The 144,179-nt window shown below is 39.4% G+C and overlaps 1 protein-coding gene and 1 non-coding gene across 3 annotated transcripts; both read right to left on the bottom strand.

Annotated features, from left to right (window-relative positions):
• Positions 1 to 67,502: 67,502 nt before the first annotated feature.
• On the bottom strand, positions 67,503 to 138,185 carry MBD2 (methyl-CpG binding domain protein 2). 2 transcript variants are annotated; one of them, XM_050767888.1, is made up of 7 exons: positions 137,414 to 138,185; positions 118,139 to 118,298; positions 102,230 to 102,367; positions 78,757 to 78,847; positions 77,207 to 77,384; positions 72,442 to 72,580; positions 67,503 to 67,973 (listed from the first exon to the last, which is right to left on the bottom strand). In XM_050767888.1, exons 1-6 carry the CDS (start codon positions 137,956 to 137,958, stop codon positions 72,454 to 72,456), a joined length of 1,239 nt encoding a protein of 412 aa, XP_050623845.1. In that variant the 5' UTR covers positions 137,959 to 138,185; the 3' UTR covers positions 67,503 to 67,973; positions 72,442 to 72,453. The 2 variants fall into 2 exon arrangements, with proteins under 2 accessions (XP_050623845.1, XP_050623846.1); XM_050767889.1 differs by lacking the exons at positions 67,503 to 67,973; positions 72,442 to 72,580; positions 77,207 to 77,384; positions 78,757 to 78,847 and having other exon boundaries at positions 102,296 to 116,191; positions 137,414 to 138,162.
• Positions 135,673 to 135,801, bottom strand: LOC126941591 (small nucleolar RNA SNORA30/SNORA37 family). Its single transcript, XR_007721374.1, has one exon. It is a non-coding gene; the product is annotated as a small nucleolar RNA SNORA30/SNORA37 family (small nucleolar RNA).
• Positions 138,186 to 144,179: the final 5,994 nt, after the last annotated feature.

The following is a 144,179-nucleotide window of genomic DNA, read 5'->3' as shown; positions in this document are numbered from 1 at the left end:
AGAGCAGAACTGAAGAAGATAGAGACACAAAAAACCCTTCAAAAAAAATCAATGAATCCAGGAGCTGTTTTTTTGAAAAGATCAACAAAAATGATAGTCTGCTAGCAAGACTAATAAAGAAGAAAAGAGATAAGAATCAAATAGATGCAATAAAAAATGATACAGGGGATATCACCACCAATCCTACAGAAATACAAACTACCATCAGAGAATACTATGAACACCTCTGTGCAAATAAATTAGAAAATTTAGAAGAAACGGATAAATTCCTAGACACATACAACCTCCCAAGACTAAACCAGGAAGCGGTTGAATCCCTGAATAGATCAATAACAGACTCTGAAATTGAGGCAAAAATTGATAGCCTACCAACCAAAAAAAGTCCAGGATCAGACAAATTCACAGCCAAATTCTACCAAAGGTACAAAGAGGAGCTGATACCATTCCTTCTGAAACTATTCTAGTCAATAGAAAAAGAGGGAATCCTCCCTAACTCATTTTATGAGGCCAGCATCATCCTGATACCAAGCCTGGTAGTGACACAACAGAAAAAAAAGAGAATTTTAGACCAATATCCATGATGCATATCGATGCAAAAATCCTCAATAAAATACTGGCAAACCAAATCCAGCAGCACATCAAAAAGCTTACCCACCACAATCAAGTTGGCTTCATTCCTAGGATGCAAGGCTGGTTCAACATACACAAACCAATAAATGTAATCCATCATATAAACAGAACCAAACACAAAAACCACATGATTATCTCAATAGATGCAGAAAAGGCCTTTGACAAGATTCAACAGCCCTTCACACTAAGAATTCTCAATAATCTCGGTATTGATGGGACATATCTCAAAATAATAAGAGCTATTTATGACTGAATGGGCAAAACCTGGAAGCATTCCCTTTGAAAACTGGCACAAGACAGGGATGCCCTCTCTCACCACTCCTATTCAACATAGTGTTGGAAGTTCTGGCCAGGGAAATCAGACAAGAGAAAGAAATAATGGGTATTCAATTAGGAAAAGGGGAAGTTAAATTGTCCCTGTTTGCAGATGACATGATTGTATATTGAGAAAACCCCTTCATCTCAGCCCAAAGTCTCCTTAAGCTGATAAGCAACTTCAGCAAAGTCTCAGGATACAAAATCAATGTGCAAAAATCACAAGCATTCCTGTACACCAATAACAGACAAACAGCCAAATCAGGAGTGAACTCTCATTCACAAGTGCTTCAAAGAGAATAAAATACCTAGGAATCCAACTTACAAGCGATATAAAGGACCTCTTCAAGGAAAACTACAAACCACTGCTCAACAAAATAAAAGGCCACAAACAAATGGAAGAACATTCCATGCTCATGGATAGAAAGAATCAATATCGTGAAAATAGCCATACTGCCCAAGGCAATTTATAGATTCAATGCCATCCCCATCAAGCTACCAATGAGTTTCTTCACAGAATTGGAAAAAACTAAAGTTCAGATGGAACCAAAAAAGAGCCCGCATTGCCAATCCTAAGCCAAAAGAACAAAGCTGGAGGCATCATGCTACCTGACTTCAAACTATACTACAAAGCTACAATAACCAAAACAGCATGGAACTGGTACTGAAACAGAGATATAGACGAATGGAACAGAGCAGAGCCCTCAGAAATAATACCACACATCTACAACCATCTGATCTTTGACAAACCATCTTTGACAGGATGGATTAAAGACTTAAATGTTAGACCTAAAACCATAAAAACCCTAGAAGAAAACCTAGGCAATACCATTCAGGACATAGGCATGGGCAAGGACTTCATGACTAAAACACCAAAAGCAATGGCAACAAAAGTCAAAATTGACAAATGAGATCTAATTATACTAAAGAGCTTCCACAAAGCAAAAGAAACTACCATCAGAGTGAACAGGCAACCTACAGAATGGGAGAAAATTTTTTCAATCTACCCATCTGACAAAGGGCTAATATCCAGAATCTACAAAGAACTTAAAGAAATTTACAAGAAAAAAATCAAACAACCCCATCAAAAAGTGGGCAAAGGATATTAACAGACACTTTTCAAAAGAAGACTTTTATGCAGCCAACAGACACATGAAAAAATGCTCATCATCACTGGCCATCAGAGAAATGCAAATCAAAACCACAATGAGATACCATCTCACACCAGTTAGAATGGCAATCATTAAAAAGTTAGGAAACAACAGGTGCTGGAGAGGATGTGGAGAAATAGGAGCACTTTTCACTGTTGGTGGGACTGTAAACTAGTTCATCCATTGTGGAAGACAGTGTGGTGATTCCTCTAGGATCTGGAACTAGAAATACCATTTGACCTAGCCATCCCATTACTGAGTATATTCCCAAAGGATTATAAGTCATGCTCCTATAAAGACACATGCACACGTACATTTATTGCGGTACTATTCACAATAGCAAAGACTTGGAACCAACCCAAACGTCCATCAATGACAGATTGGATTAAGAAAATGTGGCACATATACACCATGGAATACTATGCAGCCATAAAAAAGGATGAGTTTATGTCCTTTGTAGGGACATGGATGCAGCTGGAAACCATCATTCTCAGCAAACTATCGCAAGAACAGAAAATCAAACAGCGCATGTTCTCACTCATAGGTGGGAACTGAACAATGAGAACACTTGGCCACAGGGTGGGGAACTTCACACACCAGGTTCTGTTGTGGGGTGGGGGTAGGGGGGAGGGATAGCATTAGGAGATATACCTAATGTAAATGACGAGTTAATGGGTGCAGCACACCAACATTGCACGTGTATACATATGTAACAGACCTGCACGTTGTGCACATGTACCCTAGAACTTAAAGTTCAAAAAAAAAAAGAAAAAGCATTCCTATCCATATATGACTTGCTACTTAGTGCTATAAGCTCAAAGGATACATTTTCATTCAGTACCAGAGGATGTCAGCTCAAGGTTCTCTTCTGAATTTCTTTTTTTGAGTGTCCCTGAGTCACACTCAAGAGACACCACACAAGTATTAGCACATCATTTAGACCATGATATTCAAGTGCTGCTTTTCAATTAGCACATGTATATTAGACTGTCCTCACATTGCTATAAAGAAATACCTAAGACTGGATAATTTATCAACAAAAGAGTTTTAATTGGCTCACAGTTCTGCAGGCTGTACAAGAAGCATGATGCTGGCATCTGCTCAGCTTATGGGGAGGTCTCAGGAAACACGATCATGGTGGAAGGCAAAGAGGAAGCAAACTCATCTTATATGGATGGAGTAGGAAGGACAGAGAGCAAGTGGGGAGGTGCTGCATACTTTTAAACAGCTTAACAACTCACTATCGTGACAGCAGCACCAAGGGGATGGTGTTGACCCATTCATGAGAACTCAACCCCTATGATCCAATCACTTCCTACCAGGTCTCACCTCCCTCACTGGGAATTACAATTCAACACGAGATTTGTTGGGGACACAGATCCAAACCATATCAGCAAGTCAGTCTAAGCAGTTGGGAATCAGGGAGACAGACAAGCAGAGAGAATGCGACATGATTCTGTGAAGCCAGAGAGGAACAAGGGGATATTGTCCTTGTAAAGGCTATCTTTTAAAAGAGCAAAGGCACCAGCAAAGGTTCTAAAAATCACTGTAGCTACCAATGTTCATTAACGGCAAATTATTGTTTCTGGGACTGTGCTAATAGATCACTAAGGCAGTAGCCATCACAGAGATTACTGTTTTGCTCTGGCCTCAAACTCCTGACCTCAGGTGATCCACCCACCTTTGCCTCCCAAAGTGCTAGGATTACAGGCATGAGCCACAGTGCCTGGCCTACCATTTTGCTCTGAATGAAGCAATAACCTCATCAGGTGGCCCTCCACCTACCCTGTTTGAGTGATGTAATTATTGCCTGTCTGGAGTGGTGACGGCTGGGCCTGCCCAAAGGCAGGGGACCAGCCAGCCTCCTGGGCTCTCTCACCACCTTAGACTGCTTCCATTGCTATGACCATCCATCTCTACCAAACCACGTGCTCGCTGTGTTATTTAAAACCAATTTTTCAAAGCTTTTCATTGATTTTTCAAAGTGAAACACAAAGAATAAGCAGTAAACCCATTGTTTATTATTGGCAAAGCATATTTAAACTGTCACATCTAATTTCAGTGAAAGCTGCACTTTAGTGGTGTTTGGTATGAGTGCAAACAAAATACAATGACATTTTAGAAGTGAGAGAACACCCTCATTTTACAGATGAGAAAGCCACTATCCACTGGGTAAAGAAGCTCAGGCAAGGAGTGTGGTACAGAACTAGAAATGAAACTTTGGTTTATGCTCCACTTACCCACAAGCCTGTGACACCATTACAGGCTGGCTCCACCTGTTCTCAGGTTAGGTCCACTACCTGCTAGGGGAGATGTTGCTCAGCCTCTTAAGCAACCCCATGTACCCTGAAGCACATGCTGAGAGCCACAGACTAGGGTCGCTCTCTCTCTCTCCATTTCCCTTACTCATGTTTCCTGAAGACTATAGAGGAGTCTCTGAGCTGAGAGTTTCAAGAAGGGTCATGCTTGATCTCAGCCCTCACACCTCATCTGGCCTCACCAGATTTCTCACAACTTTGTGATTTAGTAATAGCCTCATGTATTGATCCTTTATTATATTTTCTCTTGACTCTGAAGCTCAATTAATATGAATACTCCTCCTATTAGGGCTCATATTCCATAATGGCAGTATTTCTGCAGGCTGCCTCAAGTAACACCCCTCCCAGACTGACCCTATTGCACTTTGTCTGCCTGATTTTTCCTGGTGTAATAGTTGCCATTGGCACTTGCCACCATCTAAATGTTTGTGTCCTCCCAAAATTCCTGGAGCTCTCATGAATGGGATTCATGTGCTTATAAAAGATGCCCAAGAGAGCTCTCCCTTGCCAATTCCCTTTTTTGTGTGTGAGTCAGAGTCTTGCTCTGTTACCCAGGCTGGAGAGCAGTGGTGCAGTCATCTGACTGCAACCTCCACCTCCCAAATTCAAGTGATTCTTGTGCCTCAGCCTCCTGAGTAGCTGGGATTACAGGCATGCACCACAATGCCCAGTTAATTTTGTACTTTTAGTAGAGATGGGGTTTCTTCTAATCTATAGCACCATGTTGGCCAGGCTGCTCTGGAACTGGCCTAAAGCAATCTACCCACCTTGGCCTCTCAAAATGCTGGGATTATAGGCAGGAGCCACCGTGCCTGGCCTCCCTTGCCCTTTCTACCATGTGAGGACACAGCAAAAAGACAATGGTTCATGAACCAGAATGCAGGCCCTCACCAGACACAGAATCTTCTGGGTTCTTGATCTTGGACTTCCCAGACTCTGGAACCATGAAAAATAAATTTCTGTTGTTTATAAGCCACCCAATCTACAGCATTTTGTTATAGTAGACCAAATGGAGTCAGAGAGTACCCTACCCAGATATCTGGGCTGATATAGCCATCCCAGCTGCTTGGAGAATTGGAAATTGCTTACTTCTCTGGATAATTGCCTCTGACTAGTAGCCACCTCACCCAGGAGGAGAAGGGGAAAGGAGAGGGAGGCAGCCCAAAGCCAATGACTGATTGAATGAGCACACAAGGCCAGTCATTTACCTGAAGGAGGGACAGCGGTGGTGTGTGTTTGATTTATTTTCTTGACTCTTTCTTCTCTCATGGACCATGGCAAGACTAAACTTTCCCTGAGACCACACCCTCACTCAGTTCCTTCCCCTTCCTCTCCTGCTCTCCTCACTCTCTTACAGGTTTTCCTGAAGGCTCTCCCTCACTTGCAGCCAAATCTTGCACTTGGCATCTAGAAAACTCTATGTAAGATATCTGGCCTTGGAGGTTAGGTGCGGCTACTCATTGAGGACACTAGCTGCTCTCAGGGTCAACACCTCAACCTAGTGATCCTTGGAGGGATTTTTTCAAATTCAAATTCGGGATTTATTAGCTGCTTGATATTGGTCACGTTATTTAACCTTTGTAAACTTCAATTTCTTCATCTCTAAAATTAGATATTAGTAGAAATTTAGGCCAGGTGAAGTGGCTCATGCCTGTAATCCCAGCACTTTGGGAGGTCAAAGCAGGCAGATCTCCTGAGGTCAGGAGTTCAAGACCAGCCTGGGCAACATAGCAAAACCCTGTCTCTACTAAAAATACAAAAATTAGCCAAGTGTGGTGGCATGTGGCTATAATCCCAGCTACTTGGCAGCCTGAGACAGGAGAATCACTTGAACCCGGGAGTCAGAGGTTGCAGTGAGCCGAGATCACACCATTACACTCCAGCCTAGGCGACAGAGCGAGACTCCATCTCAAAAAAAAAAAGAAAGAAAGAAAGAAAAAAGAAAACAAAATTATTGTGAGAATTAAAAGTTGTAACGCTGCTAAAACTTTCTAGGCTGGTGCTAAACACATTTCTTCTGATATGTCAACATTAGTAATAGCAGCAGCTAATGTTTCTTGGACGTTTACTATGTTCCAGGATCTGCGTTAAGCACGTTATACTCGTTATTGGATTTAATCCTCACATCAGCCCCTTGAAGTAGGAAATACTATTACCCCCACTTTAAAGATAAAGAGACTGAGACTATAACTTGACTGAAGTCTCATTTTTACTAAGTGGTAGAGCTCAGATGTGAAGCCAGGCAGTTGGTGCTGCATTTTGTGTTCAGTAGCATTACATCTGCTTTCTCAGAGCCACATCTTCCCTCTTACCTTCATTCTAAGCCCCTAAACTCCTGCTTCCCTTAAGATGCCCACTTATTTGTAGCACTTCACAATTAAACGCCCACATGCTCTTGGTCTCTATCTCCCAACAAAACTTTCCCCTGTGTTCTAAACCCTGTGTTTCATTCTGCATTAGTTGACTCTGATGATCCCAAACTTGCTGAGGTATTATACGACTGAAGACAATGATTGTATGTGGATCAAGCACAGATAACCTTTATGTTTTAAACTTGTCCTTCAATGATGTCTCTCCAAGATGTACTGTCATAATTTCAGGCATTTTGGTGGGAAAAATATATTTGTTGCCAGGGTGTTTATTCCCAATATTTCACAAATCCTTTCACATTGGTGATTACGACTTTCCCTCTGCAAAACATTCCTAGCCAAACCTCTGTCTCGGAGGGAACACACCTGATCACTGGAGGATCAATTTTCCATTAGCTCAGCTGGACATCTCCCATTCGGTTATCCCTGCCATCATAAACATTATGTATTCCTCTCTTTTAAGGCAGAAAACATGATTTTATTTCTGAAAAGCACCAGGGTCAGTTTTAGCATCTTCCTTATAAATAGGAGAAAAGAGAGAGAAAGAAAAATGGAAAATAAAAATGAGCTAATATCCTCTCTTTTCTAATATGTCTCATTTTATTTTAGTTCACTTGCGCAAGTATCTAGATTATGCTTAAACAACAAAGCTTTCTTCTTTTGCAGCCCCTTGCAGACATTTGCATTAGGTAGAGAAAAAAAAAAAAAAAGGTTAAAAAAAAGTTCCTCTGAACAAATGAGCCTTTAGATGGGAACTTTCATTAGGCACACAGCTCATTGAATCTAATCAGAAAGATTCAAAGAGGGTCACACTTGACCTCAGCCCTCTTCCGCTGGGGTAGATAGTAGGTGTTCAGCTTGGTCCTCGATCTCTGAATGTCAATTAGAGAGGAAATGTCCGTAAGACATGCTCAGATGGATTATGCATAATGAAATGGGGACTTTAAATCTGTTTTTTTTTTTTTCTTTCTTATCCCCACAGGGAACCCAGCAAGTTCCTTAATAATCAGAAAATATGCTTCACAATTCAAAAAAGCACTACAGGTTCACATTTCAGATATAATGGCTAAAAATCACAGCAAATAAGCCAGAAAACAAGACTTAAAAAGTGAAACAAAAGAAATCAGATAACAAAAGTTAATCACCTTAGATCACTAACTAAAGAAGAAAAAGCACAGTAGTCTTACACAACAGTATATATAGTTCATGTTGGTTAAAAAAATACACATATATATATATACATATGCATTTTTTAAAAGATCTAGAAAAATATTCAATAAAGTGTTACCAGTGGTTATCTCTGAGTGGCAGGAACCTATCTATTATGGTTTGAACTGTGTCTCCCAAAAATCTATGTTGAAATTCTTACCCCTAGTACCTCGGAATGTCACCTTATTGAAAACAGAGTCAATGCACATGTGATTAGCTAAGATGAGATCACACTGGAATCATCCTTTAAGCCAAGATGAATGCTGTCCTTATAAGAGGAGGAGAAAGCCATGCAGGGGAGGGGACCATATGATGACAAACACAGGATGAGAGGACCACATGCTGAGAAGCAGGGATTGGGATGATGCAGCTGCCAGCCAAGGAATTCCAAATCTTGACGGCCCCAGGAGAAGCGAGAAAGAGGTAAGGAAGGATTCTCCCTTGCGTGTTCCAGAGAGCTACCCTGTCGAGGCCTCAATGTGAGATTCCTGGCCTCCAGGCTGCGAGAAAAGAAATGTCTGTGGTTTTAAGCCACCCAGTTTGTAGCTCTTTGTTATGGAAATCCTGATAAATGAATACCATAATTATTTTCAAAATTTTGCTTGTCTGTAAGTTTCTACTGTCAATGCACATATACTAATTTTGCATATATACTAATGCATATATACTAATTTTGAAAAGGTTATTATAATAAAAGAAAGGAGAGAGGGAAAGGAAGGAAAGAAAAAAGAATGAAGCAAGGAAGAAAAGATGGTGAGAATAAATTCTCTTATTGTTAAGTGAACCATTTTGGATGATTCCACAGGAGGTATTTACTAGAAGAATAATAAAAATCTTGTCTGGCTAGGCATGGTGGCTCACGCCTGTAATACCAGCACTTTGGGAGGCTGAGGTGGGCGGATCATGAGGTCAAGATATGGAGACCATGCTGGCCAACATGGTGAAATCCCATCTCTACTAAAAATACAAGAATTAGCTGGGTGTGGTGGCATGCACCTGCAGTCCCAGCTCCTCAGGGGGATGAGGCAGAAGAATTGCTTGAACCCGGGAGGTGGAGGTTGAAGTGAACCAAGATTGCACCACTGCACTCCAGCCTGGCAACAGAGCGAGACTCCATCTCTAAAAAGAAAAAAAAATCACAGCTGACAGGAGCCCTGAGATACCAGCAGCACAGTTCCTAGGGGCCTCTCTGTATATCCCTTGGTCACTCCATTTGCTGATAAGTAACTATGTTGTACCCTCTGCTAAGTTCCTCCAAATACTAGCAAAGTGCCCCTGAGCTGCTGCTCCTTAGCCCTCTCCATTCCAATTCTCAGTCCTGTCGTCCCAGAGTCCTGCTCTCTGTATGACAGCCTTTTATTCATTCACTCATCAATCATTTGCTGAGCACTACTCTGGTCCAGGCAATGGGCTAGAGATATAAAAATAAACAAGAACAGTCCTTGTCTGCACGCAGCTCACAGTCTAGTGGAGCAGCAAGGCAAGAAACAGAAAGTTCATTAGAGCAGCAGTCCTCAACCTTTTCGGCACCAGGGACCAGTTTCATGGAAGACAATTTTTCCACTGACCAGCATGGGGGCTGATTTCAGGATGATTCAAGCATATTACACTTATTGTGCACTTTATTTCTATTATTATTACATTGTAATATACAATGGAATAATTATACAACTCTTCATAATGTAGAATCAGTGGGAGCCCTGAGCTTGTTTTACCGCAGCTAAATGGTCTTATCTGGCGGTGATGGGAGACAGTGACAGATCATTAGGCATTAGATTCTCATAAGGAGAGTGCAATCTAGATCCCTCACATGTACAGTTCACAACAGGGTTCATGCTCCTGTGAGAATCTAAAGCCACTGCTGATCTGACAGGAGACAGAGCTCAGATGGTAATGTTTGCTTGCCCACCACTTACTTCCTGCTGTGTGGCCTGGTACCTAACAGGTCACAGACTGATACTGGTCTGCCAGCCCTGGGGTTGGGGACCCTTGTATTAGAGGTTTGTAAGTGACTCAATATGGAAAGTCTTGCTGGAATCAGGGGAGAGGGTGCTAGGGGGCATGGAGTGAAGCCTCTCACCAGATTTGAAGGATGTGATGGTTACTATTAGGTATCAACTTGACTGGGCAGAGGGATGCCTGGATGGCAGGGGAAGCACTGTTCCTGGGTTTGTCTGTGAGGCTGTTGCCAGAGGAGATTGACATTTGAGTGGGTGGACTGGGAGAAGAACCCTACCCTCAGTGTGGGTGTGCACCATCTAACCAGCTGCCAGTGTGGTTGGGACAAAGCAGCGGATGAAGGGGGACAAGTAGCCTGCAGAGTCCGCTCCCACTTTTTCTTCCATGGCTGGATGCTTCGCTTCCTCTCCTTCTGCCTTGGACCTCAGAATCCGGGTTCTTCAGCCTTTGGACTTAGGGACTTGTACTGGCGGCTTCTCTGGGTTTCTTGGGCCCGTGGCCTCAGACTGAGGGTTGCCCTGTTAGTTTCCCTGGTTTTGAGGTTTTCACACTTAGACTGAGCCGCTACCAGCTTCTCTTTTTCCTCAGCTTGCAGATGGCCCATCGTGGAACTTCATCTTATAACCATAGGAGCCAGTTCTCTATGAAAAACTCCCTTTTATATTCACATACATTTTATTGGTCAGTCCCTCTGGAGAACCCTGGCTCATACAGAAGGGCCGTGGGCTAGGGATGGAACTAAATATTGAAGCTCATGTAAGCACCAGTCCAACAAAAAGAAGAAAGGGATTTGCAAATAAAGGAGGAGGCAACACTGTGCAGATCCAGAAATGCAAGAGACCCATGGTAAATGCAGAGAAACCTTGGGAAGCAACCAGGGAATGGTGAGCAATTCTGTCAGAGTGGGAGTCAGGGGGCTGTTTCCCACGGAGGGTCAGAGATGGTGAGATAAGATGGGAGATAACATGACTCTGCTGGCTGGAGAAAACATTGGCAAACATTAGGCAGGGAGGGGTGACATGATTAGAGTCGTATTTTGTAAACTACCAAACATTACCAGTGTGAGTGATTGCTTGGAAGTGGCAAGAACGGGGACAAGTGGAATCACTGGGAGGCCAGGCAAGAGAGAATGAGCTGGAGGGGTTGTAGGCAGCAGAGTGGCTGAGAATGGTAATACTCTGACACATTCCAAATGTGAATCCTAGTTCTGCTATCTACTTTTTGCATAAAGTTGGGCAAAGTTACTCATATTTTTGTGCTTCAGTTTTCTCTCCTCTAAAGTGAAAACAATTATAGGACTTACCAGGTTGTGGTGAAGATTAAATGAGATAATATGCATCAAATGCTTTACAACTATCTGTCAAGTATTATGTATTCAACAAACATTACTGTTATTATTAATACTCACTGGCCAGGTGTGGTGGCTCACACCTGTGATCTCAGTACTTTGGGAGGCTGAGGCAGGAGGCTCGCTTAAGCCCAGGAGTTCAAGACCAGACTGGGCAGCATAGAGAGATCCCTGTCTGTACAAAATAACAAAAAGTTTGCTGGGTGTGGTGGTGGCACATGCCTCTGATCCTAGCTACTTGGGAGGCTGAGGTAGGAGGATGGCTTGAGCCCAGAATGTCAAGGCTGCAGTGAGCCATGATTGTGCCATTGCACTCCAGCCTGGGTGACCAAGCAAGACCCTCTCTCAAAAAAAAAAAAAAATTCACCACTCATATATAAAGATGAGTCGAGAGGCCTTTGTGAATGTTGTGGAGAGTGAGAATAAGCAACAAATTCCAATGCAATTCTAAGTTTTAACCTGCACACTGGTGTCTACCTACCCTACTTCCTTTTTCCTGGCTAACTTCATTGAGATCTTTTCTTACACATGACTTTCTTCAGAAAGTCCTCCTGATTGCTTAAGTCTGAATTAACTAATTGTTGTATGAGCCCCATGCACTGTCCCATTGCAGCATTGACTATATGACCCTATGATTGTTCTTTCCATATCCAAACTAAGCCTCTCCCTGGACTGCAAGCTCCATAAGGAAAGGGCCAAGTCCACGGTATTCATCACTGTGTTCCCAGTACCTAGCTTGGCACTGGAGTTTCACACATTTATCATGAGTGCACAAATGAGTGAATAATTTCATTAATTAATCCAGATGAAGGGGAGAAGATAGTGAGTTCAGGTTTGAACATGATCAGATTAAGGTATCTGTAAAATATTCAAATGAAGTTACCTCACAGACAACTGGAAACAGGTTTATAGAGCTCAAGAGAGTATGTTTGGGCTAAAAATAGACAGTCAGCATTAGCAGCCTCTATAAGATAACAGAACCATGAAGAGACCTGGAAGGAAGAGAAATATGAGAAGAGATTGAGTGAGTGAGTCACAGTAGGTTGGCTGACGTCTCTGTGCTCTGAGGTATTGCCCTGCTATTTAACAAAACCAATAATAAATCTCTTATGGATGATGACAGTTTTCAGAAATTCTTTTTATAGACGGAACTCTCTTGGAACTCCTCAGAAAACACCATGTGGGCAGCCATATGGTGAACTAGTCCATCTCTCTTAGTTTCAACTGCGGTAACAAAGTACAGATGATCCCCTACTTACGATGCTTGGACTTACAATTTTTTGACTTTGCATAACCCTACTGTAAGGCTAGGAGCATCTGTACCATAGGCTGAATGGCTTACAAACAACAGAAATTTATTTTTCACAGTTCTGGAAGCTAGAAGTTCAAGATCAGGGTACCAACATGGTCAGGTTCTGGTGAGGCTGTGCTTCCAGATTGTAAACTGCCATCTTGTGTCCTCACATGATGAAAAGTGGGCGAGAGCTCCCTGGGGTTCTCTGTATAAGGATACTGATCCCGTTCATGAGGGGATCTACCTTCATCACCTAATTACCTTCCAAAAGTCCCACCTCCTAAAACCATCACATTGGAAGTTGGGATTTCAACATACATATTTTGTGGGGACACATTTAGTTCATTGCACTACCACCTGTACATTAGTGTATCTCTAGTAGATAATACTGACTGAGTGCTTATCATGTGACAGGTGCTATTCTAAATGCTTCGCATGGATTCTCTCATTTAATCCTCACAATACTGTCAGGCAGGTCTTATCATCCCATTTCACAGACATGGAAACTGAGGCCCTGAGATACAGCCTATTGTGACTCCCTCTTAAACCATAATGATAGCGCTCTAGATATATTAAAAAATGAAATTGTTTGGTTGCTAAAACCAACTGTCCAGAGAATGAGGAGAGTCTCCAAGTCAATAAGCTCCATGTGATTCGCCTGTAAGATCTGGAGGTTTTATCCATTAAGAGCAAAGCAAAATCCTTCCTAAGTAGAAATGTTCCTTCTAGACTTTGTTCACTGGCAGTGCTTCCTGGGCACCCATTCCTGACAGCTGATTGAACACGTTAAATCAGCCCACAGGAATAAGTCAAACTCTATTAGTAACTCTGTAGAAATGCTAAGTCTATTTATTTATTATGAGCTATTCATAAACATCAAGACTAGACTTTATAATTTAACACCACCTGCAATGATTCCTGAAAGTGGCAGTATTTTACCACTACGATCTGATTAATCGACCTGTTCAAACAGAGCTCCAAGTCAAGCACAACTTCCCTTTGACAGAAGTGTATTCATCTTCATCTCAAAGCTAGCCTTCTTGACTCATCAGGGAAGAACAAAACAGTCCTCTAAGGGAACCAATTAAAATCATCTGAAATAATATGGATATTCTACTAAAGAAATATTTATAAGCTCTTAATATTTTCTTTTCTAAAAATATACAAAGGAGTACACACTTTATTATTTCAATCATGTATGTTCAAAAACACACAAATGTAATGGTGCTGTCAGAAGGCAGGACAAGGGTTTTCCTTGGCAGCAGAGGCTGGGAAGGCCTAATCCCTGGGGTAGGGCATGAGAGGGGCCTCTGAGGGACTGGACAGGCTCTGAGTGCTGGTTTCATGAGTATGTTCACCTTGTGAAAATTCATCATATGCACACCTTTCTTTATATTTGTCATATTTCAATTAAATGTTTACCAAAAATTAAGGGGGAAAAAAAGCAATAATTCGTACTCCAGCAGCAACACCAGTCAGAGGCTTAACTGAAGGCAATACTTCAGTTAAACTCCTCCAACTCCTAGATGTAATTGCTAGATGGGCAAATCACATTAAATAACCCTCAGTTTCCTCATTTCTAAAATAAGAATATTGTCACTTCATAAGTGGATGAAAAATGACTATAAAAATTTTTATATATGTTTATATGTATATTACTATCTGCCAGTTTGTAACTTGCTATGAAAATTCAGTATTATGCTACTATTATTGTTATAATTATTATATAATCCTTCATTTCTTTTCTTGTTTTTTGAGACAGGGTCTCACTCTATCACCCAGGCTGGAGCGCAGTGGCACGATCTCGGCTCACTGCAACCTCTGCCTCCCAGGCTCAAGCAATTCTCATGCCGCAGCCTCCAGAGTAGCTGGGTCTGCAGGCGCGCAACACCACACCCGGCTTTGTGTAGTTTTAGTAGAGATGGGGTTTTGCCATGTTGCCCAAGCTGGTCTCGAACTCCTGAGCTCAGGCAATCCGCCTACCTCAGCCTCTCAAAGTGCTAGGATTACAGGCGTGAGCCATCACGCCCAACCTATAACCCTTAATTTCTTCTTTTTTTTTTTTTTTTTTTTTTTTTTTTTTTTTGAGATGGAGTCTCACTCTGTCGCACAGGCTGGAGTGCAGTGGTGCGATCTCTGCTTACTGCAAGCTCCGTCTCCTGGGTTCACGCCATTCTCCTGACTCAGCCTCCAGGTAGCTGGGACTACAGGCGCCCGCCATCACGCCCAGCTAATTTTGTGTGTGTGTGTGTGTGTGTGTGTATTTAGTAGAGACAGGGTTTCACTATGTTAGCCGGGATGGTCTCGATCTCCTGACCTCGTGATCTGCCCATCTCAGCCTCCCAAAGTGCTGGGATTACAGGCATGAGCCACCGTGCCCGGCCATAACCCTTAATTTCAACAAAGGTACATACTACTCTTCCTGACTGCACCTAAGCAGAGAAGTTAATACGTTGACTCTAAAATCACGATCTGGATTGGCCCTGAAATAATGAAAGGATTAAACTAACTAAAGGTCAATATTTTGCCATGTCTATGAGTCTTGAAATCCCCTTGTTCATGACAGTCACAGGCAGGGCCAGCTTTTTACCAGGAAGAGTTAGCAGCCCCTTGCACAGGACTCTTCCAGACCTTTTCCTCAAACCCTAACCTAAAATTCAAACACCAGGGATTCCTTTGATTGACAATAGAGAATACACAATTTGGAAGAGAGAATACAGTAGACCATTCTCAACCTTTTTTTAAATTACTAAATTTTCCAGCCACTCGTTAGGGAAGCAGGACGCTGGGTGGAGGAATAAAGGAAAGGGAGATTTTCAGCACTAGAAGATCAGGTGCTCCACCACTATAGACTGGATGTGTGGGGGCCAATATCTTGTTCCTTTTTTTCTTAGGTCAATTGTCAGAGACAACTTCAGATGAACTCATTCTTTTAATGATGTCAATACAGGCAAATGGTCTACATTCAACATCATTCATTCCACAAATGATTATGAATATGTGTCAGGTGCTGAGGACGCTGTTGGGGAAAACTAATAAGCTCCTGCTCCCACTGGGCGTACAGTCTAGCAGAGGCTATAGAAGGCTTTCACAGTCAGGCAGGTATAGTCAATACTGCATTCGAGGTTCCCTCAGCAAGGAGTCACAGTATTCATTAGGAGTAAATGAACTGAACTCTCTTTTACCACCATGTTTCAATCTCAATTAATGCTTTCATCACAGAACACCCATTAATTCTAGAACTCTAAGAAACAGTGATGTAGATTAAAATCACTCCAAGAATTCAGGAAAATAAGAGAGCAATAAAAACAGGAGTAATTAGAAAGGCTTAAATAGAGGAAATGAGGCTGGCCGTGAATAGCTTGATTCTTGTTTTAAGACAGTTTGCCCTCAAGCATTAAGGATGAGTTTCAGCCTCTGTTCTACGAAAACATCCAATGTAAACAAGCTTAGCATTTAGCTGGTTCCCCAAGGACGCACTAGACGTGAGGCCACTTGCTTGGTAGCCTGGTCATGTCTATCACTTGACCTTTCTAGAATGCAACAGGAATCTTGAGGACTTGCAAAGGAGTTTTTCTACCTACAAGGGACCTTAAAACTATCTAGCCCAGTGTTTCTAAAGCTGTGATTGTAACCTATGAGTGAAATTCAATTCAGTGAGTCTCAACCAGCATTTTTCTTTCAGTAAGATTGAATGGAGGCCAGGCACAGTAGCTCATGCCTGTAATCCTACCACTTTGGGAGGCCAAAGCGGGAGGATCACTCGGGGTCAGGAATTTGAGAACAACCTGGCCAACATGGAGAAACCCCATCTCTACTGAAAATACAAAAATTAGCTGGTTGTGGTGGTACACATCTATAATACCAGCTACTCAGGATGGTGAGGCACAAGAATTGCTTGAATCTGAGAGGTGGAGGTTTCAGTGAGCTGAGATTGTGCCACTGCACTCCAGCCTGGGTGACAGAGTGAGACTGTCTCAAAACAACAAAGAAAAAGATAGATAGATAGATAGATAGATAGATAGATAGATAGATAGATAGATAGATAGAATGGAATCGAATGTACTAGAAAATATCACAGCACCATACATAGAAAAAGTAACACTATTTTTTCATGAAACTTTATGTATCTATTCATATATGTGTGCATGTATACTAGGTTATAATATAAAATTTATTTCTTACTGCGAGTTGTAACCAAAATGTTTAAATGCCCTTGTTACAACTTAACACCCTCATTTTATATATGAAGATACTGAAGAGAAGTAGAGTCAGTTGCCTAAAGACACAGAGCTACAGGCCAGGCACGTTGGCTCATGCCTGTAATCCTGGCACTTTGGGAGGCCAAGGTGGGCGGATCACCTGAGGTCCAGAGTTCGAGATCATCCTGACCAACATGGAGAAACCCCATCTCTACTAAAAATACAAAATTAGCTGGGTGTGGTGGTGCGTGCCTGTAATCCCAGCTACTCGGGAGACTAAGGCAGGAGAATCACTTGAACCCAGGAGGCAGAGGTTGTGGTGAGCCAAGATTGAGCCATTGCACTCCAGCCTGGGCAACAAGAGCAAAACCCCATCTCAAAAAAAAGACACGGAGCTAGTTAGTGACAAAGCCATAATTAGAATCCAGCTCCTGGGACTCCCTGTTCAGTGCTCTTGCCACTACACCAGCTATTCAAAAACAAAATTACACCTCATTGCTGCCTTTTAATTTAGCACTTTCCTGCCTATAAAACTTGTTTAAAGATGTATTTACAGTAACTCTCTGTTCATTGCCTTAAAACTCTAAACAAGATAATAATATTGACCTTTGTTGAGATCTATACCAGACAGACATGGTGCCTGAGGCAAACCTAAAGGTGTTTAATTTTTTGCCTTGTAAATTTTCTCACTAAATATGACAGAAGGGAATATAGCTGGAAGCACTATAAAACTCCTATTAAAGAAGTTATCTCTTAAATAGGTACTGTTTACAAAATAAACCATAGAGTCCCATTTTCTCCTTTATGATCTAATTTTCTTGTCAGCAGAGCTTAGATTTTTTTTTCCTAAGAAGCAAAAAAAAACCAAAAACAAAAACAAAAACAAAAAAAAGAGAGCGATTTCAGCTGCAGTGGACACCACAGTGAATATCTCCCTATCAACCAGAGCTAGTTATAAACAATAATAATATGATCCTACCTTTACAGTAGATTTTAAATTGCAAAGAATTCTCTCAAGGGATTTGAGTCAAGGGGAAAACAAACCTAAAATATAGCATTTTCAATTAATCTGCTTACTGGCAAAAACTGCTAAAGAAGAGAATGAAAATGAATATTGTTTTTGTTTCTTCTTCTTTAAATCTTTTACAAATAATTACACAGGAACTTCAAGCTATTTAAGTTGAACTTCAAGCCTGCAAAAAAAAATTTGTGCTCATGTTTCTGAAGAGAAATTCTCTAAAACAATAACTGGCACATGGGAAAATACATGCTGACAAGTGTTTCAAAGGCAAGAACTTTTATTTTTGTTTTGTTTTTTCCTCCAGGGCAACTTTGTGAGCCATCATTTTTCTTGCAAGATTTCCTTCCCCTGAGATGTTCCACATATTCGCTGTAATAATAAATGAAACAGGTGCAATTCAAAATGTATGGAAAGGGGACATGGACAGAATAGATTTGATTCAGATCCCATGGTACTAGCCTGAGTGGTAGGAATTTCATGGAAATGCCCCAGACTGCTGAGTTTATGTTAGACCCATTCACCTCACTCTCCATCCTGCACCTGGTTTGTGAGTCCACAGAGCAATTGCCCTGACACAGCTCCAATAAAGGTAAGTCCTAACTTAGCAACATTTGTCTTTCAAATATTTGCTTTTAATGTGGTTATTTGTAGCTAGACTCTCACATTAAAAAACAATGCCATGCTGTCTATAACAATGATAACAATAACAATAATAGTTCATATTTATGAAGTATATTCCTTGTGCTAATTTTTGTTCTAATTGCTTAACATGATTTAACTCTTGTCTATAATCCCAGCACTTTGGGAAGCCAAGGCAGGAGTATCACTTAAGCCCAAGAGGTTGAGGCTGTAGTGAGCTATGATGACTCCACTGTACTTAAGCCTCAGTAACAGAGTGAGACCCTGTCTCTAAAAGAAAAAGAAGAAGAAATTGGATGGCCAAATAACTGGATTCAAGTTGTCAGAAAATCAGGTCATTATCAAGATATGCACAGAAATAAAGAAAATGCATGAGGATGGCCTGAGACATAATTAGACCTGTGACCTCCAATTTCCTCCTATCTTTCACTAGTATCAGGAAAATATTTTTAAGTATACACTTCTAATATAGGTATTTTTCTTTTAACATAAAAACATGTGTCACTGTATTACTATATAATAAACATTATAAACCACATGCATGAAATAGATGTTTTTAATGAGATGAAAATAGTTAAATGTCACTGCTTGCCTATAACACATCATTTTTTCTCAGAAGTAGATTTGATTGTGGAAGGAAAAGGAGGGGATGAGCCCTTGATACATAAATGAAAGATGTTCTAAAAGCCCAGCGAAGGCTCCTCAAGGAGAGAATACTGTAAACAGTGAGAATGATGTCCTGTTGGTAAAGGTAACGTATTTCAAAAGATGGAAATTTCAAGAATGTCAAATTCCCCAAAGTAATCTTGTATCATGGTGCCGCCTTATTGGTCCACATCAAAGAGCTATGCTTGACTTGAGAGCATCATATTCATTTTGCTCTTGATAATTCTTCCACTATATTTGTATGTGTTTCCTACATATTACATATAAAAATATTGTGATCAAGGCCAGGTGTGGTGGCTCATGCCTATAATCCCAGTGCTTTGAAAGGCCAAGGTGAGAGGATCTCTTGAGACCAAGAGTTCAAAACAAGCCTGGACAACACAACAAGACCCTATTTCTACAACAAATTTGAAAAATAGCCAAGTGTGGTCATGCATATGCCTGTGGTCCCAGCTACTCAGGGGGCTGAGGCAAACAGATCCTTGACCCAGAAGTTTCAGGCTACAGTGAGCCATGATCACACTACTGCACTTCACCTCAGGCGACAGAGTAAGACTTTAGAGAGAGAGAGAGACACACACACAGAGAGAGAGAGAGAGAGAGAAAGATCTTGTGATTACAGTCATTTTACAGAAGAGGAAACTTATGGTTATATAATCAGTACATTATGGCTCTGAGATTCAAATGCTGAACAACTCATTCTGAGTTCATGGGTTTTCTTATTGTAATCAACTATCTTTTACTTACAGAGTTTAATTTGCCTTTAATTATCATTTAAAAAACAACTTTTAATAATTTTTCCACACACCAATGAATCATTGCACATTGTGGCATACATTCACTTTCCTATTTGGAAACCACTGACGAGCTGACTGAGGCTGTCTGTTTTTAACAACTGTGCTCGCTTTTCTTAAATTCATTTCATCTTTGTCTTAAGGTGGTCTTGCTCATGGCAGTAATAAAGTTAAATTTTTTTCTGATCACAATCTTGCCTAATCTAGATATTTTTCATACAAAAATCAATAAAAGACAAATAACAGCTAAAACACTGTACTGAATCCCACATCACATGCTCATTTTATGTCATTCCCCAAAGCCATGAGATATTAGGAGAAATTTCTCCTTTCACAAATCAAATCAATAAGTAATTTGCTGCAGGCATAAATAGGCAATTCAAAAGATAAATAGAAATAGCCAAATCATGGAAAGAATAGCCAAAACAATCTTGAAAACTAACAAAGTTGGAAGACTCAGACTTCCCAATTTCAAAACTTATTTCAAAGCTACGCTCATCAAGACAGTGTCATACTGGTATAAAATAGACATACAGTAGTCCCCACTTATGCCTGGGCGATGTGTTCCAAGATCCCCCAGTGGATGCCTGAAACCATGGATACTACCAAACCAGATTGTCATAATCACAACACACTTCTGTGCTCACGTCTTCTACCCACAAATTTAATGCCTTTTCTATCTTAACTAAATATGTATCATGCACTTTGACTGTAATTTTGCGGTATGAGGTATGACAGCAAAACCAGATTTCTTTTTCTGTCTTCACAATTTCATAGATATATTTGTTCTCCACAGATCTTAGCAACCTCAGCATACAGGGATTTTTTTCTTTCCTTATTAAGTAGAGAACTTTCACCTTTTCACCTAAAGGAAGCACTTGAAAGCTTCTCTTTGGCATATGCAAATTGCTACCATCACTACTCTTGTGCTTTGAGGCCATTATTAAGTAAAGTAAGAGTGACTTGAACTCAAGCACTGCATGAGAGTCTATCTGATAACCTAGATGGTTCCTAAGTGACTAACTTAGGGTGGGGAGCTTAGACAGCAGGGATCTGCTGGACAAATGGATGATTCATATCCCAGGCAGGACAGAGCAGGATGGCACAAGATTTCATTATGCAACTCAGAACAGCATGCAATTTAAAACTGAGGAATTATTTATTTGTGGAATTTTTCATTTAATATTTATGGATCATGGTTGACCACAGGTAACTGAAACCTCAGAAAGCAAAACCACAGATAAATGAGGAGGTATCAATGGGATAGGATTGAGTGTTCAATAAATAAATTCATACCTTTATGGTCAATTGATTTTTGCAAGGGTGCTAAGACAACTCAGTAGGGAAAGAACAGTCCTTTCAATAAAGACTGTTGTTACAACTGGATGTGCCCATCTCAAAGGATGAAGTTGGACCCATCCCTCGTGCCACATATGAAAATTAACTCAAAATGAACCAAAGACTTAAATGTAAGAGCTAAAATGATAGGACTCTTAGAAATCATGAAAAGATGTTTAAAATCACTAATAATAAAAAAAAATACAAATTGAAATAAGAAACTGTGTTTTATTTCTCCAACTGAGGAAAGAAATTCTAAAGACCAGTACAGGTTCAGTTTGGAAGAAACAGAACATGGATACACATTTTATGGTTATGTGTATTGGCCCCTTCTGGAAAGCAGCTTGGCAACCTGAATCAGTGTTAAACTGTTTAACTCAGTAATTTCATTGAAAAGGGATTATCCTAAAGACATATTGGGTAAGGATACAAAGTTGCACATGCAAGGATGCTCATCTAAGTATTTTAAAGAAGAGTAAGAAATTGATAGTAAAGTAAATGCTCATTAGTTAGGGTTTGGTTTTAAACAGATATACAATAAAGTAATAAGCAATCATTAAAATCATTGATTAATAGGTATATTTTATTGACATAGAAAAAATGTTGAGATTTATTAAGATAAAACAATTAGGCAACAAAATATAGTATATTTTTTCTTTTCTTTTCCTTTCTTTCCAACTTTTATTTTAGGTTCAGGGGTACATATGCACATGTGCAGGTTTTACATGGGTAAACTCTGTGTCATGGGGGCTCGGTATACGATTTATTTTGTCACCCAGGTAATAAGCATCATAGCTAATAGGTAACCTTTTGATCCTCACCCTCCTCCCACCCTTCACCCTCAAGTTAAGCCCTGGCCTATGTCATTCCCTTCTTTCCGTCCATGTGTACTGAATATCTGCCTCCCACTTATAAGGAAGAACATGCCATATTTGGTTTTCTTTCTGTGTTAATTTACTTAAGATAACAGCCTCTAGCTCCATCTATATTGCTGCAAAGGACATTTCCTTTTATGACTGTGTGGTATTCCATGGTATATATGTACCACATTTTCTTTTTCCAGTCCACTGTTGAGGGGCATTTAGGTTGGTTCCATGTCGTTGCTATTGTGAATAGCACTGCAGTGAACATACACGTGCATGTGTGTTTATGATAGAATGATTTATATTCTTTTGGGTATACACTAAGTAATAGGATTGCTTAGCTCAATGGTAGTTCTGCTGTAATTTATTTGAGAAAACTCCAAACTGCTTTCCACAGTGGCTGAACTAATTTACATTCCTACCAACAGTGTATAAACGTTTCCTTTTCTCTGAAACCTCACCATCATCTGTTATTTTTTGACTTTTTATAATAGCCATTCTGACTGGTATGAGCTGGTATCTCATTGTGGTTTTGATTTCATTTATCTAATGATTAGTGATGTTGAGCATTTTTTCATATGCTTATTGGCTACGTGTATGTCTTCTTTTGAAAAGTGTCTGTTCATATCCTTTGCTTATTTTTTAATGGGGTTGTTTATTTTTGTTTATTTATTTAAGTTGCTTATAGAGTCTAGATATTAGACTTTTGTCAGATGCATACTTTGCAAATATTTTCTCCCATTCTGTAGGTTGTCTGTTTACTCTGTTGATAACTTCTTTTGCTGTGCAGAAGCTCTTTAGTTTAATTAGATCCCACTTGTGAATTTTTGCTTTTCTTGCAGTTGCTTTTGGAGTATGTCATGAATTCTTTGGCAGGTCCAAGTCCAGACTGGTATTTCCTAGGTATTCTTCTAAGGCTTTTATAGTTTTAAGTTTTACACTTAAGTCTTAATCCATCTTGAGTTGATTTTTGTATATGGTTAAAGGAGGGGGTCCAGTTTAAATCTTCTGCATATGGCTAGCCAGTTATCCTAGCACCATTTCTTGAATAGGGAGTCCTTTCCTTATTGTTTGTTTTTGTCTACTTTGTCAAAGGTCAGATGGTTGCAAGTGTGTGGCCTTATTTCTGGGTTCTCTCTTCTGTTCCATTGGACTATGTGTCTGTTTTGTGCCAGCACCATGCTATTTTGGTTACTGTAGCCTTGTCATATAGTTTGAAGTCCAGTAGTGTGATGTCTCCAGCTTTGTTCTTCTTGCTTAGGATTACTTTAGCTATTCAGGCTCATTTTGATTCCATATGAATTTTATAATCTTTTTTTCTAATTCTGTGAAAAATGTCCTTAGTAGCTTTATAGGAATAGCATTGAATCTGTACATTGCTTTAGGCTGTATGGTCATTTTAATGATATTGAGTCTTTCTAACCACGAGCATGGAATGTTTCTCCATTTGTCTGTGTCAGTTCTGATTTCTTTGAGCAATGTTTTGTAATTCTCATTGAAGAGACCCTGGTTAGCTGTATTCCAAGGTAGCATGTGTGTGTGTGTGTGTGTGTGTGTGTGTGTGTGTCTATTGTGAGTGGCATTACATTCTTGATTTGGCACTCAGCTTTGACATTATTGGTGTATAGAAATTTTACTAATTTTTATACATTTATTTTGTATTCCGAAACTGTGCTAAAGTTACTTATCAGATCTAGGAACTTTTGGGCAGAGACTATAGGGTTTTCAAGGTATAAAATCATATCATTTGTGAAGAAAGATAGTTTGACTTCCTCTCTTCCTATTTGAATGCCTTTTCTTTCTTTCTTCTCTCTCTCTCTCTTTTTTTTTTTTTTTTTTTTTTTTTTTTTTTTTTTTTTTTTTTTGATTCCTCTGGCTAGGACTTTCAGTATCATGTTGTTAAATAGGAGTGATAAGGGCATCCATATCTTGTTCTGGTTCTCAAGGTGAATGCTTCCAGCTTTTGCCCATTCAGTATGATATTGGCTATGAGTTTGTCATAGATGGTTCTTATTATTTTGAGGTATGTTCCTTCAATGCCTAGCTTATTGGAAGTTTTATCATGAAGGGATGTTTAATTTTGTACAAAGCTTTCTCTGCATCTATTGAGATGATCATGTGCTTTTTGTTTTTAGTTCTGTGTATGTGATGAATCACTCTTACTGATTTGCCTATGTTGAACCAACCTTGCATCCTAAGGATAAAGCCTACTTGAGTGTGGCGGGTTCACTTTTTGATGTGCTGCTGGATTAAGTTTGCTAAGATTTCCTTGAGGATGTTTGCAAATACGTTCATCAGAGATATTGGCCTGAAGTTTTCTTTTTTTGTTGTGTCTCCACCAAGTTTTGGCATCAGGATGAGGCTGGCCTCATAGAATGATTTACAGAGGAGTCTCTTCTCATTTTTTTTTTTTTTTCTGGTTGGTAGGCTATTTGTTACTGATTCCATTTTGAAACTTGTTATTGGTCTGTCCAAGGTTTCTATTTCTTTCTGGTTCAATCTTGGTGGGGTAGTATGTTTCCAGGAATTTATCCATTTCTTCTAGGTTTTCTAGTTTGTATGCATAGAGGTGTTTGTAATAGTCCCTGAGGGTTTTTTATATTCCTGTGGCTCGATGGTAATGCCCTCTTTGTCTTTTCTGAGTGTGTTTATTTGGATCATCCCTATTTTTTTATTAGTCTAGCTAGTGGTCTATCAATCTTATTTATTCTTTCAAACAACCAACTTTTGGTTTTGTTGATCTTTTGTACGGTTTTTCATGTCTCACTTTCATTCGACTCAGCTCTAATTTTGATTATTTCTTTTCTTCTGCTAGCTTTGGAGTTGTTTTGTTCTTGTTTTCCTAGTTCCTCCAAGTTTTATGTCAGTTTGTTAATTTGAGGTATTTCTTTTTGATGTGGGCATTTAGCACTATAATCTTCTTTTAATACTGCTATTGCTGTGTCTCAGAGATTCTGCCTTTTTATAAAAATGAGAAGATCTATAATCTCATTTTGTAAAAAGGCATAATCAATTTCAAAACGTTAAAAATATGTATCTCTGGATGTCGCAATTAGAGCTGATCTTCATGCTCTTCTTTTATAGCTGTGTGTGGGTTTTTTCTAGTTTTCTGCAATGAGTTTCCATTCTATTTGTAATTTTTAAAATATATGGATGGCATTTGGGGGAAAAAAAGCCCCTTTCTTAACAAATAAGTACGCAGCTATGTATCTATTCTATTAACTCTCATGTAGTAGCCTCACTTGCAAAATAACATGTGATTGGAAAAGCCCCTCTACTCCCACAAGTCTACCCTTTCCCTATAACTGAGGCTGAAATTCATTTAAGAGAAAACAAGACCATGGAGCCATATTTGACAATTAAATTACATTTTTCTCAGAAAAGTAGCACACAACTCAAGCACTGAGGGTATCTTATCTTATTCCTATCCATTCCTCTTAATACCTTTTTCTTTTGCCTCTATTCCTTCCTCAACACCAGTATACTTTGCTCAACAATTGTCTGTTGAATGAATTAACAAGCTCTGATTACAAATTAATCAGAGAATTTTCTTAAAGCTGATTTTGATAGGAAGATATGGAGAACCCATGAACACTGCATACCTAAGACAAGGAAGAGAAAATGCACAATAGAATAATAGATATCCATTTAAATTGTTAATGAATATGTATATTGTATGGACCTGCCAAGTATCCAAATCTTATTGTTAAGGTTAAAAAGAAAACAACTATGCATTCCTGCCTCAGCCGGGGAGTACGGAAAAGGGAAATTAACATCCGGTGGGAATATTTGAGTTGCTGAAGTTGAACTTTGTCTCCCCCTCTGCTTTTTCTTGGGTCAAATCTGGCTGTATACTTCCTTTAGTATGCTATAGTTTGATTTTTTCTCTTATAAATGTGTCTGAGAAGTACATAATGTACTCCAAACAGCTTCTGGGCTGAAAACAATCTGAACATTTAGACCAACAATTATATGCTAATCCAATAATTTTAGATTGGTTGGTAGATGTCAAGGAGCATTATTAGACAGTTTTCTCCTATTACTCTAGCCTATGGAAAGAGGTTCTAATCTTTGTATAATTGGGATTGATGACCCTGAGTTACTGGATAATCCCAAAGACTCTAAATCTTTTAATGTAAAACAAATCATAACAACCAGCATTCTCAGCTAACTGGTGGTAATCCTTTGTAGTATAAAACACAAGCCTGAGAAATCCTTCCATGCTCACTTTTAGTTGGAACCCTCTGGAGAATATGCCTGTCTGACCCAGGGAAGAGATAGATGTATTTTTTCCTCCCGACAAACTCCCTGACGACATGCATCCGTCAATACAACTAAAGCCTACCCCGCCCCAAACGGAGCAAAAATCAATAGCTTTGCTTCCTATCTCCTTCAAGAGAGTGCTTAGAGCATTAAAACAGCACACAAAAGATAAGAGATCAACTGCTTTTATCACTTGTCAACTGCTTGAGCTACATTTCATAACAATTTTGGACACACTTCCGACAGCCACAGAAGAAGGTCCCTAGATGTACTACATCACGCAGGTTTCCAAGAAACAAGGCAGCTTGCAAAGCCCCAGAGAGAGAATGCCAAGGACTGAGGCACCTGTCTCAAAAGCTCCTCCTTCCCTTCCAGGTGTTAAACTAAAGCACACACATTTTCATACACTATCCGTGTGTCACCCAGGCACAAAGGAGATGGACATTGCAAGGAATCAGTCAAGCGTCTGTTTAGTTTCACTTCTGAAATGCTCAATTAAATGTGGCTGTAAGTTCATAATTTTTTTTAAAAAAGCTGGGCACACATCTGTAACCTCAGCTGCTTGGGAAGCTGAGGCAGGAGACTACATGAGCCCAAGAGTTTGAGACCAGCTTGGGCAATGTAGCAAAATCCCATCTCTAAAAAAAAAAAAAAAAAAAAGGTCATTAAAAAAACTTTTTAAAAACTTGAGTAAAGTTAATGTTCCGTACAAGTTTCACATCTCCAAGTGTAAGCTATTTCCCAAGATGGAAGAAGAAGGAGGATTGCTTGTCATGTAATTCCAAGAATCACTAATGAGACAGCCTTAACTTTCTATTCTATCCCTTTCATGAGAAATCTGTGCCCCTGGACCATTGCCTATGCCAGCTCAATTATCCTCAAAGATTTAACCTCATGATATTTTATCTTGTTCTGAATGTGCCCTTTGAAATTATTCTTGCCACCAACTTTATTTTTGAAACCCCATGAGATATAGGGTATGGAATTTTTTAAAGAGAAGCACTACTTGACTGTTGCAATGGGAGAGAGATGTATTTAATAGTGGCACATGTAAAGCACCTGGTACCCATATGTCTACCTAACAGGGGATCCATTTTTAGTTCAAACACTGGTCAGAAAGTGACTTTTCTGTCAATAGTAATGACAGTTAAGGGTAGATCATGGAAAATACAAGGGAAGATGGCCAAAGCCCTGAAAGCAATTGGATTGAGGATCAAAAAGCTATCAGAACAAACAGCTGGCATCCCATTCTTGGGATAATAATAACAACAGTTTTCAGAGCCTTCTGGAGGTAATAAGCTTCATTAGGCAAACAGTATAAATAAAAGAATATCTTGCTTCTTCTTAAAAACAAAATCTTTTGTTTTTCTGCCACTGGGTTTCATGATGGAAGCAAATGAAATCTCTGGATACATGAGTATGGGGGAAAAATGTATAAGAAATTCTTCAGAGAATAATCACATTTTATATAATGGAAAAAGAGATGCCCAGAGTAGACAAGAACAGGGCCTCTTCTCTTTACATTCACTCATCATTTTCTTACTGAGAAACTTTCTACCAGTACCCTACTTTTGATTTGTGGTGTATATTTAGGTGCATAGAAAACTTGTGTGACTTTCATTCCGAAGTATGAGTTCCATCACTATGAACTAATATATCCTCACAAATTTCTGATGTAACAGCTACCTCCAGATATCATGGGGGACAGATATCTGAACACAGGGGACCCAAATGACTACAGCATTTAGGATTCTAGCACCAGGAGGGAACTGTTCCAACTGCAAAAAGAATGTTACTCCAGAAAATCACCCACCTCCTAATACGTTACTTTGGCAGGATTTTTAATCTGTCTGGGAAGACTCATTGCATTTAGTTCAGTACTTAGGTGACAAAGATGTGATTCTTTCTAAGCAAAGCCTAGAAAAGAAGACCTGTTTTTAAAAACCTTATCTGCCTATGTGAACAAGCAAGGTTTCCAGCAGAGCTGAGTTCTTTGTATTGACCTGAGAAGTGACTCCATGCATAAGCATAGCCAGCCTCTGAGATAAACAACTGTTTGAGATGTAACTAGTTAGTCAAAGCTTTTCAGTGAAGCAGCCATCGTTTTCTTCTTCTTCTTTAGTGTTTCATAGTTATTAACATTCAAATATAGTCGCAATTTCCAAGCCAAATACTAATTTTTATTATCTGATATTTTAGATGAACTGCATTATTCCTGCCTCTGTGGGAAGAGATAACAGATCAGTGTTTCACCAGGTTTTTGTAGCTGCTTTGCTCAGAGGTCAAATTGTTGCTCCTTTCTAAAAGTATCAGTAATTGTGCAATAGATTGCAAAGACTTTCATCCAACAAGCTTGTGTGAAGTACTATTACATGCTAGACACTGGATGCATAACAATGAGAAAAACAATGTCCTTGACCTCCAAATACTCTAGAAGAAATGGTCAAAAACACAGATTGCACTATAGAAATATGCATACCATATTAGACATATGAACAAGACCCATGTGAATCTAGGAGAGCTGGTGATCAGAGTAGCTATTTCAATGTGGTTTAGCAGTTATAGATAATATTTTGGAGCCCAAGAAACATTTTTGTGCTGTTGCTCAGTGTTCTGCTGGAATCTATCTGCTTTCCCTAGGCAGGGTTTTACTGCCAGAGAGGACTTTACAAGCTCAAATCAAGTGTTAATGCCACTATTACTATTCATTAGGCTGAAGGGTCATTTTTCTTGAATTCATCTTTAGGTGTCTCCTCTGATAATTCAATCTCAGTGAGGTCTTTGGCTTCATAAGGTTGTGAAGCAATAGAGTTATATAGGTTGGTAGATGAATAAAAAGAAATGAATCCAGATTGTAGACTTAGAGAAATTAGGATGAAATGGAAAAAAAAAATGAGAAGCTGGTTAAGAGCTCCTTCAGAAATTTATTAATAACGAATGTGCACAAAACTACTATCTGTACAATCATGTCTCAATTTATGTGTTATGCGCCATCTTAAAAACTGGACTGTGAAGTAATATTTGAGTCAAATTCTATTTCAAATGTACTTCAAGGCAATTTTAAAAAATAATTTGGAAAATTTCTCTGTAAAACAGAGACTCTCTCATAATGTGAATAATCACTTCCCTATCGTATGTCTTGTAAGTTGGAGTTTTGTTAGGTTTCCTTAATGAAAGACAAACTGCACCTTCTATTTATGTTAAAAAAAAATAAGTAATATTGAAGAGTATGCTGGAAGACTTTCTCTTTCTGTGCAGTCTAGTCATTAGGTGCATGAGATCAGTTGCTCTAGTTCAGAATCACATTCACCAAATAGACCAGTATCCCAGAAAACAGTCAGAATAGGAGGGGCAGTCTCTGCTCCAGGAAACCTTAGGTCAAAAACAAAACAGAAAGTGTTATCTAAGCCAGCATTTTTCAAACTTTGACTCATACATAAAGCACCTGGATTCTGTTAAAATGCAGATTCTAATTCAGGCGGTCTGGGGTGAGGCACAAGGTTCTGCATTTCTAACAAGTTCCCGGGTGCTGATGCCAATGCAGCTGGTCCATGCACCATGCACGCTTTAAGCAGCAAGGATATAAGCTAAGCTGATGATATAAATGGCAAGAAACATGTGTTGTGCTGTGCAGTTTATCAGCAATTTGACCATCCAGGCAAAATATATTTGAGGTTTTCAAACCATATCAGTGATGAAACAGGCAGAGAAAAAGGGGGACTCATTGAGACAATGTTTTCTGTTTCCTCCTGTTTTCTCCTATTGCATTCCCAACCCCATCCTCACTTCTGTAGGAGGTGGCACTCTGTTTAGTGCAGGGAGTCGGCTACCATAACATTTCCAGCAGCATCTTCCTATTTCACAACAGCAGTGAAAAAGCAGGGTAACTGGGGAACGGTCAAAGGTTTAGCTTTGATCTCACGCAATATCATTCCTCTGAGCCTCCTATGCTCACTCTTTCAAAAAAAATTAACGCAATGCCTTTTACTCTGGCTTCTTCCTCTCTTGAGATATCTCTGGAACAATAGAGAGGTGCTGGATATGCTAAGTTTTTCCTTTGAACTAAGGCAAAAGGAGTACCTAAGCCCCAGAATACCTTTGGGCTCTAAGCACTGTATCAACTTTGAAACTAACTATGAGATTACAGTTCTATATTTTTAGAAACACATCTTTAACTGAAAAATTGTGGATAAGACATTGCGCCAGTTTTTTAAAATCCATGGCCCCAAAACAGGCACATAAAGAACTTCACCCTCTCTGGGCCTCAGAATAATTTCTGTACCTTGGTTTTCTCAGTAGTCAAAGATTAATCCATAAGAGGACATATCTTATATTGCCATTGTAAGGCTTCCATTTCTATGTGGTTTAGAGAACTCCTTAAAACCACAAATCAATCATGACACTCAGAAGGATTTAACTTCCAATCAGTAGAAGTAAATTGACAGAAAGAATAGTCAAAATCAAAATATTGCCACTTAGAAATTGAAGATAGCTATTCTACAAGCTGAAAAAAAAATCAGCATATTAGAATTGTTTTTTCAAAGAAACATCAGACAAAAGTAGGATATAAGAGCAAAAATTCTTGCAAATGGTATGCCATGCCAATTAATTCTACATTTATTTCTTCTTAAAATCTCTTTTTGGTATGGTGCCTATTTTATGCTTCAAAAGAAAACCAGGGTATACAAAACAATTTCTATTGCTAAATACCCTTTCTGTGTCCATAAAACGACTATAAGAATATACATTCACTTAGGATATCAATATTATATATATTAATATACTCTAGATGCTCGTAAATATTAAAGATATGCAGAGAAGGATACAGGAACATAATTTTTAGGTTACATTTTTCACTAATGTGGTTTTTATTGTAAAACATAACCTGTGTGTGTTTCGATAGCTATGCCATATCTGCCCTCTAGTGGAAAGATGGGATTAGCACTTCAAGCTTGCTATTCTGGTTTCCACAACAGAAATTTGCCTGCAACTAGAGGAACATCGTTACTGAGCTACCAGAAGAGTACGGATTCCATCCTGACTGTCATGTTATGCTAGGAAAAAGACACATCTGGGTATGTCTTTTGGTTAGTTGGGTAGGCTCTGCAGAAGTATGAAATATGAGAGACCAGAGAAATGCAGAGCCCTTGGGTGAGAGCTCAAGCGGAAGCCGTCATGCCCATCCACTTGGTCACATGACAATATTCTAGATGCCAAGGGATAATTTTGGGCACAGTATGTATCCTTCACTCAGACTGTCCTCTGGCCCAAGAAGCTCTGGTCTTCTGCTAGAATTTTAGAAAGTTGAGAGCTGCTCATAAAAATCTATTTATTTTCAGGGTTATCATGGAAGCAGAAGGTAGCACTGCCCTGGAACAAAGAGGGTGTGACACAAAGCTAGGGGAATGATATCCCTTCACTTCTTCTGTCAGCACAGCATGGCACCATCACATCAAGGGCACTGGACATGAAATAGCCTCAGCAGTGTCAGTGTTTTAGCACAGGACAATAACTACAGGACCCTTTAAGGATGGCACAGCACAACTTCAGGGGCCAAGAGCAAATATTGGTAACCAAGAGCTGCTTAAGAAGCAGCAGCACCAGAACCAAAAACAACAAGGCATCATTCACTGCAGGGATCCACATCACCAATGACCTTGGCAGAACAGGTCAGGATATGTTGTCAAAGAGAAGGAAAATGGAAATGCCTTTTGGTGGCTGACAGGATTATATTCGTGAGCAGCATGAGATATTCTCTGAAGATGGTTAGAAATAACTGGCTGTTGGAGATCCTAAAATTGCAGGACAGGAAAGAGCCAGACAAGTAGTATTTACCCTACTATTGTGAGCAAGCTAATGTGGCTGATAAAGAAAGTCCCATCAGTCCTGTGCACCATCTGGAACATTGTCTTGACTTACCAATATGCAACATAAATTTTCTTGCTGATAAGGCAGCAACAGTTCTGATGAATGAACACACATCAAGAACAAAGGAAACAGAGGAAGGCTGGAAGAAACTAAATAGTTTGGTTAGGACTGGAACAACCCAGGCTCCACAGAGAATAAACCCCAGAGAATCTTCAATTGTCTAAACCTCAAACATACAAGGAACCTGTCAGCATCTTCACTGTGTTAATTATTCCCACCATGGGAGTTCATGTTTTCTAGGTTTCAACTGGGCTTTTCATTTGGGTATCTGAACTCCTTATCATCATTCATATCAAACTTGTCCCACAGGTTTTCACCTCTGGGTTTTTCCGTGCCACTTTTAAAATCTTTTTCCTCCGCAATGTCTGGTACAAAGTAAGGGACCAATACATTTTAAATAAACATATTTTATAAGTTAAATATCTTCCCCAACACAGAAGGAAACCCATTCTTAAAACTTACATGGAAATCAGGCTTCACTTCACTCCACCTACTTTTTATATCTATTCCTTCAGAATTAGTTAGACATTAGGAATATCCTAGGAATAAGGCATATCAAAATCATCAGATGCTAAAATTCTCATCCATAATTTCTGCACTATCCAAGTTTCCTAAAATCAGTGTGTATTACTTTTAATATCAAAGTTAAAAAACAAAATTTTAAAAATCCTTTCAGCTTCACTATCTTCTCATAAACCATTTTTACCTACATTTTTACTCCCTATTAATGGTAGGGCCACACCTCCCAGTCACCCAGTATCAAACCTCAGGTGTTTCTGGATTCTTCCTTTCCCTGTTGCTCACCTCCCAGATGCAAACAGTCTCCAGATTACATTTGGGCTTTATTCCCACCCTCACAAAGTATCTTGCAAACATCTTTTTTTTTTTTCCATTTTCTCTGCCACAACCCCGCTGAAGATTCTATGACCTTATGGCTAGATAGCTACAATCTCCTGCTGCACTTCTAGCTTTTCCCTGCTACATCCTGAAAATATTGCAAGGTTAACCTTAGCTAAAACTATATAGGCTGGGTGTGGTTGTTCATGCCTGTAATTCCAGCACTTTAGGAAACTGAAGTGGGAGGATCCCTTTAGCCCAGGAGTTCGAGACCAGCTGGGCAAAATAGCAAGACCCCATGTTTATAAAAAAATAATCTGACTTGCTGGCATGCACCTGTAGTCCCAGCTGCTTGGGAGGCTGAGGTGAGAGGATTGCTGAAGGTGAGGAGGTAGAGGCTGCAGTGAGCCATCACTGCATCACTGCATCTCACCCTGGGCAAGAGAGACCCTGTCTCAAAAAAATAAATAAATAAAAGATAAATAAATAAATACACACACACACACATACACACACGTATAATTTCTTTGGTTTTGAACAAATCACTCCAGTCAAAACTGTCATTGGTCCCTGTATTAGTCTATTCTCACACTGCTAATAAAGACATAACTGAGACTGAGTAATTTATAGAGAAGAGGAGATTTGATGGACTCACAGTTCCATGTGACTGAGGAGGTCTCACAATCATGGTGAAAGGTGAAGAAGGAGCAAAGGCACGTCTTACTCTTACATGGCAGCAGGCAAGAGAGTATGTGCAGGCGAATTGCCCTTTAAAAAACCATCAGATCTCATGAGACTTATTCACTATCATGAGAACAGGATGGGGGACACCACTGCCGCGATTCAGTTATCTCCACCTGGTCCCTCCCATGACACACAGGAATTATGGGAACTACAATTCAAGATGAGATTTGGGTGGGGACCAAAAGCCTAACCATATCAGTCCCTCATTGCCTTGAATAAAAAAATCCCAATGTTCTAGTTTGACAAAGTTCTTTCCTGCTCCCACTTGGCATTCGGCTACCCTCCTAACTTCTAGTTCCTCTTCTACCCCCCTCATCATCACCTTCTATGAATTCTCTGCTCCAAATAAATGGGCCTGCTCTCTGTTATTCATACAGACCATCTTATTTCCCCCAGTGAATTTATATCACTGACTTTTCCACACGTTAACATTTTCTCCCACTTCCTCTCACTAAAAAAATCTTCCTCTTTCTGACTGGGTGTGGTGGCTCTCGCCTGTAATCTCAGCACTTTCGGAGGCCTAGGTGGACAGATCACCTGAGGTTGGGAGTTCGAGACCAACTCGACCAACATGGAGAAACCCCATCTCTACTAAAAATACAAAATTAGCCGGGCTTGGTGGCACATGCCTGTAATCCCAGCTACTCGGGAGGCTGAGGCAGGAGAATCACTTGAACTCGGGAAGTGGAGGTTGTGGTGAGCCAAGATCGTGCCAGCCGAGATCGTGCCATTGCACTCCAGCCTGAGCAACAAGAGCAAAACTCCACCTCAAAAAAAGAAAAAAAAAGAAAAAGAAAAAGAGAGAAAAAGAAAGAAAGTCTTCCTCTTTCTTCAAGGCCTGGGTCAAGGCACCCCTCTTCAGAGATTCTGTGAACTCCCAGTCTTGTAGTGATTGCCTTTTCCTCTGAACCTAGAACATGTATGGTCCACATTACACATCTGACAGTCTTCCTTAATGGGACCAGTTATCCCCAGTTTGTGTGGAACAATCCTGGTTTGCACCTGTGTCGCTGGTGAAGTACTTAATAGCATTTAAAAATGCTCAAAAATGTCCCAGTCTGGATGATAAAATGCAACCATCTACCTTATCAAACCTATCTTTGCAAAAATCTAATCCCCCTGGCTGAGCTACAAAGGATTCAATGATGGAACTGTGTCCCATTCCTCTGTACCCCTCCGCACACACTACGCTGTGCTTTGCCCAAAGGAACAGCTCAAACAGTGCTTGAAAATCAAGTCTTATTATCCTTGACAGTGGGGGATTCTCGTTTTGCTTATAAACAGATAATTTCATGGGGAATTACCTATCCCTTCATCCTCCCCTACACACACGCACATACACAGAGAGAGAGAGAGAGAGAGAGAGAGAGAGAGAGAGAGACTGACCAGAGTACAAAAAGTCTAAACTTCCACCAATACCACATTATTCTCTTCCTCATCCCAGCTCAGGGTGGGGAAGGGATTCCTTTGTGCCTTGCAGAGCACAGAACTACACTTTCAGATTTTAAATGTCCTTGTCCTTACTAGGGATTGGCCTGAAGCAAAATTCTAACATTTTGTCATCAATAACACTCATTTTCTCTTTTAGCACACCCACTGCCTCCTTCATTCACAAAACAATGAATGAATATCTGCTTGTGCTAGACATGAAGCAAGATACTGTGGACTCAAAAACTCAGCAGCAGTCTTTCCCTCTAGGAGCTTAGAATCTGGCGTCAGACAATCAGGACTCTACAGGATACACACTATTGAGAAATGGATCCTGTGCTGGGGGAGCATAGTGGAGAAAGCACCTAATTCTTATTGGTCTGCTTGGATGAGCTGAGGAAGATTTCCCAGAAATGACATTAAAGTTCAGTGACCAAATAGAGAATTAGTAGGAAAAGGCACATCGAATAGAATTGCAAGGAAATTGTCCTGGAAAATGTCAATTAATTAAGTATGTAAGAAACATGCCAGGCATGGGGGCTAGATGTGGGGAAAGGAATGGGCAGAAAACATGGTTGGACAGGGAGCGTGGAGCCAGATAGAGCCTTGGATAACATGCTAAGAGGTTTAGGATTTATGTTATAAGCAAAGATACACACATACACATACAGAGAGAGAGAGAGAGAGATTTGTTAAGTTGGGAAAATGACTAGATTTATGCTTTAGATAGCTCTCCCATGGAGAAAGCCCCAAAACTCATACACCAAAGTTTAAGGGCAGCTTTCCTCAAATGAGAGGTTGCATAAAGAAGCTGTGTTTGCAGAGAAACTACATCATTATACTTACAATGTATGTTTACATAGGATGGCTGGATGGGAAGGGTGGTTTAATGGAGATTATGAAAAAGCATCTGGGTTCGTTGGCTCAGGCCTGTAATCCCACACTTTTGTAGGCCAAGGCAGGCAGGCCACTTGATGTCAGGAGTTTGAGACCAGCCTGGCCAACATGGTGAAACTCCATCTCTACCAAAAATAGAAAAATTAGCCAGGTGTGGCGGTACATGCTTGTAATCCCAGCTACTTGGGAGACTGAGACAGGAGAATTGCTTGAACCTGGGAGGCGGAGGTTGCAGTGAGCAGAGATTGGGCCACTGCACTCTAGCTTGGGTGACACAGTGAGACTCTGTCTCAAAAAAAAAAAAAAAAAAAAAAAAAAAAAAAAAAAAAAAAAACTACAGCCCTCTCCACAAAATAATTACCTATTTTACTCATTCGGCACTTCATATATACCCTTTATTATGGTTGGATTTTGAGGGAAAGGAAGCAGCCATGATGGATCAGGAGTGTAAGGAATTGAAAGAGAAGAAGAGAAGCACTTTGCTTGGGCTACTGGATGGATAATGATGGCATTAATAAAGGTGGAGAATATAGGCTACTGAGATTTGGGGGTGTATGATGAGCTTGGTTTTGAACATACTAAATTGGAAATGTTTGTAGGAGTTCCAGATGGAGTAATTCAATTGGTTATAGAACTATGTTAGAAGGAAAACTTAAGACAAATTAAATTTAACAGAGTTTAATTGAACAAAGAACAATTTGTGAATCAGGCAGCCACACACACCAGAATAGATTCAGAGTGACTCTGGGCCTGCCGTACGGTAGGATAAGATTTATGAACAGAAAAAAGGAGTGAGGTCCAGAAAACAGAAACGAGGTGCAGAAACAGCTGGATTGATTATGGCTCAACATTTCCCTTATTCGAACACTTCAATAGTCAGCCTCCTGTAATTGGCAGATTCTCCATGATTGTCACAAGAGTAGATGACAGTCTGTTTACACATCCAGTTGGGTTACAGTTCACTATATAGGAAGAAACCTTTAGGCTGAACTTAAAATATGTAAGGAGGTGACTTTGACTTAACAATTGTCAGTGTTAGAGATCAGGGGAAAGAGTTGTTCTCAAGCTAGAAATCGGCATGTTTTTTGCACCTGAGTACTAATTGAAATAGCAAGAAGAGTTGATGTCATCCATGGAAAGGATGGAGATCAAAATGAAATAGAATCAAGGATTGTAGGAGAAGCACAATTAAGGGAGGCTGGAAAGGAGGTTTCGTTTACCATGTTGACATTGATCAATTGGTAGTGTCTGCAGAGAGTCCCCAAGGAAGACTCTAGGGCCACATTCAGGGTATGAGGATGGATTCACAGGGCTGTTAGCGGCAGGTAAGGTGGAAGTGGTGGCACCCCAGATTTAGGAGGCTGACAGAGGAAAAGGAGGCAGCAAGAGGTGACACTGCAAAAGAATGATAAGAAAACACATCAGAAAGACATGTTTAGTGGAGGCAGGTGCATCAGGAGATCATATAGAATTACAGGCTGAAGCAGGGAGGCTGGAAATTAGACAGTTGCGATTTCATGGGGAGCTGTCTCATTGATTTCGAGGGGGCAGAACTGAGGAGAGTTGAAGAGCAAAGGGGAAGAATTTAAATGACCTTGGTGAGGAAAGACGATGCCCTCAAGAAATTCCCAGGGTCTTACACACACTGTGAAGCGGCCCAGTTCTACCTAAAGGAGACTTGCCCTTCTAAGACAGCATCTCTAGTTTTAAACTGGCTTTGTTTGCACCTGGTCTAGCTAGATCAGGACTCAGAGCCACCTGATCACCACTGAGTGGACGATGCTCCCCAACCGCCCTGGAGAGTTCACTGGGGTCAATGGGAGAAGCTGCATGGTGTCTGGGATCCTCATTGCCAGACTGTCTTTGAGCATGCAAGAGTTCCTGTGAGAGTCCTAATCGATTTTCCTCTGAGTAATTGCACTCCAGCTTGGGCGACGTAGTCTCCAATGTCTGCCCAGGAATCTCAGCAGAATTCTCCATCCCAGCCTACCACTTTGGTGTGTCCTGTGCTTTTAGGGGTTTGTTTTTGTTTTTGTTTTGAGACAGAGTCTCACTCTGTCACCCAGGCTGAAGTGTGGTGCTGTGGTCCTAGCTCACTGCAGCCTTCACCTCCCAGACTCAAGCAATCTCCCGCCTCAGCCTCCAAAGTAGCTGGGACCACAGTCAACCACCACCACACCCAGCAAAATTTTTAGTTATTTGTAGAGATGGAGTCTCACTCTGTTGCCCATGTCCTGTGTTTTTTTTTTTTAATCATCTCTCCCACCAAACCCCACACTACCCACAACATGCCCCAAACTTAACTATTCTTTGATAATACAACAAAAGAAGTTAGGAAGTTTCTAATTTAAAAGACAGGCTGGGTATGGTGGCTAATGCCTGTAATCCCAGCACTTTGGGAGGCCGAGGCAGGCAGATCATTTGAGGTCAGGAATTTGAGACCAGCCTGGCCAACATGGTGAAACCCTGTGTCTACTAAAAATACAAAAATTAGCCAGACGTGGTGGCACATGCCTGTAATCCCAGCTACTCGGGAAGCTGAGGCAGGAGAATCACTTGAACCCAGGAGGTGGAGGTTGCAGTGAGCAGAGATTGCGCCATTGCACTCCAGCCTGGGTGACAGACTGAGACTCTGTCACATAAAAAAAAAAAAGACAAAGGCCAAAGGGGCACATACATACAAAAGGAAAAGGACACACACACACACACACACACACACACACAAGCCAAGACTCTTTCACTAAAAGAAATAGAAGTTGGGGGCAGCTAAAGGGAAGTAAAAGAACAGCAGGCCCTGCCCACCCTGGCAAGAACCCATGAAAGGACAGTGGGAGGGGAGAACCTTCTAGGTTCAAACAGAAAAGGTGAATAGCATCATTTTTGAAAATAGCATTCCCAATCCTAAATTTCAAATTAGAACTGCCTTTGATTGCAAATGTTTAAACTTATATTAAAGGAAAATGACCATCAAGGGGATTGTTTCTGGAGTCAGGCTTAGCGTGATGTAATGGGACAGTTACCTCATTAGAATGAAATAGGAACAAAGCTATCCTTGAAACCTTAAAGACCCGGCTCCAGGGCCCGAGCTTTGGCCATTTTTTACGCTGCACTGACCCCTAGAGGTTCTTCCTTTTCATTCACAATGTGCTATGTACTTGGCCCAGGGGAAAAAAATAAAATAAGAGAAAATGTTGCTTTTCTTTCTTACAATCAAAAGGGGTATGAAAAGTCAGAAAAAGAAGGAAAGCATGGTCTCACTGCCAAGGGCTGTCAATTAAAACCACCTTAATAAGAGGAGCAAATCTCGTCAGTGAATTTCTCATGCCCCAAGCACCAGCAGTTAAGCTTGCTACAATATTAGTAAAACAGATTGGGAACAAGAGCTTGCATTTTAAATGTGCATCTTTGATTCCCTGCCCCAACATTTCAATCAAATGTTGCCTTTGATTCCTCAGGCAACTGAGACCCTAGACCAGCTGCCAACCCCATCCAGTCCCTTCCCAATACAAGGACGGTGGGAAGTTGTGGCCCTATCTGAAGACCCAGTTGCTTGGATTGCCTTATCACTGCCACCTTGCTTAATTTCTCACCCACAGGAGAAGGTTGAGTCCCCAGAGTGCCCACATGCATGTTAGGTTGAAACACACCTCTGTTTGGGGAAGCAAGCTGCATCATTGTTACAGGGTAGGGGGAAAAAGAGCGTGGCATGTCAAGTCCTCACAATCTTAATGACGCCTTATGGCAATAGAAAATTTGATTTTTAACCCACAGGCCATCCAGAGATCTGTCCTCTTATGGAGAAGAAAGGGAGGAAATCAGAAATATTGAGGGAGCTGGGATTCCCAGTCCACAAGTGTGACTTGTGGGAAATTTTAAGAGTGCATGTCCCTCAAATTAAGGAATTAATCCCTCTTCACGGCAGATAGTCCAGAGGAATAAGAGATCCAAGAGGGGCTGAGACATGTGCTCTAAAATTCAAATAATCCACAAGTGTGCATCCATCATTATAGTTATATAGATTATATTATATAGTCATATATAATTACATCATCCATAGTCTCACTGAAAGGGAAGAAGGAAAAATATAAGGCCCTTTGGAAACAACAGTTCGAAAACAATAGCTTGGTTACTCTCTAAACATCATGTACAGAATTTCTCACATGTGAAGCTGCCCAGTTCTACCTAAAAGAGCCTTGCCCTTCCAAGACAGCATCTCCGGTTTTAAAGTGGCTTCATTTGCACCCGACCTAGCATCAGGACTCAGGGCCACCTGATCGCCACTGAGTGGATGATGCTCCCCAGCTGCCCTGGAGAGTTCACTGAGGTCAGTGGGAGAAGCTGCATGGTGTCCGGGATCCTCATTGCCAGACTGTCTGTCTGAGCATGCAAGAGTTCCTGGGAGAGTCCTAATCGATTTTCCTCTGGGTAATAATGGTCTTACCTGCACGACAGCTACCTGAAAACTCCTTTCCTCAGTGGTGGTGATCGTTACCACCTCAAACAAAGCTGGCCTCTCCAGAGCACGCACCTGGGAAGAGGCTGAATGTATTGAAAACTGGTGAGCCTGAAAAAGGTAATCTTAGGTAAATCTCTTTATCTCTACGAACTGTGGGGGAAGCATTTTTAAACCTGTATATATATGGGTGAATCTTTTTTTTTGAAAAATCAATCTGAGAAAAGAACTTTTATCTGAGGAAGGCAAGTCCTTTTAACTGATCAGGCCCAGAGAGACATGACAATGAAACAGCAATCATGCATGACTCCCCACTTTGAGCTATGTATTCATCTCTTGAAATTGCTTGCTAGTGCCACAAACAGCCATAGATTCATCTAAGAATGCTGCACCAGACACGATTACCCACACCCTGTAGCTTAACAATGTATAACCAATCACTAATCAGTGTCATTTCTATAAACCCACGAGGATTCCTGGGTTTATACAAAGGAATTTTGAACCAGCCCACTCCCTTTCCCTCTTTTTTGCCTTTAAGAACATGCTTATAATAAAGGCCAAAAGAAGCTCGTATCCAAGATTACTAGGGCTTGAGTCTTACGGGCAGCTGTCTTCACTTTGGCTCAATTAAACTCTTTACATTGTATGTTGTGCTTCAGCCTCTTCCTTTTAGGTCTACAAAGCTTACAAGAGGAGGGAGTTATTTCTAGTCTAGACATTTGATTGGACACCAAAAATAAAAACATGGAAAGTAATTAAACCACTCATGTCCTATTGCTTAACCACTTGCCTTTTTCATGAAATTACAGTTGTGCCTTAGACACTGGCCCAAGCATTATGCATCTGGAATTTCAGGCTGTCTTTACCGCTGATCATCTAGGAATTGATTGGGCAGTGATCTGATTTAATTGGTGAGCTAGCTGAAATAATTGGATTGACAGTTTCCATAGATGAGGTGTTCACTCACCACACCATCTTTCACCCATTAGGATGTTATGCATTTACTCCAATAGATTCAAAGAGAATCATAATTATTCACAAAATTTTCCAATTTCCCACTGCAGTTGTCACTCAGAAAGTATGCCAAGAAGCTCAGCAGAAGAAATGCATAAATATGTAAGCCCTTATTAAATGATTCACCTCACTGTTGGCAACCTTCAGTCTAGGAGCTCCCATTTTCATTTACTTAAGGAACCTTGACACAGTCCTAAGGCGTATAGGACTATGAATGCCTTAAAAATGTATCCTGTTTCCTTACACATATATTGAGTTTCCAAAAAGTATCAGAACAAACACCAGTTGCAAAATAACAAGGTTTCAGCTATAATTTCTGAAAAACTGGGAGCATACAAATATTTCCCAATTACAGAAAGATGTCACTAATATTTACTTTCCCTGTCAGTTGTGTTTTGTTAATTAAGCATCTTTTACCTGAGGGAATAAGGCACTTCTTGTTCTCCCTGGGGTTGGAAGGTAAAAGTAAGTAGAGATTAGGCAGCGACTGGAATCACAAAAGCAAGTACTGCCTGGCTAACTCCCCGTCCCCACCCCAGCCCAAGGCAAATGATAGAACGTTCTATTTAAAGAAGTCCATTGACAATACTATTGTTCTTTCAAAGCCTAGGAGAAAGTAAAAATTGTATGAGAATCTCCTTTTTTTCCTCCCTTCAAAATGCTGGGTATACATAAAGTGATTGAGAAAGGAAAAATAACTCAGAGAAGTCTGAGCTATGTGAGCTATGCAAAATGCATCAGTCCCAGAAAGGCATGAGTATGGGACTTCAGTCATTTATCAGGCCCAGAAAGATATGAGCATGGGACTTCCACTCCCACCAACCACTGCCTGAGGGCAATTATTTAAAGGCATTTTGTTCCTGATTTGCTGTTTTACTCGTAGTCTTTATGTTTCTGGAATTTGTGATACGAAGAACAATGTAGAGCCAATCATAGCTTATTATTTTAATGTAGATTTTTGGTTAACAATTTAGGAACTCTCTCTTTTCCTTTAAAAGCCTACTTGTGGCTGGGCGCAGTGACTCACACCTGTAATCCCAGCATTTAGGGAGGCCAAGGTGGGTGGATCACCTGAGGTCAGGAGTTCAAGATCTGCCTGGCCAACACGGGGAAACCTCATCTCTACTAAAAATACAAAATTAGCCTGTAATCCCAGCTACTCGGGAGGCTGAGGCAGGAAAATCACTTGAACCCAGGAGGCAAAGGTTGTAGTTAGCTGAGATCACGCCATTGCACTCCAGCCTGGGCAACAAGAGTGAAACCCTGTCTCAAAAAAAAAAAAAAAAAAAAAAAAAAAAACCCTACTTGTAACACCTGCTAACAGGAGTATATATTCAGGGCAACTTGAGTCTATATTTGCAATCCTCAATAACGACCCAAATAAACTCTCTACTTTTATTAATTTTGCTTCTGCTTCTTCCTTTTAGGTCAACATACTATGACATTCTAGAAAGTTGGATAAAGTTTTAAAGATTGTTATTTGTATTATTAAAGTGATTTCTGATTATTTTTGAGTTTACATGCAGTTATCATTGTCCATACATCCCAGGCAAATAGAAGAGTTTAATTTAGGAGGTTTGGATGTTGCTTGAATGCATGATTGTAGAAACACAAAATAATTGACTAAGTGGAGGTAGAGAGTTCTAATACTAGCAGTTACCAAAGTTAGATGCATACACAGCAAGGGCTTTCACAGAACTTTCAAATTCCTTCTCATTGTAAGTTTTGGGGAAAAAAAAGTAAGTTATGCCAATAGTTATTGGTATCTTTTGGATATTTTTGCCCACCCAAATGTCATGTTGAAATGTAATCCCCAGTGTTGGAGGTGGGGCCTGGTGGGAGATGATTGGATCATGGAGGAAGATTTCTCATGAATGGTTTAGCACCATCCTCTTGGTGCTGTTCTCAGGATAGTGAGTGAGTTTTTGCAAGATCTAGTCATTTAAAAGTGTGTGACACCTCCCCACTCTCTAGCTCCTGGTCTGGCCCCATGACCTGCCTACTCCCCCTTCATCTTCTACCATGATTATAAGTTTCCAAAGGCCTTCCAAGAAGCCAAGCAGATGCCAACACCATACTTCCTGTACAGCCTGCAGACCTGTGAGCCAATTAAACCTATTTTCTTTAAAATTACGCAATCTCAAGTATTTCTTTTCTTTTTTTTTTTCAGTTTTTTTCTTTTTTTATTATTATTATTATTATACTTTAAGTTCTAGGGTACATGTGCATAACGTGCAGGTTTGTTACATATGTACACTTGTGCCATGTTGCTGTGCTGCACCCATCAACTCGTCATTTACATCAGGTATAACTCCCAGTGCAATCCCTCCCCCCCCCCCCCCCCTCCCCATAATAGGCCCCGGTGTGTGATGTCCCCCTTCCCGAGTCCAAGTGATCTCATTGTTCAGTTCCCACCTATGAGTGAGAACATGCGGTGTTTGGTTTTCTGTGCTTGTGATAGTTTGCTAAGAATGATGGTTTCCAGCTGCATCCATGTCCCTACAAAGGACACAAACTCATCCTTTTTTATGGCTGCATAGTATTCCATGGTGTATATGTGCCACATTTTCTTAATCCAGTCTGTCACTGATGGACATTTGGGTTGATTCCAAGTCTTTGCTATTGTGAATAGTGCCGCAATGAACATACGTGTGCATGTGTCTTTATAGCAGCATGATTTATAATCCTTTGGGTATATCCCCAGTAATGGGATGGCTGGGTCATATGGTACATCTAGTTCTAGATCCTTGAGGAATCGCCATACTGTTTTCCATAATGGTTGAACTAGTTTACAATCCCACCAACAGTATAAAAGTGTTCCTATTTCTCCACATCCTCTCCAGCACCTGTTGTTTCCTGACCTTTTAATGATTGCCATTCTAACTGGTGTGAGATGGTATCTCATTGTGGTTTTGATTTGCATTTCTCTGATGGCCAGTGATGATGAGCATTTTTTCATGTGTCTGTTGGCTGTATGAATGTCTTCTTTTGAGAAATGTCTGTTCATATCCTTTGCCCACTTTCTGATGGGGTTGTTTGTTTTTTTCTTGTAAATTTGTTTGAGTTCTTTGTAGGTTCTGGATATTAGCCCTTTGTCAGATGAGTAGATTGCAAAAATTTTCTCCCATTCTGTAGGTTGCCTGTTCACTCTGATGGTAGTTTCTTTTGCCGTGCAGAAGCTTTTTAGTTTAATGAGATCCCATTTGTCAATTTTGGCTTTTGCTGCCGTTGCTTTTGGTGTTTTAGACATGAAGTCTTTGCCCATGCCTATGTCCTGAATGGTACTACCTAGGTTTTCCTCTAGGGTTTTTATGGCATTAGGTCTAACATTTAAGTCTCTAATCCATCTTGAATTAATTTTCGTATAAGGAGTAAGGAAAGGATCCAGTTTCAGCTTTCTACTTATGGCTAGCCAATTTTCCCAGCACCATTTATTAAATAGGGAATCCTTTCCCCATTTCTTGTTTCTCTCAGGTTTGTCAAAGATCAGATGGCTGTACATGTGTGGTATTTCTTTATATTAATAGCAATGCAAGAACAGACTAACACAGTAATGAAGATCATTGATTCTGTGGATGCAAATAACGTGGCTTGGAATTCTCATGCACATTATGATGAGAAAGGAGAAGTAGTCCAAAGTCGTGGTTAACACTCTTGACCCAGGTACCTAGTTTTGAATCCTGGCTCTGCCATTTGCTAATTCTGTGACCTAAGTTACTTAACCTTTGTGTACCTCAGTTCCCCATCTGTAAATATTACCTCCCTCAAGTGTCTCTGTGAGGATTAAATGAGATCCTATTTGGGAAGCACTTAAAACAGAGTCTGGCACATTGTCAGAGCTATACAATGCTATATATGTGTTTGTTGAATACAGAAACAAAATGTGGAGTGTTTGTTATTAATTGAAAAGATATTGTGAGATGAACAAGACAAAATCCGTTTATGTCAGTCATTAGATCTTTTTTTGCATGACAAACATTTTAAGAGTCTGACAGAAAAGTGTTCATAATGTATAACATAATAAATTTTGGCATATGATTTCAGCATGCTTATGGACCCCTACCCCAAGTAACCGATGGGCTGTCTAGATCAGAAGCCTTGCATTAAACCAAAATCATATTTATAGTGAGAATATGCTGGTACAATGAACATTAATCTAAATTTAACAACTATAAACATCTGAGATGTTGTATGAGGTATTTAGGATGTTAAGTGCAGAGCTGTGTCCCCACACCCCCAACCCCTGCCAAATTCATACGTTGAGTTTCTAAGCCCCAGTAGCTTAGAATGGGACCATATTTAGAGATAGGTTCTTTAAAGAGGTGGTTAAGTTCAAATGAGACCATTAGGCTGGGCCCTAACCTAATACAACGGGTGTACTTATAGAAGCAGAAATTTGGATACAGACAGGCACAGAGTGAAAATTCAGGGAAGAGAAGATGGTCACCCACCAGCCAAGGAGAGAGGCCTCAGAAGAAACCAACCCTGCTGACATCTTTATCTTGAACTTCTAGCCTTCGGAACTATAAGAAAGTACATTTCTGTTGCTTAAACAACTCCGTCTGTCATACTTTCTTATGGAAGCACTAGCAAACCAATAGCCAGGGTAATAGAAACAGTGGGAGCAATGAAGTACCCTACACCAAAAAGTGGAAAGGGTGGCAAAAAAGAGGAAGGACATTTATTCCTTTATACTTTGATGTGTTGATATTGAAAAAAGATGAAGAAAAATAGTAAATTCTACTGGAATTGCTATTATGAATTTTATTGGGACCTTGTTTTGAAATACTACTACATGCTTTGAAATTCCTAGAATATTACAAGATGATACTATGTAAGATACAATTTATTACTCCCAATGAATCAGCAATAAATACAAAGCTTTTCATATCCACATAAATTCAATTACATGGTAAGAGGAAAAGAATTCATAGGCAAGTACTCACAAGCATGAAAGATGTAGATGTAGGTATTTATGTTTGGGGGAAAACTGTGGCTATCCCTTGTTAAAAGCACTCATTGGGTTTGTCCAGAAGGCAAAGATTGTATCTCCCTGTATAGTACCTAGACTATCACCATACATAATTGAGGGCAATGGTAGGGCTGTGTTTCATGTACATGGGAAGTGAATGTTAACACCAAATGTAGGTTCAAGGGAAACAATTGCTCAATTCTGTGAGCCAACCCCAATTGCTTTTCCTCTCCTAAAACAGATTCTGAAATGAAGCTATGCATACTGTGGTGCTAATGAGAGAAAAGAAAGAAGAGGAGAAGAGGATGGGTGGGGTGGCTCATGCCTTTCATCTCAGCACCTTTGGAGGCCAAGATAGGAGGGTCACTTGAGGCCAAGAGTTTGAGATCGGCCTGGGCAATATAACAAGACTCTTTCTCTAAAAAAAAAAAAAAAAAAAAAAAAAAATTAGCTAGGGGATGGTGGTACATGTAAGCCTGTAGTCCCAGCTACTCAGGAGGCTAAGGCAGGGGGATTCCTTGAGCCCAGAATTCAAGGCTGCAGTGAGCTATGATCAGGCCACTGCACTCCAGCCTGGGTGACAGAGTGAGACCCTGTTTCAAAAAGAAAGAAAGAAAGGAGAGGAAAGAAAGGAAAGCCTCTCCATCCTAGAAATGGTTCTCTTTGATGTAGCCTGGGCAATCATTACATACCAGCTCTGTAAAGGAATCACGACAAAATGTCTGAGTATGGTAAACTTGAATAGGACCTCAGTAGAGTTATTTTAGAAATTTAGCAGCAGTGACTTTTTAACGCCTGCTTCATGGAACACATTTCATTTTAAGTATTTCACTGACATTGATGAATGAGCTTGCAATGTTCATCTTAAATTTTATTGAATAAAAACTATTCAGAAACTGGTTTGCACACATTTTTTATATTATTTTTAGAAAGAATGTAGCATTCGGGAAAGACATTAAATTGATGACCTATTCCCAAGAGTACAGAAAGTTTCCCATTTACCCTGCCTGGCTCATTAACTCTGCCTGGCCCATCTGAACCTGAGTTATCTGGACAGCTAGGAAAAAAATGAAGGTAATGAAGCTGCCTCCCCAACCAAAGGCTAGAAAAAGTGAAGCATTAAAGAAGCACAGTAAAGATGCAAAATGCTAAAGAAGCAATATTTTCTAAACTATCTAAATGTGGCTTCTTCCACCATGGGACTAGCAAAGATGCAAAATGCTAAAGAAGCAATATTTTCTAACATATCTAAATGTGGCTTGTCTCACCATGGGACTATTGCCTTTATTTTCTTTCAATCTTTGACACAAGGTTTTGTTTTTGTTTGTTTTAAATCATCATTTTTCCTTATCATTTCCTGTATATATGAGTATGGTCCCAAATATACATTTTAAAATAGGGAATGATAAGGAATATATATGTATGTATTTCTATCATAAGCCACATTTTCTCACCTTTCTCATTCTTTCCCCATTCCCAATTCTCCTACTGCTCTCAAACTCTCCATTCACCACTTGACAGAAGTTATTTTACTTCTCTCAATTCTGGAGTTTTTACAATAATTGTTGCCAAAAAGGTTGCTCTCTCCCTTTAACACAGTCCATCTTGCTCTAGGATCATGGTGGCTCCCCAATGCCATTATTTCTCCAAATATACTAACCTGACCCACACAGAGAGAATCGAGAGGTGAAGATGGTGTCCTGTGTGGAGCCTGGCACCACGCTGCTGGGGTTCAAGCTCTGTCTGCGGCTCACCAGCTGAGTGGCCCTGCTGAAGGTCCTCCAGGACTCTGTTCTTTCATCTGCAAAATGGGGATAGTAGTATCTCTCTTGTAGGGTTACTGTGAGTTTAAATTGAGGTCATTTATATCTAGTGTTACTGTTATTATAGTTGACCCTTGAACAACATGGGTTTGAACAGTGCTGGTCCACTTACGTGCAGGTTTTCTTCTGCCTCTACCACCCCTGAGATGGCAAGACCAACCCTTCCTCTTCCCCCTCCTCCTCAGCCTACCCAATGTGAAAACAATGAGGAAGAACACCTTTATAATGATGCACTACCACTTAATGAATAGTAAATGTTTTCTCTTCCTTATGATTTTAATAACATTTTCTTTTCTCTATTAATCACAAGAATACAGTATATAATACATATAACATACATCATATGCATTAACTGATGGTTTATGTTATTCACAAGGGTTCCAGTCAACAGCAGGATATTAGTAGTTGAGTTTTGGGGAAGCTGAGAGTGATGTGCAGATTTTTGGCTGTGCACATTATTCCAGGGTCAACTATATTTCATGAGCTAGGCTCTGGAAGTTCACCATATCAGTAAGGACTGATTAACGTTTTCTATGGAAGCAAAAATGGATTGTGGTAAGAAACAACAAAGTAATATTTATCCTGGATGTGTCTGACCTGTGTAATTTCCCAGGCAGGAGGGGCAGTCATTGCAGGACGTTCTCTCCCTTTTCCAGTGTGGCCCCCTAATTGATCACAAGAGTGACTCTGGGTTCTTGCCTCCTATATCTCTTCCCCTTCTCGTCTGTTTCTTCACATAGGGTTCTGAAAGTAGTTGCATCTTTTGATAGCACATCACTGAATCAAACAGAGTTATTTCCTATGCTCACTAGTTCAACCTACCAATGTTTCATTATTTAGGATTACTACAGATAACGAAATCAGATTTCACCTTTTCTTCTTCAGGAATTAACCAAAAATTGTCCCCCAACTATCCAAGAAAACAAAGAAACTAGTCTGCCATCAAGAAAGGAAAGAAAGAAATTAAAACTGAAATGTATGTAGTAAGGAAGATGCTATTATGATTTATAAGTTCCATGTTTGGACTACCATGGCCAAGATCTACCCGGAAAGTCTGCCTTTTCTCAGAGCTTGAGGAGGGTCATATTACCATATTACTTTTATAATATGGTAAAATATACATAACATAGAATTAAGTGCATTCACATCGTTATACAACCATCACCACCATTCATCTCGAGAATGTTTTCATCTTCCCCAACTGAAACTTAGCACTCATTAAACACTAACTTTTTTAATATCCCTTTCCCTAAGCCCCTGGCAATCACCATTCTATTTTCTCTGATAAATGATAAATGAGAAAGGCAACACACCCTTTTCTGGCCAGATATGCTGAATCTATCCTGCAGATTTGTGGTATGGCAGATGTTGCACCCAGATATGTAGTCTCCTATCCACATTTGTTTAATAGTATGATAGCCAAAGAAATTCTGATCTCTAAGGATGAAAGTCACTAATATAAGAAAAAGGTCACTCAAAAATACTTACTGGAGAAATGTGGAAATAAATATCAGAATTAAGTTATAGTTCCTTAAGAATATCATTAGCGTTATACTATATTGTTTCCTTTTCTCTTTAGCCCCACAAAGTTTGTGATTACCAGGCAAATCATATCCCCATATTATCTTCGGTTAGGCCAGAGGATAAAAATGATGTCTAACTCCTTATCTAACACAACTATTTTATTTTTATTTTTATAATATGGTAAAATATACATAATATAGAATTCACAGTTTTAACAATTTTTAAGTGTACAGTTCAGTGGCATTAAATACACTCACATTGTTGTACAACCATCTCCACCATTCATCTCGAGAATGTTTTCATCTTCCCCAACTGAAACTTAGTACTCAGTACACACTTTCTTAATATCCCTTTTCCTAAGCCCCTGGAAATCACCATTTTATTTTCTCTCTCTATGAATGTAACTATTCTTGTTATCTCAAGCAAGTAGAATTATACATTATTTGTCTTATAGTGACTGACAGATATGGTTTGTCTCTGTGTCCCCACCCAAATCTCATGTTGAATTGTAATCCCCAATATTGGGGGAGGGACCAGGTGGAAGGTGATTGGACCACAAGGGTGGATTTCCCCCTTGCTATTCTCATGATAGTGAGTTCTCATGAGATCTGGTTGTTTAAAAGTGTGTACCACTTCCTTATTTACTCACTGTCTTTCCTGCTGCCATGTGAAAATGTGCTTACTCTCCCTTTGCCCTTCTGCTGCCATGATCGTAAGTTTCCTGAGACTTCCCAGCCATGCCTTCTATACAGCCTGCAGAACAGTGAGTCTATTAAATCTCTTTTCTTTATAAATTACCCAGTCTCCGATAGTTCTTTACAGAAGTGTGAGAACGGACTAATACAAAAAAAAAAAAATGGTACCAGAAAAGTAGGGTATTGCTATAAAAATACCTGAAAATGTGGAAACAACTTTGGAACTGGGTAGTGGGCAGAGATTGGAACAGTTTGTAGGGCTTATAAGAAGAGAGAAAGATAAGAGAAAGTTTGGAACTCTCTAGAGACTTGTTGAATGGTTGTGACCAAAATGCTCATAGTGATAGGGACAATGAAGTTCAGGTTGAGGTCTCAGATGAAGATGAGAAACTTATTGAGAGCTGAAGTAAAAGTCACTCTTGGTATGCCTTAGCAAAGAGAGTGGTGACATTGTGCCCCTGCTCTAGAGATCTGTGGAACTTTGAACTTGAGAGAGGTGATTTAGGATTTCTGGCAGAAGAATATTCTAAGCAGCAAAGCATTCAAGGTGTTACGGGGCTGCTTCTGATAGTCTATGCTCATATGTGTGAACAAAGAGATTATCTGAAACTGGAACTTATGTTTAAAAGGGAAGCAGAGCATAAAGATTTAGAAAATTTGCTGCCTGATCATGTGCAAGAAAAGTAAAACCCATTTTCCAGGGAGAAATTCAAGCCAGCTGTAGAAATTTGCATAAGTAAAGAGGAGCCAAATGTTAATAGCCAAGATAATGAGGAAAACAACTCCAAGGAATTTCAGAGACCTTTGTGGCAGCCCCACCCATCACAGGCCCAGAGGCTTAGGAGGGAATAATTGTTTCATGGGCCATGCCCAGGGCCCTGCTGGTCTGTGGCCTGGACATGGCACCCTGTGTTCCAGCTCCTCCAGCTCCAGCCATGGCTAAAAGAGGCAGCTTTGGCTGTTGTTTCAGAAGGTGCAAGCCTCAAGCCTCAGCAGCTTCCACATGGTGTTATGCATGCAGGTACATAGAAGGCAAGAGCTGAGGTTTGAAAACTGCCTAGATTTCAGAGTATGTATGGAAATGCCTGGATGTCCTGGCAGAAGTCTGCTGCAGGGGCAGAACCCTCATGGAGAACCTTTACTAGAGCAGTACAGAGGGGAATTATGGTGTAGGAACCCCTACACAGAGTCTCCACTGGGACACTGCCTAATGGAGCTGTGAGAAGAGGGCCACTGTCCTCCAGACCCTAAAACACTGTCCTCCCACCAACCACCTGCACCATGTGCCTGGAAAGCCACAGGCATTCAATGCCAGCCCATTAAAGCAGCCACAGGGGCTGTACCCTGCAGAGTCACAAGGACAGAGCTTCCCCAGGCCTTAGGAGCCCACCCATTGCATCAGTGTGCCCTGGATGTGATGCATTGAGTCAAAGGAGATTATTTTAAAGCTTTAAGATTTAGTGACTTCCCTGCTGGGTTTCAGACTTGCACTGGGCCTGTAGCTCCTTTGTTTTGGCCAATTTCTCCCTTTTGGAAAGGGAGCATTTACCAAATGCCTGTATCTCCATTGTATCTTGGAAGTATCTAACTTATTTTCTATTTTACAGGCTCATAGGCAAAAGGAACTTGTCTCAAATGAGACTTTGGACTTGAACTTTTGGGTTAGTGCTGGAATGAGTTAAGACTTTGGGAGACTATTGGGAAGACATGATTGTGTTTTGAAATGTGAGAAAGACATGAGATTTGGGAAGGGCCAGGGTCAGAATAAGATGATTTGGCTCTGTGTCCCCATACAAATCTCATGTTGAATTGTAATTCCCAATGTTGGGGAAGGGACCTGGCGGGAGGTAATTGGATCGTGGGGGTGAATTTTCCCCTGGCTGTTCTCATGATAGTTAGTGATTTATCATGAGATATGGTTGTTTAAAAGTGTTTACCACTTCACTCTTCATGCTCTCTCTCCCCTGCCACCAGGTGAAGATGTGCTTGCTTCCTCTTTGCCCTTCCACCATGATTGTAAGTTTCCTGAGGACGCCCAGCCATGCTTCCTGTAGGGCCTGCAGAACCATGAATCAATTAAACCTCTTTTCTCTTACTAGTGTCAGGTGGTTCTTTATAGCAGTGTGAGAACAGACAAATACGCCGGCTCTGTTCCATCTAACAGTTATTAAAATACCACCTAAAAGTAAGCAATAAATGTTTTCTGGTGATATAGACTTGCCATTCATTCAAAAAATATCTGGTTTCCTCTATGCCAAGAACTGTGGGGAATAAAAAAACATTGTTTAGTCACTACAATCTGGTTATGAAGATGAGACAAAGCAATAGGATTGGTTAGGAATAAAACTGCATAGAATAACAACCCCAAATGACTGTAACCAACTGCCAGAACATGGGATACAGAAAACTGATGTTATGAACAGTGGAGGTGAGAAAAGATCAAAGTTGACTGGAGTAAGGGTGAAGTGATTTATAAAGAAAGGGCCTTACAGAATTGATTATATTTCTGTAGAACTAAAGGGGAAAGAACTGGGTACAAGAACAAGAGCAAAACCAACATTAGTGAAAGACAAGGACAGAAGATGAGCCTAACAGGTTGGTCACGTTACTCAATGTGCCCCCTTGTCCCAACCCATCTTTCTCTGCCTTGCCCTGTGTTCCAGAAAGCTGTGCTGTACACACATGCCCTCTGGCTTCCTGTTGGGTTCTTGGTGTGGCTGGTCTCTGAATGTTTAACAAGCATTTGATTCAAACACTGCTAACACCTATTAAAACAATCCCTTCGTTGAGTTCCTTCCTTGAGTAACATTTAGTTAATCCCTTTGAGGGTGGCATCAATTTCCTGCCAGGCTTTGAATATTATGCTGGGATATGTGTTGCATTGGTAGAATATTTTACATTTTCATGATTGCATCCAGCACAATCCTGAACATATATTAAGGTGAATGAATGCAGTTCTCGGAAGCAAAAAACACAATGGTTAAAAACAGAGCAATTGCGGCCGGGCGCGGTGGCTCACGCCTGTAATCCCAGCACTTTGGGAGGCCGAGGCGGGCGGATCACAAGGTCAGGAGATCGAGACCACGGTGAAACCCCGTCTCTACTAAAAATACAAAAAATTAGCCGGGCGCGGTTGTGGGCGCCTGTAGTCCCAGCTACTCGGGAGGCTGAGGCAGGAGAATGGCATGAACCCGGGAGGCGGAGCTTGCAGTGAGCCGAGATCGCGCCACTGCACTCCAGCCTGGGTGACAGAGCGAGACTCCATCTCAAAAAAAAAAAAAAAAAACAGAGCAATTGCATCATTTGTACTTTTGACATACATTGAATTTGGAACTTCATTATGTACAGGATATAAGGCTACTCTTGTATTTGGTTCTCCCAACAACAAAAAAAATTTCAAAATGTGTTAAAGTTATCAATCTTTTCTATTAGAACAGAATGAAGTATTATCCTTCAACAGGTGAAAGGATAACAATGGATTTTAAAAATCCATGGCAATAAAATAATAAACTCTTGATACATGAATTATTCTCAATGTATTATGCTAACTGAAAGAAGCCAGGCCCATAAGGCTACATACTGCATAATTCCATTTATACAACGTTCTTGAAAAGACAAAACTATAGATACGGAGAACAGATCAGTGGCTGATAACAGATCAGGGTAAGGAAGGTGTTGACTACAAAGGAGTATCACTAAGGAATTTGGGGAGGTGATAAAATAGCTCTGTGTAATTATGGCGGTGGATAAATGACTCTATTCATTTGTCAACACTCAGAACTGCACATCAAAAAGGCTAAATTTTAATGTATATAATTTTTTAAATAAACACAAGTTTTGTTTTAAACCAGAATGGGGTTGGGCTTTTGTCTCTCACTCCAGACAGAGCTCCAGTTCCTGTCTTCACTGCTCTGTGTTCTCTGCTCATATATGGCCCTGTGACCTGAAGGTATTGGGAGATCCCTAAGTCAAACACCAGGATTCCTGGAAGCCAGAAAACGAAGCTGTTAACATTATGTGGCTATAGAATTATCTCTGGAGAAGTAGAAACTCCTGGACCCTGCTCAGCAAAATTTATATAGGGATGTGATGTTAGAGAACTATGGAAACTTGTTCTACATTGGCCTCACTTTCTCTAAGCTAGGTTTGATCACCTGCCTAGAGCAAAGAAAAGAGCCCTGGAATGTGATGAGACATGAGACAGTAGTCAAACATTCAGCTATGTCTTCTCATTAGACCCAAGATCTTTAGCCAGAGCAATGCACAAAAGATTCGCTTAAAAACAAACAAGCAAGCAAGCAAACAAACAAACAAACAAAAAACACCAGTACTGAGAAGGTATGGAAATTGTGGTGGTCATTGTAATTTACACTTAAGGAAAGACTCATGATATGGTGTGGCACTGTGTCCTCACCCAAATCTCGTCTTGAATTATAATCTGAATTGCAGTCCCCTGGTGTCAAGGGAGGGACTTGGTGGGAGGTGAGTGAATCATGGGGATGGTTTCCCCCATGCTGTTCTTGTGATAGTGAGTTCTCACGAGATCTGTTGGTTGTATGAGTGTTTGACAGTTCCTCCTTCACACGCTCTCTCACCTTCTGCCATGTAAGACGTGCCTGCTTCTCCTTCTGACATGACCTGCTTCTCCTTCTGACATGACTCCTTCTGACATGGCATCAGGTTTCCTGATGCCTCCTCAGCCATGCAGAATTCTGAGTCAATTAAACTTCTTTTCTTTATAAATTTCCCAGTCTTGGGCAGTTCTTTTATAGCAATGTGAAAATAGACTAATACAACCGGCAAAGTGTATAATGGCTGTACTGATTTACATCCACACCAACAGTGTGCAAGCATTCTCTTTCTTCAAATCTTTGTCGGTATTTGTTATTTTTTGCCTTTTTAGAATAGTCATTCTAAAAGGAGTGAGTTGATATCTCATAGTGGTTTTTATTTGCCTTTCCTGAATAGTTATTAATGTTTCACACTTTTAATATATCTATTTGTCATATGTGTGTCTTCTTTTGAGAATGCCTAAGTTTTTCCTTATTTTTAATATGTATTTGTTTTTGTTATATAGTTATTTGAGATTCTTAAACATGTTAGATATTAATTCCTTGTCACATTCATAATTTGGAAATACTTTTCCCATTCCTAGGTTATCATTCCATTGATTGTATCTGGTGCTGTGCAGAAGTTTTTTGGTTTGAAATAATCTCATTTGTCTATGTTCACTTCTGTTTCCTTGCATTTTGGGGCTAAATTCAAAAAGTAATTGCCCAAACCAATATCATATTTTCTTTTCCCTTATGTTGTCTTCCAGTAGTTTCAGATGTTATATTTAAGTGTTTGATCCATCTTGAGTTGTTTTTTATATGTGGTATGAGATTCGATGAGGGTCTCATTTCTTTGTTCTGCATGTGGATATCCACTTTTTCCTAACACTGTTTACTGAAGAGACTGTACTTTAACCACTGTGTGTTTTTGTCACCTTCGTCTAAAATCAGGTAGCTGTAAATGCATGGATTTATTTCTGGGCTCTCTACTCTGCTCTATTGTACTATGTGTCTGTTTTTATGCCAGTACCATGCAGTTTTGCTTATTATAGCTTTGTAGTATATTTCAAAGTCAAGTACTGGATGCCTTCAGCTTTACTTTATTTTGCTCAATTATTTGGACTATTCAGTGTTTTTTGTGGTACCATATAAATTGGGTGATTCCTTTTGTGTGTGAAGAATATCATTGGCATTTTGACAGTGATTGTATTAAACCTGTAGATCATTTTATGTAATATAAACATTTTAACAATATTAATTCTACCAATTTATGAATAAAGAACATCTTTCTTTCTATTTGCCTTTTATTTAATTTTTTTTTTCCAGACAGAGTCTTGCTCTGTCACCCAGGCTGGCATGCAGCAACACAACCATGGCTCATGCAGCCTAAACCACTTGGGCTCAAGTAATCCTCCCACCTCAGCCTTCTGAATAGCTGGGACCACAGGTGTATGACACCACGCCTGGCTAACTTCAAAAATTTTGTAGATATGAGTTCTCTCTATGTTGCCTAGGCGAGTCTTGAACTTCCGGGCTCAAATGATTCTCCTGCATTTGTTCTCCCCAAATGCTGAAATTACAGGAGTAAGCCACCATGCCCAATCTTTACTTAATTTCTTACCTCAAAGTTCTTTGGCTTTTAATGTAGAGATCTTTCACTTTCTTGGTTAAATTTATTTCTAAATATATTTTTATAGCTATTGTAGTTATGATTGTTTTCTTGATTTCTTTTTCAGAGAATACATTCTTACTGTATAGAAATGCTACTGACTTTTGTGTTTTCATTTTGTATCCTGAAAGTTTGCAGAATTTGTTAGTTCTGAGTTTTTTGGTAGAGTGTTTAGGATTTTTATTATATAAAATTACATCATCTGCAAAGAAGGATTATTTAACTGTTTCCTTTACAATCTGGATGACTTTGATTTTGTTCTCTAAAGGCTCAGATTTGGATATCCAGTACTATGTTGAACAAAAGTGATGAAAGTGGCCATCCCTGTCTTGTTATAGTTCTTAGAGAAAAAGCGTTACTTGTTTTTGTTTAGTGTGATGTTACCTGTGCATTTGTCATGCATGTTTAGTATTGACTTGAGGTACATTTGTTCTACACCAAATATGCTGAGAGTTATTATCATAAAAGAATGGTACGTTACGTAAAATATTTTTTTCTGAATCTATTTAAATGTTATACTTGGTCCTGAGGTCAGAATTTGGGGAAATGCATCCATACCTAGAGGGGTCCCTGATAGGGCATCACATTTAACATTCTGTGGACATGACCTGCTTATAATGTCTACCGTGAGTGTCTAACTCCCAAAAGAGAACTGAGGCCCAGGAATGTCATCTGAATTATGCCTAGTTTTTAAAAAGGCAACTGTAGAAATTAAGTGCTTTTTATATGTGTTGAATAAATGAACCCCAACCAGAAACACAAAAACAAGAATAAAATGGTATGTAGCTTTTCAGGCATGTGGGAACACTTTAGAATTCTCTGCCCTCCCCTCCAACCTCCATTCACTTCTGGAGATTGACAGTTACCTGAAAGGCAAAATGTAATGATCAGACATATCCAGAGAGCCTTAAAAATATATATTTCCTTAAACCAGCCTTTTGGCACTATTGATACTTTGGGGATGTGTCCTGTGCCTTGCAGGACTTTGGGCAGCATGCCTGGCCTTTATGCACTTGATGTCAGTAGCAACTGCACCATTCTCCCCTCACTGTGACAACCAAAAATGGTTTAATGTTGTCATGTATTTCCTAGGCAGTCTAAGGCAAAGCTGTCTTAGACTGAGAATCACTGCTTTAGACTAATTTTATGAACTACTTTGGCCAGGCCCAGAGGCTTATGCCTATAATCCCAACAATTGGGAGGCCAAGGCAGGAGGGTGGTTTGAGGTTGGGCAACATAGTGAGACCTCATTTCTAATTTAGAAAAAGGAAATTAATTGGGCATGGTAGCATGTGCTGGTAGTCCCAGCTACTTGGGAGACTGAGATGGGAGGATCACTTGAGCCTGGGAAGCCGAGGCTGCAGTGAGCCAAGATCTTGCCACTACACTCCAGCCTGATTGATGGAGCAAGACCATGCCTCAAAAGAAAAAAAAAAAAGAATTACTTTATAAAATCATATATGCCAAACTATATATGGTGTACTATATAGGGGTTTAGAGAGTTTTCTAGGGTAATTTCGACTGAGTGGATAGAGAGAGAGATTTTTCACCTTGTATATCAACTTTGGAACCTCAGGACTCCCCAGATAATGATGACTTTATCATAGAAATAATATATGTCAAGATTTTGTCTCTTGTCCTATAGCCTCACTGAGTTGGTTTATCTCTTTTATTAGAGTTATAAGATTAGAACCAAAATAGTTCTAATATGATATAGGCAAAAGAATGAATTTAAAAAGGTTTAAAATATATTAAAGATAAGAAAGACCTATGGCTTTGTAATTGATACAATAAGTAAGAATTATTGCTGAAGTTTAATGGAGATCATTGCCTTTTCTTTCCAGGAGTTTGTAAAGTGTTTGCAAGATTATTCAGTCTATGTCCTTGTTGTTTATTCTTGAACCATTTGTTTGCTCCAGATTAAGGGAAAAGGAAGCAATTATGTCTTAATTATCTTATATAACTTGTGAAGAAAGCACAACAGATAAATTATCTTGCTTATTTTATGTGATGATTACAAGAAAGTATTCCTGCATAGAAAGAATAAAGTTGAAAAACAAAGCTTTAGTGGAATGGCATTAAATGTTAATTGCTCTTAAAATATGATCATTCTAGAATACCTAAATATTAATTTAATTATCAAGGGAACTTTTCTCAGGGCCATAGTAATAACCAAATTAGTGTTTACTACCAAAATACTTATCACGAAGTATGAAATAAAGAATTTGGCCTTGCCCAGAGAGAGAACTAGCCTTTCCCCTCAGCGTCTGGGGGATATCTAGGTCATATCTGATAAGTGTCTTCTTTGTAGGGTGTGACCCGGTCAGACTGGATTTTAGGGTAGGGCCACTTGTGTCAGGGTAGGCTCTGACCACTCCAGAAAGATCAACCATGTGACTTAGGGTGGGGATTTTGTGTTATGCATTCAGTTGACCTGGAGACTGAGTAAAACCGTGTGGGCAAGCAATCAATCATGTCTTAAGCACAGTCCTGGTTAAAAACTCTGAACACCAAAGCTTAGGTGAGCTTTCCTGGTTGGCAATACCCAATATATACCACACGTCAATGCTAGGAGGGTAATGTCTTGTCACTCAATGGGAGGAGGACAATGTGGGCTTTAAGTTTAGAATCCTTGCAGACTATATATCTCTCTGGCTAATGTTAACATGTATTCTTTCCCTACAACAAATCATAACCATGAACATAATAATTTTTAGCAAGTCCTGTGAGTCCTTCGAGCAAATTACCAAACTTGAGGGTGGTTGTGGGAATCGCCTAAACTTGCAGTGGTTTCAGAAGTGAAGGTGGTCTTGTGGAGGACTGTGTCCTCCAACTTCGATTCTTAACTCATTTGGGAATGAGTTGATGAACTTATGCCCAAATTCATTCTTTTAAAAAGTCATTGTTCATGTCTTAGAGGAACTTATAACCTAGGTAAGATGAGAAGCATTTGAGGAACAGGCAATATGTACTCATATACAAGGTGTCAGGCATAGTCACGCTACTGAGAAGGGACAGATTGGAGGGAGGAATGCATTTGACAAGGCTTTAGGAAAGAAATGTGGTGGGGTTTTTTTGTTTGTTTGTTTGTTTGTTTTGGCTTAAGTTAATAAAAGGATCTGGGGAAAAAAAAGAAAAGAAAATATAGGGTCTGGACTGATTGTGAGAATAAAAGAAACTAATTCTACAGAGAAACCAGTAAAAATGAAAGCAGAAAGGTAGGGGAAAGCACAAAAGAATAGTAGGCAGTTTGAGACAGAAGATTGAAGCAGGTGTTGTGGTTGACTCCCCAGCAGCCCCAACAGTCCCATATTATGATTAATCTAAGTCATGTGGGGTAATTCCAATCCCCTTTCTCAGTGACTAGTTTAGGAAAGGGTGTGTTAACCAATTCTAGCCAATGTGGCACAAAGGAAAGTATTTGGGGCCTTCTAAAAAGCAGGCACATGGCTGGGTGTGGTGGCTCATACCTGTAATCCCAGCACTTTGGGAAACTGAGACAGAATTGCTTGAGATCAGGAGTTCAAGACCAACCCAGTCAACATAGCGAGATCCTATCTCTATCATATATTTAAAAGAGTAAATAAATAAATAATAAAAAGCAGGCATAGGAAGACGTCTATCTTCTCCTTCTGGCTATTATTATGTGTGGATGTGTCACCTGGAACCATCTTACTACTGAGCTGAGGCTGAAGTCAATTCATGGAGGGGACGCCATGGTTAGAAGGCTACACAGAAGCAAAGCTAGACCCCTGTGGTTTGCATTAAGAATCTAAAGTACCCTAGAATTGTCTTTTAGTTACATTTAATATACATTTCCTTATTGTTTAACCATCTGAGACTGATAATCTGTTACTTGTAGCTAACAGTATATGGCAGGCAGAATGCCCTTTCCCAAAAAATTATCCAAGCCCTAATGTCTATAAATTGTAATCATGTTAGGTTACATGGCTAAAGTGATTCTGCAGCTACAATAAAGTTTGCAGATCTCAAAATGGAAAGATTATCTTGGATTATCTGGGTGAGTTTAATCTAATTAGATGAATTCTTGAAGGAAGAGAACTTTCTCTGGCTGGAGTGAAAGACATGAGGCAGAAAGGGAAGTTGGAGCAATAAGACAAATTGACCTGATTCCTGGCTTTAAAGATGAAGGTAGCCAGCTGGGTGCCATGGCTCATGCCTGTAATCCCAGCATTTTGGGAGGCCGAGGCAGGCGGGTCACCTGAGGTCAGGAGTTCAAGACCAGCCTGGCCAACATGGTGAAACCCCATCTCTACTAAATGTATAAAAATTAGCCGGGCATGGTGGTGCGCATGTCTGTAATCCCAGCTACCCAGGAGGCTGAGGCAGGAGAATCACTGGAACCCGGGAGGCGGAGGCTGCAGTGAGCCAAGATCAAGTCACAGAACTCCAGCCTCCAGCCTGGGTGACAGAGCCAGGCTCTCAAAACAAAGCAAAACAAAACAAAACAAAACACGATGAAGGGAGCCATGAGCCAAGCAATATGGGCAGCCCCTAGACATCGAGAACAAACCCTGACTAACAGTCAGCAAAAAACCAGGGACCACAGTCGCACTCTCTGAGGAAGAAATTTCCTGAGTAGTTTGAATTATCTCCATTCTTTAACCCTAACCCATATTTCCTCTTGCCTTTCTACTGATCTTTAATAACATGGCAATAGAGCCTATGGAATGTCATTTTAAAAAAGAAGAAGAGGAAGAAGAACAACAACAAAGATTGTGACCATTCCTTGAATGAATACAAAGTTCCAGTAAAGTTGAGTGTGCTTCTGACTCACTGAGTAATAATGCACTCACCCTTCCCCCAGCCCTCCACCCCCAGTGTTAAATGTTTTCAGAGTTAGGTGACTAATTCATCCTCTTCTCACAGCAGCTTCTGTAAAACCAAATTCTTGTTTGTTCCAAACTACCACATGAGTTTCTTAAAAGAAAAGTCATAGTTGTAAGGTTATAGTTTTCTCATTCGTAAAATTACACTAAGTGACTCGGTTCTTGTAGGAGACAGAGGAGGGGAAGAGAAAGGCTTAAAAGAAGGCATTCATTCCCAATAGCACATTCTGCCATGTTGCTATTTGTATCAGTCCCCTCAAGTTTCCAAATGTTTCTGTTTTCACACAACTATCTATTGTTGGGTGTAAGGCTTTTATATGAACCATGCTGTGTTCAACAAGCATATTCTTGCTTGCTATCAACCTCTCCCAACACACACACACAATTAACTCCCTGCTTTGGTTCTCTCTCAGCCCAGGGAATATTTATCCAGTCAGCAAAAACCAAGGTTACTCCCCCAAAAGCATATTGCAATACCTAACAATTTACCAATATTGTTTGTTTGTTTTTGAGGGAAGAGGTTGCTCCCATTTATGAAATACATTACCATATGTAGGTCACTGTATTAGGTATTTTGTTAGCATTAATTCATTAAATCAAAAGGGAAAGTCAGTTGGAGGCTACCAACAAATGCAGCAACAACAACAACAAACCAAGCTGCAAATGATCTGAATTTGTATGTGCCAGCCATTCTGCTTCAAGAGTGGAATGAAATCACTAGATCAGCCCTTGTGGCTCATTCTTGGATATACATTCCCCATTGAGAATTCTACAGAAGCTACTGATACTACCCCAGGAGAAAGGCTCATCGTCATAAAATTGTGTGTGTAATGGCAAGAGTCTGGCAGGCTCCTTGACTCCAGCGGAATATGGACCCCCGATGAGGAGTCCTGCACTGGAGCAATGGTCTCAAAACTCCTTTGCTAATAAATCCTTTCTGAAACAAAAACGTATTCCCAAATTTATGGGTATTTACTTACAAATTATATACGTGTACTGTTCTAATGTGTATATACAAAAACTCAAAAATTAGAATCACGAAAACATTAGATAAAAACAAATATTAAAAGGTCAGCTATTTTCCCACTCCCAGTGAATGGTTTTACACATGCCCTACATCAGGGACCCCAAGCCCCGGGCGGCAGCAGACTCATACTGATCTTCAGCCTGCTGGGAACCCGGCCACACAGCAGGAGGTGAGCAGGTGAGCGGGCATTCCCGCCTGAGCTCCGCCTCCTCAGATCAGCTGTGGCGTTAGATTCTCATTGGCGCACGAACTCTATTGTGACCCCCACATGCGAGGGATCTAGGTTGCACACTCCTTATGTGACTCTAATGCCTGATGATCTGAGGTGGAATAGTTTCATCTCAGAACCATCAACCCATCCCACCCTGGTCTCTGGAAAAATTGTCTTCCATGAAACCAGTCCCTGGTGCCAAAAAGGTTGGGGACTCTTGCCCCAGGGCCTATGGTCCCGTTGCATCTTGCTGCCAGACTTCTCAGAACATCAAGTTCATGAGGCAAAAAGATGAAAGTACTACAAATAAAACCCTAACCGTCAGATAAAAATAATTTTTAACATTCTGTGATTAAGAAGCTTTACCTATTCTCACCTCTTTTATAAGATAAATAATCCTAGTAAAGATTTCTCAGCGGGCGGGGGGTTACTGGAAAAGCTTTGACTAGTCACCCATAAAAGGACCAGATTTCCTTGGAAGAATCACTCAGCTTTCAGTCCACAGTCATACTGTACTTGTTAAACCAAACTGTGTTGCTTTTTGTCAGCTTAAGACCTGAGTGGAGAATAGCATTGGAAGGTTGCATGGCGTTCTAGAAACAGAAAACCTCTACATTCAAATTTCCCTCTCTGAATCTTATTGGCTAGGATAAGTCATTTAACTTATCTGGGTCTTAGATTCCTTAACTTATAAATATAGAAAAGAAGAGTATGTACATATTACATGGCTTACATGTAGATTAAAATTCAAAGATAACATTAATGGAGGTGAAAGTGTTCCATAAATTATAAAATGCTATATAAATGTGAGGAAATAAAAAACTTTTTGTTTTCCCATCATTAAAAGTCAAATAATTGAAAAAAGTAACTGTTTTCACATAATATTTGTATGTGCCCTTATAGAGAAAACCAGCATGCAAATTAAAATTTCAAAGCCTACTCCAGATCCTTCGAGGCATGCATTTTGACGGCCTGCTGCTCCAAGTCCAAATCCCACAGCTACTGCTAGCTAACTGGGTTTTAACTGACTGGTGTTCCCTGCCCGACCTGTGAACTTTGGGACCCCACCCCTCAGCTTGATGTCCCCTGTGCCCGAGAAACATAATCCAGAGATGTCCTTCATGGATTAAGTCATTGAAGATGACTTACACAAACAGTTTTAAAGCTTCAAAATTTATTGCTGTACATATTCTCATAGCATTTACTATGGAAATACTAATAGTGCAAATACTTATTTTGGACTTCATAGCATTTGAGAAATCACAAAGCTTGTTTATATCTTTGCAATTATTTATGAAGCTCTATATTATTTTAAAAATCCAAACAATTGATCCTATATTCAAAGAGATTGTATAACACTCTCTAGATCTCCTTTTTAGACAAAAAAAACAAAAACAAAAACAAAAAAAAACCCTGGAAGCCACCAAGGGCATTTCTTTCCTTTATAATACATACAGCTTCTAACACTTTTTCAATTGCATGACTCTTGTTCATTCACAGATTCATTCAACAAATATTTAATGACAAGCTATTATGTGCCAGGCACTGGGCTAGGCTCTGGGAACATTAGGATGAAAAAGCACAATCTCTGCTTTTACGGTGCTTACAGTCTAATAGTAGAAACAGACATGCAAAAAAAAAAATTACAATACAATACAATAAAGTGCTTCCATGGAGGTATTTACAAAGTGCAGTGGGAATTGGGAAGGAGGGAAAGAACATCTGCCTGGAGAAATCAGGGACAACTTCACAGAGGAGGTAGCCATTGAGCTGAGACTTCACCAATGATTAGGAATTCACCATGTAGATGGGCAGGCAAAGCGTGTTTCAGGCAAAGGGAACAACAGGTACAAAGACACGGAGGCCCAAGGGGCACTTCAAAGAAGCACGTAAAGAGGTTTTTCTTGAGCTGAAGGTGCAATGAGGATAGTGGCAGGATGAGGCCAGACAGAGAAGTAGGGATCAGATCATGAAGAGCCTTTTGACCATTATTCCATTTATTCAGCAGTTACTGAGTGTTTACTAGGTGCCAGTCACTCAGCTAAGCGCTGGGGCTGTAACGGGAAATCAGACAAACACATCCTTGCTCTCAGGGAGCTTACATTCTAGTAGAGAAATAGACAAAAAGCCAACAAATAAATAAAATACAGATTTAGAAAATATCTACAAGGGAAATAAACAAGGTGCTGAGGCAGAATACAGTGTCACAGGGATAGGCGGTAGTTAGGGTTATTAGCAAATGCCTCTTGGAAAGGATGTAAAACTCACACCTGCAGGGATAGGAACAATAGTGTGCTCCAATGTGAGCACCCACTATGTGCCAGGCACTGTGCTACACACTTTAGAAACAGTCCATCTCACTGAATCCTCACAACAACTCTATGAGGTAGGTATTATTATTCCTATTTCACTGAGGAGGGACAGGCTCAAAGAGATTAAATAACCTGACAAGTCATACAAATGGCAAAATCAGGATTCAGACACAGGTTCTCCTAATTTCAAAGTGCATGCTCTTAAAAATCACTCTAAACGGCATACAAAGATAAGTGAGGGAAATAATACGGTCACATTTGCCTGTTCTGATGATCTTTCTGATGACTATATGGAGTGAAAAAAAGGGGGATGGACAGAGGGAAGGGGAAGAAAGTGGACAGATGAGCAAAAAAGGAAGCCACTGAAAGTCAAGGGGACAGGAAAGGCAGTTCATATGAAGGCAGTGGTCGTGGGGATGGAGGAGATGTGGGGTGCAGTCCGTAGTTCTAATAGGATTGATGAGAAGTCAGAAGCAAGGGAAAGGGGAGCATTGTGCTCACTCCTGGGCTTCTGCCTTGGGCAGCTGGAGAAGATGGCTTGCTTTTACCAGAGTGAGGGAATGGAAGAGGGTGTAGGTTTGTGGGGACCAGGTGATGAAGTTTTGAACATGTTGTCTTGTGGGTATACTGGGAACACCCTGGACTTACGGCATGGTCCCCAAGGGACACCATATAATGGCTTTCATACCTCGTTCTCCACCTGAGTGAAGTATATAAGCAAAAAAACCAAAAAAACACACAAAGTTTTATATGTGTATACATTGTGTTTTTGCTTTTACAAGCTGTTTAGAAAAGCACATATATCTTGGCTGGATTGGTTTGTAAGAAGAATATATGATCACCAAGCTGAAGTTACCCCAACCCTGATCACAAATGAAGAATCATGGACTCAGGGGAGGAAGAGAAAAGCCCTTGGACATCCATTCTCACTAGTCACACTAGCTTTTAAAAAGAAATCACTATGATCCTCACCCCTACCCCAGTTGGGACAGTCTGATGGGGCCAGGGCAGGCACCCTCTACCAGTTGGCCTCCAGGGTGTACAAGTTTCTCTGCTCATCCACCAGCAGGACTGCTTTAAGGAAACTAATGGCCCTAGGGTCCAGGGATCAAAGTTGAGTGTAAATCAGGAACTCCAAGAAGTGTTTATGTAGTTTGGCATAAAGGTCCAGGAAAAACAGCAGCCCAAACCTAGCCAGTCATATTGCTTTGACTATTCCCCTCTTCTTCCCTGCCTTGGGAACTGGAGGTAGTGATAATAAAATGTACAGGTGACACTCATGTGGAATTGGTCACACCCTTGACTGCGTAATTTAGGGTCTAATTTTAAAAGAACTCAAGAGTTAAGAAATAAACACATCCTTCCTATAGAATGATTTTACTTTTGCTCTATCTCTCAAAATTTGTTTTAATTTGCTTATAACTACTCCCTCCCTTCCTCGGTATCAGATTAAGTATGTTTTGATTTTAGGACTCGTTTAATAATGTAATGCTAGTTTTCACAATTAAATATCAATAAATTCAAGTGGTATGAAAGTTACACTCACGAGTTTCAACAGAAAAAAGAATGTTAATATTTTGGAGGCCAGGCCAGGTACAGGTAATGGTTTGTAAAGTATTGCAAACCCTTTCATTAAGCAACTCTGCCTAGAAGCTGCCTCTCACTGTAGCCAAGAGTCTGACCTGCACCTGTTAACTCAGTAAGCTACTGGACGTTAGAGAGTGCCAAACATTCTTTTTTTTTTTAATGTCTTTATTTGGAAGTTAAATATAGATAAAAGATTGCATGGATGTCGCTTCAACAAGGATAAACTATGCTGTTTTTAAAAAACAATAAACATGGACGCCTTCTAGTAACACCTGAAGGGTACTTGTGTATCTGACTCATGTCCAAGGGAAGAAAAGGCCTTATTCTTACAGAACTATCAAAAGTCCAAGTCACAGGCAAGGAAAAAAAAATTACACATGCTAGATGATATTTAGCAGAAATTCTTAGAAATTCTGGTGAAAGCACGATTCTCACAATGTCCAGAGGCAACAGTTCATACTGCAAATGTATGCGCTATCTTCCTCCAACTCCATGTCAAACCTAAGGCCCAGGGATCAGAGATGAATGTAAATCAGAGGAAGGCTAACGAGGGGTTCTTTATTGTGTGTGCTCTTCAACAGAAAGAATTCCAATCAGTCTGTGAATATAATCATTTATTTGTCTTTACAGTGATGATGGAAGAATGTACAGGTGTCCCCTTTCAATAAAGTATAAAAATATGTTTATATACAGTGAAGTCACAATAATCTTTAACTGGGAAATTTATTTAGAATTCCTGATCTGTTCTTATTAAAACTGTGGGGGAAACAAATATCTTATGTAAGTGCTACATTTCCAGTAGATTGCACCTGGCATCAAAAGCTCAGCTTCATCTTAGGGTCCTGCTTGATATTACAAAAGACTAATTTTAAGTCCTAGGACTCAAAATAAACATGATTTTTTGAATAATAGATATATACATCAAAAATACATCTAAAAAGGCATTGGTTAGTGCTATTAAAAAGCTCTATGTGCTCGGGTACATTTTTTTCTTACAGGCAAAAGCCAGTGGAAACATTTTTGTTCAATTTCTAGGAATTTTCTCTTGGGGAAAGTCGGTCGAAAGTTACCTGTAAAAAAAAAAAAAGAACAAACTTAAGTAATCCCGTGATTTATCAGGTGAGAGGTCAGCAATACTCAAAAAAGAATTAGAGACTGAATTCCACATAGAACCATGTTTTTACAGCCTTGATGAACATTTAGTTACAGCACTTCATAAATAAAAAGTGCTCAACATATCCCCTCATTGTTTCATTTTATTTTGATGATAACCTTTATTATCCTGTTAATTTTCCAAAGAAATCATATGTATTCTTCTATATGTTTATGCAAATATTTTCTAACTACAATTATCTACATCAGAATAAAAAGAGAATTCAAAGGGCATACGAATGAAAGAGCAGAATAGATACAGAACAATCCAAATATATTTTGAGAAAATGTAGAAAAATTTCTACTCAAGATACTTTATTTTACTTCACAATTTCTTTCACATGAGAGCATTTACAGATGACAGGCATGTGCCGAGTCTTCCTATTGTTTAACCTGGATGAAATGGCACTGTGCAACTGCAAATTGAACTATTTATGTATTTGATATCCTATCTCATGTATAGCTAAATATATTCACACCTTTGTTTTTATAGTCATCTTCTTACAATCACTTCTAAAATGTTTGTCTAATATCCTGGCATTTCTCTATGATTGTAAAATTTAAGTAACACAGTAAATTGCAACCTGCTATTTAACTAACCAAATAAATAAGTGAATAAACATCCACCTTACTAATAAGGAGGATTAGAAAGAGGTGAGGCATGATGAGGCCGGCCGACCTGAAGGGACCTTGGTTATCACTTATGAGCCCGTGAAGATGGCCTTGTCCCACCCTTTACTCAACTAAGTCCTACCTTACCACAGGTTACCATGGACAGCTGATTAAGTCATGTGGTTGTCCTTTAGTTTCTTAAAACTTTTAGGTATATATGGTGTTATTTGAGTAAGGTAAATGTAATTTTCATAATTAAGAAGTACATCTAAATCCTTTCCAATCTACAAGTCTAATGGCTTAGTCTAATAATGCCATCCTCAAGTTTAGAAGATTGCATACATAATTTGAATCTCTCCCTACCTAACATGCCAAAATAATGGCTACTTTTAAAGACCTGATTAAAATTCTAATCATTCAATATTAGTTTGTTATTACTATTATCCACATTTGTGCAAGGCAATGAGCAGTTGCCAACTTCTATATAAGTATAGTGCCAGTGCCTACAACACAGGCTTGCTCAGGAATAGCCTTGATGCCAACCTGCAAAGTAATCCGTAAAGGAAGCAAAAGTTGGCTGGTGGTTCACGCTGTAATCCCAGCACTTTGGGAGGCTGAGACGGGCAGATCACCTGAGGTCAGGAGTTCAAGACCAGCCTGCACAACATGGCAAAAACCGTCTCTAGTAAAAATGCAAAAAATTAGCCTGGTGTGGTGTCAGGCACCTGTAATTCTAGCTACTCGGGAGGCTGAGGCAGGAGAATTGCTTGAACCCGGGAGGCAGAGGTTGCAGTAAGCTGAGATTGCACCCCTGCACTCCAGCCTGGATGACAAGAGCAAAATTCCATCTCGAAAATAATAAGAATTTTTAAAAAAGGAAGCAGAAGTCTAGTAAAACCTCAATTAGGTGACCCTTGATTATCTGAAATAATTTCATGAGAAAAGTCTGGAAAAAAACAAAAAAGCCCTGACAGAACAGAAGGGCTTTCTAAGAGTCCATTCTGAAGCAACAGTGCAGAAGCTGGATTAGGTGAGATCCAGATCCCTCTGTGCTCCAGAGACAGCATAGCTGAAGCCGTGGACAGCAGAAACACACTTCAGACCTCCCTCTGAAAGACTTCCAGCATTTTAAGTACACTCATCAAAGCCCATAAATACATCCTTGCCAGTTTGGAAAACAAAATCCAAGTATCAACACAGCATCTTCATGTCTTCAATAAGAAAAGAGAAAAAGAGCTAAAATAGCACTGAACTGGATTGAAATGTTTTTTTTTTTTTTGAGATGGAGTCGCGCTCTGTCGCCCAGGCTGGAGTGCAGTGGCGCGATCTTGGCTCAAGCAACCTCCGCCTCCCAGGTTCAAGAGATTCTCCTGCCTCAGCCTCCCAAGTAGTTGGGATTACAGGTGCCCATCACCATGCCTGGATAATTTTTGTATTTTTAGTAGAGACAGGGTTTCATCATGTTGGCCAGGCTGGTCTCAAACTCCTGACCTCAGGACATCCACCCGCTTCAGCCTTCCAAAGTGCTGGGATTATAGGCGTGAGCCACCACACCCAGCCTGAAATGATTCTGTATGGTCAGGAAACTGTGATCCAGAAGTGCTGCCATGGATGGACATGTAAATGTAAGACATTATATGTACTATTGGATTTTGGTCTTGCTGTGGCATGAACCACTCCTCGATTAAGATAAAGGCACTCATGGAAGGGGAAAATTGTGTTAACAATTAAACTCACCCTCCGTGCAATCCCTACCCTTAGCCTGTTCCCCTACCAAACAGAGTTCCCTCTCACCCAGCTCAAGTGATGGCTCAAGTGAAAACCCTGAGGCATCCTCACCACTCTCTCACCCTCACTTCCAGGCAGTCACCTGGTCACGTGATTCTTTCTCCAGCTACATCTCAGATGTACCCGTCTCTTCTCCCAACCCATTGGCATGTCAACATCCTCCTAAAGCCACCATCATCTCTTGTGAGACTACTGCAGCAACACCCAATTGGTCTCCTTGCTTCCAAGCTTTCCCTACTCCAATTCTTGTATTCATGTAGCAGCCATAAGGCTCTTGCAAAGAAGCAAATCTGATCATGCTACTGACTCTTCAGTGATTCCTACTAATTTTCATAATCAATCTCAAGCAGTCATCAATCTCTCTAACAACCCACAGGTCCTAGGTGACTAGGTTCACCGCCCACACATTCCCCCCGCCCCTCCCCAGACGTACTACATTCCAACCACATGGATAATTTCTTCATTCCTTAAAGAAATCAAGTTTCTCCTTGCTGTTCCTTCTAATGAGAACACTTTTACCCAAACCTCCCCTGGCTCATTCCTATGTATCTTTCAGGCTCAACATAAATGTCACTTTCGCAGAGAGGCTTTGTTGACCCTTGACATCACATTAGCACCCCCATCTCTCCCTCTGTTTTGGCTTCAAAGGAAACAATAAATAATTGGTTTTGGGTTGGCAAAAAGGAAGACATGGCCTGCCAAAATAAAGCAGGATGGAAGCCAGGAAGCAAGACGCAACAGAAAGCCTTGGAGATCTGCATGTGCTCCTCTGAAGACAAGTATGCCCACGGCACAGAGCAATGAGCCTGGAATGTGAGTTTGAGATAAGATCAAAATGTGCATTTTTGTTGTTGTTTTTTGAGTCAGAGTCTTACTCCATCACCCAGGCTGGAATGTAGTGGCACAATCTCGGCTCACTGCAACCTCTGCCTCCCAGGTTCAAGCAATTCTCGTGTCTCAGCCTCTCCAGTAGCTACAATTACAAAATTCCAGCTATCCTACCACGCCCAGCTAATTTTTATATTTTTAGTAGAGACAAGGTTTCACCATGTTGGCCAGGCTGGTCCCAAACTCCTGACCTCAAGTGATCTGCCTGCTTTGGCATCCCAAAGTGCTGAAATTACAGGCATGAGTCACCAAAACCAGCCTAAAATTGTGTATTTTTTAAGGTAAAGTATTTATTATGCTTTTCAGTGTCCTTCTTGTTCTCCCCACATCAAATCTGTGCTAGGGAGAACCTAAGAAAAATAAAGAGATTTTGCTACTTTGCCACCATAACTTTAAAGAGAAGCAATATGCCCCACAGGCTACTGTGATGGAGATGACAGTCACCTTCCTCTCCTGGGGCCGTTCCTCCCTACCTGACAAAGTCCTTTTCTTCTGCTGCTGCTCTTCTCTAATGACACCTTAGAGGTTTTCCACCCGGTTTTAATAAAGGAGACTAGATCCCTTGCAAGTGACTGCAGGGGTGTGAATGTCCTCCCAGAATGGGAACAAAAGGATGCAATAACTTATATGGTCCTTCAATCCAGAGAGAAGAACCAAACAACAGCACATGCCTAACCCAAGCAGAGGAGTAGCTTTTTCATTCACTGCGGAGGAAGCTAAAGGGAAAATAACAAGAAAATATAACAACACCATTTTTTTTTTTTCCTGAGATGGAGTTTCACTCTGTCACCCAGGTTGGAGAACAGTGGCACAATTTTGGCTCACTGCAACTTCTGCCTCCCAGGCTCAAGTGATCCTCCCACCTCAGCCTTCTGAGTAGCTGGGACCACACGCATACAACACCACACCCAATTAATTTTTTGTATTTTTAGTAGAGATGGGGTTTTGCCATGTTGCTCAAGCTGGTCTTGAACTACTGAGCTCAAATGATCGCCCGCCTCAGCCACCCAAAGTGCTGGGATTACAGGCAGAAGCCATTGTGCCCGGCCAAGAAAACACATCTTAAGCTCCAAGTCACTCTCTCTGGTGTCAGTTTACCTGATCATATTCTTAGGCTTCATCTCCACTGTCCATTTCAATATCCATCTCTTCTGTATCAGCAGCTCGCGACAAGATGTCTGCCATCAGTGCTTCTTCCAATTTCTTGCGTACTTGCTGTACTCGCTCTTCCTGTTTCCTTTTTAAAAACAGAATAAAAAGGCACTGATAATTTGGCAAGTAATGACAATATGAAGCTGCTACAGAAGTTCATCCTTACTTCAAAATCATTAAATTTCTAAGAAGAATAGAGTTCCTTTTCAGATTTTGCAGAAGTTGCTTCTAAACATAAATCAAATCTCACCAATGAGCCTTGCCAAAAAGAGGAATATTCACACAGGCAGTTATCCCTCATCACACATGAAATTCTAGAAAGAGCAGATTGATGTCAGTGACCTTTTCTTCAACTTTGAAAATGTCGACTGTGTCAAAATTTGGGTTTATTCCTATAAGGACAATTAGAAATAACTTAGAAGCAGGAATAAAAGATGGAGGGAACATAAATAACAAAGGAAAAGTGACTTGTTCATGGAAGCACTGAGAAAGATGGAGAAAGCAGAGACATGATAAGCTGGGATTTGATTGACATTCCGTGGCTAGGTTAGTTAGGAGAGAGCTCTCTCCTGAGTTCCCAGGTCTGCAGGCAACAGGTCAGCATGAAGGAGCCAAGACCACATGATTCTGCACACTGAGGACAGACACTGGAAAGCTTCTCTTCTACTGAGAAAGTGAGTTGCTTAAGAACATGCCATGAGTTTCTCTGTGTCTCAGTGATTACAAAGGAACCTCAAAAGTGAGGGTTAATAACTCCAAGTCATTAAAAAGGCTCTGAACCACTAGATGAAGAACAAAGCACAGGAAGAAAGGCTACCAGTATACACTTTATCTTCAAAAAGTTAAAAAAAAAAAAAAAGGAAAGTAAAGCCCCCAGAGGGTAAGAGACAAATTCCTAATACGGGTCTAGCAAGCAAAGCTCGGTAAATATAAAGTGACATCCAGAACCAAATAGAGAGGCAAAGGTTGAAGAAAGACAAGAGAAGAGAGAAGGAGAGAAGACTGGTAGGAAAAGGTTCCAGCGGGAACAAGAACAGAAGGCAATGGCAGAGGAGGGTCAGCAGAACAGAAAAGGGGGCAAACCTCCTGAGACCAGAAGAAAGGAGATAAGGAAAAATGCAGAAAGGGAAATGAAGATGCAACAAGGAATATACTAAGGGTTCTACTGAAAAAAAAAGTAATTTTCTCTACCAATAATTGAGGAAGACAGATTGCAGCAATTCCCAAACCGGGGACAGCAGAGGGGTAGAGGAGCAATGCTATAGAAGACTGCACTAAGGGTCCCTGAGTATTCACTCCATAGGGACTCAACCAGCTGCCAAGTCATATTCAGTCTACTCAAGATCACACCCCTTTGACCAAATAAGACTATGTCCAAGATAGTGAAGGTGACACATATGTACTGCTTCCCACAAAAACTTTGGATACCTTTATGAAACTCCAAAACACCACAAAGAGTTAAAAAGTATAGACTTCCACTTATTAAATGAATTTTCAAAGAGGGAAGCTGTCACTGGGTCAGTCTTAGCTCTATAGCCTCTGTCATATTAAAAGAAACTGGAGTCCGACAGATTTTCATGCCATGGGACAGGGTCAAGCAGAACATATTTGTTTATTTCTTATACAGTTAGTCTCACCTCTGGGTCAGTGACTCAAAGTTTATGACAAATGACCTATTAGTTTCACTGGCAGGCTCTCACTGATAAGAGTACAAGAATCTCCACAGCTGTCCTAGAGTAACCTCATTAGGAACATGGGGAAAATGGAGCAAATGGCACCATCTGCAGTGATTTGGATGGAGAATTTTATCTTAAACTCTAACATTTCCCATTGATTTTCTTCTATCTTGAGCATTACTTTCCACATTTGTGAAAGCTGAAATTTAATCATTTGCCCATTGCTGTAGGCGGAATTGTAAGATGTCCCCAACAGTCCCCCTTCCCCAAAACCACCTCTATGTGCACTCTTTATATAATTCTCTCCCCTTACGGGTGAGCAGAACTAGTGAATATGATGGTATATCTCTCCATGATTAGGTTACCAATCAACTGATTTTGAGTCAATCAAGAGAGATTACTGTAGTGGGCCTGACCTAATAGGACCCCTTAGTGGAGCTGGGATCTTCCTGACGGGAGCATAAAGGGGCACATGGAGGAGCCACAAGACAAGGAACTACAGGCAGCTTCCAGGAGCTAAGACAGCCACCATCCCATAGCCAACAAGAGAACAGGGGCCTCAGCCCTAAAACACAAGGAATGAATTCTGCAACCATCATATGAGCTTGAAAGAGAACCCCAAGCTTCAGAAGGGAACACAGTCCAGTGACACGTGTAAGACCCAAACACAGAACCCAGTCACACGAGGCCCAGACTTCTGACCTCAAAGAACTTCGAGCTAATAAATGGGTGCTGTTTTAAGCTGCAAAGTTTGTGAGAATTTGTTACAAAGTATGAAAAAACAAAACTACCCATCAATGCAAATAGTATCAAATATGCTAAAAATACTTGAGATATATCTTGTTGGGGTCTTCAGCTGGAGGTTTAATGTAGACAGACTATTGCATACACAATTAGATAAAGAGTAACAGTTCCATTTGCAGTAATTTATTTTGAACATGTACTAATTCAACAAGGAGTATTTGCTTCCTAATTTCTGTCATGACAATTAAATCAAATGAGCAATTTGTTAGACAAATTTACCCAAAAAGGAAATCATCCAGAATTGGCTTTGAGATAGTTTCCTCAACTATCAAAAGATCTGGTGTTGAAGCCATCAACATTCCTGTGATATAACTCAGAGAACCTCCATCAACACACATAAGGACCTGGCGGAATCCCTGCTGATTCAGTATTCATTCAAGATGGAAAAGAACTTGTCTCTGGAGTAATTTTCTTCCTCAAGGGTAAGAACAATCCAATGAGCAAGTTCATTCCTTTCATTGATTTTTTACATTTTGTTTTCTTAAAAAATAAAGTTTTTAAGAAACTTTATTCATATTCATATGCAATCAAGGCATATGAATACAACTTTGTACCACTTTTTATCTTTGCAAAATAATTACTTTAAGACCCAAGAAGGGCTTTCGCATTATAAACCTAGATAGACTTACCCATTTAAAAACATTTTCATGTCAACTTTGTATGGATTTTTTAAAAAAATACAAATATAGGCTGGGTGTGGTGGCTCACACCTGTAATACCTGTAATCCTAGCACTTTGGGAGGCCGAGGCAGGCGGATCATGATGTCAGGAGTTCAAGAGCAGCCTGGCCAATATGGTGAAACCCTGTCTCTACTAAAAATAAAAAAATTAGCTGGGCATGGTGGTGCTCGCCTGTAATCCCAGCTGATCGGGCGGCTTAGGCAGGAGAATTGCTTGAACCCAGGAGGCGGAGGCTGCAGTGAGCCGAGATTGTGCCACTACACTCCAGCCTGGGCAACAGAGCAAAACTCCATCTCAAAAAACAAACAAAATAACAAATATAAAACATTTTAAAATTACATGATTCGAAAGTGCCATCTGCTAGTTTTGTCTAGGAATAATACTCTAATTAAACTGATTTACATTCAGGGGACAGAAATAGTGAAGTATACACAAGGTCATATTTTTAAAGAAAATGCAATATACTATATAGTATCACTATAAAGTATCACTATAAAGTAATGATATTGAGGTCATAAAACCCATATAAGAATTGCTCTGTGGTCTTACTAACTGGAGTAGTTTTGCTTTTCCTGTGCAATGGTTTGCTTCTATTTTCTGGGTTCTACCAATCTGAGTTGGATGTTTTCCTTTTACCATTTGCTGCTGAAACCCTAACTTGTGAGTCAGCCTTAGAAAGAGTGAAAGGTGTCAGTAAATAGTTTGCGTCTTGCCTCATTCCTGACTCTGTTTTGTTGCTTTACCTGTGGTTTCTTCTTTCTTACTTGCTTCTCTTCTTGCTCTACTGTGTCACAAGTAAGTTTAAGGGCAGCATCACTATCATCTGATTTAAAGAGAGATTGGTTTCCAGACAAACCAATGAAGGAAGCAATCAGAAAAGGCATGACTGAGTGAAAGGGGTTCCTTATATTTATTTTTATTTTTCTAAGACAAGATCTAGCTCTGTCGCCACAGCTGGAGTGCAGGGATGCGACCACAGCTCACTGGAGCCTCGACCTCCCATGCTCAAGCAGTCCTCCCACCTCAGTCTCCCAAGTAGCTGGGACTACAATTACATACTACCACACTTGGCTAATTTTTTAAAATTTTTTGTGGGGATGGGGTCTCACTATGTTGCCCAGGCTGGTCTCAAACTCCTGGGCTCAAGCAATCCTCCCACCTCAGCCTCCCAAAGTGCTGGGATTATAGGCATGAGCCACTGTGTCTGTCAGAAAGAGGTTCTTTAGAATAGAAAGTCAGAATCCCAAACTGCAAAAGACACAGTAAAAATGATGCTTAGGGAATATAACTGATCTGGTGCCTGTCCTTTGGACATGACCATGATGATATCCCTGGCATGCAGCATTTACACCCCTTTCAAGCATGTATTTGTTATAATGGTCTTTTTTCACCTTCCATCAGTTTCTGTAAAACTCTGTAAAAAAAAAAAAAAAGTATAACTTTCTAGGTGGTATATCACTTACTAGCTATGCCACTGAACCTAATGAACAGCATAAAATTTACCCAAATGTAAAAACCCAAGTTTATGAAGTCATGTTAAACTGCATTACCTGATGTCTTCATCTGTGACGATAAAAGCTTTGCAGAGGGGTTGAGATGTGTTAAGCCAAACAGCGGGGTTCTTTTCCACAGCAGCGGAGACTTGCCCTGTGATTGGCGCAGAGCTTGTGTGCAAAGCACTGGCAACAGCAGATAAAAGGGTCTCATCATTGCTACCTGGACCAACTCCTGCAATGAGAAATAAGTACTAGTTAAAGGAAATGTCTCAATGTGCTGAGCAAACTTTATGTGACCTAAAACAACTGATATTTTTATATATATTTGAGATCATATATGTAAAACCGATATAAAACAAAGCAGCAAAAGATAATATATCTACTCAATAGGTATGATACACTAAATAATTCACACTAAAGAAATAGTAACAAAATAGCTGAGCATTTTTTCTTACTTTAAAAAACAAATCCTCATGCTTGCTGTAAGCTTATAGCTGAGCATTTTAATAATACATTACCAGAACTGTAAAACACATTTTCCAAGGTACTAAACTTTTAAAAAGTTGGCTATATTTCCCCAGCAATGTTAATTATTTTAATGAGGTGAGACCTGGTGAAGCGACTATACTCAAGTATCCCTTTTAATGTATTCCTAGAGGACTGGTATAGTTTCTCCTTGTAGCTTTTAACATTAATTTCCAGAAATATCTCAGCAATTATCTTCTTTGTCTCGGGATTCAAAGAAAAAGCCAATGCAAGCAAGCTGTACCTGTGGCTTTAACAGCTTTTCTCATAAACCTAACAAAACAGCCAAAATCAGAGAATTAATAACTGCACACTTTGATTACTTGTAAGATACTGGCACCGTGTCACATGTAAATGCAATGGTTAAAGTCCTAAACCTGTTTAACTAGTTAAGGCCAACATTCCAAGAACATAAAGAGATAAGGCAACAATCTAACCATGAATTATGAGGATTTTTGAGCAATTCTCAATATATCAAGCTTTAGAAGCCAAATTTTTAATACTTGAAAAATAAACTCTTCTCTAGAACTCGCAGTTCTCATATAACACGAAAGGTAGACCAGTGACTGAATTTTCCACCCCAGATCCCACTGGCTGCTGTTGCTGGACCAAAGTGCATCTGTTCTCACTGCTACTTAGAGCACCAGTTTGTGGAGGGAGGGGCAGAAGGAGAGCTGTTAGTTGTTCTTGTGGTAAGAGGATGAGAGAAAGAGCAGGTGGTAGGGCCAGATGCTGCTATAAGCAGGAAGCTTGAGAAATTCTGTTACTCATCCGCATCCAGTGCTAAAAGCAGCACATGGGTTAGCTTCTGTGATGAACCTAACCTAAAACCAGAATTTTTACACAGAAAAAAATCTAAGATAATATACTACATGGCAGCATCCCTGTAACATACAAGTTTTTCATGTAGCTTCTGCCTGGCTTTACTAAAACACAAGAGGTACGTCATCCAGCAAGGCATATGACCTCCCAAGGCAAAGACCTCCTGTCAGTCATTGCTGAATCCACAGCATCTAACAGAGTGCCTGGCATGCAGTAGGTACTTAATAAATGTCTGCTCAACTGAACTTAGATAATACCTTGAAGACCTTTGGGTAGTTCCATGGTTTTTATAATTTGTTCTGTTACATCTGATGCACTAAGTCCTTGTAGCCTCTTCTCCCAGAAAAGCTGTAAGGCAAAATATCACTGTTAATAGATACATTCTTGAAACAAGAAAGTAGCGCATCGATGCTGTTGAATAATGAAATTTAAATCATTTCAATAGTTTCCTATAATTTCCTCATTTTTCCTTATAAAAAGCTAAATGATATTCCAAACGTGAATTATTTCAACACATCATAATCCTCTCAGATGACATTGCTCAAAAAAGGTTGTTTTATGTGACCTATTCACTTGTTACAGTACTATAGATGGTTATATGCTGTATACTATGTATAGTTTCTTATAGGGTATCTTCCAAAGAAAAGAATTTGAATTTTTTAAAGATTCATCTGGCATGAAATTTTAATGCTACGACTTATTAGGGAAAAGAAAACAAATTATATGATGTGTTATCCCTCTTTATCCAATATTATTAGAGAAAGAGCTACTCCAATACAGGATTTCTCCAAGACAATGAAGTTTAGCTCTTTAGCACACTTTAAGGGAGAAAAGACCATTTTTAATGAAACATTTTCTAAAATGTTTTAGGTGCCTCCTTTATTTTTAAACTGGATGTCACATTCATGAGTGACTCCCTGCTGCACAGGGCCTGGATCACCATGGTCCTCAGTGGCCTCAGGTCATCATTATGGGCATCAGTGAGTACACTGAGAGGCTCTTCATGCCCTAGGGGCTATGGAGCTTTTTGCTTATTCAAACACTAACTGGTCCAAGACAATCACGGTTTTTATTTTATATCCTTTTCATGTTTGATTCTCTCTCCTAGTTATTACTTTTCACTAATATCACTCACCCATTCAACATATATTTATTGAGTTCCTACTAGGTACTGTGCTCACCCTGCAGATGTGACAGTCAGTAGCAGAGACAATATCACTGTCCTCATGCCTCCTTTCTTTTCTAGTCTGTTTCATATTTACTGCAGCCAAAAAAAACAGATAAAGGATTTCTATAGGACTCTGTATAATTGCCTTTAATCCCGGATACCAGGGCCTGTCACATAGTTGGTACTGAAAAAATATTTATGAGAATGACTGAAAATGGGAGCAACTGGACTCAGAGTGAGGATCTGGGGGACACACAAACCCATACTGAAATCTCAGCGGCAACACTGTCTCTAGATAGACGACCTTGGACAAGGTCTAAACCCATGCTGAAATCTCAGCTGCGATACTCTCTAGATAGAAGACCTTGGACAAGGTTTATAACCTCTTCAGAATCTTCAATTTATTTCCTCTTCTATAAATGTGGCAACAATAGCTATCACAAAAGATTACTGTGGGAGTTAAATAAGGCAATATGTATAAAGTATCCATTATAAACTGGGCACAAGATTTATCACATTTGCTTTTAGCAAACTGTGGCCACTCTGAGGGCTTTTGGGGCTTACATTCTGACTTCTAGATATATGTGAAGTATCAGATAATTGTTCTCCAGATAAATGAGAAGACACAGTAGTGTAATTCTATTTATGTTATAAGAGCAATATGCTGAATTTGTAATAAGCACAACACTAGCACCAAGGAAGGCCTTTGGTATATAGTAACATCTTACATCTCTCTGCTAATCACATTATCAGTAGAATATGTTGTCAATATAAACAAGTCAACAATTCGAGGATATAAATGTATTACTCATCATGAATGAAAAGTAGTAAGGTGAAGGTAATAATTGATGAATGCAATAAATGTCCCAAGAAAACCTGCCTGCTTTCTACTTGCTCTTTGGTGGAATAATATCATCTGTGCTTTGAATATCACAGCTATAGAAAAAAAAAAGGAAAACAAAACCCAGTTACATTTCTATTGAAAAAGTATCCAGGAGAATTAATGAGGATAAGATTAGTAAGTGCTTTCAGAATTAAATATAATTAAACATTTGTATCTGTGTGTGTGTGTATATATATATACAATTTAATAAAAGCACTTACTAATCTCATAGTCACTGATTTGTAAAAATAAATCAACACTACCAAATAAAAGCATGGGAATTATGAACAGATACATTGTTTATATTTTACATCTAAAAGTTCCAATTCCAGATACTAAAAAATAATTTGTTTTATTCTATCTTTTTTAATTCTTAACTTTTAAACTTCTATCAGTAACAAGGAAAACAATACAAAAATTTAAAAAGAAAAATTTAGTAAAACTAAATCCCGGACTGAAATACAAGTATATGGCTCTAGCTTGTATCACATCCTGGTAACCACCACGTGTCATCTGATAGCCCTCAACTACGGCTGAAATTAGAATCTGCTATGTGTGGATGCTCTCTTTATAAGAGAGGACATAAGAAACTAAGATTTTGCATATGCTCTTTTGATAGTAAAAGCACCATTTCCAGAGTTCAGGAGCAAAAATAACAAAATTGTTATGCCATGAAAATGGAGATATATATATATATATATTTTTATGTATGCGTATGTGTGTGTGTGTGTGTGTCTGTGTGTGTGTGTGTGTGTGTGTGTGTGTGTATCTTCCCCCACCCCCAACTCAGGGAAGAAAGGGGGAGTGAAAAAGGTCAGAGAAGGAGAGGAGGCTAGTTTAAGGAAACACTTAAATGGTCAAGGTCACTTCCTCTCCAACCTTTCCAACACTCACTCAAAGCTAACAAGCTCGCCTAATTTCACTGAAAACTGAAACAGTCCTCAGGAGGTAAATGTCTGTTTACATCTCAGTATGTTCCTAACTCACTTTTCTGTACATCCATCTTCTCAGATCCCTGTTTTATTTGTTTCAGCAGGGGATGCGGGCAAGGATTCTTTGCATTTTAAAATGCACTTTAAATGTACATACAGTAGGCATTATGCTAAGTGAAAGAAGCCAGTCTTTCCCACTCTGTGTGATTTCACTCCTATGATACCCTGAAAAGGAAAACCTATAGGGAAGGTTGCCAGAGATTAGGATGGAGGGGAGTCTGACAGCAAAGGCTCAGCACAAGCAACTTCTTTGGGGTGCTAGGACTGTACTTTCTGGTTGTTAATACGTGGAGACTTTGTCCAGCTTATATAATGACCATTTTCTTTTCTTTGTAAGCCTGTTCCTCAAGGAATGGCCCAATGTGCACTATTGCCCTTTCCCAAGCCTACTGCAACTTTATTAGCCCACCCCCTTTCTAGCCAACTTGCACTAAACCTACTCTAACAGTCAGCTCCTCTCACCAAATTCCAAGATCTTTTCTCATTATCTTTGGCCACTATAGCCCTCAGTGCTTCAGAGGGAGCAGGGGAGGAAAAGGTCTTCCTTTGCCTAAGTTTAAAATTTCCTGATCTACTCACTTAGGTGAGTAGGTTTTTCCTTGGAGATTCTGTTCACTTGGAAGTCTCCCCGCTTTCTCAAACATTAGCAGTCCAAAGACTTTAAGATTCAAAAGATGAGTAATACTCAAAATATTCAAAACATATGTAAGGACTCTCCCTCTATGATGGCTACCTAGTCTGTTGCACTACACTCCATAAGCACTACTGCTGTCATAAATCCTAACCTACTCACTGAAAATCTGATTTCCCCTGCCAAATTCAGTGGTTTTCTCAGCTTAATCTTGCTGCCTGGTGTGAAGCCAAATGATCAATATATAGAATATGTATAAGGAACAGTGATTTAACATTTGGAGAAACTCCCAAAATGTGCTATCACCCTCAGTTATTACATCTCCCTCGAATCCTCAATAACCAGATACTCTGAGTGCATCTAATACCTTGTTCTCTTTGTCACTTTCCAGTATATTAGAACATTGGCTAGCTCCACATGCCTATCACCTTATAACACCGTCTGGGCAATGCCCTATCCAGGAAACCAGCTGATGGAGAGAGAAACATGGGATGGAATTAAAAGTCACTTAAAACCACAAAAGTGCCTAAAATTTAAGTGACAGTGCAGAGCATCTTTGGAGAAACCATCTTAGTGGTCACTGCAGTTCATCTCTACACATTTTCTCCGCACAGTTCTCCTAGGAAGGACATCAACGGAAGCACAGCTGCATGGACTTTACTCCACTTAGTGTCCCAAAGAACAAACATGAAGGTGTATTACAAAAACTGCTTCTTTAGTGAGGTCAATGATCAAATCTGTTTACTGAAAGTAAAATGAACCCACAATAGCATTTCCTTTTCGTAATTGTTATGTATTCAACTTGGACTTTGAGGGATTTGTTCAATTTGCCTTATGAAGAATATACAAAGAGGATGAGAAAGAAACAGGGATCACAAACAACCCCTCGCCACCATTCATAGACAGTGATCCCTATTCTGATGCTCTGGAAACTGAGGCTGATAATGCTGATTATTATTTACCTTCATCACCCCGAGTTTATTAATATTACTCTGAAGAGATTTCTACTCTTTACTGAAGAACAAAAGAGATGGCTTACTAGGAAAAAGGAATTTGAGGATCAACAATATTCAACAAATACTCTTTGAATGCCCATGATATGTAACGTGTTTTTCTGGCACTGGGGATGCTTGGTAGGATAATCGACAACCACTGCCCTCCAGGAGCTGTTTGGTAGAAAACATGCAAAACTCTACAAGGCCGACTGCAATAATGAAGATACGTCTCTAACTTCAATTTGGGAAGATCTGGAAAGGCTTCTAGGAAGAGGTAGCCCTTGAAAATTGTGTAAGAATTCTATAGGCATGTAGAAGAGAAAAGACTATTTCAACCCAAGAATCATATGGGCAAGGAGGTAAGAGAGTGCAGGTCAGTGTTTCTGAAGATCTTATGAAGAAAAATAACCAAGGTGGCTTATTTTAAAAATATATTCCAAGGCCTCATCCCCAGAGATTCTATTCAGTAGGTCTGGGATTAGAGAGCTAGTTTTATTTATTTTTTTACAAATACCTTAGGTGATTCTGATGCAGGTTCGAGGTATGAGAAAGACTGGCTTGGTTTGTGCTGAAAGAATGTTAGTAGCTGGGTGCAGTGGCTCACAACTCTAATCCCAGCACTTGGGGAGGCCAAGGTGGGCAGATCATCTGAGGTGAGGAGTTCCAGACCAGCCTGTCCAACATGGTGAAACCCTGTTTCTACTGAAAATACAAAATTAGCTGGACATGGTGGCACATGCTTGTAATCCCAGCTACTCACGAGGCTGAGGCAGGAGAATTGCCTGAACCCGGGAGGTGGAGGTTGCAGTGACCCGAAATCACACCACCGCACTCCAGCCTGGGTGACAGAGCAAAACTCCGTCTCAAAAAAAAAAAAAAAAAAAAAAAAAAGGTAGTGTGCATGTAGTGGGGGTGTAGTGACCACCAAGATCTCCAACTTTTATTCTTAAATATGCTGAAAGATTTTTTAAAATATTATTCTATCCTCTTCCTTGCAGACAACAAGAGGAAGACATTTGCCTTCTAATTATTTCATTGCAGGAGGAGATACGTTGAAGTTTATTTAAAAGTAGAGCTAATTGTTTAGGTATAAATCAAGAAAGGGCTTACCCAATGTTCTGTTTTACCCAGTGAAACTATGCCCAGTCATACTGTTTTGATGAAATAGGGGGAGGAAGAGGAGGAAAACTATCACTTAGCCATTAACACCTTTCCATAGGCCTGGCACTGTGCTAAGTGCTTTATGTACAGAAATTCAGTTAAACTTTCCTGCAGCATTTTGGAGAAGATATTACTCTCATTTACAGATAAAGAAACGGAAGCGTGGGGAACTTAAATAACTTACACAATTAATCAGTGGTGCAGCTGGAATTAAAACTCAGGTCAGTGTGATTAAACAGTCCTTCTCTTAACAAAAGCTCTGAAAGAGCATTTATATGTTTGGCTCCTGTTAGGTTATATAGTACAAGCCTCAGACACTTCTACTGCCATCAAAGGCTGATAATAATAGATCAGTAAATTTTAAGAGAAGTATCAAATTACTCTTAATCCATTTAACTCCTAAGTAATAGATACTCGTCAATTGTAGGTAATCTACGCCTGATGCCTGCCTCTTCCTTATGCAGAATTAAGAAGACAGGCTGATAACATATTGAGGCTAAGACCAGCATAGAATTTTATGGGGATACCAAATTGTCATGAGAAGTAGCTCACATGGTAAAAAATAAAGAATTGGCGTAACATATATTCTCTGCAAATTAGCTTTCTTAGACCACAGTTGCAAATATCAATCACATAGAACATGAAATTTTTATTTGGTGAATAGAAATTAAAGAGACCCTGGCCGGGCACAGTGGCTCACGCCTGTAATCCCTTTGGGAGGCCGAGGCGGGCGGATCACGAGGTCAGGAGATCGAGACTATCCTGGCTAACGTGGTGAAACCCCGTCTCTGCTAAAAATACAAAAAATTAGCCGGGCGTGATGGCGGGCGCCTGTAGTCCCAGCTACTGGGGAGGCTGAGGCAGGAGAATGGCGTGAACCTGGGAGGCGGAGCTTGCAGTGAGCCGAGATCATGCCACTGCACTCCAGCCTGGGCGACAGAGCAAGACTCCGTCTGAAAAAAAAAAAAAAGAAATTAAAGAGACCCTACTCCAAGAAGACACTTTCAGCTAAGCAACACTAACAATGATATGGGAGCAAGTATTTCAAAAAATGGAAAAAGAGATGGAGCGGTTTGCATATATAACTGAAGGCTTTTGAATTTTTTCTGTAAGAACACTGTTTCAGATTAATTATAATAGCTACTTCTCCTGACCACACTGAAAAGCATCTACATCATATATCCTAGCACTATTTTCATAAATCATTATATCCAATTTGAAAAGTACTGATGTGTCTCTGTTGTGTTAAAAAAAATAATTCACTAGACAAAATGAAACTGATTTTCCATGTATACTCACAACCTCAAGAGTCAACCCTGAGGACAGGAATATCTAACTTATTAGCAGAGTGAATGGGATTGGGTTTTAGAATCTGAACAACCAATGTTCAAACTTGCTTTTTCACGAGCTTTATAAATTGGACAACTGACCTCTCTAAATATCAGTTTCATACTCTATGGAATGGGACAATATAAGCAATCTCAACGGGTTATGGGAACAAAATGAGGAAGTGTTATAAACACTTGACTATGCCCAGTACACAGCAACTACCATTTTACTATTTCGTTTCACCTGTGGCTTGTAGCACATTGCTGATCATACAATAGCACTTAATAAGTAGTTGGTCATTTTATTAAAATTAGTAAGTATAAACAAAGCAAAAATAATCAATTCTGAAAGGTAAGTATTAGCAAATGAAGAGACTGAGCACATGAATATGAATCTTCCCTTCCCTTCCTTCGCTTTCAGTTGGGGATTTCTTGCTACTACAAATATTTTTAAATTCTCCTCTTCCTCCTCTCCTCCAAGCCAGACTGCCTCTCACCTGGACCTAAGGTTGGTTGGGAGTACTTTGGTAAGCAGTACTGGCTATATAATTTACTGGGCCCAGAACAAATTAAAAATGTACAGCCTCTTGTTTAAAAAAATATTAAGAATTTCAAGGGTATATAGCGGCAGAGCATTAAACCAGGCATAGGCCCTTCCTTCTAAGTGAGGGGCTCTTTTAAGCACAAGGCCCTGTGTAACTGCACAGGTCACATGTCCATGAAGCTGGCATTGGTGGCAAGTATGGAGCAGCAGTAGACAGAAGGAGAGAAGGGAAAGGAGGTCCCTGCGCTGTGCAGCGGTACTTAAGGAAAGGCTGGGATGTAATCTCTTCCTGAAACTTTCTTAAAAGAAGGAGAACAACAGAAAACAGTTCTGGCCAGATCTATGCAATACAAAGGAACCTTTCCTTAACTCCTCATTAAAATAACACAAGGATTTTTCATCCCTGTAGTTTCTCATTGGGAGAAACAGGATCACTGCTAAAGCTCTCCATGGTGGAGCAGTATTAATTAGGAAGGTTGGAAGACCAGGGAATGAAACCATCATCACAGGAAGGAAAGGACTGAAGCCTAGAGAAGGATCAGAATTTTGCTCTATTTAAAGTCCAGTGGAGAGGATGGATAGCTTTTAATTAAGATTTCCTAAAACTGTAATCTTCTTGTTATTTTTGGTCCATCTAGTTCCATGATGTGATGATACTAAAGCCCTTAGAAAAACCTCAAAAGAGCTGTGAGCTTGTTTCAAGAATAGAAGGTGGGAGAGAATCAGGGAACACAGACTATATTTCTAAGCTGCAATGAATCAAAAAAGGCAAAAACAACCCTAACCAGTAGCATTAACTGTCTGGAGCAGAATTTCTCAGCCTTGGCATTCTTGACATTTGGGGGTAAATGACTATCAGCTTGCTTGGTTTATATACCCACAAGATGTCAGAAGAACGACCCCAGTTGTGACAACCAAAAAATATCTCTGGACATTACCAAATGTACCCAGGTAGGTGGGCAGTGGGGCAGTAAGAGGAAATGGGGGAAGCAAAATCATGTGTAGTTGAAAACCACTCGTCCAGAGAAAGAGAAAAAGGATAGGGAAATAAGGTTTATAAAGGCAGGCACCCAGATCTCACAGGAGAAACAGAAAGAAGGGCCCCCGCCAGCATGCACCATCACTGCAAGCTCCTCTCTCAGTTCTCAGTAGTGTGTCTCCCAGCTCCCCTCATTCATGAGCCTTAGAAGAACCTATCTAAATGGCTTGGAGGTGGGTGCCTCTTTTTTCTACTGCCAGACAACTAGGAGTGGTGGAGAACCCAGTCATTCTGGAGAGTCAGATAAAGCACAAGTGGGAGAAACATTTCATACCTCAGAAAATTGATAGTCAACGTATTTGCTGCTAGAAATGTGGTTGTAATTATTTTTAATAATTCAGATATACTTTTGATTAAATGGTCTTTTATGGGTGGGTCTGGAACACTAGAGTCATTTATAATATCATTTCTGTTGGAAGATGTAGAGTTCCAAATAAATGAAACATGAAATTTTATATCACAACTTGTAAACTAGAAATTATCTGTATAGAGAGATGTCAGATTTTAGAAGGGGCTCTCTTATTTACCACAGGATCGGGGTTCCCACACCTGTGCGAATCTGTCACTGACTACTGAGAAAGGCACAGCTCCATTTAGAATGACTTTAAGTGTTCAAATGTAGGTACAGTAGCAAAATAGAACAGACAGGTTTATTTGGAACATGTTAATTTCCATAAATTAGCATGTAGCTGTCAGTAGGCCTGGCTAATTCTTACATGAAAACTGGAGAAAATTCACCAAACTGAGCCACACGAAAACCTAAAACTTATTTTAGCCCTCATGCATTATCTTAAAAAGCATCTTCCCTTTTGAAATTATAATCTCCGTTAGAACAAAAAATAAACTGACCAGAGAAATCTGCTGAATTTCAATAATGAAACTAAGGGAAGTTCATCTAAAACTCCTACATATCCAAATTCCTGTTTTTTATTGTTTATTTTAGACACCATAAGCTGAATATTAACCTCCAAGCCAAGAAGCCTGTAGAGCAACTTCAGAACAACTAGAAAAGTCAGGCATGAAGCCTGAAGGTCTAGAGCCTCTATGAACATCGTCCTTTCCACCTCAGATCTCCTCCTATTTTAGAGAAATAAGAATCTGCTGCCCTTCTAAGATTATCCCGCCACCTGCGCTCCTGATCACGTCTTCTACCTCCTCCTCTTCTTGCCCCATCAATTTGCCCAACTTCTCACATTTTCCATTTTTCCCTTCCTCTCCTGGGACATCTTCTTTTAAGTGACAAATGCACTTGAACACTGACAACTTAAAACATGTCCTTATTCACACTGCTTCCCCCTCAAGCCATCTTGATCTTCCCCTCCCACTAGCAGAGAGACCTTGTGTCTTATTTCCCCACATTCTATTCATTCTTTTCCTTCTAACCCAGGCTCTGCCCCTCTTATTTATATGAACACTGACCTTGCCCAAGGTTACAGTAACCTAATTACCAAATCCAATTCCTAGCTCAAGCCTCCCCTGTCCTACTTCACTGATATATTCGCCTGCTGCCAGGGGACTGAGGACCTTTCACGACAGTTCTCTGTATGTTTCTGTATTCTTTACTACTATTAAGCAACAAATTAAAATGTCTAACATTAATTGTCAAAGATTTAGACTATAAGCATTTTTCTTTTTTCTAATGAAAAAAATTTAAATGCGTAAGACGTAAGATATGTGATATACTTTTTAAAGTATATGAGGACAACAGTGTTAATGCTTTATAAAACAGAAGAACCAAAAGTTACCTTAAAAATCTCCCCATTTTTAAAGTTTTATCTGCAATCTACAGCTGTCAAGAGCATGAGGCTAGACACAAAATTAGCACTCAGATGTTTGCGAGATGAATTTTTGGCTAAGTAGAGGGAGGACAGGGTGATAGAAAGTGCTGGTTTGGCAGCTAAATGCTTTAATCCTGGTGCAAACACTAAATAGATGTGCTTGGGCAAAGCACTTAATCTCCTTGCATATATTTTCACTAGTAAACTAGAAATCCTAATAACTGTCAGATCTATCTCAGGTTATCAAAACACTAATAAAATATGAGAAAGTTTTTTGAGAAAAAAACTTTTATCAAATTGCTCAGAATTTTTTTCTAATGTTAGGATTCCATCAATTCAATGAATATCTTACTCACTTTCATAAGGCAGTTACTAAAGCTAATCAAATAATAGAGACTCTTGTCACATAATTGTCGATTAAAGCAAAATCCAGAAAGTGTGTACTTTCTTGTCACTCTCAAAAAGCTAAATATACAAGACACTGAGTTAGGGCTATGTGGATGAATGGTGTTTCCTGCCAAGAAGAAATTCACCGTCCAGTTTATAAACTGCTTTATTTCAGATCAACCCCATATAGTATCTGAATTGTCTAGTTAATGGTCAGCAATAACAACTTAACTTAAATACCATGGTCTGCAAACATCAAAGATCAAGTATGAGCTACCCTCTTATTTTGTCAGAGTGGCCCAAGAAGAAAGAGCTAGATAATGACAAGAAAATTATTGCATAAATCAAGGAAAAGCTTCTTTCATGTGCTGTGCAAACTACAACGTGATCTCTTGTTAAGGCAAAAGATAATTTGGGCTAAACAGGATAGATTAATAAAGCAAAGGGCAGATTTTATGGTTGATGAAGATAGAGGTGCAGTAAGCATTTGCTGTAGTTGTTTGTCTAAATTTTGCCATGAATACTCTCTAACTTACACACTGTGGGTATACAATACTTGTCAAGTGCCTGAAAAGGTACCATTATCCTAAGATGACCAACCATGGAATAAGAGCATCATTCGAGGTGCCTAGATTTTTCATGTGCTCCTCCCACAGAAAAAGCTATAATCATTTTCTTATTGATACATAAGTTCATACAGGAACTTAGATGTGCTCCTTCACTACTTTTCACATATTTGTCATACATCAGTATGCCTGCAATTATTTGTTCAGTGTTAGTTTTCCTTATCAAATTCAAAGTTTTATGAGGATGGGAACATGTTCGACTTTTTTGTTAATATAGCATCTGTTAATCAGCAATATATGCTGTGGAATGAATAAATTGCTGATTTCAAAACCCACTCAATGGCAGGAACTTTGATCTCTAATAGATAAGAATCTATCATTAGTTGTTTATGAGAAGACATTCCCTTAAGAAAAGCTTTCTTGAAACTAATTTCAGTAGTATAAATTAATTCCTTTTTTGTTTGTTTGTTTCTTTTTCCAGACGGAGTCTTGCTCTGTCGCCCAGGCTGGAGTGCAGTGGCGTGATCTCAGCTCACTGCAAGCTCCGCCTCCCGGATTCACGCCAGTCTCCTGCCCTAGCCTCCTGAATAACTGGAACTACAGGCGCCCGGCACCACGCCCAGCTAATTTTTTTGTATTTTTAGTAGAGACGGAGTTTCACCGTGTTAGCCAGGATGGTCTCGATCTCCTGACCTCGTGATCCGCCCGCCTCGGCCTCCCAAAGTGCTGGGATTACAGGCATGAGCCACCGCGCCCGGCCAATTAATTCCTATTCTTTCTGTAGGACACTAACAGGCACAATTTTTCTTTTCTTCTTTTTTTTTTTTTTTTTTTTTTGAGACAGGGTATCACTCTGTTGCCCAAGCAGGAGAGTCAGGGATGCAGCGAGCATGATCATAGCTCGCTGCAACCTGAAACTCCTGGGCTCAAGGAATCCTCCTGCCTCAGCCACCCGAGTAACTGGGACTACAGACCCACACCACTGCGCCAGCTAGTTTCTTTAAAAATTTCCTGTAGAGATGGAGTCTCACTTTCTTGTCAGGCTGCTCTCAAACTCATGGCCTCAAGCAATCCTCCCATCTCAGCCTCCCAAAGTGCTTGGATTACAGGCATAAGCCAGCATGCCCAGTCGTTCTTCCTTTTTAATACCAATACATCGAGAAATAGAAGCACCATATGCACTATTTAGAATTTGACATTAGTCAACCACTAGAATTAAAATCAGGTTATAAATCCTCAAAATTACCAGAAGTATATATTTAAATGAAAAACCCAGACTACAGAACAAAAATAGAAATACCAAAAAATAATGACAAAATATTAAAAACATTATATAAACACAGTGACAGAATTAAGACCAAACAAATAGCAATAAATGTAATGGTAAACTTACCAATTAAGAAAAAGACCTTCAGATCATATTTTTAAACAAATTAAAAAACTCAACTATATGTTTTATGCAAGAGACAGATATAAAAATAAAGACTCAGAAATCTGGAAATAAAAAGAAAGTGCAAAGAAATAGCAAACAAATACAGGCATAAAAAAACAAAGATCCCAATAGTACTATAAGATTACTTCTAGGCAACAGTGACAAATAAGATGAGGCATAATCCATTATAAAGAAATAACTTCTATAAAATAAATGTTTTCTTATAAAAAGAAATTTGATTGAAATGGATTTGAATTTCAATGAGGAAAAGCTCGTGTATAGACTGAGTTCAAAACCTGTTAGGAAAGGTCTCCCCAATACCTCATTCCACTTTTCATTTGGATACTACCAAGATCAGAGAGAAGAATATCAAAATAGATACTGCAAACATTAAAAATATTACTAGAAATACATAAACAACCTTATGCCACTAAATTTGAAAATTATAAAATGCACAAATTCCTAGAAAATCACATGATAAAAACTAGAAAGAAAAAATGAATATTCTTCCATGTATCTATTTTAAAAATTGAAGCCTGAGCAACATAGTGAGACCCCATCCCTACAAAAAGCAACAAAATTTTTAAAAAGTAGCCAGGTGTGGTGGTGTGTACCTGTAGTCCCAGCTACTCCAGAGGCTGAGGTGTGAAGCTCACTTGAGCCCTGGAGGGCAAGGCTGCAGTGAGCTGTGATCACACCATTACACTACAGCCTAAGCGACAGAGTCAGACTCTGTCTCAAAAACAAAGAAAAAAATTGTATATATAATTTAAAACTTTTCCGTAAAAAAATTAGGCTGAGATGACCTCCCAATTAATTATTCCAAAAAGAAATGTTTTTTGTTTTTAAAAAATGCCAATTTTATGCAAACTCTTCCAGAGAATATAAGAAGAGGGATCACTTCCCAGCTCATTTTACAAAGCCAGAAAAACCTTGATACTAAAACTTGAGAAGAAAATTACAAGAAAAGTGAAAGTCAATTTCGATCATGAATATAAATGCAAAACATCCTAAGCCTAATAACAGCAACTCTATAAACACTGATAAAAATGATAAAACATTACAACCACATGGGGCTTACTCCAGGAATTCTAGATCTGTTTAACATTCAAAAATATCAAACAGTGAAATTAATCACATAAACCAATCAATATGATATACTTTATTAACAGAATAAATAATTAAAATTACTTGATCACTTAACTAGGTAAAGGAAAATAATTTGATAGAATTTAATATCCATTCATAAGAAATATTCTTAGTAAAATAGAAATAGAAGCAAATTTCCTTAATCTGACAAATAATATTTACAAAAAAGCAAATATCACATTTAATGAAGAAACATTAAAAATGATCCCTTGTATCACTAATGAGACTGGAATATCTGTTATCAATACTATTCAAGATTGTATTGGAAGTTCTACTAGTAAAATAAAACAAGGACAAAAAATCAAAAGTTTAAAGATTGTTAAGAAAGAAAGAAAGAGAGAGAGAGAGAGAAAGAAAGAAAGAAAGAAAGAAAGAAAGAAAGAAAGAAAGAAAGAAAACTCTCCTTGACAGATGACATGTTTATTCACATGTAAAGTCGAAAAGAATCATAGATGACTTAATAATTTAGAAAGATAACTGAATTCAGAGTGAATACACAAAATCAGTTTATTTCTAATATTAGCCAAAGATAATTAGAAAATAAAAATTTTATAAATGACACCACTTACAGTAACATCAAATATCTAAGAATCAATTAAAGATATATAAGATCACTAGACTGAAAACTATAAAACCTTAATGGAGGAATACATAAGATTTGTGAACTGTAACACTTAATATTATAAAAATATTAATTGTCCCCAGTTGATCCACAGATTTACATCCTAGCAGCATAAAGAAAATACTATTGATGGGCATGTGGCAGAAATTTTAAAATCAGAAAAGGTTAACTGTAATTATATTAGAAAACCTAACATAGAGTTATTAAGATTAAAAACAACAAAGACTTATGACAGAAAGGAGTGGCAGGGCATTACTTACCCTACCCAGAAGAATTTTCATTCATAATAATGCAAACTCTATTTAACCTATTTACCTAAAATTGTGATACATCTAGGTTGGGAGCATGACGGCAGAGAGAGAGAACTATATAGTCACCTATCCTTGGGGAAAGCAAAGAAATAACGGTTAAAATTAACAAAGACGTAGCCTAATAAGTATATTAATTAGAAATATGAAGAGAATTATAAAGAGATATGATAAGAATTAAGAATAAACGTTTCTGGCACAGACTAGAAGACTTAACTGGAGTAGTAAACTACTGTTTTGAGAAGTAGTTTTTAAAAACACTATTCGATTTTTTTCATCTGTATTCCTATGTTACTTAGAGAAATAAAAAAATTGCACAGATCCTTCCACATGACAGTTTTCATGTTTTTAAAATGAACTAGAAAAATACATGATAATTATTGGTAACTATGAACCAACAACCTATTATGCATTCCATAATTTTTTTTTTTTTTTTTTTCTTTTTTTTTTTTTTTTGAGACAGGGTCTCACTCTGGAGTGCAGTGGCCTGATCTCAGCTCACTGCAACCACTGCCTCCTCCTGGGTTCAAGCAATTCTCATGCCTCAGCTTCCCAAGCTGGGACTACAGGCGTGTGCCACTATGCCCGGCTAATTTTGGCATTTTTAGTAGAGATGAGTTTTCACCATGTTGCCAGGTTGGTTTCAAACTCCTGACCTCAAGAAATCTGCCTGCCTCAGCCTCCCAAAGTGCTGGGATTACAGATGTTGAGCCACTGCATCTAGCCTCATTCCTTAATTTTTAAAAATTCACATATAATGTTTCCATTGCAATTCTTCCCTCCATAAAGACTGACCATATCTCCAGATTCTCTTGGACTCCAGCCCATCATCTTTTACTAGCTCAACATGTAACAATTACTTTAAGACTATAAATTTTCAGGCTGGGTGCGGTGGCTCAAGCCTGTAATCCCAGCACTTTGGGAGGCCGAGGCGGGCAGATCGTGAGGTCAGGAGTTTGAGACAACCTGGCCAATATGGTGAAACCCTGTCTCTACTAAAAACACAAAAATAGCCGGGCGTGGTGTGGAGGTGGGCGCCTGTAATCCCAGCTACTCAGGAGGCTGAGGCAGGAGAATTGCTTGAACCCAGGAGGCAGAGGTTGTATTGAGTCAGAGATCGCGCTGTTGCACTCCAACCTGGGCGACAGAGTGAGACTCCGACTCAGAAAAAAAAAAAGAGTATAAATTTTCTACTACTCAAATTCATATTTTATTATTTTTAAAAAATATTGAGCTACCCTTTATTATGTCCATATTTCTGTCAATGACATCATTCTCACACTTTATTCTAAGATTCTTCATATAGGCAGAGCTGATAAGTCATTAAATTTTGTCATTTTTTAATTTTTATTTTTTTGAGACAGGGTCTCGCTCTGTCACCAGGCTGGAGTGCAGCGGTGCGATCTCGGCTCACTGCAACCTCTGCCTCCCAGGTTCAAACAATTCTCTGCCTCAGCCTTCCAAGTAGCTGAGATTACAGGCACCTGCCACCATGCCCAGCTAATTTCTTTCTTTTTCTTTTTTTTTTTTTTTTTTTGTATTTTTAGTAGAGACAGGGTTTCACCATCTTGGCCAGGCTGGTCTTGAACTCCTGACCGTGTGATCCACCCGCCTCGGCCTCCCAAAGTGCTGGGATTACAGGCGCGAGCCACCATGCTCAGCCATCAATTATTTTATGACCAGCATAAAACACACCCTTATCACTTATGCCCTAACTTCCTGTAAGAGTTTCTTCAATGATCTCCTAACCCTGTCAGTCCTCATACTACATACAATTGACAGACTTCTGTCTAGAATGTTCCCTCCATACTTCTCTGCTTTTGAAGACCACATGCTCTCTCACTCTTCTGGTGTTTTTTTCATTGCACTTAACACAACATGATACATTATCTATACATGTATTTGTCTGACTCACTTCCTATCCTCACACTAGATGGAAAATTCCAGACAGCGGGGACTTTGTCTTGTTCACTGCAGTATCCCACTGCTTAGAAAAGTACAAGTTGAAGGCTCAATAAATAATTTTTGAATGAATGAATAATTTAATTCACTAATTCAACAAATTTATATATTAGGCACTTACATAATAGAGAAATTGTGAATGAAGCAATGAATAACCTAATACAGTTGTGATCAGAAAAGAAGAAAGAAGAAACACTAAGGAAGGTCTCTAAATCCAAACTTGGTAAATCAGGGGTTTTCTGAACAGAAGAAGTGACTTCTAAGTTCTTGATGTCACTTGAGAGATGAGTAAGAAACAGCCAGCTGAAGGATGGAAAGGAAACAGCATGAAATCTGATCAAGGTATGCAAGGGTCAGGGGTAGTGAATGAATAGCATATGCAAAAACCTGAAAAATGTTCCATATGATTTGAGTGTAGAACAAGAGAAGGTGAGGCCAGAGAGGTAAGCAAAAGGGCTTGGCAGTCATGTTAAAGAGTTCTGAATTTACCCTAAAAGCTACCAGAAAGCACTGAAGGGTTTTCAGCAGTATAACACTATGAACACTATCAGACCATCACCCAGAGGAACACCTGGCTGCAATATGAAGAGAGAAGTAAGGGAACAAGACAAGAAGTACTTGTACCCAGGAGTTCAAGACCACCCTGGGCAACATAGTGAAATCCCATCTCTATGAAAAACACAAAATTAGCCGGGCATGGTGGTGTGCACCTGTGGTCCCGGCTACTCAGGAGGCTGAGGTGGGAGCATCACTTGAGCCCAGGAGGTTGAAGCTGCAATGAGCTATGATTGCACCACTGCACTCCAGCCTGGGTAGCTAAGCAAGACCCTGTCTCCAAAAACAAAAACAAACAAACAAACAAAAGACAAAAAGCAGAGAGATGAGAGATGAGATGAAATGAATGATAGTTACCTAGTCTCAGAATGGAGTAAGAGAACATTCAGGAGGTAGGATCAATAGGACTTGCTGGCTACATAGACTCTTGGAGTGAAAGATAGGAAGAGTCAAGGGTGATGCTCAGGTTTCCAGCTTAGGCAGCCAAGTGGATAGTGGTCCTTTCACTGAGATAAAGCACATCCAATAAAAGGCAGATTTGATCAGATGACAAAGGAGTTCACAGAGATAAAGCGATAGATTACAGGTGCTGGTGAGACTTCCAAGTGAACAATGTAAGTAGGAGAATTGACACAAACGACTGAAGCTCAGGATGAAGATATAAATTTGGGAATCATTAACATATGGATGATAACTGAAGCCATGGGAATGAGTGAAATCACCCCTGGAGGGTTTACATACAAAAAGGAATGCATAGTATTCCCTGGGGAACCTCAACATTTTAAAAGACAGATAGAGAAAGAAGAACCTAAGAAGGGGATTGAGAAAAAAAAATATGGAGGAAAACCAAGAAAGTGCAGAGTCAAAGAATGAAAGCGAATGTTTCAGAAAGAGGGGTAGTCATATTGTTTAATGTTAAAGCAGGGCAAGAAATTTAAAGACTGCAACTTATCCATTCAGTTTAACAAGGAACATCAGCAATCCTGATAAGAACAGTTTCAGTGAGAACAAAAGCTATTATTTCAGAGATATAAACATACGAGTAAGAGGTAAAGCAGATAGTAAACACACACACAATGCCAAGAAGTTTGACTTTAACAAGAAAGGAACGAGAACAAACGCTAAAAGGGGAGCAGTGAGGTGGATAATTTTTTTTAAGATGGGGTGGATTTGAATACATTTAAATGCTTTGGGAAGAAGCCAGTTTAGAGACAGGTTGAAGATAAAAGGTAAGTGACATATTCCATTGGATGGGGTCTCTGAGAAGGAAGGAGGAAGTGTATCTGCAGAGTACACATGTTGGAATTAGCTTTAGGCCACCAGGAGATACCTTTAAGTTCAGTTCAGATGGGTAATATAAAAGCTACTCCCTAGTTTAAAAAGCTCTAAACGTTTCTTATGTTTAAAATTTAACACAAATGCCTCTAAATTTAAAATAAAATGCCCTTTTAAATTACTGAATTACTCCCCCCACCCCGCCCCACAAAAAAAAAAAAAAAAAGAACTAATAGTAGTCAAAGCTATAGGAAAAGAGTCCCCAACCCCCAGGCCACAGACAGGTAGCAGTCCGTGGCCTGTTAGGAGCTGGGCAGCACAGCAGGAGGTAAGCATTACCGCCTGGGCTCCACCTCCTGCCCAATCAGAGGCAGCATTAAATTCTCATGGGGCACGAACCCTATTGTGATCTGTGCATGTGAAGGATCTAGGTTGCATGCTCCTTATAAAAATCTAACGCCCAATGATCTGAAGTGGAATGGTTTCATCCCCAAACCACCCCCCACCCCTTCACCTGGTCCATGGAAAAATTGTCTTCCACAAAACCAGTCCCTGGTGCCAAAAAGGTTGGGGACTGCTGCTACAGAAGGTAGGCTGAAACTGGAAAGTATATAACTTCTTGATAGTCTTTTAATTTGGTACAACCCTTTGGAATCAATTTGCTGGTATGTATCAAAAATGTAAATATTCACACTAATTACATTTCTGGGAATCTAGCCCAAGGAAACATTATAAAATATTGTTACACAATATTTTTTACATTTTAAAAATATGTCCAGCATATGTTTCATGCCTTTTCTAAAGATTTTCTCAAGCCTCCTAGCAACAGTAACCTCACTTTTCTTAAACACCTATAGCACTTGCCTGTACTACTCTACTATTCCTTTGGCACTTTGTATATGGCATCTTCCCAACAGTACCCAGAGTAATATTTTTAAGTGTTATAGGACACATCCTCTATTTTCTCTGCCGAGGCAGTCAATTTTTCTGTCCAGAGCAAAGGAATATATCCACCATGAGACTCTGTGCTTTAGCTTATCTATTTGTCAATCATTAAGAACATTATAATGAGACTATACTAGAAATAACTGTTAGAGATTAGAAACAAGAAAATGTTGCTAGAATGCCTGAAATAGTAACCCTCTGGGTTTTAGCAGCTGAAAGTTGAACTATTTCATACACTTTTCATACACAGTGACTTTAAACGGCACATTTAAAAAATTTATCTTCAACCAGGAAAGTTTCTTCTAATACATTTTAAAACATTCCTTCTAAAAGAAAAGGCTGGCTTCTAGAGAAGTAGGTAAAGGAAAGTTTCATATCCTTGCAAGGAGAATTGGCAAAATGAAATAAAAGGAAAAAAATATCTAAGATCAAGTGGAAGATTCAAATCTGCTTCTTTACTGTTAAACAATTACTCCTACAAAAAAGTGAATATTCTGTAAGAAATGTAATTAATATTCAAAGACTGTCAAAAACACAAAAGCCTTTTATCCCTCTATAATCTAATAATTAAAAGGAAGAAGTAATAGTTCAAAGATGAAGCTTCTTTGGTTTGACGCTAAAAGACAAAAAGAAGGAATCAAGAGACCAGATAGTATCAAAGATGACAGCAGTAAAGAAATAAGAAACAGAAATGGTAGTTCTTCATATTATAAAGGGGGTAAACTAGGAAAGGCATTGTTACCAGCAAAAAATTACAACTCAATTACACTAAAAAGATCTTGAGATGTGTTTCATGCATCTAGCTGAATAATGATATTTCAGTGATTACTGTTTGGGATAATAGTCTGGTAATTGGCAGAGTTCCCTCCTCCCCACTACAGGGGTCTTTTTAATCTAAAGAAAAGACAAGCAATCATCAAATACACTGATGCTATATACAAAGATGGCTGGCTACTACCCTATTATAACCAGGTTTTACAAATTCCATCACTACCTTATAATTTTAATTATAGAAATCACTGAATTCTGTTTAATGCTTTTCTTTACATACCCTAATTTGCACTTTTAAAGTTAAGGCATTTTCAAGGAATCAATACATTAAAATTTCATAATTTATACATTTTATAGAATTCAAATTAGGCTGCCATATAAATGACCTGGGCATAGAATGTTGGTTATAAAAGACAGAATTATTATTTTTAATGATTGCTTCTCATCTAAATTAAACATTTCAGATCTTTTCACAGTAAAGCCTAGTTAATATTCAGAAGCCTAATCCTAGTTATAGGCTTCAAAATTCAACACTTTAAAAGGAATTACAATATCATTATCTTGAACATCTTATTAAAAGAATGTGATATAAAGAATAAAAACATTTATTTCTATGGAAACCTCAAAAATAGAAACCTCATTGTCTAATTCGTTTACTCTATGATAAAAATAACTCCTCCAATTGGAATATTTGGCAATTTATATTACCAACCGAATTCAATGAATCTAAGTAATGGGTAGCAAAATTGGAAGAATCATTTTTGCCTATGTATATTGTGCCAACGATCTCCTCAATTACAATAGCTGATTAGCAGTCATCTGCCATATGTATATCAAAATAGAATTAAAACTAACATCTTTCCTTTACTAACAAACTGAATCTAAACTGGAAAACTTGGGATAACAGATCATGATTTTTAAAACATTAACATGAAAATTGTCTTTTTACTATTTTCCCATATTCTGCCCAGTGCACAGTCCTATTGGTGAGACAGTGGTCAAATATTACCTCACTTCTTACACTGAAGATAAAGAAAGAGGAAAATCAACTAATGTCTTAGCACAATCAAAAGCATCCAGCAAAAATTGTCAGGTACCATAAGGATAAAGTAAAAAACAGCCAAAGCTTTTGGAGAAGTGGCCTGCTAAATAATTTTAAACACTTCCTGTCTATGCAAGCTAAAAGGAAGATTAAACCCTCAAAAGATCTGGGTTGAAATGACATAAGTTTTTTGGGGAGAGATGGAGGAGATGGAACTTAGGTTTTTGGACACATACCTTTCATTTGAGAATAATCTCATACACCATAATAAAAGAAGGAAAACTTAAAACTATTCAACATACCAAAGAACAAGGAGCAACTAGTCTGGTTATTTCAACTTTAAAACTGTAAGTTACCAGTATCTCTATAGCCAGATAAACACCCAGTAAAAAATTACCAGAGTTTTTTAAAACTGTGACTGAATTTAGGTGCAGAAAATAATTAAATTACTGTTAAAATGGACAGAATTTGCTAATCAGTTGATCTTTAAATAAAATATTTGGGTTTATAGACTATATTGAGAATGATTTGGCAAAGAAAAGATGAGGATCAAATCTATTAAATACTATCTGATCTCATAAAGAACTCAAATTTCCAATGTGGAATGATATTATTAATTAAAGATTACATTCCACCTTCTTAATCTTTCAGAATTTTTGAAGCAAATCTGTTTTACCCAATTACATACTTTCAAAATTTTCCATTAACAAATATCTTTGTGGGGAAATGATTTTTAAATCACCAAAAAGTCAAAGGACAAGATGTTCAAGACTTTAGATAGTATCTGAGAAAGAATACAACCAGGGAACGGCTTTATCAAGGTGGACAAAGTTCAGAATGCCAGAATTCCTTCCCTGTTGTAATGAATATACTGCAACTTCCTGTGGTTTTGTGACTATCACTGGGTGTGGTAGTAAAACAGAAGGGAAAAGCCTCACACAGAAAGCTGAATGGCCCAAAGAAAACCTAAGTGGTGACAAGAGGCTAAAGGCACATGCAGGTACGCATCTTTTATGTTGGATGTGATACACTTACATGGCCCCTGTTGAATCTCTTGGGGACCAACAGTAAAGCAAGTTTAGAACTTCAAATCTTGAGACATCTATAGCAAGATGCTGATCCAATGTGGCTCCAAATATCTTCTGTTTTCCTGGCTCACCTGAAGAGGAAAAAACACTACAGAGGATGTGGGAACTGAATTTCTTTATGTAGTTTCTTCTAGAGCAACTGTCTGAAAGTTTTGGCCCAATCCTTTATGAAGTCTGGAGATGAGACACTTGAAGGACTAGTGAAAAACAAAATTCAAATGAAAAGGTGGAGTGAGACATCTAAAAGGGGAATACGAGAGCAAAAGATAACCGTCGTAGGTAAATCAGTGTTTCTAATCCTTAGCTGGACTCAGGTGGGAGGAGGCAGAGAAAGGAGAGAAAAAAACGCACAGATGTTTCTCCCTCCACTCCCTCACCCCAATTGCTACTAAAAATTCATGAACTACCTAGGCTTTTTGACCACATTTAGGGAGTGAATAAGCAAGGTTACGTGGAAGGTTTAAGCATTTTGTCCAGTCTCCCTCCCCGGGCTATATGGCATTAATAGGCTGCAGGGAGGCCTTTCAGGTAATGCTTTTTTTCTAAGAAAAGATTCTAGTGGAATACAGCTTGAAGCAATAAAGAAAGAGAAAAATAAATTGAATTTGTACAAAAATGGAAGTCACAGGACAATATACCAGATTGACAAAGTTTATCTAATTCTGTTTTTCAAAAGGGGTGGGACAGATTTCACAAAATAAGAAATCAGAATAAAAAGTAGTCTTAGCTTCCAAATAATAGAAAATATTTTTAAACTAAGCAACACGAACTACATGCTTCATTCTTCTATGAAATATTATCCTTGGAAAGATAATCTTTAAAAAACTAAGATTAGCAGAACCAAGTCTGATGTATATTACCACACGAAAAGCATAAAAATTTAGTCCATATTATGAATTAGATTCATTCTTAATTGACTTATTAAATATTTTCTTAAAAATATTTTACCTAAATTTTGCATACTACAGCATTCATGTAATAGCCTAGGACATAAAACAATTTTCTTTCCAAATACACTCCATTTTAGCCAGAATTTATTTGAATTATGTCTGGTAAAAATACCAGCATTTTTCTGAAAAATAAGATTGGAGAAAGAATTAGATCCTTACCTGACGTGGCTGTTCATTCATTCGTTGAGGGTCTGATTTCACTTTATTACTAGGATGATTTGTGACTTTGGTTACCGGTTGTTTGAAAATTGATGCTGTTTGTCTAATTGGCAATGTTGTATTCAAGTCCGGTTTACCCTGTGAACATAAATTTATTTTTATTTAAAATTATATAAACACAAGCAGATGACTTCTTACAAATTCAATATCTATTACTTTAAATCAAATTATTCCAAACTTCTCAGTCTATCGCAGCATTTTAAATACTCTAAAGTACATTTGAAGCACCTAATACGTCACACATGCACGAAGTTTCCTCAAAATAAATGAAAAACTTTTTGTATACTTTTTTTTTTTCTTTTGAGACGGAATCTCGCTCTGTCGCTCATGCTGGAGTGCGGCTCACTGCGAGCTCCACCTCCCGGGTTTACTTACACCATTCTCCTGCCTCAGCCTCCCGAGTAGCTGGAAGTACAGGCGCCCGCCACCACGCCCAGCTAATTTTTTGTATTTTTAGTAGAGACGGGGTTTCACCGTGTCAGCCAGATGGTCTTGATCTCCTGACCTCGTGATCTGCCCGCCTCGGCCTCCCAAAGCACTGGGATTACAGGCATGAGCCACCGCGCCTGGCTAGCTTTTTGTATACTTTTAAGTGTAAGAAAATTCTCTCCATAAATTTCGTATCTGATTAGCAAGGTACTAGTGACTTTAAATGAACAAATATGTTTAAGGTTGGTTTATACAAAAAAAAAAAAAAAAAGAACTTGGGGTTTTGTTTGTTTGTTTAGGGACAGCGTCTCACTCTGTTGCCCAGACTGGCGCCCAGTGGCATGATCATGGCTCACGGCAGCCTCGACTTCTTGGGCTCAAGCAATCCTCCCACCTCAGCCTCCCGAGTAGATGGGACTATAGGCACGTGCCACCGCACACCAGGCTGTTTTTGTTTTTTTTTTTTGTAGAGATGGGGTCTCCCTACATTGCCAGGCTGATCTCAAACTCCTGGACTCAAACAATCTGCAGTCCTCAGACTCCCAAAGTGCTGGGATTACAGGTGTGAGCCACCACACCTGGCCAAGAACTTTAAGGATAACAATCAGGATAGCAACCATTTCTACATTCTGAGAATGGAGGGAAATATTGGCATACTTGGGCATTAAAATATAAACAACCTGATCAGCAATTAGGAGGCCAGACTTACATAAAACCACATAAATTAACCTCTTTTATATAAAAATAGGTAAGTAGAGATGGTAGTTCTAATTCCAGCAAACAGAACTCAATTTAGAAAAATGTGATGTGTTCCTTATTTTTAATATACAGTAGGTCTTTGAATAATGTCGTTTTGTTCAGTGTCATTTTGTTATAACAATGATGAGAAAAAAATAATCCTTTCCCAGCCTAAGCCCATCTGTGTGACGTTGGCATGTTCTCCCCAGGTCTGTTTGGGTTTTCTCTGTGTACTCCTGTTTCCTCCCACATCCCAAAGATGAGTGCACTTTAGGTTCAGTGGTGCATCCATATGGTCCCAGCCTGAGCAAGCGTGAGTGCAACCTGTGATGGGAAGGGGTCCTGTCCAGGGTGGGGTCCCCGCCTGGTACCCTGAGTTGCTGGGAGAGGCTCTGGCCACCCACGACCCTGAACTGGAATCAGTGGGTGAATAATAATCTTGTTTATATTAATCTTTCTTAAATGTGTGGAGAGCTCACATTAATTTCAGTGTTTATCATTAGAAGTGTTTTGGTCTTTATTTAGAAGTTTGGGATGTTTTGTGACCAGAAATATGCCACAGGAACTTAATTTTTGTTTATATCAATTAGCCTAGAGTAAATATGTTTCATTACAAATCATATGGCTAAAAGTCAGTTTCCGAGAACCTATCAACAACATTAAGTGAGGACTTACTGAATATTATATTTAATACTTTTAAAGGAGACTTAACACTGAAGCTTCGTAAAGCCACATAACTTATTTACCTAGTTTTAATCAATCAATCAATAAAATCTAAGATGTGTTCCAATGAGGTCAAAATGTGACCAGAATTGCTATTAAGTTAATTTGCAATATTCTTAACAAGAAAGAAAAGGGAGAAAACACAATTATTGTGTTTTCTGAGATTCTGGGAAAAAAGATGAAGTTACATATACCTGAAAACAAAATACAGCTGATATATTTTTGATATTTACAGGATATTTGATGAACTACTACCCCACATAGAAACTGTAGTGTCAACTTCCATGCTCCAAAACAGGGGTTCTCAAACCTGAGCATGCATCAGAATCACCCAGAGGGCTTGTTAAAACACAGATGACTGAGTCTCACCCCTGGCACTGGGCTTTCGGCAGGTCCGAGATAAGGCCTAGGACTTTGCATTTCTATTAAGGTCTCAGGTGTTATTGATGCTGCTATGCCCGGGACCACACCTGGAGAAGCACAGCTCTACAACAAAGATTGCAACTTGATCACAGGTGGATCAAGTCCAACCCAGAGATGAGTGTTCATTTTTTAGTGCCTTTAATAAATTAAGTCAGCACCTAAAAATCTAGAGTTTTCATATAAAATCCAGAATTCTAGCTTCTCTTAAAAACTGAAAGATCTAGAAATACTGGACTTGGTTTGGCAACAATAGGCTGTGACTGGTTAGAAATGGCTCTCCAGTAGTGGCCTCAGGGTCTCCTGTTGCAACATTCCTCAACAACTCATATTTGCATTACCTGTCTGGGCCCTATAGGCACTGAGTTTGTGACCTCTACTTGAAGAACATCAGCATGCCTAGAAAGATAAGCCTCACAATAATCTGACAACTATTACAATTACAGTATTCTTTAGATCCACTATTAAATGTGTCCTCACCTCTACACCTCCCCACACAACACAGCCCTCCTCTCTGTTTATATTGGGCAATCCTGTCATTCCTTTATCTCGTTTTTCCCACAGTGTCTCTGCTTACCTTTAAAAGATATACTCATCTTACATGACTCTAACAGTATTATTTCTAAGGTATTTAGCTTTATCTTTATGGATTGTCAAAAAATATATAAAATGTGCAAATTTGGCTGACAAGCTGCAAAGTAACCACTTAGGTTGCCAACTCTACAAAGTGTGAGGCTCAGGAGTATGCATTTTAAATACTCTCCTGGTCATTCTGTGATGCAAAGAAAGTTTGAACACCTCTGATATATGACATCTAGACCATTTGGAGGCCCTAAATGAAGTCATCCAACCTATTAATGACAACAGGCAATATTCAGTCCTTAAGCAGCTTCACACATAAATGTTTAGAGGGAGCTTCTTGTCACTAATTAGGTATAATCAATATGTATCACTAAATGATACCTTGTTTGGCTTTTAATGTTTTTGTTTTTGAGATGGAGTCTCGCTCTGTCGCCAGGCTGGAGTGCGGTGGCGCGATCTTGGCTCACTGCAACCTCCACCTCCTGGGTTCAAGCGATTCTCCTGCCTCAGCCTCCTGAGTAGCTGGGACTACAGGTATGCACCACCACACCCAGCTAATTTTTGTATTTTTAGTAGAGACAGGGTTTCACCATGTTGGCCAGCATGGTCTTGATCTCTTGACCTCATGATCTGCTTGCCTGAGCCTCCCAAAGTGCTGGGATTACAGATGTGAGCCACTGCGCCTGGACTTTGTTCTTAATAAAGAATGATATACTCTGCTGGTATTAGAACAAAGGTGGCATCACGTGTCTACTCAGTAGACACACAGAAGTATTTGCAACTGTCTGCATGAGTAAACATATTCAAACCTGTGAGATTCTCATTGTTACCAAGGATGACTGGAGGCAGCAGGAACTACTCTAAACTGTTTTAAACTATGAATCCTGAATCCATGAAGACTGGAAGGAAGCATGGAATATGTCAAACTATTGATGCTATTGATGCTATACTGGTAAGATGGGCGTTTTTCCATTCACTTATGTTTCTGTGCAATAAAAAAAAAATTAAAAGAAAAGCCTGGCTAAAATACTTAAGATATACAACTAACTTCCATTGTCTAATGAGACAGTTCATTCCCCACTGGTACAGAATGAGACATTATTCAAAATATGCTGCATTATTCTTCACTCAATCTTATTTTGGTTTTTAGGATTTTTTCTCCTTTTAACTGGCCTAGAAGCTCTGACAACAGAAAGAATGTCTTTAATTTGGTTTTCTAAAACAGTATCACATGAAGCTGAGTAATCTGTAAAGCTGGACTAACTAGTTTTCCCAGAAACCGTCAATTCTATTACCTCTATCCTGAGGACTGCCCTGAGTCACTATTAATTTATGCCCAGTTGTGTGTCTTTTTCTACAGTTTAGTTTAGAATCTAAAGGACCAATCTACCATCAACTTTGGAGTTAAAAGCCAGACACTTTTTTATGGGACAAGATTAAAGCTTTTATGTATACGCAATCTTCTTATAACTTCAATATAAGAAAAAGTGAAGCGGAAATTCTTTGTTACAAAATTAAACTGGCAAACACATTCTAATATCAGAACTAAGTTTCCAACTTTTGAAAAATCTATGTACAGACTAGTCCTCAAATCAAAATGTAATAAATTTTATAATGTGTATATTAGGCTGAAAGTATTGTTCTTGAGGATCTATTTTATCCCCCTAGTTGCAGGGAGGAACATAAAATAAATCTTTATTTTTAAAAATTTTACTTCCTCTTTCCAGTAAGTATCTGAGATATATCATTTGTACATTCCCAAAGGACAAAATATACAAAAATTAATTTTTAAAAACAGAAAATCAAGGACAAGGAAAAAACAGATATCTGTTTGAAAAGATCAGTAGTGATACTAGAGCTGAGCATCAAATGTGGATCTGAATTTTCAAGGGGCCTGGGCAGAGAGAGAAACATTCAATTACACAGATATCATGGTCAGAAAGGAGGACGCATACCAAGTAATGAGGAAAACAAAAAATGTCCAGGTATTAACTCTAGAAGAAAATGGATAAAGGCACTAAACTTCACAACAAATATTAAGCAGATTTCAAATGTTTTTTTCTTTTTTAGTGACTTTCCATAAAAACCAAGAACATAAGACTTAAAGGACAACTCAGTAAAGGTGCCTAATTATTGGCACCTAGGGCCTAATTATTGTATAATCTTCCAGTGATCTCACGTGATTAAGGATACAAGAGAATAAAGAGGCATATGAAGAACATGTATCATAAGCCAGTGGTTGTCAAAAAATTTTGTATTTCTGCCCCTTATGAGAAATTTGAAAATATATATACCCCACCTGCATTTTAAAGTCAGCAAGAATATTTCATATTTTAATGTAATCAGTTGCGAAGGATGCACTTACCAGAAGTAATTTAAATGCTAATACTTTAATAATGCACTGTTACATCTAACAGAATCTAAATGTACCCACCATTACCTATTGATATATGAACAAACTCTTCAATGGTTATAAATTTTCATTCCCTTTGCTCTTTGAATAATTCCATTTCCAAAGTTATTTCCTATTTTAAACTTGATAATCTTTCACTGATCATTTATATATCATGAAATTATTTCACTTTCTGTGACCATAAAGCTCTTAGTGATAAAACAACAAATTTCTTCTGGTTTATTACAATTATTAGTATATATGTGACCAAAATAAAGTATTACAATTTTTAGTACATAATTATATATATAGAAATTTATTGTGTATATATATATATATATGTAGCTTAATGAAAATAATTTTTTAAACAATTTTATATTCTCAAGTGTGTATTACTAATTGCTAGAATGGGACAAGCTATAGCATCAATTCTATTCCTAGTGTCCCTTTTTCATAAATGTAGCACTGAGAAATGTTGTTCACATAAATGAGTAGATAGAATGAATTTTATTCCAAGTCATTCAAATTCTCTGAACTCCTTTTGAGTTACATGATAGAATGTAACAGTGAACCATCAAAAAAATTAAAAAATCAGTCAACATCTACATAAAGTCCTCTAAATTTTGTTAAAAGCAAATAATTGTACTTGTGGAAAGAACTGACTGTTCCTGAGTCATTCGTGTTCTCAATCCAGTATCTCATACTGTCCCTTTATGATATCAAACATTTTGTACCATGGTAATATTGCATACAAGTGAGAAGTATGCTGTTCTGTAAAATGGGAGGTTGACTATAAAGGAGAATTACAGAAAAAATAATGTGTACTTCTATCACAGGTTACATTCTCAGATCAATTGAAGGAAACAGTGTACATGGAATTTAAAGATATCAAAATGGATTCCTTTAAAGCCATCGACGTCTATGAATATCATGTAAAGCCTCCACACAGCATAGTTTGAACACCAGGGACTTATACTATACAATATTGTAAATACCACTTTTTTTCAGTATGACTTTGAAATAAAGCTTTATGACAGTTCAAATTGTACATATTCTAGGGTACAAGTCTAGCTCATTTTATCTTTAAAATTCACACAAATTTTGCACTTTACCTTAAACATTAGCCATGTTTAAGGTAAAAATGTTGCTCTACCTACCCAAAATGTTCAAATAAAACTGACACTTCCAAGTATTATTCAAGTGTCATTTTAATTCTGTGGTTTTTGCATACACGCACACACTCCCCCAAAAGATACTCCAATTTGAGAAGCAAAGACTGTATCTCTAAGGTCGGTTTCCTCATCTGTAAATGAGAATAATAATAGCTACTGCATAAGATTCTTATAAAAATCAAATGAGATAATGCATGTTATGCTGCTGCTGCTACAAATGCAGCTTTCATTCAGTTGATCATTGAACAAATATTGAGTGCCTACTATGTGCCAGGCACTGACTGGACCATCTATATATAGTCATTTAAAAAAAGAAAAAAATTCAGCCTTTAATAAAACAAGTTTATAGTTTATAATATAGTCATGTTGGTACAAATTCTAAATAAATAGCAGTTATTTCTTTAACCTAAACAGGTTATTGAACATGCTATTAAAATTTAGAAATTTAACCTGTTAAAGTTTTCCCAGAAATAAAGGTATCCCCTGGTTCAAACAAAGGTGTGCCTGAGTGATACCTTTAGGTCAAATCAAGGCTATTCTCAAAAAGTAATTGGAGATTTGCTCGAGAATATATACAGTAGTCCATAGTGAATGTCTTTCCACAAAATCAAATGCCAACAATGGAAAGTGCCTTACAATTCTTCATAAGTTTTTAATATAATTCACATACCATAAAACTCATCATTTTAAAATGTACAATTTAGTGGTTTCTAGTATATTCACTAATTTATGCAATTTCATAGGTTTTTACAAAAAGTAAAGAAAAAATTATCTGGTACCCATGATGTTTATGCAGAAAATCTACTTAATCTAATATCCTATGTGGGGAACAAGATTTTTTTAAAGGAGATCAATGGCATATTAAAATATTAATAGGATGGATGGACTATACTTTGAGCTCATTAAAAAGGACTACACCTGTTCACAGAAGGATGATTACAACTCATCAATGAAACAAGTTTTGAAGAGTTCTGCTTGAAAAATAACTTACTGGAGCTTTAGTTAATGTAAGATCATTAACAGACATCACCAAAAATGCCAGAGAGTTTCAACCAGATATCCTAGAACAGTCCTACTCAAACTCAGACAGTTATTATATGGAATTAATCATCTCCTTTACTTCTCAGTTGGCATTAGCTATGTACACATACTGGGAGAACTATGGAAATAGTGACACAAATGGTTTTCTGTAGGGCTTAATTCTATTGCCAACCTGGAGCCTACAAGTTAGCTTAACTCTTCAGGACCTACAAAAGTTTTGTTAACACCTGGGCATACTAAACAAAGCTTGTTAAAGCCATATCATGGAAAACTCTGTTTCCGAATCTACCTTCATGATTATCACTATAGCCAAGTCCAGGCCCTCTCAAAAAGTTCTATCACACTCAGACACATTTGAAGCACTAGTTTATAATATAATAAAGCTGGTATCATACTGAACAAATCATTCTCATCAGCAAGCCCATTTGCTAACATGGCTAACATTCTTTTGTTCACTCTTTGCTTCCTAGCAATCTCTATCCAATCAATATCTACATGACTCAAATTAGCCAAAAGGATGGAACAGTACTATTATTAATAGCTAATAACCTGATTATCTTCATTAGGTAAAGAATATCAGCTAAATATCCTTTATGTATTCACTCACTAAAAATATTTCTGTATTTGAGAAAAATTAGCTCTTTGAACAAGAGAACATGAATTAGTTCTACGGTCTTTTGCTACATGTTACCCTTTCTTCCTTTATTCATTCATTAAACCAGTACTGTCCAAGTCACCATCATCCCCACCTGGACAAATACAACAGCTTCCTAACCGGTCTCCGACTTTCACTTCTGTAACTCTGTTTTCCATACACAGTCAAAGCAGTCATACTTCTCCCTACATAAAACCCTCAGACAGCATTCTATACTATTCCTTATGCTGGCTGGCACAGCCCTATTACCAGGCTTGCCTGCTTTAACCTCACCTAGTAATACTCCTCCACTCACTAAGCTCCAGCAAACCTGGCCTTTTTGTCTTCACATGATGAGTGCATCCTTCCTTAGAGAATTTATACTGGCTACTCCCTCCATGGGGAAAGCTTCTCCTTCTGGTTTTTGTATAGCACCTCAAATGTTGAATATTTAAAATTGATTTTATTTACTCACATAAATTATTTCCCTAAAGTGACCTCAGTAAATGGCACCTCTGTCTACTCACTTAATCTAAAAACCAAGAACTCACCCTTAAGTACTCTTTTTCTGTTATGCTCTATACACAACTCATCAGCAAAACCAGTCAATTCTATTTTCAAAAGAGATTTAGAATCTGTCCACTTCTATCTCCACGGGCACGTGTCTAGAGCATCATCATTATCATCATCAGCAGCAGCAGCATCATCCTACAACAGCTACTTGCTCCTCAATTCCACTTTTGATTTCAGCATCCAATTAGTAGAAACCTGTATTCAACAGTGGCCCGCACTTATCCCTTGGAGGGACTTTAGGGCCTAGAAATGCTAGACTTATCACCTACGACCTATTCATTCCCCTTCCCTGTCCCCAACTTTATCTACAGAGACCAGAAAACACTCCGTTGAGCAAGACTTTAATAACTGACAAACAGGATATCAGTATCTTTGGCAACAATTTTACTTTCTCCATAGGTCAGGAATGTTGGTGGAATAAATGAAGTCTTTGTTTTCGGTTAGGATGGAGGAATCCTAGGAAGGTAGAAGCCAAGAGGCAGTTCTTACCACACTATAGGCCCTACCAGGAGCTGGTCATCAGAAGGGTCCTATCACAGGGCTCTGATTGTAATTAACTGGCCATGAAGTACCTCAGGCAGAAATAAGTCAGTCCAGTACGGCATTACTTCAATAACTGCAAAATCCATAGTCAAACAAATGCCTATTCTGAGCTGCAGCAAGTGACCTGGCTCTTCACCTACTCCCTCACATCTTCTGCCAAGCTCCTTCTCCTGCTTTTAAAAAAGTGGTTTTCAGTTACAGATTCCATTGAGAATTTGAGGAAAATAAGCTCTCTCTTGGAGAAATGTACACAAGGCTGGATGCTGTGGCTCACGCCTGTAATCCCAGCACTTTGGAAGCCAAGGCAGGTGGATCACTTGAGCTCAGGAGTTTGAGACCAGCCTATGCAACATGGTGAAATCCTGTCACCACAAAAAACACAAAACGTTAGCCAGGAGTGGTGGCCTGCGCCTGTAGTCCCAGCTACTCAGGAGGCTGAGATAGGAGGATCACCTGAGCCCAGGAGGTCAAGGCTGAGTGAGCTGTGATCGCACCACTGCACTTCCCCCTGGGCAAGAAAGTGAGACCCTGTCTCAACAATAAAATGTACACACACAAAAATTGCACACGATTCAAAGGTTCCTGGAGGTCTTTCTGAGGCATGGTCACCCAGATTAGCAACCTCTCTGCCTACTGGTTCCTTCCAAGCTGACCTCTTTAAACCTTTAAAGGAAAAATAACCATAACATTCTCTGATCATGCATTCTCTTCTGAATATTGTCTTCTCTCTTCCACTTCTCATTCAAGTTTGACAGTAGTCCAACCATTTTTGTGGAAAGGGGTAAAAATGCACGTATGTGTACATGTTCATAAATGCATATAAGCTCTAGCCAGACATACAAAAAGCCTCATTAACAAGTTTCCTCTAAAGAAGAGGACTGGGACTGAAAGACAGGAGAGAGGGAGACATTTTTCACTGAGTATCCTTTTCACTATGTGCCCAAATCACTTAACCAAATAATAAAATTTTAAAACATCTGAAAGAACAGGCACATTGTTTTTCTAGTCTCCCATTTCCCAGAAACTTTCTGGAATTCTAAATAGGACTTATTCTTTCTATCCATTGAAACTGGTAATGTAAAGTCACCAGTTGCTTCATAATTTAGAAATCCAATGGCTAGACAAGTCTTTATCCTCCCTGATCTCTAACAAAAGTCTTGTTTTCCAGGCTGTTGTAACACTACATTCTCTTGATTCTCCTATTTCTTTTCTGGAAGGTCCTCTTACTCTCTACAAGATTCATTTATTCATTTAATCCATGGGCCTACAGAGTGACAAGATACACTTCGTTTGTCCTTATTTTGGGCATTATCAATGACAAAAACACTGTCAAAGGAGTTTTCAAAGTGTGATCTGAGAATTCCTGGGGGTCTCCAAGATCATTTTGGAAGTCCAAGAAACAAAACTATTTTAACTCGATCTTCCCCACTCCACCCCCAAAACTTGCCCTTATTCCCCTATCCCCTGACTCCCTGCCCCAAGTGACCAAAGCCAGAATTGTTGCATGCATCAATTCTTTCTGTAACCATCAGGTACTTCTATCTAATTTCTCAAGTCTCACCTTTCCATACTTTCTGCCACAGGATTAATTCAGGCCATCTTTATTTTTCTAGACTTCAACAGCCCAACTATTCTCCCTACTTCTAGTTTCATCCCTTCCCAAATCCAGTCTCCATACTGTGCCCCATTCTATATACCCAAATCTGATTCTTATCATCACCACTAAGTTTCTCAAACTACACAGAAATTGCCACCAAGATAGATGAGCTCTCCACAAAATGTTTTATTATTGTTGAGGATAATTAAAACAAGTACTTTCTAGATCATGTGACTGAAAACCTAGCATACAGCCATATACCTATCCAAGTATGTGTTTATACTCACAATAACATACTACCACCTTAAACCAAGATCATTCATGAGAAATAAATAATGGCAGACTTAACACACAACTGATTCCACTCAAGAGAATATGATGTTCTTTATTTTCAAATGTATCCAATTTGGGTGAATAGAGAAATGTGATGAAAAAACTGAGCCTTTCCAAGATACCTGTAGTATTGTCAAGCAAAATAAAAAATAATTTGTTCCATACCATATTCATATTGTAAGCAATTTATAAAATATGTCATATGTCACATTAAATTAATGTTAGGGAATTGAATTTTATTAGTTTTGTAGATTTAATTTATAAAACATTTGATGTTAAGACCTAGAAACACAAATTCAGTATGTTTATACATCTAAAACACTAAAATAAACTTCCAGTGACAAACCAAGCTACTTGAAGTTCTCTAAACATATCTTGCACTTAGAATCACTGTATTCTTACACTTAGAATCACTGTATTCTTCTTTATCCTAGAGTGTCTCCAATTAAATTTTAATATCATCTTGCCTCTCCTCCCAGTTCCCTGCTAAAAATGTTGACAGTCACATCTATGAAACCCCGCAACATCTCCTCTTTGAAAAACCAAACATAAATGCCTAAACAATATTTAGCTTTTGAAGCAAAGGTTTGGTTTTTGTTTGCATATTGAGAGGCAAAGCTCTGGAGCCGTGCTGTTTGACACTGACTAGGTACATCCGGCTATTTAATTTTAAAGTAAAACTAAAAATTGAGTTATTCAGTCAGACTAGCCACATGTCAAGCACTCAACAGTCACCTGTGGCTGAAAAGAGTCCCGTCATCACAGAATGTTCCCCTGGATATGCTGCTCTGTAACTTTTCCCTTTAAGGTCTGAGAAACCTGCTCATGACTTCAAATACAAACTGTGCCGATGACTTCCAAATCTTTCTCTAGTCTTTTTCCATTAACCTAATGGAGTATCTTCAGTAACCTTCTTGATATTTCAACAATGTCAGGTGAAGAGATGGAGGTGGTGGTTGGAAATAATTATGGCAGTCAAGAAAATCAATAAGATATAATGTAATCAAGAATGGAATCGATTTTCAGGGTAAGGTTAAGATTGAGTTTGAGATATCTGAAATAGGTACTGCAAAAATTGTAGTAGAGACTAAAAACAATGCCCCCTTCACCCTACTCTCCCATCCTAAAAGAATTTAAAACCACTCTGCAGAGTTCTTAAAAAGATATCTTTCTGGCCGGGCGCAGTGGCTCACACCTGTAATCCCAGCACTTTGGCAGGTCAAGGCAGGCGGATCACGAGGTCAGGAATGGAGACCATCCTGGCTAACACGGTGAAACCCTGTCTCTACTAAAAATACAAAAAATTAGCCAGGCGTGGTGGCGGGCACCTGTATTCCCAGCTACTCGGAAGGCTGAGGCAGGAGAATGGCATGAACCTGGGAGGCAGAGCTTGCAGTGAACGAGAGGGTGCCACTGCACTCCAGCCTGGGTGACAGAGCGAGACTCCGTCTCAAAAAAAAAAAAAAAAAAAAAAAAAGACATCTTTCCAATCATACCTAAAGATATTATTCATCACCAGTAATTCACCTCTGATGTGGAAAATATGTTAAAATCATAGCTTATAATTACTTAAATTATAATTTAGCCTGTTTCAAAGTTTATTTTGTCAATTAAAGCTCTAATTCTTTCAAGATAAGAGTTTAAAAAACAGAACGTGCTGGGCATGGTGTCTCACGCCTGTAATCCCAGCACTTTGGGAGGCCGAGATGGGTAGATCACCTGAGGTCAGGAGTTCGAGACCAGCCTGGCCAACATTACAAAACCCCATCTCTACTAAAAATACAAAAATTAGCTGGGCGTGGTGGTTGGTGCCTGTAATCCCAGCTACTCGGGAGGCTGAGGAAGAGAGAATCGCTTGAACTTGGGAGGCAGAGGTTGCAGTGAGCCAAAATCATCCCATTGCACTCCAGCCTGGGCAACAGAGCGAGACTCTGTCTCAAAACAAAACAAAACAAACACAACAATGTACTGAAGCCAGATTTACAACCACTCTTACCTCAGATTTCTATTAATTACTTTAAAGCTCTTAGCTTTCTTTACACTGTACTATCATAAAAAAGACATAATACAGTTATTACTTAACTAGCCACAAATACATTTTCTGCTTTATAGAGCTACCTAATATGTTGTTGGTGTTACTTTCAAAGAGAACTTATTTTTTAAAATGCAAAGCTCCACTTTCTGACCATCTAAATAAAATCACATGCAAAAAGACCATGCCTCCAAAAATTCATGCAGAAAGCTTCAGAAAACAATGAAAATGAAAGGCATTTCCAAAATAATGTATAGTATATTTATTTATTTAATAAACATTAATTACGACTATACACTTCTGAAATGAGGTGGATGGTAAATCAAATAAACATAAAGCAATATTTATTAAGTACCTACAGTGTGCTAGGCTTTGGCTACATAGACAAAAACAAAAACAGGCATGGTCCTTGCCCTCATGGAGCTCACAGTCTAGCTAAAGCAGACAAACAAGTCACAAACACAATGGCAAAGCACCAGGGAAGCATTATGGAGGAAAGGATTGGTTCTGCCTGGAGTATGCAGGGAAGGCTTCCCAGAGATGGAGACAACGGAGCTGGGTCTTGGACGAGTAGGAGTTCACCAGATGAAGGGGAAAGGGGTAAGCACATTCCAAGCAGAGCAAACAGCGCATGAGCAAGCAGAGTCTTGAAAGCACATGCCATGGTGCAGGACGATGAGCGTTCCAGCGCAGCTAGAGCAGAAAGGTGCACACAAACTGAAGAGATGAATTAGTGTTTGGTTTTTGATGAAACGTTAAGTGTCAGAAAAATAAATCTGCACATTACACTTAACGTAACTAAACTGTGGTTCTGGTACAGAACAGTAATCTGAAAGTACTCTTCATTTCATAAATACTGAAGCCCCTTTCATAGGTACCCAGCACTGTGTTTTAAGATGGCAATTTTAGAAACATAAACCTGAATTTTCCTCTGTACATTTAAGAAGCAAAGTAACCCCAGAATAAAGGTTTCCTGAAGCTGAAATCACAGTGATTTATACACACACAAGATCCTAACTTTTGCTAACTTGGGCTCCCCGTCTACTGCTATTCTTACCTTTCTTAACATCTTCATAATGACCAACTCAAATCCACCCCATAGTTAAGGAATATAGAGGCAATTTAGCCTTCTCTTCCACTCTGCCTCTCTAAACAAAGGACCTGCCAATGTCCCTATGAAAACCAATGCAAGGTATTATGCTATGAAGAAACAATGCATTTTGACCTCTGTATCAATTATTAGAAATTATATTACTGTAAACTGCAAAAATTTAAGCTGAATTTCGAATGAAGACAGGTATGAAGCAGAGACCCCATGCCCCTCAGAAAATGTAAAATGACAAGAGGGAAGAGAGCTTGGGTCAGAAAGTTTCCAACACTGGCCACGAGGCAACACTGTTCACTGAGGTGGCTTAGTGCTCAGGAAAGGGGGTGGCTTACGGAAAGAGCAGTGTGGAAAGCAAAGGAATTAACGTGGGTCAAATTTACTTTGCTAGATGTTCTAAAAAATTCCCATTTACTCCTCACAACAATGTGAAGGGAAAATTTTCTTTCTTTAATTTTACAAATGAGAAACTGAAGGCCCTTGGAGTCTAAGAAAGTTTCTCATGACTGCATCAGCTAGTAAGTAGCAGAGCCAGTTCACCAAGTCATGCCTTCCTGGGTCCAAAGCCCTTCTTACTCCACTACGCTGCCTAAAATGCCTACGGTTCCTAAAATGAGCCCACTGGGACTTACGGGATTACATGAGCCCCATTAGTCCCACACATCAGTCACATCTTAAGAAAGAGAGCCCCTGCTTCTCCCTCCACTATTTTCACTGTCACTGTGAAGACAATGGTGGTAGCAATACACATACACACAGATCCCTGAAGTTTAGAGGAAGAAAAACTAAGAAAAAATAGTCACATAGGTTTAGTTGTCCTCAGGGAAAAAGCAGCTTTCTTTGTAAAGATATTGGATTCTTTAACACAATTAAATTAGTACAGGCTTAAGTATACCTCATCTGAAATGCCTGTGACCAGAAGAGTTTCAGATTTCAGATATTTTCAGATTTGGAATGTTCAAACTGTATCGTAATTCAAATGAGATTTGCTTCAATTGCTATACAATAAACTATCAACCAAACAGCTCGATAAAGCTAAGAGCTAACGGAAAAATATCCAAACATAGTATTAGAATATTATTCCAAAAACTCATTATCTTCAACATCATCAAAGGTCAAAAAAAACCCAAAAACAAAACACTGCCCTTTCTCAAAACCTGAACCTGAAAATCAATACGTAATTATAAACTATAAGATAAAGATACCTGCCACATTAAAATGTTGCCACTTTTTGGACAACAGGAACGATTTTGAGGGAAAAAGGAAAAAAAGCAGACAATTAACACTAAAGAAACCTTTTGTAAACAGCCCCAGTGGGTCAGAAAGTGTGACGTTCACTGACCTAGAGAGATACTGAAATGCTATTTTCTACTGTGCACAATTTACTTATGCTCTCTCTTGCTGGGACAGGGTGGGCAGGGTACAGGGACATGCATGGGACATTTGGACAACCAAAATTCCAGTGACTATGATGTGAGATACTTTTTGGACAGCTTTCGAAGTAGCATATACATGCGATAAGTAAATTAACCAACCTTATTTTGATTGAGAGGATCGTTTCGCAGTCTCTGTTTGTTCTTCTGTAATTTACTAGGCATCATCTTTCCAGTTCTGAAGTCAAAACTGCTGAGATCAACAGTATTTCCCAGGTACCTTGCCAACTGAGGCTTGCTTCTGAACTTCTTACCACTTGGACTAAAAGAAAGATAAGGTTAATTGAATAAAAGGCAACAATATTTACTCTAGGTCTCTACATAAGCCTTTTCTTCATGTCTTCCTCTACCCTCAATTGATACCCCATTCTATTGTACATATTTTTAAAGAAATGTTAAAGTTCTGCTAGGCATGGTGGTTCATGCCTGTAATCCCAGCACTTTGGGAGGCAGAGGCGGGTGGATCACCTGAGGTCAGGAGTTCAAGACCAGTCTGGCCAACATGGTGAAACGCCGTCTCTGCTAAAAAAAAAAAAAAAAAATACAAAAAATTAGCCGGGCGTGGTGGTGGGCGCCTGTAATCCCAGCTATTCGGGAAGCTGATGCAGGAGAATCGTTTGAACCCAGGAGGCAGAGGTTGCAGTGAGCCAAGATCGTGCCACTGTACTCTAGCCTGGACAACCAGAGCAAAACTCTGTCTCAAAAAAAAAAAAAAAGTTAAAGTTTTACAGGGAACTCCGTAACTTCCCTGTAAGAAGAGATCACGTGTCACCTAATATAACGCTCCCCTAGGTAGTCCACTAGAACACATAACATGTTGCCACAGCCTATCCCACAGGTCACTCAGCAACTACTGCGAGAACCTAAATCCAAACTTCATGCACAGCATAACAGGCATACTAAAAATGTCTTCAATCTCACAAACTTCCTTTCCAAATTGATTTTGAAATGCTTTTTTTCCCTGCAAGTATTACATATACAACTATGCCAGCAATAATCAGAAAAAAACTTGATAACAAATTAATCTGAAGTCAGCAACCCTTGTTTAAAACACACACACACACACACACACACACACAAATATGTGGAATCTATATCATATTTGGGCTCATAACACTCACAATAAAAAAATTCTTAAATCTTGACAATATTTAAATGCTAATACTACTGAAATGAGAAAACTAGAGCAAATATTTGTGAATGTGCTTGTACCATGCTGACATGAGTCTTGTTAGCCAAACTCCTCCCTTAGGGAAGCACATGAAGAATAATTTACTTCTGGTAAGTAATACCGCCAAAGCTGGAAAGTTACAAAAATGCCAGAATTATATGGAGGACTAGTCTTTCCCAAAAACATTTTTTCCTGTGTGGCATTAATCTGTAAGAAATTTTTTTATAGGAATAATGCCCCAAAGTCTCACCTAATAAATTTTCTGAACGAAATAAATGTGCTAGAACAAAGTCAGTGTGGTATGTCACAAGAAAATTGTGAGAATTCTAGAATACTTCTCAAAGAAGTCAATGTGTCACATTTAGAACTTAACCTTGCACCAAGTGACCACAATAAAAGAAAAATAACTCATAAGAAGATAAAAGGAAAAAGGCTGAGAGATCAAGCAATAAATATTATCTTGGAACAAGAAAACTTCTCTCTGGGTCAAATCCATAGCAATACACCCCTGACTTGTCACAAACTCTTTGATAGTCTGTCCCAACACACTTCAAGACAACTGAAGATCCTATCGACATTCTTTTTCCACAACCACATGACTTAAGTACTCCTGAAACACAATTCAAGGTATAGAGTTCAGCAGGCAGATGAAGATAACAACCGGTAACAACAAGAACAATACAAGAAAGCACCAGAGGAGAGAGTACGGGATCCCACACAAGCAAAGCTCAACTCCAACTCTAACCTGGATTTCCAGAATACTCAGTATCACAAAATAAAACAGCAAGTCACTCGCAATATTGTCCAAAACTTGAATCATCTCTGCCCACCACACAACACAGTTCCACCCCCAAAACCTGATCTTCTATACTCCACACCTGTGTCAGCAGCACTGCTGTCCACTTAGCACTTCATTCTCCAAGCTAGAAGGCCACATTACAATCCTTCAGCACCCCCATGTCTCAGTCACACATCCAGTACCAAGTTCTAAACGTTCAGGTTCCTCAATGTTGACAAAAAAGCTTCACCTCCTTAATAAGCCATCAAAAGCTTTACATCTGTTATATTTTCTTTCCAGACTCTTTTCCCACCAGTCTTGGTGGCCTACATTCCAAACTCTAAATCACCAAAATATGCCATATACCTTTGAATCTTCCAGTCATGTCTTTGCAGATGGAAGGATGAGCACAGAAACATCCTGCCTATCAAAAGGCTATTAAATCCTCCAAGTCCGGCTAAAATGTGCTCCACTTCCACTAGGAAGTCTTCTGAGATTCTCCAATTCAAGTCAGAAATAATCTACTACTACCCGAAATTCTATTTTCATTACAATAATTCCTATATATTTCCTTGCTGAGTCAAACAACAATGCCACTTTTAAACTTCAAACACCATTAAAGGCTAGCACTGAACAAGGTAACTTTCTGAGAGCAAAAAACCTTATCAGTTCAATACTAAATGATGTGGTTTTTGCAGACACAATGAGATAAATACTATCGCTTATTTAAGTTATATGGCATACAATTTTTAAAACTAAGCTAGAAAACATTTTCATTAATGTGTTTTACCACATAAGAAATAAAGTATTATACTTTGTCATTATACTAATGACCTAAATTAATATGAAAAACTAGTAAAGATTACTCTGCTATTATGTCACTTATAAAAAGCTGCAATAGCCGGGCATGGTGGCTCACGCCTGTAATCCCAGCACTCTGGGAGGCCAAGGCAGGCGGATCACGAGGTCAGGAGATCAAGATCATCCTGGCTAACACGGTGAAACCCTGTCTCTACTAAAAATACAAAAAAATTAGCAGGGCGTGGTGGCGGGCGCCTGTGGTCCCAGCTACTCAGGAGGCTGAAGCAGGAAAATAGCGTAAACCCGCAAGGCGGGGCTTGTAGTGAGCCAAGATCGCGCCACTGCACTCCAGCCTGGGCAACAGAGCGAGACTCCATCTCAAAAAAAAAAAAAAAAAAAGCTGCAATAGCCATATGGTCCTTATTATCAGATACTCAAGTTATTGGTAAACAAGATTCTGATAAACTAGTTAACATACCACAAAAAATGAATAAACAAAATCTCTCCACAAAATAAAATGACAATTCCGTGGCCAGGCACGGTGGCTCATGCTTGTAATCCCAGCACTTTGGGAGGCCGAGGTGGGCGGATCACCTGAGTTCGGGAGTTTGAGACCAGCCTGATCAACATGGAGAAAACCCATCTCTACTAAAAATACAAAATTAGCTAGGTGTGGTGGCGCATGCCTGTAACCCCAGCTACTCAGGAGGCTGAGGCAGGAGAATCGCTTGAACCCAGGAGGCAGAGGTTGCGGTGAGCCGAGATCGTGCCACTGTACTCCAGCCTAGGCAACGAGCAAAACTCTGTCTCAATAAAATAAAATAAAATGACAATTCTCAGTTATCCCTCAGATAGTGCAATAAAAAACAGTTCAAGAGTAGACCCCATATTTCAACAGATTCATTTTCCACAAGATGAAATGTTCAGGCAGTAACTCTTACCAAAAAGATAAGCACACTGCTCTTAGCATATGGCTTAGCGAACAAATAGCAAGCTATTTATGAGGGAATCAATTAACAACCTTCATAAATTAAACCTGCAATAAGTAGTTCCTCATTTAACAGTTGAAATGTCAGTGATCCACTGCAGCTGAAAACATAATAGAGCCTCAGTACAATGTTCCTCTACAGAACAAAACTCATTAGCAATCAGTTCATTTTAGATACCTTTCTCCCAAATCAAGATAATTTGAACTCAATTAAAAGGCTATACTCACGAAATGTGATCGCTTATGTTTATCATCTAGATTAGCAGTTTATTAGCAGTTTAACACGGCTTCATATTATTTCTATGTTTATTGATTTTAAAAATGAAATGGGGGGCCAGGCACAGTGGCTCACACCTGTAATCCCAGCACTTTGGGAGGCTAAGGAGGGCAGACTGCCTGAGCTCAGGAGTTTGATACCAGCCTGGGCCAACACGGTGAAACTCCGTCTCTACTAAAATACAAAAAATTAGCCCAGTGTGGCAGCGTGCACCTGTAATCCCAGCTACTTGGGAGGCTGAGGCAGTAGAATCGCTTGAACCTGGGAGGCGGAGGTTGCAGTGAGCTGAGACTGTGCCACTGCACTCCAGCCTGGGCAACAGAGTGAGACTCCATCTCAAAAAAAAAAAAAGAAATGGAAGGTATTTATTATAAACAAAAAGGCTAGACATCCTCTACTAATAAACTAAATTAGCAATGAAGGAAAAAAGGTAGAAGTTTTAACTATTAGCATATTCAAAAGAAAGCTGGAATATTCGCCAGTAACCAACAAATTCTTATTCATAATGAATCACCATTTCCTGTCTTACAGATGGAATTCTTTTTTTTTTTTTTTTTTTTTTTTTTTTTTGAGACGGAGTCTTGCTCTGTCACCCAGGCTGGAGTGCAGTGGCCGGATCTCAGCTCACTGCAAGCTCCTCCTCTCGGGTTCACGCCATTCTCCTGCCTCAGCCTCCCGAGTAGCTGGGACTACAGGCACCCGCCACTTCGCCCGGCTAGTTTTTTGTATTTTTTAGTAGAGATGGGGTTTCACCGTGTTAGCCAGGATGGTCTCGATCTCCTGACCTCGTGATCCGCCCGTCTCGGCCTCCCAAAGTGCTGGGATTACAGGCTTGAGCCACCGCGCCCAGCCTACAGATGGAATTCTATGAAACATCTGTATTGGATAGCTACAAGTATCTGTCATACATACTGCTGCCTTCAGAAAACAGTACTACAAGCCATTTTCTTCTCCGTAACTGCTACAGTCTGTGTGTGGTGCTTTAAGGGAAGTCAACCTGGCTGCCCCAGGGGATTTTAGGCCAGAGACCTTACTCTTCAGGAGTTGAAAGCAAACATGGAGGATGCCAAGGTCCAAGGGAATGGTTAAGTAGGAATTCTGCCCATGAGATGAGATACACACCATCTATACAGGGGCAAACTGACCTTGGGAGAGGCAAACTAAGGAAATAAATGCTAGATGAACAAAAAGACTGTCACCTAAGTTCTACTCTTACCCAAAGTGATTAAATTTAATCACCTATCTACCTTCAATAATGGCTGCTGTAGGTCCTGATCTCAGAAACACCAAGACTGAAAGTGACTAAGCTTTTATTTTAAAAGCATCAATTCGTAACTTAGGGAAGTTCAAAACCTGTTTAACTCTAGAAGACTGAGTAAAGGATATTAGTCATTTTCAGTTTTCTCTGCCCATTATGATTACTTCTAATCCCAGTAATGAAATACTATTTCACTTTCAACCACAAAAAAAAATTCCCTATCAACTGCCCCCTAGATATACCATTCCTGAACCAACTGTGATCACACCTTTAACTTCTTCTACCTACTATTTAAATAAACTCTGAAAAAAGCCCTGAAGAAACATACTAATTGAAAATCAAAACATGAATTGTATCTTTCCCGTTCACATAAGAACATTTCATCACTTAAAAATAAAAATAACAAAAATAAACGTCATCACTTAAACTATGTCTTGACCTCTTTTCATTTCAATTAAACTGTTTAAAGCAATTTTTAAGCCTAACTCCATCTTAGCAGTTTTAATGTTTCTATTATCAAGAAGAAAGGAATTTTATGTGGCAACTGATTTTCAAATCTTAAAAAAAAAAAAAAAAAAAAGTAATTGAAACCAGAAATACTCCGATTACGCTCACTTTAATTTAGTGGTATTCACAATTTGTTGCACTATGAACTTACTTGTAATTACCATTACCTGAGTTAGACAACTTTAATATGCCCTCTCAGTCTATGACATAAAATTATATCTCCAGAAGACCTGCTGCTTGCATGTGAAACTCTACTCTGAAACTACTACTCTAATATAGAAGATACTTTTTCTTGTTTCTTTGATAACATGGATAATCATAATGTTCAGTCAAACCATTATGAGGAGACCAGAGGTTTAAATAAACACAAGTCTATTTTCAAATCAATTTCTAACATGATGGGGGTAGCAGCCACCAGATTGGAATAAGATGAAATGGACTGTGAGTGACAAGGGGTGTCACAGATGGCAGATGGCTAGCTAGACAGCTAAACAGCATGTTCAGAGGCACATCACTTCCCATCAGTATCAGAAAATACTTTATGGGGAATAAAAAAAATCTCCATACTAAAAATTCTATAAGCTACAGCACTGGAAATGTTGAGACTAAAAGAAACATCAACTTTCTTTTTTTTTTAAATCTCTTTAAATGTTAACGCTTACTTCTTACTTACAAGAGTAAGTATTCAAAGAAACATTTCCCTAACTTTAAATAACAATTTTCTTCAGAAATCAAATTTCATCTGAGACTAAAAACATGAAATTAGAGTTAGTGTTTTGTACTTAGATACAAAACAATCAGAAACTCGCTAAAGTGAAAGAATGTCCACTGCTACACACACACACACACCCCGCCCCCCCCAAGAGAAAAGCCTACCTAAGTCAGCTCCCCAAACCTCCTTAACTCCTTTCCCCTTAATCTTTAAATGTAGGGCTTTCCTACAATGCACCATCCTCAGCACTCTTCTACAGCTTGTCCCTGATAGATTTTATCTACTCTTATTTTATTCATATCTCCCATGTCTGATCACTTTCTAAGTGATCACCTTTAAACCCAGCCTTCCTTTCCATTGCCACTGCCCAAATCGTCTGCATCACCTCAGGTCTAAATCACCATGATAAGCTAATTTTGCTAGTCTCTTTGCATTCTACACTATCCACATGGCCCTTCCTAAAATTTACACCACTTTGACACAGCTCTGGCTTAACAGCTTTCAGTGGACTTTTACCCCATTAGCAAAAAAGAGAGCCAAACATCTTAGGCCTGCGTTTTAGATCCTTTTTCCTATGGCCTCATCGCTTTTTTTTTTAATTTTTTTTGAGATGGAGTCTCGCACTGTCGCCCAAGCTGGAGTGCAGAGGTGGGATCTCAGCTCACTGCAACCTCCGCCTCCTGGCTTCAAGCGATTCTCCTGCCTCAGCCTCCCAAGTAGCTGGGATTACAGGAGCCCGCCACCAAGCCCAGCTAATTTTTTGTATTTTTAGTAGAGACGGGATTTCTCAATGTTGGTCCTATGGCCTCTTCGTAACCTTTCAACCCTACTTTCCACTCTTACCTAGTGACCTTTGCTCTAGCCATATTGGTTTAATCACTCTATTCTGAATAGTCTAAATGGCTTCCACAGTTTTTTGCAAGAACCATGTCTTTTACTTGGTCCATAATGCATGATGCTATGCCCAGTCTCCAAGAGCCCAGAAATACCAATCCACTTTATATACTACCTCTTCCATAAAGCCTTCACAGAACCCAGTAATAGGAATTTTCTTTCCTCCGAACCCATATAGTAATTATTGCCTACGTTAGGCAAATAGTCATGAACTGCCTGTTGGCCTCATTCTAGCTTTGAAACACAGAGTTCTGCATTGCTAGAAAATTTTCACAAGTTAAATCTTCTCAAATAGCATATTGAATACTTAATTATGAATGAACTTATTCGATGTCTGATTTGCTTCAAACAATGAAGGTTGGGTCAGGAGTAGTAAATTGGGATAGGGATGAAATAAGATTGACCATGTGTTGACAAACTGTTTAAGCTGGGTAGTTCCCACTACTTTTGTATGTATGTAAGAAAATTTCTCTATTTTGTTTAAACATTAAGTATGCTAGCTGAAGATTTGCCCCCAAAATAGGAAAGCTTTTAAAAAATCAAGACTCTGGGCAAGTAAATTTGAGCATTAAAGAATTTGCTGGTCAGGCAAAGTGGCTCACACCTATAATCCCAGTACTTTGGGAGGCCGAGGTGGGCAGATCACTTAAGCCAGGAGTTCAAGACAAGCCTGGGCAAAAAAGGCGAAACTCAGCCTCTACAAAAAACACTAAAATTAGCCGAGCATGGTGGCACGTGCCTGTAGTCCTAGCTACTCAGGAGGCTAAGGTGAAAGGATTGCTTGACCCTGGGAGGTCGACACTGCAGTGAGCAATGATCACAACACTGCACTCCAGCCTGGGCAACAGAGCAAGACTCTGTCTCAAAACAAAAATTTAAAAAAATTCCTTGGCAGTGGGGTTGAGTGGGAAGGATTACGGGGGGCGGCGGCAGGGGGTGGGGGTGGGGAGAATTATTTTTAAAGTATGAATAAGGAAAAAATTTACTACAGTAAATTACTATAGCTAATAGTATTATCTCTATTTCAGGGATCCCTAAGCCCTAGCCCTGGACACTGACCACGGTCCATTAAGAACCAGGAGGCACAGCAGGAGACGAGCATTATAGCGTGAGCTCTGCCTCCTGTCAGATCAGTGGCAGCTTTAGATTCTCATAGGAGCATGAACCTATGGTGAACTGTGCATGTGAGGGATCTAGGTTGCATGCTCCTTATGAGAATCTAACTAATGCCTGATTATCAGAGGTGGATCAGTTTCATCCCAAAACCATTCGGGATCCATGGAAAAACCATCTTCCATAAAACTGGTCCCTGGTGCCAAAAAAGGTGGGGACCACTGTTTGGTATCAGTTTGTTAAAAAATTAAAAACCAGGGTGTGCCACTAAAATGTGAAAAATGAACCATATGTAGAATTCTACCTAGTCTCATCCTTAAGGCATTTGCTTTCTGAGAAAGGAAAAAAAGAAAAACACTGGTTATTTTGGTTGAATTGGGGACTGGACACTGCTACAACACTTTCAGAAATTAAGTATGTTTGGGAATTATTTCAAAATATAACTGGGGAGAATGGGGTGAATACAGATAAAACAAGACTGGCCAGGAGTTGGTAACTGTTAAACTGGATGACTATATAGGGATTCATTATACTTTTCCATCTATTTTTGCCTATGTCTGAACTTTTCCATAATTAAAAGTGTGTGTATGTAGGTATATGTGTGTGTGTGCATACACATATATACCCTTATACATATATCTTACATATATACATACACACACATATTAGTATTTACTTAAACAAATATGCCCAAAAACCAGATTGGAAGCTACTATGTCAAAATTAACAGTGGTTCTCTTTTCTCTTCTCTTCTTCTCTTTCTCTCTTTCTTTCTTTCAACAACAAACATTGCCTGATAAAACAGTAGTTCTCTTTGGGACTATAATAATGACTGTCATTACTTCGCTATCCTTTTCTATATTTTCCCAACCTTCCCACTGAGCATGGGTTACTTTTATAACCCATACATATATTATATATGTGTGTGTGTGTGTGTGTGTGTGTGTGTGTGTGTATATATATATATCTTTTTTTTTTTTTTGAGACAGGGTCTCATTCTGTCGCCCAGGCTGGAGTGCAGTAGAGCAACTGTGGTTCACTACAGCCTTGAACTCTTCCACTGAAGGAATCCTCCCACCTCAGTCTCCAGAGTAGCTGGGAGTATAGGCTCAGGCCAACATGCCCAGCTAATTTTAAAAAAAATTTTGTAGGGACAAGAGTCTCACTATGTTAGCCAGGCTGGTCTGAAACTCCTGTCCTCAAGCGATCCTCCTGCTGGGATTACAGGTATGTGCCACCATACCTGACCCACAGATAATATTTTTTTTAAACTTTGGGGAACCTTTATAACCTAAGGTCTGCCCTAATCACATTCAAAATACAACAAAAGACAGTAAACCTTCACATAAATACAAAGCATGCGCTTCTATTTCTGTTGGCTAATTAAAAGAAGAGAAAGGAGCTAACACTTTACTGATGCACTAACCACCTATACATGGCAAGCACATTTAATCACAAAAAAATTCCACGAGGTAGAATTCTTTTATTCATTTATTTTATTTTATTTTATTTTTTTTTTGAGACAGAGTCTAGCTCTGTCACCCAGGCTGGAGTGCAGTGGCACAATCTCAGCTCACTGCAAGCTCCTCCTCCCAGGTTCACGCCATTCTCCTGCCTCAGCCTCCCGAGTAGCTGGGACTACAGGCGCCCGCCACCATGCCCAGCTAATTTTTTGTAATTTTTAGTAGAGATGGGGTTTCACTGTGTTAGCCAGGATGGTCTCGATCTCCTGACCTCGTGATCCGCCCGCCTTGGCCTCCCAAAGTGCTGAGATTACAGGCATGAGCCACCGTGCCTGGCCTCCACGAGGTAGAATTCTTACACTAGATTTATAGTTGAGGAAACAAAGGCTTACAAAAACTTATCCATCCAAGATTAACACAGTAAAGCAAGATACAAGCCCAAATCTTTTGACTCAAAAGTTCCCATTGTTTATTCTAAACCAGGACAACCGAAGTGTGGTCTGTGCGCACACATACTGGTCCTCGAATACTTAAGTCCGCAAGTGTAAGGAAAGCATTTGGAAAATGTTATGGTAACTTGACAGGGTAAGTTTATGTGACTCAGGAATCTGGTACTAAAAAGTTGCAACATGTTTTTTGTATATCCACTTTTACTTCATTTTTCTCTTCTTTTTTAATACAGACCACTCTACTTTCAAGATACTGTAACAAATGCTTCAAGTTTATAGCAAAAGAAAAAATAAATTAGTTAAAATTAGATAGAAACATAGCCTTCCAAGATGATACAAAAGCAATTTCTGAAGATATGTTTTTTTCTTTTTTTTTTTGAGATGGAGTCTCCCTCTGCTGCCAGGCTGGAGTACAGTGGCACGATCTCAGCTAGCTGCCATCTCCAACTCCCTGGTTCAAGCGATTCTCCTGCCTCAGCCTCCCAAGCAGCTGGGATTACACGTGCATGCCATCACGCCCAGCTAATTTTTGTATTTTTAGTAGAGAAGCGGTTTCACCATGTTGGTCAGGCTGGTCTCGATCTCCTGACCTCGTGTGATCTGCCTGCCTCGGCCTCCCAAAGTGCTGGGATTACAGGCGTGAGCCACCGCGCCCCGCCTTTTTCTTTTTTTTTATTTACTTTTCTTTTTTATTTATTTTTATTTTTTATTTTCTTGAGACGGAGTTTTGCTCTTGTTGCCCAGTTTGGAGTGCAATGGCGAGATCCCAGCTCACTGCAAACTCCACCTCCCAGGTTCAAGCGACTCTCCTGCCTCAGCCTCCTGAATAGCTGGGATTACAGGCACCAGCTACCACGCCCGGCTAATTTTTCTTGTATTTCTTAGTAGAGATGGAGTTTCACCATGTTGGTCAGGCTGGTCTCGAACTCCTGACCTCAGGTGATCCACCCACCTCAGCCTCCCAAAGTGCTGGAATTACAGGCATGAGCCACCATGCCCAGCCCTTGTAGATTTTTTTCAAGCAAAATATAAAAGAATTTTAATATTAAAAATGAAATCAAAAGTCCTATAAATCATTTTAGATCTAAAAGCCTATAGGTAATATATATACATCAACACTACACATATACAAGTTTGAGGAAAAAAATTCCATTTACTTCAGCTACTCAATATTTGCATATCTGACTTAGTGCAAGGCAGGATGCTGGTAATTGCAGGGGACATAAAACAGCCCCTATAAGGGTAGGCAGGCCTATGTACACAGCCAGATTAACCGTAAGTTTTTTGATTAATAGAGAAATGTATTTACTATTTGCTTCATTTAACAAGGATTTATCAAAAATGTTCCATATTATACCTGGGACTGTGCTGGATACTGAAGATTCAAAAATGAATCAGACGCAGCTCCTGACCTTGAGGAGGTTCAGAATCTCATGGGCAACAAAGACTTGCCAGCTATTTCTTAAAGCAAATGTGGTAAGAGTTAACAGAATTATACTCAAATGCCATAGGAGCTTCCCATTTCTGCTAGGGGACTCTAGGAAAGGCTTTTTAAAAGAGATGAATGCCTATTAAAAAGAATTTTAGTGACATTCATCCTTGCTTATCTATGCATTCTTCCACTGTAAAAATAACAAAGAAAAGAATACCAAGATACAGCATTTAACAAAAAATCTTCAAAAGGGGATGATGGGCCAGGCACGGTGTCTCATGCCTGTAATCTCAGCATTCACACGCCTGTAATCTTAGCATTTTGGGAGGCCAAGGCAGGCGGATCACCTGAGTTCAGGACTTCAAGACCAGCCTGGCCAACATGGTGAAATCCCATCTACTAAAAAATATAAAATTAGCCAGGCATGATGGCATGTGCCTGTAATCCCAGCTATTTGGGAGGCTGAGGCAGAAGAATCACTTGAATCCAGGAGGCAGAGGGTGCAATGAGTGGAGATCATACCACTGCACTCCAGTCTGGGCAACAAGAGCAAAACTCCATCTCAAAATAAAATAAAATAAAATAAAATAGGGGGATGATGTTCTTCCTCACATCTGTAAAACACTCAATTATTCCTAGAAGTCCTAAGTGTTCAATTTTAAAATCTAATTTTAAGTTTTAGTATTTATATTCACATAGAGTTTATGTACACCAAGTTCTCAAAATGAGTTTGAATTTGTATTATACTGAGAAAGAAGACAGGACAAAACCATGAAATCTGCAGATATTATTCAAACTTCATTCTATTCCATAATTTTATTCTCCTTCCTTGGGAAGTTTTAGTTTTTAGAAGTTCTGATAAAATTAAGTAAAACATCATATTACAAAATTTTCCCCATCATTTCTCACTGGAAATGGCAAAGAACAATGAAAGATCAATATGCAAAAGCTGTAAGAGGCATTAAGATTCCCAGCCAAACACTAAATCCAGGAAGAGTTTATCGTTTATTTCTAATTCATCATGCAAGTCTTGAGAAGATTTTAAACATGAGTGAAAGAGTTATGAACGTCTATGAGCCCCACTATAGAATCTAAAAAACAAAATCAAAAAAAGCATCACTTCCTTTAAAATTCCATTAAAACTAAATTATGAAAAAATGACTGTGTATCTCATTAATAACATTTTTAAAAGCAATGTGAAAAAAAATCTACCAATTTCTGTTGGACAGTATTTTTAGAATGTATATGCATCAGTTCCTTTGAGCTATGTATTTCCTCTAATACAGGTATTGTGGGTGTTGGGGCAGGTGAGACTTTGCATGCCAGATTCTAAAAATCAGATGCAGGACAGACAGCAACGCTGCACCCTAACAAAAATTCCTTTGGCATCTCACAAAAAGATGTGATAGTACAGCTAAGGAAAATGTATCAGAGCATAATCTCCACCACACCTATGTCCTTCATTTCTGGATGCAGGCTTCAATCACACAACATCAAGAGAAAAGACTAAAAGCAAGACAAACTTTCTATTATGCAATTAAGCTCTTAATAAATAATGCATTTCTTTCCTTCCTCCAACTAGAGATTTTTTAAAAATTGATCTGTAGGGTGTATTTCAACTGTATCTCAAACCTCAATATCTGAGAAATAACAGGGTAATCCTAGGTTGAACATTTATCAAAGAGAGAATATTTTTGAACAAATTGATCACTTTTATTACCCAGAACAATACTGCTTTAATTATGCGGATTTATTACTTTTTTTTTCCCCTCCAGGATTATATAAAGCTGGAGGGTTATCCTTTGGTACAATAGCTTCACTATCAAATAGGATTTAAAATTTACCCTTTGACATCTTCAGGATACAAGCATAATAGTAAATAATCACATTATTTTAATGGCACACTAAGCCCAATAAAGTAGATTAGACATGGGGTGTTGTAATATTTGAGAATACAAATAGGGATCTCTATGCCGTGCAACAGAGCATGGTGGTTAGGAGTTCTGAGGTTAAACCACCCGCTTCAGGATTGTAACTTTGAACTTACCAGCTATACAACCCCAAGCATGCTACTTCCCTTTGCTAACTCCCCATCTGTAAAATGGAGATAATTGTACCTATGTTTCATAGGGTTATAAGAATCCAATATGATAGGCCGGGCGCGGTGGCTCACGCCTGTAATCCTAGCACTTTGGGAGGCCGAGGCGGGCGGATCACAAGGTCAGCGGTTCAAGACCAGCCTGACCAACATGGTGAAACCTCGTCTCTACTAAAAATACCAAAATCAGCCGGGCGTGGTGGTGTGCACCTGTAATCCCAGCTACTCAGGAGGCTGGGGTAGGAGAATCCCTTGAACCCAGGAGGCAGAGGTTGCAGTGAGCTGACATTGAGCCATTGCACTCCAGCCTAGGCAACAAAGTGAGACTTCGTCTCAAAAAAAAAAAAAAACAAAAAAACCAATATGACAATTCATGTAAAGCATTTAGCAAAATAATAACAGCTGCCAAAATTCTGAGAGCTGTAACACAAATACACATAGAATTAAGGCACAGAAGACCCTACACTACTTTACCCTATGTTACACAGTCAATGAAATTCAAATGCCAATTTCTCACTTGTGTCTGTGCACTATGAGCATCCTATTTTCCATTTTCACTGTATCTCTAATATTCAAAATCCCAGAGAAAGGCTTTCTGCAGTACCCTCACATTGATGATGAAAACCAGAAACTACAAAATATGTAGCCTTATTAATAAAATATCTCAACCAATTTTATCCCAACACACCACCACAGGAACAGAAATAAAGCAAAAACTACGAAGTCATTTTAAGGCTTGTTTTACAAAATGCTAGGTGGAATATCAACTGATAAATCCTTATTTAGCACCTGTGTGTTCAGCATTGTGTCGAGGGGAAAAACAGCTATGTGAGAAAGCCACAAGTTCTAAGTAAATGAATATGAAAGTTATACAAGGGACACCAAGTTTAACTACATAGGAATAATGAGAAAGAGGACAATATCAGAAAAGGCTTTTTATTGAAAGCCAAGAAGACTAATTCAAATATGTAAGAACTGTGACAATGGTCATATTCCTTACCTGGGTCCACTCGGTCAGTTTTCTACAGAGCCTACATGGAGGGTCCATTTGTTTTTTGTTTGTTTGTTTTTAAAGGCAAACCAAGATGAGGGGAGGACCATGGTTGAACCTCAGTGATTGAGAATTCATGCTCTTGAAGCATCATACTAGTCTTTAGCAACAAATGGTGCACGCGCACGCACACACACACACACACACACACACACACACATTTCTGAGACTCTGTTGCCCAGGCTGCAATGCAGTGGCGTGATCTCGGCTCCCTGCAAGCTCCACCTCCCAGGTAGCTGGGACAACACGCCTATCTCCTGCCTCAGCCTCCCAAGCAGCTGAGACTACAGGCGTCCACCACCACGCCTGGCTATTTTTTTTTTTGTATTTTTAGTAGAGACAGGGTTTCACCGTGTTAGCCAGAATGGTCTCGATCTCCTGACCTCGTGATCCACCCGCCTCAGCCTCCCAAAGTGCTGGAATTACAGGCATGAGCCACGGCGCCCAGCCTAGACTTGATTTTTTAAAAAGGGCAGGAGAGGGCTACTAAACAAAGACTATGTGAGGAAGAAAATATTTCAAAAATATCAATTAGCAAGTGTTATGCAAGTAACTAGAAATGACAGGAGTCAAGAAGACAAGTTAGAAAATTACTGTTCAAATAATGGTTTCAAATGATGGCAACAAACTTTTTCAGAAAATACACCAATGGATCCAGTCAAACGACATTCTTTTAAACAAACACACTGTATGATAATATATGAACTGCCACAACACTATCAGTAATCCTGACAGAAGGTATAATTACATTGCTTAACTGGCAACTAGGGGCACTCCTTCCTATTAGAACTTGGCAGTTTCAAAAAAGCAGCCAAAAAACATACTACCAAAATTTGAGGCTTTCTCGATGAGCTTAATTTCAGTCCAATTAATAAATGCCTGCCACACCCTACATTAACAGGCACAGATTTGTTTAAATTAATCTCCCCAGGGGCAGGCTAATTCAGGGGTTAGTATTATTAGAATCTGTGTGAACAACTGGGTGCAGGTGTTCACATTACCAACAGGAGAATTAAACTCTTAAACCACTTTTAGCAGATAGTGGGTGTTCGGTGAACTAATGGAATTTCTAAAGGGTGGAGTATACATGGGGACACTAATATGTAAAGCAGTGACACTGTAAGCTGAAAAATAATTTGTCTTTCTTTACAATAAGTGACCGCCATCATTCATCACAGAAAGCTACAGTCACAAGTCAAATTAACTACTGTATCACAATCATCATATTATGCTACATACATATACCTTACTGGTTCAGAATGTAACCTTTCAGAAGAAAAACAAGACTGGTTGTTAACAATCCTGCAAAGTAACTGAACCTCTGTAGACAGTAAATAAACAGCAGACAATGCTCCTTTAGGCCCTGAACGAAACAGGTTTGGCATAAATCTGTTCAATGTGTCCTTTCCATTTTACATAAACAAGTAAAAGGCAAATCATAGAGAGTAACTACCACTACACTGGCTTGCGACTTGCCTTAAGATGAATTTGTTTAGAAAGTTTGTTTTAAATTGATCATATTGGGGGAGGGGGGGCTCGATGGCTCATGCCTGTAATCCCAGCACTTTGGGAGGCCCGGGTGGGCAGATCACGAGGTCAGGAGATCGAGACCATCCTGGCTAACACGGTGAAACCCCGTTTCTACTAAAAAATACAAAAAATTAGCCGGGTGTGGTGGCAGGCGCCCACCTACTCAGAAGGCTGAGGCAGGAGAATGGCAAACCTGGGAAGCAGAGCTTGTAGTGAGCTGAGATCACACTACTGCACTCCAGCCTGGGTGACAGAGCAAGACTACGTCTCAAATAAAAAAAAAAAAAACTTATTAAGTTTGTATTTAAAAATTTAATGGCCAGGCCTGGTGGCTCACGCCTGTAATCCCAGCACTTTGGGAGGCTGAGGTGGGTGGATCACAAAGTCAGGAGTTCAACACCAGCCTGACCAATACTGAGAAACCCCGTCTCTACTAAAAATACAAAAATTAGCCGGGCATGGTGGCAGGCACCTGTAGTTCCAGCTACTTGGGAGGCTGACACAGAAGAATCACTTGAACCCGAGAGGTGGAGGTTGCAATGAACCAAGATCGCGCCACTGCACTCCAGCCTGGGCGATAGAGCGAGACTCCATCTCAAAAAAAATAAAATAAATTTAACATCAGAAAATTTACAACACATTCAAGAAAATGTTAAGTGGCCACAAATCCAAATGAGTACTACAACAATCTTGACTTCTTGAAATAACTTTTCCAACTACAAGAAAAACCAACAAACAAAAAGCTTTGCAATACCCAAAGTTAGTCTGAACAAATACATCATCCCAAAACCAAACAAACCATATCCCAGGAGAACTACCATAAAGAGTAAAATTCAAAGTTTAAGATGTTCTACTGCGAACAAACTAGTCATCTATTCCTCAAGGAGTTCAATCACAGACACAGAATAATTTTGTCAAATATAATTGCCTACAAGACATCAGCACATAGTTCACAGAAGGTTATGAAGACTGCCTGCTTACAAAGAAAACAGAATGCGCTGTTAATGAAAGAATACTAGAAAATGGACAATTATGAACAGCACTAAATGAAACTAATGAACTTGAGAGGACTAATCTTTTTTTAACCACAGTAACTTTTTTTTTAATCAGAAGAAATTGTCCCATTGAATGACAGCTGCCACTGGCACAGTCCCAGGGCAAGGATGCCATCAAAGGTTTTCTCTTAGCACCAGCTACCAAATCCTGGCCCCACACCCTGAGGGAGGACCTGTGAAAGTGCTCACAATAACTTTCTTACCATTAAATCAAATATTTAATGACGAGGAAATACAAACCAAGACTATCACACTTTTTCTTTTTTCTTTTTTTTCTTTAAAGAGATGGGGTTTCACTCTATCGCCCAGGCACAATCATAGGTTACTGCAGCCTCGAACTCGGGGACTCAAGAGATTCTCTAGCCCCAGTCCAGTGAGTAACTGGGACCACAGGCGAATATCACCTTCATATATTTAAAGTAAGTCCTCCATTTTATCATATGAGGTTTCAAGATGAGGGTCCAGATCAAGTGGAAAACTAAGTTCTAATGAAACATCACTCTTACTTTGTTTTTTAGCTGAGGTGAAGTGAACTCACTACAACTACTCATCCATATATAGCAACCATCAGGAATGTGTTCGTATTTACATGCTGCACAAGCAGTGATCACATTCTTGTGTGTGCATATGTGTGTATACATGTGTATGTACATTTCTTTAACCTTTTCAATCTAGTTAAAAGTATTTTCAGTTCACAAGCATGGTATGTGTACAGACACATTTTCCCAGAACTTCTTGTAGAGGACAGGAAATCCTTCATAACATTATTACAACAGCTAAATGACAATTGTCTCCAATAGCCATATACATATACATACCCTGAAAAATGCTTCAATCACTCCACAAACACGAATCTCCAAACTACTGAATACAAGTTTTATATTATCTTCTATCAATAGGATGGCTTATTAAAAAATTTAGTAAATGTGTATTAAGTCCACGGATGTCAACTGCCATAGGCACTTTCTTGAGCTTACTGGGTCACACAAACTAAAGACATGAGTGGCATGACCACGGCAGCGCAAGATCACATTAAGGTGAAAAACCTTGAATCATTTAAAACAGGATGTCTCAACCTCAGTACAGGTGACATTTTGGGCCAGATCATTTTTTGTTGTGGGAGCTTCTTCGTATTATCGAATATGTAGCAGCATCTCTGGCCTCTACCCACTAGATGCCAGTATCACACCCTCCCCAGGTGTGAGAATCGAAAATGTCTCCAGATAGTGACAAATGTTCCCTGGGGAGGAAATTTTGGTCTAGGAATCTAAAAACTTAGTACAGTGTGTCAGTTTCAAAAGAGTATATTCTGCAAAACCAAGGAAGTTCCAAAACAACTTCAGGCATTCCAAATAGCTGCTTTATACAAAACTTTCTTGGATGAAGTAAATGAAACCGTGTTACTGGAGATAGCTAATTCTTCCACATGTGCATGATTAAACACTTGTGATGATGAATCTGGGACAGGCTGGGACAGGAGCCAACAGTGACTGGGTTTTATAGTTTCGATGAATTACACCTCCTTTTAACCCTTCAGTGGACTAACCATCCTGCCAGGGTAACCCTTTATTCGCCAACCATATTCCCTGACGTCTTCCACGTAAGATTCACTCCTGCGGGCCCTCACCTTTTGACACTGCCTCCCACTGCACTGGGGTCAACTCTCACCTAAGAGTTCCGCCACCAAACCAGCTTGTCCTTGCCACATGCCCCCAGGGCCCCAGCTCTCATCCTGGCATACCCTGTCCAGGCCCGCTCTTGACCCCTGACCCCGCCACCCCCTCCCCCCCAGGGAGGTACCTGAAGTAATAGACATCGCTCTTGCCAGCACTTAGCCCAGATTTTCGGATCACTTCCTCCTTCTTCCATCCGGGGGGGAGGGCAGGGCAGTCCATCCTCTTCCCGCTCTCCGTGGCCCGGGATCCCCTGGGCCCCGGCCCCGCGCTCCCCGACGGGAAAGGGACCGGCTCCCGCCGGGGGGCGCCGCCGCCACCGCTGCCGCCGCCGCCGCCGCAGCCGCCGCCGTCGCCGCCAAGGCCGCTGCCGCCACTCGGGGGACGGCCGCGGCCCCGGCCCCGGCCCCGTCCCCGTCCCCGGCCACGGCCCCGGCCCCGGCCACGGCCACAGACGCCGCCGCCCCGGCCCGCCTGCTTCCACCGCCCCCGGCCACGGCCGCCGCCCCGAGCGCCTTCCCTGCGCACGCCGCTCACCGGGGACGGGGCGAGCGCGCTGCCCTGGCCCCCCTGCTCTATGGCGGAGTCGCCGCCAGCGCCGCTGCCGCCCGCCGCGCTCTCCCCCTCCTCCTGCTCCGGGCAGCAGCGGCCTCCCCCCGGGTGCGCGCGCATCCAGCCCCCTCCCCAGCCGGCGCTGCGCTTCTTCCGTAACCGAGCCCTTGGAATCCCGGAGACCCGCCCCGCCCGCAGCGCGGCGCGCGGGGGACGCGCGCAAGCATCATAGAGCGGGCGCGCACAGAGCGGCCCTCCTGCCCGGGGCGTGGCCCCGGCCACCGCCTCTTAGGTCCTCCAAGCGCTCTGGGCGGCCATCTTGTCTCCGCCTCCTCGGGGCCACGCCCTCTGCCGCGCTTTTCCGGCCCGTGCCCCCACTGGGCGCGCGGAGCCGGGAAGGTTGATCAGGCTAGTCACCAGCTGGAGGTGTCATAGTGACTGTGGTCAGTTTGTTTCATACCGGGTAATCTCCACCATTATGTGATTTTACCTATGTTTGCTTCCCAATTAATGAATAACAAGCAAAATAGATCTTATATACTCACTAACTTGGCTATTCATTTAAGGGGATCATAGCCCCTTTTCCCGCCTCTCTGCCCAAAGCTTGCAGGGGAGCTTATACTGAAGGAATGGAGCAAAGTGTCCCATTCGCGGAATACCAATGCACCTCCTGAGCCTGGCTTCAGAGCCATTGACAGATTCTCCTGGAACCTTGTAAGGATGTAGGAAGGGAAATGATAACTTGGAATATGCCCATGAGTCAGATGTGGCTTACCTCTATATTCTTCTTAGAGTGACCAGAATCCCTAAATCCATCTAGAAATTTCCAGATGTCTTTGTCTAATACAAAAATCAATGGCCTTTTATTTGGTAAATATTCCCTTATGTTGAATGTGCAGCCTAACCTACTGTCACAAGCCTTTAGGAAACTGTGTGGGATTCTTTTCGGTCAGCCAACTCATCATCCAAGAATGATTTTAAAGCATAATGACAAATCGATTAAGGAAACTGATTTGAATTTTAGAAATGCATATTTTCTATAAGTTGTTGAACATTTATACAAGTGTGCTATTGAAATTCAAGACAATGTATTCTGAAATGTTTGGAAGATTGAAAAATGTAAAGCACATGTTATCAGCCTGATGATAAGCTATCTTGGGTTTCCGTACTCATATGACCTAAAAACGAGGACCAAGTTTAACGTATAGAAAAAGTTGATTAATATAAAGTAACGAAAATCTAAAATTAATTTGGTTTATCTTTGCAGTATATGCAAACATTAACTCATACACACGAACTTGTGTGTCTCTAAACCTGACCCTAGTCTTCTTTTAATGTCCTTTAGTTGAAAGACACTAATTTATGGCTTCCTACAAAAAATTTAGAAATGTGAATCTAAAAATTCATCAAGTAAGTTCTGAGGAGAGAGATCAGTACTGGAGACATTCACATAGAAGTCGTTTGTGGCCAGGCGCGGTAGCTCACTTCTGTAATCCCAGCACTTTGGGAGGCCGAGGCCGGCGGATCGCGAGGTCTGGAGATAGAGACCATCTTGGCCAACATGGTGAAACCCCGTCTTTATTAACATACAAAAATTAGTTGGGCGTGGTGGCGTGCGCCTGTAATCCCGGCTACTTGGGAGGCTGAGGCAAGAGAATCGCTTGAACACGGGAGGCAGAGGTTGCAGTGAGCCGAGATCGCACCACTGCACTCCAGCCTGGCAACCGAGCAAGACTGCGTCTCAAGAAAAAAAAGTCATTTGTGAAAATGTCAATTGAAGGAGACCCTGCAAGTAAGTAAGATCTCCAAGGAAGGGCTTGCATGGTTAATAATAAAAGGAAAGAGGATCAATAACTGAATCTTGAAGAATGCCAATACTTAAGGTTCCACTGAAGGAATAAAGGAAAAAAAAGATATTAAAGTTTGTATGACGTAAGAGAGTACTCTGATTTTCACACATAATTGAAAATAAAGGGTAAACATGAACAAAAAATCTCAGTAGAAACGGTAATTGAGACAGGTGGTTGAGACAACAGATGGAAACAGGTATACTTTTGGAAAATTCTACCTTTTCATGCTGTGCTAATAAGGCTGTAGATCAAATGATATATTGGATACAAAAGCATTCTTAAAGAAATAAATCACAGGATTTTCGGGTCATTATTTTGACTTCTACTACCAGATTCCATTTGCTAAATCCCAGAAGATGTAGCCTAATGTTTCCTCTGTTAAGAAAAATCTCATTTAGACATATCAAAAGCTTTTTGGTTACACTTGAACTTTTCTACTGTGATACCATAGAGCAAAGTAAAAAAAAAAAACAAAAACAAAAAACAGATAAAAATAAATGCTCTTATTTATTCTCCCACTAAAAGAAAAAAAAAAATACTCCAATTAGGGCAACAATAAATTCCAAAGGGGACTAGATTGAGATCGAAAACTGTTAAGAATAGACGCTAAATACCTGAGAGAGAGACCACTTTGTTTCTCTTAAAATACTGGACAAATAATAAACCTTTTATACTTCTAGGAAAATGCATTTTCTATCACTCCTCCAGGAAGCATAACAATGTTGTTTTTCTCAGGTAGTAAAGTTATGACCAAATTTTCAATTTGGTCTCTCTTACAATGGAGAAGGCTTGCTCACTTACCTCTTGGAAAAAGTGAAAGACAAAAGCAAGACAGGATCTGGTCCACTAAATGAACAAACAGAGATGTAACCACCTGTGATCTCTGCCTCCCAGGTATAGAGGCAGGTGCTAAAACACCAACTGTCACCCCTAGAAGACTATTCATTCTTTGATTTTTCCCTTTATTGTTTAGCAGGTAAAACTGAGTAAAGTTAAGCCATTAAAGAAAAAATTGTTTTAAAGAAAGGTGTTAATCTGGATTTTTATTTTGAAAATTAGAACACATTCAGGTAATGAAACTTCGAAGAATATTAGGAGGTGAGACTGATTTTGAGAACTATATATTCTGTCAAATATATAACCTGCATTTAAACCTTTGAGTGTGATAAAATACCCAATAAAAGCAGGGTTTTTTTGTTTGTTTTTTTGTTTCGTTTTGTTTGGTCTTTGTTTTTTGGGTTTTTGTTTGGTTGGTTAATTGGTTTATTGGGTTTTGTTGTTGTTGTTGTTGTTGTTGTTGTTTTGGCCTCCTGTGTATAACTGGTACCACAGGTACATGCCACCACACCCAGCTAATTAAGACTTTTTTTTTTTTTTTTTTTTTTTTTTTTTTTGGTAGAGATGGGAGTCTCCCCCTATTGCCCAGGCCGATCTCAAACTCCTGGGCTCAAGCAATCCTCCCGCCCCACTTCCCAAAGCCCTAGGATTATGGGAGTGGGCCACCGCACCCAGCTAGAAAAACGTTTCAAATACTGGAAAACCTTACTTTTTTCAATGAACATTTTTGCATGAAGGAGTAACAGGGACTTTAGGGTTTTTTTCTCTTAGACTCCAAACAGGTCAGAATTTATCAAGACATTACATAGGAGTAAGGGCACAGTGGGGGGGATAAAACATTTTCCAGCACTAATTAACAGGTTTTATGATTCACTAGGTTGGCCCAACTACTGTTCTCACCTAATTCCCAGGCACAGCATGTCACGAGGCCAAATGACACTTTCAAGTGCAAGAGCTTGTAGTATGAAGAGGGCAAAGATCATCTAGTAGCCATCAAGCTGGACGTCCAGAGGCAAAACTCCTTATGTGAGGAATTTAGAAGTAATTAGGCTCCCCTATTATCTAAAGCTGGCGTCTGTGTCCAGGCTTCTTTCCCAAAAACTTGTAAGTAACTAAAATTTCTACACGTCTCCCATGCATGCATGTCAAAACTTATTATGCAACCCTTGCTGACATTAAGACACCAAAATGTCTAAAAATGTAATCATTTATCATGACCTACGTGGTTAATATGGCCCAAATTCCCTTTAAGCTCCTGCTTTAAGGTCCATAAATATCCCTAAGGAAAATCCACTCATTCCTCTTTTGCTGAGGCGCCCTGCTGTACTCTTCTGCACTGTTCTTTCTTTCTAATAAAACTTGCTTTTTCGAACCTGTGCTGTCTTCTGTAAATTCTTCTCACAACCCTGTGACTTGTGAGCCAACCACTTTCCAATGCCAGGGCTCTGACACCGCACCTGGCATAGTATAAATAAAGTTTTTGTTTGTTTGTTTGTTTGTTTGTGTTTTATAACCTTCCACTTGGAAAGACTACAGAGGAATCTTGCACTGCATAGTTCAAACTAAAACGAGAAGAGTTAATTATCTGAAAAGAAAGAGAAAACAAGAAGGGGTAAATTTTGAACCAAGGGAAAACATTTAAGAAGTGTCTGATATTTTTTAAATTGCTGTCAGTTATTACATTTGTCATAAGTAAATGTTTAGGAATAAAGGATGGAGACATGCTTATTTTATTTAACTCTCCCAAAATTAAAAAAAAACAAAAAATGGAAAACAAAACAGTGCAACCAGTAGAAAGAAAATGATCTTTAGGTTTTAGAGCCCTCAGATACCACTTAATATGCTGAACAGTGGTTTTTAACTTTAATTCTGGCTGCAAAACACCAGAATGCTAGGACATATGATACATCAGAAATGAGGGCTGACTATGCAGTTTACAAGTGAGGAAGGAGTAGTCACTGAGTAAATCAGAAAATACATCTCACCAAAAGAGACTTTGTACCTAAAATGGCTTTCCCAAGTCCTCATGCATACCTCACAAGAGGCAAGGCAAAGACTAGAACTCCAGTCTCCTGACTCCAAGTTTAGAGCTTTGTCTGCTTTCACTGCCTGTCCCACCTTCAATGGCCTCTTCACTCTCATGCTTGCTGCTACTTCAAATTGGAAAGAGATTGTCTGTTTCCACCCACACTCTCACCCCAACCTTCCATTTGGCTAATTTCTACTTATCTCTTAGGTTTCACCTTAGACATTACTTCATCCAAGTTGCCTTTTCTAACCTCCCCAGAAATTCCACTGCTGATTCGGTGCCCCCCAGGTTGTATACTCTGCGCCATACTAGTATCCTCATCCATTTATTGTACTTTATTGAATTAGTTTTTTAATTGTCTTTTGTCCCCCACCAGCCCACAAGGCACTTTTCATATTCACCATTGCATTCTCCGTGCCTATTAGTGGACTTGCCGGGCACATGGGAAGGGTTCATTAGATAGCTGATGAATACATTGAATTAATACTTTTTTTTTTTTTTTTTTTTTGAGACGGAGTTTCGCTCTTGTCACCCAGGCTGGAGTGCAGTGGTACAATCTCAACTCACAGCAACCTCCACCTCCTGGGTTCAAGAGATTCTCCCGCCTCAGGCTCCTGAGGAGCTGGGATTACAGGCACCTGCCATTATGCTTGGCTAATTTTTGTATTTTTAGTAGAGACAGGGATTCACTATGTTGTCCAGACTGGTCTCAAACTCCTGACCTCAGGTTACCCTTTTGTAAAAATTGTATAGTCTTAAAATAATGAGCAGCATATTTACTTCTTAATGAAAGTATAATCACATGGATTATATAAAAAAGAAATTCACAGCTCCTCCAATCTTTGAAAATTTGAAAAGGTTTCCATGCCTAAGAGATATTTAACAATAAATTTGACCTTTTTTGTATAAATGTGGGGTACACGTGCAATTTTGTTACATGCATTGATTGTGTAGTGATAGTCAGGGCCTTTAAGGTATCCATCAACCATATGATACACATTGTACCCATTAAGTAATTTGTCAGCAACCACCCTCTCCCACCCATCACTCTTCCAAATCCCCATTGTTTATTATTTCACACTCTATGTCCATATGTACGCAATAGTTAGCTCCCACTTATAAGTGAGAACAGTGATATTTGACGTTCTGTGTCTGGCTTGTTTTGCTTAAGATAATGACATCCAGTTCCATCCATGTTGCTGCAAAAGACATGATTTCATTCTTATTTGTGGCTGAATAGTATTCCATTGTGTATATATGCCACATTTTCTTCATCCAAACATCTGTTGATGGACACTTACGTTGATTCCATATCTTTGCTATTGTGAATAGTGATGCAATAAACATATGAGTATGGATATATTTTGGATATAATGATTTCTAATAGTTTCTTTAACTTTGGGTAGATAACCAGAATTTAACTTTATCGTAATTAAAAATGAGGCTTAAATTCATTTTACAAATATGTTTGATTATAAAAGTTATAATGTTTTCTTTAGTCTCTTCTACATCAACTTTAACTTGAACTGTTTATTAGTTCCTCAAAAATATTGGAGAATATATATCATAAAAGATAATCACAAAATGACTACTTCTAAAAACCTATTTCTGAATTGAAATATTTA

Source organism: Macaca thibetana, chromosome 18, assembly GCF_024542745.1.
Source record: "Macaca thibetana thibetana isolate TM-01 chromosome 18, ASM2454274v1, whole genome shotgun sequence".
NCBI classification, from domain to species: domain Eukaryota; kingdom Metazoa; phylum Chordata; class Mammalia; order Primates; family Cercopithecidae; genus Macaca; species Macaca thibetana.
The sequence above is the reverse complement of the archived record's forward strand: the minus strand, read 5'-3'. Positions and strand labels throughout refer to the sequence as shown.

Excerpts from the sequence above, each read along its gene's own strand:
- MBD2 (XM_050767888.1), bottom strand. The coding sequence starts at position 137,958 with ATGCGCGCGCACCCGGGGGGAGGCCGCTGCTGCCCGGAGCAGGAGGAG. Across the intron at positions 118,299-137,413 it reads AGCGATGTCTATTACTTCAG|TCCAAGTGGTAAGAAGTTCA; the intron begins GTACCTCCCTGG and ends TCTTTCTTTTAG. Across the intron at positions 77,385-78,756 it reads ACTACCCAAAGGTCTTCAAG|GAGTTGGTCCAGGTAGCAAT; the intron begins GTATTATCTAAG and ends TTCTCATTGCAG.